The following is a 130177-nucleotide window of genomic DNA, read 5'->3' as shown; positions in this document are numbered from 1 at the left end:
CAGTATTACCTCAGGATATATACAGTCACAGAGTCCCCTCATGTATTTACCTCACACACTGCAGACATGGCTGATATATCATATATACTGCAGTATTACCTCAGGATATATACAGTCACAGCGTCCTCTCATGTATTTACCTCACACACTGCAGACATGGCTGATATATCATATATACTGCTGTATAATGCAGATTGTTCATGAATCCTGGGGACTGAGGGCTCTCCATGGTGGATCTAGGAGGTGACATGTAATGGGGGCTCTGTGGTGAGAGGAGCAGCCTGATATCAGATATACAGTGTGGTGAGGGTAATGGAGGCTGCACTGTATATGTCCCTGTATATACCTCCACCTCTGTACTAATGTCTTTCATGGTGAGACATAAAAAAACCAAACATTGCAGAAGCCTTAGAAAATAATTAGTCAAGACGGTAAATATTGAATCTTTGCAGAAACTTGATGGATTTATCAATAAAAGTGTAAAAACTTATGAAACGCTTATAATTGGGCTTCAGTAGTCATGCAATATATCTGTCTAATAGATTGAGAAACACTGAATGAACAAAATTGTGTAAATCAAAATTTGTGTCAGCCTCAAAACTTTTATTGCACAGATACTCTATATCCACTCGTACATTATCAGGTCACAATTTGCAGATTTTTCCGGTAATGGGTCTGATATATTGTAGGCTCATGTAGCTGATGCAGCCCCAGTTACAGGAGGAATGCAGTCTCTCCAACAAACATGTGACTGCGGAACCGGAAGTGAATCCCCATCATGGCGGCTCCCATAGCCCTGTACACAAAGCTCATTGGGCAAGGCAGGGACAGTAATAAATTGTTCTTGCCTTCCCAATAGGAGTTTTGTACAATTCCCTGCTTCTGTAGCTGCCTGATGTCCTCACGTCCATTACATGTAGCAGAGCTGTACGACTATCTTCAGTCATTCTCCTGACTCTGCAATTTTTGGTGTAAAAAGTGTCTATTGAGAAATTTCCATATTATCCAATCAGATGAAGACAAAGAATAGCAGATAAAAGCTTTATTGGCAGATCACATTAGTACTATAGTTAAAAGGAGATGGACGAGGGAAGGAAGACCTGAGATTTCCTGATCTTATGGAGGATACCCATAGGTCTGATTTGCTGAATTTTCAGATCCCATGTAGATCCACCAACAATGACATAATAGGAGGATCATTGTCCACTGCCCTTCATCTCACCATTTACGTTTTTCTTTCTGACCAGTTGTGTAGAAGCACGGCGCCTCCGAGCAGGTTGGACTTTCCATTGAGGTACTGATACAAATAGGATAGAATAATTAATGTGAATTATAGACAATACATCGGCGATTATCGGCAGGCATTCATCATGGATTATTTATGCAAAGATAACACAGAAAGGCTAAAAATATGTTTGTTTTTTAAAGTTTACATCAACTAACTCTTTTGTAGTGTTGACCCAGAGGAAGGAAGAACAGACCCTACAGGATGTGGTGGAAGCCATTTTCTCCATCCTAGTGATGCTGTGATTTGCTTGGGTGGTAATGTATGCCTTGTATACAGAGAAGTGGCCAATGGTGCAATTATATCTAAGTATAGCATTTATCAGTATCTGATATGGGATGTCCAAGTAAATTCTAGATAATAGAGCAAAAATTCTAGAGAGACATGTGCTGCCCAATGTCAGGGAGCTTGGTCTCAGTCGCAGGTCTTGCAAGAGGATAATGACCCTAAATACAGCTAAAAACACCCAAGTATAGCTAAGAGGAAAACATTGGACTATTCTGTGACCTTCTATGAGCCCTGACCTAAATCTTATGGAGAATTTATGGAAGGAGCTGAAACATGTCATCTAGAAAAGGCCCCGAGACAACTGGAGCAGTTTGCTCATGAGGGGCCCAAAATATCTGCTGAGAGGTGCAGAATAGAGATGAGCGAACAGTGTTCTATCGAACACATGTTCGATCGGATATCAGGGTGTTCGCCATGTTCGAATCGAATCGAACACCGCGTGGTAAAGTGCGCCAAAATTCGATTCCCCTCCCACCTTCCCTGGCGCCTTTTTTGCACCAATAACAGCGCAGGGGAGGTGGGACAGGAACTACGACACCGGGGGCATTGAAAAAAATTGGAAAAAGTCATTGGCTGCCGAAATCAGGTGACCTCCATTTTAGACAAATAGTGGATTTCAAATCCGGGTCATATGAGAATGTGAACTTTGTGACTATGAGACAGGGATAGCTGTACAGGCAGGGATAGCTAGGGATAACCTTTATTTAGGGGGGAATGTTATTAAAAATAACTTTTTGGGGCTCTATCGGGTGTGTAATTGTGATTTTTGTGAGATAAACTTTTTCCCATAGGGATGCATTGGCCAGCGCTGATTGGCCAGAGTACGGAACTCGACCAATCAGCGCTGGCTCTGCTGGAGGAGGCAGAGTCTAAGATCGCTCCACACCAGTCTCCATTCAGGTCCGACCTTAGACTCCGCCTCCTCCAGCAGAGCCAGCGCTGATTGGCCGAATTCCGTACTCTGGCCAATCAGCACTGGCTAATGCATTGTATTGGCGTGATGAAGCAGTGCTGAATGTGTGTGCTTAGCACACACATTCAGCTCTACTTCATCGGGCTAATAGAATGCATTGGCCAATCAGCGCTGGCCAATGCATTCTATTAGCGTGAACTGAGTTTGCACAGGGGTTCTAGTGCACCCTCGGCTCTGCTACATCAGATTGCTACATCTGATGTAGCAGTGCCGAGTGTGCATCAGATGTGTAGTTGAGCAAAACTGACTCAGCACTGCTAAGTCTCTGCATTCGCATAGGAATGCATTGGCCAGCCTTCGGCCAATCAGCGCTGGCTCTGCCGGAGGAGGCGGAGTCTAAGGTCGGACCTGAATGGAGACTGGTGTGGAGCGATCTTAGACTCCGCCTCCTCCAGCAGAGCCAGCACTGATTGGTCGAGTTCCGTACTCTGGCCAATCAGCACTGGCCAATGCATTTCTATGGGGAAAAGTTAGCTTGCGAAAATCGTAAACTGACAGGGATTTCCATGAAATAAAGTGACTTTTATGCCCCCAGACATGCTTCCCCTGCTGTCCCAGTGTCATTCCAGGGTGTTGGTATCATTTCCTGTGGTGTCATAGTGGACTTGGTGACCCTCCAGACACGAATTTGGGTTTCCCCTTAACGAGTATATGTTCCCCATAGACTATAATGGGTTTCGAAACCCATTCGAACACACGAACAGTGAGCGGCTGTTCGAATCGAATTTCGAACCTCGAACATTTTAGTGTTCGCTCATCTCTAGTGCAGAAGTCTGTAATATGGATAATGTCGAGTCTAACAATAGATGGCCAGACAATAGATCACAATGTACCTGTGGACCTTAGAATGGAGATCACTAGATCTTAGTTTTAGGCCACCAGGTTGATCTATTTCTGGTTTCAACACAGAAATGGAAACATCGCCTCCTTATAGGTCCATGTTTTAGTGTTTACTTCACAAGTTGTTGTTGGGAGAACATAAGAGACTTGTAAGTTTCATCAAATACTATTTGAAAGGACATTGGGGATGGACATCATGTATAAAGAAGACATGGCTGGGGGACTAGAGCAGTAAGTAAATGTTTTTATACCTTGATAAGTCACAATGATTTCAAAATCTGTCCTTGGTATGATATCCTTCACATCCAGTGGATACACGGCCTCCTCCTGAACACCATCTAATGGAGAACAAAACAACATCTATATCATGTCCTGAAAACATTATGCAAAGAGGACCTGCCAACTCTCCTCACATAAGTTCTTGTTATCCTCACGCTATATCAATTTTTGTTCATCTTTTCTTTACATCGTGCCATTCTTTCCAAAAATTTTACAATAAATTGACAATTTGTTGTTACAGTAAAGGGATTCAATCATTAAAATAGATTTTTTTTTCTCCCTAACATGTAATAATAGCCTTAAGAAAGACTATTCTTCTCCTGCCTTAGTCTTCGGTAGATATCCTGGTTTTCTTTGGTATGCTATTGAGTTTTCTCACAGCACTGGGGGCGGTACCCAGCGCTCAAACAGCACTGGGAGTGTCCTAAGTGTTGCGAGAAAACTCTCCAGCGCCGACCTCTGTCTTCTTCTGGCACAGCTCCCTGCAATGTCTTCTTCTATCGGCTTCTTTTGGATTTAAAATTCACGCATGCGCAAGCAAATGTCTGTGGCCATTGTCTTGTGGTCACTTACACAGTATGCTTGAACTAATGGCAGAGCTGACTGAACATGAATGCCATTTAAAGTCAGAAGAAGCCACCGGAAGAAGACAATGCAGGAAGGTGTGCTAGAAGAAGACAGAAGCCGGCGCTGGAGAGTTTTCTCGCAGCACTGTGGACAATTGAGCACTGAGGACCGCCCCCAGTGCTGTCAGAGAACTCATTATCATACCAAAGAAAACCAGGATATCTACGAAACAGCGGTGCGGAGAAGACTTCTAAATGTAGGAAAAGAATAACCTTACTTAAGACTATTCCTACGTGTTAGGGAGAAAAAAAATTCCATTTTAATGATTGAATACCTTTAAAGAAGCGTGTCCCTCAGTGGCACAACTACCGCCGTAGCAGCAGAGGCGGCTGCCACAGCGCCCGGGACATTAGGGGTCCAGTGACAGCCGCTACCGCTGCGTTATTTTTTTTCTTAATAGGCCGTTACCAGCTGGAGTAACTCTAGCTGGTAACGGGCACTATTTACTTACCGATCCTGGCAGGACCGGGATTTGTAAGTGACACTGTGGGCCTCATAAACACTATCATTATACTCGGGGGTCTTTTCAGACAAAATTGCGAATCCCTTTAGTTAGAAATATTCTACCATCTTGTGAATACAAATCCAATGCAGATCTATGAATCTCTATGTCTAACAGACAACAAACAAACCCCATGTGTAGTCGGATCCTATAGTCAGCTCTGTTTGCGGTTGCCGCCGCTTCTTGCCACAATGGACTGAGAACAATGGACTTACCTTTACCTTTGGCCTGTGGATCCAGTGTCACTTCTTTTACCATTTTGTTAATACGAATTCCTTCTGGCTGTAAGACAATATAAGGAGGTAAATACATTGTGTCTTAGTGAGTGAGCAATACAGTGACATCTATGTAACTACCAAGATACAACAATGTGATGGTAGAGTTTGGAATGAAGCCTCAAAGATGCCGAGTCTATTATTCTTGTCCCATCTTTATGGAGGGTTCTGGCATTTGGTTTGGAATAATCAATACAACAAGGTGATAATAGAGAGGGGGCTAAGGGGGTATAGGGACAGATTTTAGTTACATCACTACATGTAATACAGAATTAACACATATAGGATAGAAAGTGATTGTAAAGACAGATAGCACCGCACCATTATATAGTATGTTGTGAGAATAGATCTGAAAAAGAAGACTATTCTATGTGGATATAGGTCTAATAAGTTTATCTAAGACTGCTCATCAAGTAACAGTAGTTATACCATATTAGGGTATGAATCACACAAAGTTTTTTACAGTCGGATTTTGGCAAAAAAGGCTCCCATTCACTTCAATGGGAGCCGCTCGCTTTTTTTTTTTCCGCTAGCTAACGGGAAAAATAACCGACATGCCCTATCTTGCCGCGAATGCAAATTTAGAAATTAAAACAAAGTCAGGCTCATGACTTATTAAAAAGTTTTGGATCCCTCGGGTGTCATCCTTTACCTTGATCTTGTCACTTCCATAGTTGTATATTACGGCTCGGATTTCCACCTGCTTATCTCTCACCACAGAATATGGCATCCTCAAGTCAATGAAGAAATTCTTCATTACCGGGATATTATAAGGCTTGGAGACATGAATGCCTGAATATAGAACAGAAATCGTGTTGGTATCATGACGCTACATTGAGTCTGTTTCATACACACTGGATTAGTCCATGGTTTCTGGTCACGACCTCTATACAAGTCATTCGGCACAAATAAATCAATCCAGTAGATGTGTTAGATGTGAAAAAGTTCATTGTGGTAGCAATGATATGAGCCTATAACACACTAGCAGATCCTGTCATTCCCTGCAGTAGATATTCTTACCATATGGCGCCTTTTTTTTGTTAACCCTAAAAGAACCATTTTTCAAAACTGACACGTGTCCCTTTATGTGGAAATAACTTTGAGACGCTATAACTTACACAAGTGATTTTGAGATTGTTTTTTTGTGACACCTTGTACTTCATGTTAGTGGGAACACTGATCCATATTTTTGTATTTATTAATAAAAACTAAATACAAAATTTGATGGAAATTTGGAAAAAAAAAAGCAATTTTCAAAACATGAAATTCTCTTCTTTTCAGACCAATAGTCATACCACCCAAATACATTACTAAATATTATCTACCATATCTCTGCTTTATATCGGCATCCTCTTTTAAGGATATGGCTTATTGGCAGTCTGTATTATGCTGAATTTCCATATCCCATCAACAATGACATAATAGGACAACCATTGGCCACTGCCCTTCATCTCACCATTTGTAGTTCTCTTTCCGACCAGTTGTGTAGAAGCGCGGCTTCCGAGAAGCTGGAGGTCCTGATATAAATAAGATAGAATAATTAATGTGAATTATAGACAATACACCAGCGATTATTGGCAAGCATTGGTCATGGATTAGATGTGCAAGGGTAACACAGAAAGACTAAAAATATGTTTGTTTTTTTAAAGTTTATGTCAACTAACTATTTTGTAGTCTTGACCCAGAGGAAGGAAGAACAGACCCTACAGGATGTGGTGGAAGCCACTTTCTCCATCCTAGTGATGCTGTGATTTGCTTGGGTGGTAATGTATGCCTTGTATACAGAGAAATAGGCCAATGGTGCAATTATATCTAAGTATAGCATTTATCAGTATCTGTTATGGAATGTCCAAGGAAATTCTAGTTAGTAGAGAAAAAATTCTAGAGAGAAATGTGAGCCCGGACCTAAATCCTACTGAGCATTTTTGGAAGGAGCTGAAACATGGCGTCTGGAAAAGGCCCCTTCACACCTGAGACAACTGCAGCAGTTTGCACGTGAGGAGGCCAAAATCCCTGCTGAGAGGGGCAGAAGTCTCATTAACAGTTACAGGAATCGTCTGATCACAGCGATCGCCTCAAAAGGTTGTGCAGCAAAATATTAAAGGGGCTCTATCATTGGGAAAAGTCATTTTTAACTAATCATATCCTTCCATAGCCTTTAGAAAGTCTATTCCACACTTACCTTTAGTATGTAGATTGCCTCAGTGGTTTCTGAATAAGTCCGTTTTTATTCATATGCTAATTAGACTGGTGCACGATGCATCATGCACTTCTTTGCTATTGTTTCCTATGGGAGGCTGCTGCTGCTGCTGCTGATGACTCAGCTTCCTGTTTGCACACACATAGGAGATAATAGCAGGGACCAGTGCTGCTGGGAACTTCCTGAGCTGGCTGGAAGCTCATTAGCATATGAATAAAAATGGACTTAGTTGTGGAATAGACCTTCTAAAGCCTATGCAAGGATGTGATTAGTTAAAAATGACTTTTCCCAATGATAGAGCCCCTTTAAGTTACGGCAACCGTCATTTCTGTCCAGGCTGTTTCAGGAGGTTTATTATTAAAAAAAATTCTGTTGAAGCGAAAAGCAAAGTCTGACAGTCATTTGTTCATTTTCATAGAATTTCTATTCCTTATTACTTTGGTCAGATTCCAGTTATTTCTGTGACCATTGTGGGGTTTCTTTCATTAAACGAGGGGGGACCAACAATTTTGTCCACATGTGTATACAGTCCAACTCAGTATTTCATAGTCCATAACTTTTTTATTTTTGCAATATGAGGGTGCATTCACACTACGGATACGGTGACTGATTCTGAACGTTAAAACGCGTTCAGAATCAGCGCGTATAAAGCAGATCCCATTCATTTTTTTTTGTATCACAGTACTCACCATATAGCCTATGTAACATTATATTTTAACAGTTTGGACTTGTATACATGCAGCAATTTTTTTTTATTTTTTTTAAAATAGGAATTTTTTTTTTAACATTTCTTATTTCTCTATTTTTTTTTTGTTATAAAATTGTATTTTATTTTACTTTTATTCTTCTTACATGTTCCACAGGTGACTTGAACCTGGGATGAGTTGAGACCCTTCTGTATTTAATTATATCGTACATCTTGCTAGATACCGATGAGGTCCTGTTTCTGTATGGCATGCATGAGGGTCTGGAGGCCATTTGTAGGCCTCCTGGCTACTATGACAACCCCTCAGCGCTGTTCTTGTAGTTAACAATATGGTCAAAACAACATTATAGTATGTTGCAGATGTGGAAGGAGTTAGAGTTCTATGTTGTTAATTTAATAGGAAATATCGTAAAACATGGAAGGCCAGAAAGTCTACTCCATGGTCACTTGGTCTGCAATATGGATAATGTTGAGTCTACAAGGTATTAAAAGGGGGTGGCCAAACAATAGATCACAATGTACCTGTGGACCTTAGAATGGAGATCATTAGATCTTCATTTTAGGCCACCAGGTTGATCTATTTCTGGTTTCAACACAGAAATGGAAACATCGCCTCCTTATAGGTCCATGTTTTAGTGTTTACTTCACAAGTTGTTGTTGGGAGAACATAGGAGACTTGTAAGTTTCATCAAATACTATTTAGCAGGACATTGGGGATGGACATCATGTATAAAGAAGACATGGCTTGGCATGAGGGATGAGGGCAGTAAGTAAATGTTTTTATACCTTTATAAGTCACAATGATTTCAAAATTTGTCCTTGGTAGAATATCCTTCAAGTCCAGTGAATACACGGCCTCCTCCTGAACACCATCTAATGGAGGTCAAAACAACATCTATATCATGTCCTGAAAACATTGTGCAAAGCGGACCTGCCAACTCTCCTGACATAAGTTCTTGTTTTCTTCACAATATATCAAATTTTGTTCATCTTTTCTTTACATTGTGCCATTCTTTCCAAAAATGTTACAATAAAATGACAATTTGTTGTTAAAGGGATTCAATCATTAAAATAGAATTTTTTTCTCCCTAACAAGTAAACACGTGTCAGAGTGAGCGCAGTAAAACAGTCCCATTGACTTCAATGGGTTCGGTCTTACGCGTGCTACACATTGAACTCAATGGGAGGCTTTTTTTACCTATTGCTTTCAATGTGTTTCGCGCGTATGACATTGAAAGCAATAGGTGAAAAAGCCTCCCATTGAGTAAGACGCGTAAGATCGAACCCATTGAAGTCAATGGGACTCTATTTTACTGCACTCACTCTGACATGTGTTTACGTGTCAGAATGAGTGGAGCGTTACTCCATGTGAATGTAGCCTTAATGTTTACCACTGCCACTGGAGGAGCCATGTACAAAAAAAAAAAGAAAAAAAAAAAGAAAACTTTACTCACCTCTCCCCAGTCCTTTGTTTTCAGCCGTGGCAGATCTGGTCTTCAGTTTACAGGTCTCCACATTGATGTCAGCAGTGGTGACCTCTTCACAAACAGCAGCTCACCGCAGTCACATGCCATTTGTGAAGAGGTCACTGCTGAGGCAGTCACCTAGTACAAAATTGGCATCACTGCTGACATCAGTGGGTGGACCTGTAAACTGAAGACCAGACCTGGCCGGAAACACAGGATTGGGGAGAGGTGAGTAAAGTTTTTAATATTATTGTCCCCCTCAGCACTTCCATTAAACACCGAATCAATATGGCAAACAACCCCTTTAAAGCATATGTATGCGGCAGCAACCAATTTCCATCTCTCAAAAGTGACTAAAAGGCTACATGTTGCGGAAAGGCTAAAATAGAAAAATTAAACAAAAGTGCAAATACCTTTTTTAGAAATATTCTACCATATTGTCAATGCAAATCCAAAGTAGATCTATGAATCTCTATGGTAGCAGACAACAAACAAACCCCATGTGTATTCGAATACTATAGTCAGCTCTTACTCTACTCTGTTTGCGGTTGCCGCCACTTCTTGCCACAATGGACTGAGAACAATGGACTTACCTTTACCTTTGGCCTGTGGATCCAGTGTCATTTGTTTTACAATTTTGTTAATACGAATTCCTTCTGGCTGTAAGACAATATAAGGAGGTAAATACATTGTGTCTTAGTGAATGAGCAATACAGTGATATATATGTAACTACCGAGATACAATAATGTGATGGTAGAGTTTGGAATGAAGCCTCAAAGATACCGAGTCTATTATTCTTGTCCCATCTTTATGGAGGGTTCTGGCATTTGGTTTGGAATAATCAATACAACAAGGTGATAATAGAGAGGGGGCTAAGGGGGGTATAGGGACAGATTTTAGTTACATCACTACATGTAATACAGAATTAACACATATAGGACAGTAAGTGATCGTAAAGACAGATAGCACCGCACCACTATATAGTATGTTGTGAGAATAGATCTGAAAAAGAAGGCTATTCTACTGTATGTGGATATAGGTCTAATAAGTTTATATAAGACTGCTCATCAAGTATCAGTAGTTTTACCATATTAGAGTATGTTCACACTGAGTTTTTTGCAGGTAGATTTTGATGCGGAATCCACCTCAAAATCTGCCTGCAAAAAAGTCTCCCATTCACTTCAATGGAAGCCGCTCGCTTTATTTTCCCGCTAGCTAGTTAGCGGGAAAAATAAATGACATGCCCTATCTTTTGCTGTGGATGAAAGTTTAGAAAGTAAAACAAAGTCAGGGTGGGTTCACACCTGCGCCTGGTCTCCACCTTCAGGTTTCCGCCTTCTACTGAGAGAAACTGGACAGGAGACGGAAACTCGGCGGTCAGTTTTCAAACCCAGTCATGTAGGTTTCGCTGCGGAGAGGCAGAAGACACTCAGTCGGTAACTTTGCAAACCCAGTCAAGTGAATGGGTTTGAAAACGGACCACCGGATTTCCATCTCCTGTCTAGTTTCTCTCGGCAGAAGACGGAAACCCAAAAGCAGAGACCGGGCGCAGGTGTTGACCCACCCTCAGACTCATGACTTGTTCAAAAAGTTTTGGCTCCCTCGGATGTCATCCTTTACCTTGATCTTGTCACTTCCATAGTTGTACATTACGGCTCGAATTTCCACCTGCTTATCTCTCACCACAGAATATGGCAGCCTCAAGTCAATGAAGAAATCCTTCATTACCGGGATATTATACGTTTCGGAAACATAAATGCCTGAATATGGAACAGAAACCGTGTTGGTATCATGACACTACATTGAGTTTATTTCATACACATTGGTTTATTCCATGGTTTCTGATCACGACCTCTATACAAGGCATTCGGCACAAATAAATCAATCCAGTAGATGTGTTAGATGTGGTTCTATGTTTGGAAAAAGTTTAGTTTGGCAGCAATGATATGAGCCTATAACATCACCAGTAGATCCTGTCATTCCCCGCAGTAGACACCATATTGTGCCTTTTTATGAGGTGCCATAACTGGTTAACATATAATAGAAACCCCCCATAAATCACCCCATTCTCAAAACTGCACCCCTCCAATAATTAAAAATAGCATTTGGAAAATTTGTTAACTTTATGCATTTCATGGGAATGAAAACAATATGGAGGTGAAATTTAAATATTTCATTTTTTTTTCAAAAATACTCTCAATTAGCCCTAAAATGAATCCATTCACAAAGGGTTAAAGGAGAGAATTCATTTCACAGTTTGTTATACAATTTCTCCTGGGCACAGAAATACCCCACCTGTGGGTGTAAACTGATGTTTGGGCACATGGCAGTCCACGGAATCGAAGGAGCGACACTGAGGGTATGAAAAGCAGATTTTGCTGGAATAGTTTTTAGGCGCCATGTCTCATTTGCAAAGTCCCTAGAGTACCAAGGCAATGGAAACCCATTAAAAGTGACCCCATTTTGGAATACACAGTGCTGAAAGGAATTTATCCAGAGGTATAGGGAGCATTTTCACCCCACAGCTGTTTAGCAGACTTTATTAAAATTGGGAGGTGTAAATTAAAAATTACTAAAACATCACTTTATCCCCAAAGTTTTAATTTTTACATAGGGTTAAAGGAGAAAAAGCCCTCACAGGTAGTTAAACAATTGCTCATGAACACAGCGGTACCCCATATGTAGTCATAATCGGTTGTATGGGGGGAGGGGGGGCTTGAAATGGAAAGAGCACTATTTGGCTTTTGGATGTTGTTGGAATATTTTTCAGGTGCCAGGTCGCACAGTCCCTAGAGTACCAATACAATAGAGACCCCCAAAACCCTGTTTTGGAAACTGCTCACAGAATTTATCAGTGAATGGTGTCATCATACAGTGCAGGGCCATTATATTCTGGGTGTCAGTATACTGTGTGGTGCCACTTAGGTAACATTATATGGTGTAGTGGGAACTAGTGAGTCCTTATCACTACATATAGATTGGAGGGTACTGTTACTCAGTAGAAATGGGTAAGGTCCAAGGATATGGCTTATTGGCATTCTGTATTATGCTGACTTTTCAGATCCCATGTAGATCCATCAAAAATGACATAATAGGAGGATCATTGGCCACTGCCCTTCATCTCACCATTTGTAGTTCTCATTCCGACCAGTTGTGTAGAAGCACGGCGCCTCCGAGAAGCTGGAGGTTCTGATATAAATAGGATAGAATAATTAATGGGAATTATAGACAATACACCGGCGATTATCAGCAGGTATTCATCATGGATTAGATATGCAATGAAAAGACTAAACATATATTTTTTTTTAATAAATTTACATCAACTATTTTACAGTGTTGACCCAGAGGAAGGCAGAACAGACCCTACAGGATGTGGTGGAAGCCATTTTCTCCATCCTAGTGATGTGGTGATTTACCTGGGTGGTAATGTATACTTTGTATACAGAGAAGTGGCTAATAGTGCAATTTTATGTAAGTATAGCATTCATCAGTATCTGTTATCGAATGTCCAAGTAAATTCCAGTTAATAGAGCAAAAAAGGAAAACAATCATCATCCACCGCTCTTCATCTCACCTTGTATAGTTTCCTTCGCAGTCAGATGTACAGAGAAGCGGCGCCTCCGAGTACCATGGACTTCACATTCTAATGGGGAGACAAAAGAAGGAAGGATTAATATGTATCACAGACAATACAATGGCCTTTGTGTGACAGACAAGTCATCGACCATCATGTAACAATCACAAGGGATGGAATGAACCAATTTCTGATGTGTACGACCAGATTTATGGTCAGAACTTCTCTCCTGCTTTTTTCCCTCCTCATCTCTTCGTAGTCACATGAGTCTTCCACTTTCTTTTTTTTCAACCCATCATATTCTCACTTTGAACAGTTGTATCACATTTTTTCCTTAGGACCTCTGCTACGCTTCTTACCTCCAATATTTTCTCCTTCAGGACTTGTTCTATTTCTTTTCCCTTCTATGATCATAAAATAAGATAATCCCTTAATTGTCCCACCATGGAGATATTTCAGTATGTCACAGCAGCATAGATAATCCAATAATATATAACATACAAAAATCTCCTGGGTAGAGGCATTACAGTGACTGTAAGTACAGAGAAAAGATAAAGGAAAGAAGATAGTAGGAGGATATCACAAGTTAAGGATCTTCAGTTCTCTGTATGGAGTGATCTCCGCTTAGCTCGGTGTTGGTTGTACAGCCTGACCGCGGTTGGGAGGAAAGATCTCTGATAGCTCCTTCTCACACATGGGGTGAAGCATCGGTCACTGACAGTACTGCCCAGTGCTATCATTGTCTCACACATGGGGTGGGATTTGTTCTCCCGCATGGAGGTCACCACGGACAGTATCCTTCTGTCACCCACCACCTGTACTGGGTCCAGGGGGCTCCCCAGGACAGAGCTGGCCCTTCTAACCAGCCTGTCAAGTCTATTTCTGTCCCTGGCTGGTATGCTACTTCCCAAGCAGGCAACTCCGTAGATGGCTGATGCTACTACAGAATGGAAAAAGGCCTTAAGAAGTTCCCCCTGGACTCCAAAGGCCCTCAGCCCCCTGAGCAGGTAGAGTCTGATGTGGCCCTTTCTGTGCAGCGCCTCCAGGTGATCAGCCCAGTCCAGCTTATTATTGAGGAGCACACCCAGGTACTTATAGGTCTTGACTATCTCAATGCATGTCCCCTGGATGAAATATTCTGTAAAATATTTCTGCAATGCCTAAACCTCTTTTATTCCTTATCACATTTTCAAATTCTCATCTTCCAGACGTCTCCATTGATCCTTCCCTCTTCTGAGCTAATGATCTTTCTACACTCTTATAGTCATGGTGTCTCCTCTTCTCTCCTCCTCTATTAACAACTATCCACCTGGACTTGTCTTACGTCTCACCCCTCCTCTATTCTTGTTTCTTTTAGGACTCCTTCTACGGCTTTCCCATTATAGCTCGCTCCTTATGTCACTTGACTCTCTTCTTCACATCAAATCTTTCAGTGAAAAAAAACATCAAAACAGAACTTTTTTTGTAGAATAAAATACGTTTTCTTAGTGACATGCGAAGAGATCCGTCACCTGATCTCTGATGGGTTGTTGTTTGGAAACTTGTTTGCAAGGCCAAGCCGGCGTCATAAAACACCCCCATACTATCGGCACCACTTTCCGGGGAGCAGCCAAGGTCTGATTTCTCCACCGAATCCCTCACCTAGATAGGAACAGTAGCAAAAAAACGGAAATAGATAGGTTTGACCTTGATAGAGATCATTTGCTACACTTTGGTGTCTCATGTGGTGTACTATAAACTTCTCACCTTCTTTTGGGAGATCTTAAATTCGCTGTTGACTCTTTTGTCTATGGCCATGAGCGCCACCTTGGCCTTGTGATCTGCTTGTGGTTGCAGTTTCATGGTAGAACCAGGGCTTTGGACTTTGTTGCCTTGTTCTGTTTTACCCGTCACTGACCGCTGTGCCAAGATATAACATCAGTATATTAGCAGACATTCTACATATATGGCAGGTGGTAACATTAGGTTTCATTCAGTATAAAGATGATCTGTCTAGTCTCTTTTACTACCTTACACTTCTTATCTCTAGTTCTTAATCTCTATAGATTATAAAAACAACAACTAACAGCATCTATATTCCAGATAAGACTCCTCACCGTTTCCATGCTCAAGTCTGTTACATCCACCAACATAGAATCTGAGACAATCTCATTTCCAGCAATGTAATATCCAACTATACGGAAGGATGGGAGGAATTCTTCTCTGATGGGGAGATTCATGGTGACCAATTTCTGACCCTGCTGCCGAGGTTGTCTACCCACTTTCTGTATCCTGCCCTTGCTCTTGATCTAAAAGGATGAAACAGTAGATAGAAAGTCAAACTTGGGTCAAACCGAAGAGATGTATCATCTTTCAGATGTAACAGTGATGTAGCCATAGGATTCATGATGATACAATAACTTCTACAGCCACTTCTCGATTCTGATAGAATATTATATATTGTAAGACCCCAAGACTTATCCTTACTAGATCCAAATACAACATTCTACAATATCTATTAAGAAATATTATTGACATTTTACCCTGAAAGAGTCAAGTCGTTGTGGAAAATATGGAAACTGTTTACCAGGTAGGTGATGTGTTGTATCTGGTTCTCGTCAGCCATGCTGGTATTGGGAATATTGAAATTTACAGCGAGATCATCTCCAGGTTTGACTTCTGTGGCAGAGATACCGATGTGCAGGTAATTTCCATCTGACTGATTAGCATTGGCCGTCATAGTTGCTTGCCGAGTAGGTGGGAGCGCAGGATGGGAAGTCCTCAACTGGAATCAGAAGACATTGTAAGAATACAGAGAATACGGATGTGACAAGACTTAACTGATCTCCAGTTTAGATATCAAATGCAATTATACAATAAGTCCATCCATTATATCATGGCGTGGTAACAAAAGCCTTTAAAGGCTGCAATTCACGACTATTTTAAATAAACTTTAGAAAATGTAACAAATGAACCTTATATGAGAAGAATTGTAAAGGTCCTTCTGCTGCATTATCAGGGTGCGACCTATTTCTTCAGTTAAAAGGGTTATATTAGTTATTAATATGTCCTATCCTTAAAATGGATCATTTTTAGATTGGGGGAGGTCCAAAGCTCAGCACCCGGCAGATCAGCTTTTTTTTTTTATAACGGGGCCACATCGCTTATGTGAGGGCTGATTCATCTTCATTGTTTAACCCCTTCCTATACTATTACACTGCGCTGAGCATACAGCTACAAAACTCTTATGATATGACATAACAACCAGGTGTCAGTCATGACAGGGACTGGCTTCTGAGCCGGAAAATACTCTGGCAGTTTAACCCCTCAGATGCCATGCTCAATAGCTATCACAGCATCTGTGTGGTTAGAGGGATTGAACAGCCATTATTAGACACTTAATATCCTCCTGGATGACTTTCCCGATTGCATGCAGAGAGCCTATTTGCAATATACTGCAATACCAAAGTGTTGCAGTACATTGCACTGGGGATCAAGAGATTCCAAGTTCCAATCCCCTCAAGAGACACAAAAAAATAGAAAATTACAAAAGCATAAAAGAACGTATGAAAAATTAAATATAAAACCTTTAGAATTAAAACAATTTATATTGTAAGGGTTAACACTCACCCCAGGCCAGAAAACACACACACTTACCTCTGCGACAGCTAGGGGCCATCACAGAAGTTTAGAACATTCTCCTGCACACAGCTTAGAGTTAGCAGGAGAGTTTGCATGCTCCTGGTACATGAAATCAGACAGTACACATAGGCTATCTCAGAGACCATACCTGCTGCAGATCTACAAGCTGGAATGGCATCTACCGCTCCTAACCCTGGTGTAGCTCTAACAGTTCAGGGTTTACAGGTCCTAACTAACAGCACCCAGGAGAAGCAGAGGAACCCCACACAGAGGCCTAGTCTGAAACCTGCCTGAGTACTGGAGCCTATCCCTGCAAACTACTGTCATTCATTCCTTGAACTTAGAGGAGATTTTAGTCAAAGTGTGAGCACCCGGCGGGCGTCGGCTCACACTATTTAAAGGGAAGTCCCCGCCCAATTGGGGCGGTGGTCATGACCTCACCGCTCATGCTCAGTAGGGGGGAAATGCCACTTAGCTTGTGAGCGGCTCCAAAAGTCTGAGCATGCTCAGTAAGGTGAATGCTGGGCGGTTAGACTGACCCGCAGGTGGCGCTGTGCGCTATGATAGCAACCTGCGGGACCCAATCCTAACAGCAGGTCATTGTTGTAGTGAGGTAGTTACTGGTTGGTCAATGCACACACATGGCTATATCTTGCATTTTAATAGATATCATTTGCAAAAAAGCATCACCTACCAAAAGGTCCAAGGGCATTCCAACTTTAAAATATTTGGAGGTTTTGGTAAAGAGAACTTTGTATGGTGACCTCACAATGTAAATATCTTCCAATTTATTTTCCACGGTTTCCCTGCCTGAAAGAAAGACAAAGATTGTGAGGAATACAAGTACAAATGTAGGACATTCAGGTGTTGGATCCTACCTGACTCTTCCTAGTACTCCTGGTGGCAGTGGGCATCAGGTTATAGGGGTTTTCAAAGATGAACACAGCAAAATCTTTTTCAGATGACCTATCAAAATTGCTTTAAAAATGGTCTTATGTTGGGTGGTCTTCTCAAAAATGATTGCCTGGATAAGGGGGTAGTTTTTTTTCAAAGAAATGGTCTATTGAATAGGTTTTGCAGTAATTGATGACCAACTTGCAGGGGTCCAACACCCAGGCCCCAGTCAATCAGCTGATAGAAGAAGGTGCAGCAGTCACATGAGTGCTGCAGTCTCTTGAGTACTTTACCAGGCACAGCACCGTACATTTGGACAGCGGCTGTTTTTGGTATTGCAGCTCAGCTATTGCCGCATCACACAGTTGACCCATGGGGGTTCGTTCCAGGGATTGGACCCCCACAGATATTCTATAGACAGCCTATCCTATGGAGAGATCATAATTTAAAAGTTCTAGAAAAACCTTTTAATAATTTAGGATGAGTGTTTATTTAGCTATTACATTTCGCCCTGTCTTAGTAATAGATGATGTCTATTAGACAGCTGCCCTCTACTAGTGCAATAGTCATCTATGATTATTCCGCCACAAAGTACTCACCAGAATCAGTAGTGATAGTAGCTGACATATATAAGCTATGCTGTAACATGTCATCCTCATTGCTAAAGCTCTTCACAAGATCTTCTCTCCTCAGCACAACATGTCCTAGTCCGTCCTCAATCTAATGGACAGAAAATAGTTATTGAGAAACCAAAAAATACTAAATGGTGGTAGAGATAAAAATAAGATGTAAGCCAAACAAGAAACAAAATTTGTGGAAGAGGCTTCTATAGCTTCAAAGTCAAAACTAGGGATAAGTAAAGAAGTAAAGAACTGGGTTTGTTATGTGTTTTCCAAAAATTTAGATTTGGCAGAACCCGAGATTTTTTTGCGTTTGCCACACACTAATCATTAAGATACTCTGGTGTCTCTTCAAGCCTCAGAATATGTTATTTGGAGGCCCAGGGTGGGTGACTACAGATGCCCAATCACAAGCTTCATCAGTGTCCTGAGGTTGTTGGTGTCACCTAGAAAACTAGTCATATGAGAGAGGTGTGGAAAGGTGGGTGCGCTAGTTTATTATTTTCATGCACCTCTCCTAGATCTCTGATTATTTTACTTTGGGGTCTGAAGAGACTCCAGCAGGGGTGTAGCCATAGAGGGGGCAGTGGATTCTGAAGGGGCCCCAAAGGTCTCTCTATAACATAAAATATGTCACTATTCTAAATGGCACAAAGTAGATAAGGAAATTTTGGTGCCCAAGAATCACAACCAGTTTGGGCCAAACTGAACTTTGAGGCAAACTTTTCTAATACTCCTGAGATGGAGCTACCCTTCACCTTTCACTATTCAGAGCTAAGGATGTCGCAATTATCAACTGCAATCTAATAAATTGCTGCACATGGCTAAGAAGAAAAGCCATTGGAAGCAATGGAAACAAGATGAAGTGATAAGATATATCATTAACATGTCAAAAATCATGTTATACGTGGCTACATCTGTATATCACCCTCACAAGATGCTTTGATAATAAGGCAGGCATGTTCTTGATGATATTCAGAATTGTTTCATTTTTTCTTACCGGAATCTGTCTCAGGGTATCTGGTAGACTGGTCCTTACATCATCTTTCTTCACCCCAAATATTCCAAATGCCATGCCATTTACAGGCTTCCCAAAGTGGTAACTGATAAAGAGAAAAACAAAGACACCACATTTATGAGCAGTACTAATGTGGGGTGCACAGACTAGAGATAGTAGCCAGTGCCAACCCTCGTCCTGAATAGAATGGTTGCCCACTGGTTGCCATCATTAGTTAGCACACAGTTATGTGTCCCCTACCCCAGATAGGTCCTCTTGCTTCCTTCTACTCCTTTTATAGCATTATTCTTCTGTTTTCTGCCACCACTTCTATCTGCACTCAAAGTAAGGTACTTGAGCCTGTTATCTTGAGTAAGGAAATTGAGTCTGTTATCAAGTTTTGGGCCCCTAACTAGCTGCATTTTCTTAGGGCCACAAACCTAGTGACTTCAGCTCTAGTGGTCTCATCCAGGATTCTTCAGATTAAAACTTAACATAAACTGAGAAATAGAGTAATAGACAGAACTGAAATCCGAGGCACCTGCAGCATAAGGACCCAAAACCTGGTGACAAGTTCCCTTTAGGATTATGGACGGTCAACATCGTCCATATTACAGTTCACCATTGGATGTAGCACACATGTGGGGTGGGAGGACATAGTTTTGGGAACAGCTCAGGGACTATGGTCTGCCGCTGATATTAGGTTTTTTCTTCTCACACTGATCTGGTTCTTACTTTGCTTTAATATCCACTGAAAATTCAGGATCATCGACATGAAAATATTTCTTCTCCGGGATCAGCTGAACCTCAAATGTAGGGAGGACTGTATGGGGAAAAGTAGAAAGTGTTAGACATTCTTCTATAACTGAATATAATCTGATGTCACCAGCATGTCCCATAGTAATATTCTCTTACCATATTCCTTCACCTCAAAGTGTGCGCTGTAATTTTGCTCTGGAGAGTCTTCATACTTTGCCGATATGGTCCATACACCAGGACTGCGGGGGCAGATAGATATGGCATTATATGATATGAGCACTATATGGGACCATGCAACTGAGCACTTTATGGACATACTTATTTAGGTACTATATGTCATGTACTAATATGTGTGCTGTACGACTATCACTATTTATATGGGAAGTTATGGCACTATCAATATAGTCAATTTATAATTAATGTCTATCAAATTACCCAGATATTTGCTGTAAGTGTGACGTGTAATGGTTACCTCACTGGGTCTGTCAGGTTGTGGGATGAAGAGATAATACCGGAGTCTTCTTCAGTCCGGACTTTCTCTCTCTTAACAATGACATTTTCAGGGTTCTGTAAAGAGAAAAATTGAAGATGAAACAACCAAAGTAATGGGGTAAAGTGATATCCTCTGGGAGTATCTAACTCAAACTACGTAACAATTTTAATTTGGAGCAATAATAGAGATTGCTGTACTTCAGTCCAGAGCCATACTTTTGGTGTTGTCCCCACCGATTGTGACCTCTGAGGTCAATCATCGGCTTCAGCGAAGGACACATGGCATCACTACCTGTGCAGGCCCAGGTCCCTTTCTGAGGCTGCTGATTGGCCTTAATGGTCACAGATTGGCCTCAGTGGAAGGGACTCAAGATGTCACAGCCGGCGAAGATGCTGGGAGGACACCGGAGCACCAGGGACAGATGTGTATAATTTTATGATGCTATGAATTGGGCACTATATGGTGGTATTATACAAATACTAGCATCCCACTTATTCCTCTGAGTGCTTATTTTTATAAATCCTTTACTTGATATCAGCTTTGCATGTCGGCAATGAGCCCTGTATATTACATTCACTTAATAAACTATTGGACTTAAATGAGTAGCGACTGATGTATAGTAGAGGCTTAACAAAAACTAAAGGGTTACTTAACCCTTTCAGAACCAAGGGTCATTGATGCCCGAATGATTAGTCCAAATTTAGCACTTTTGTTTTCGTTGCATTACATACCAATATCTTTTTTATGGCTTTGAATATCTCAACTATTTTTACCATGTTTTTTCCTGGACCCATAAGGCTTATAATAAATAGTGTTATTTGTTAAATAAGTTGAATATTTCTTTTATGCTAGAAGTAGAAGAATGTTATCAAATGTGAAAAAAAATAATTTTTAAAATATATATACTATTACATATAAACATTAGAGATGAGCGAACACTAAAATGTCCGAGGTTCGAAATCCGATTCGAACAGCCGCACACTGTTCGGCTGTTCGAACGGATTTCGAACCCCATTATAGTCTATGGGGGGAAATGCTCGTTTTAGGGGTAGGCAAAATTTGATACAATTATACTTACAAAGTCGACAAGTGACGGTCGGGATGGATTCACCTTGAAGTCTTCTCCCAGCGCAGCACCCCCGCGGTGTCTTCCGGCTGGAATTCACTCTGTCTAGGCTTCGGGGCCTAGGCAGAGCCGACCGTGCATGTGCGGTCAGCTCTGCCCGGCCCGACGCCTGAGCAGAGCTGACTGCGCATGCGAAGGCATGCCCGCGCATGCGCAGTCGGCTCTGCCTAGGCCGGATGCCTAGGCAGCGTGAATTCCAGCCAGAAGACGCCGCGGGGACGCTGCACGGAGAAGACTTCTAAAGGTAAGAGAAGAACATTCTGCCAATCAACACTGGTTCTGCATCGAACCTTAAACTTCAAACAGCTAGTAGTGTTCGATCGAGTACGAGTATTTCGAATACCGTAGTATTCTATCGAACACCTACTCGCTCATCTCTAATTAACATATTAAAATTAGATTTCCTAGTTCTTCTGATCACCGGGTTTACAGAGTTTATATAGTTGTTTGTTTTTTTTTAAACAAAAGTTAGGTTTTATATAGTTATATATCCAGCATGGCTTATTTTCTGGACCCCCTATTCCATTTGTAAATGAACCAGTAGTTGAGTATAGTAGAGGGCTGTAAACTGCCGGTGTTATCTCTAGCTAGGCTCCCTGCTGACAGAGGAGATCTTGGGGAAGAAAGTGAAGGGAGGGACTGGTAGAGGGAGCAACTTCTGTTAGCACAATATGAATCAGAAGACTCTTTTATTTCACAGTGATCACTATAAAAAGTTAAATTTTGGTGATCAAAGTGATAATGGAATTGTTTAAGTCCTTTATCATCACAACAGCAAGTCTCAGACAATAATCTAGGCATGGAGATAAGACTCTTATCACTCCTACGGGAGCAGCTGTAAATGGCGGTGTGGGGTATCAGATAGAATGACGTAAATTGCCAGATTAGAGATGTCTAGGGGTTAAATTGTTAAAAGCCTTAATCTTTAATTTACGTCTAGGGGTTAGCTAAACCATTCAGTTTTAACCAGATTTGACCCACATTTCCAAATGTTTTTGGAAATTTTGGTTTTCATCACCCACAGAACTCTAATATACTCTGGGGTGCCACATGAATCAAGGGCATGTGACAGAAGCCAGTGGTCAGAAGAGGATTCTGGGAGACCAGCGGGCACCACAAGGATGCCCAAGAGAGGTAAGATAAAATGAGTATAAATGCTCTTCTCCCCTGGACCTCCACTTATTATACTGTACTGTCTGACCCCAGAGTATAATAAGAGCACTTACATTTTGTGCCCAACAAACTTGGCCTGAAACAAACTGGAAGGTTGAACCTCGTGAATATTTGTTGAGACGAATCTCCTGAGGTTCACCAATTTTGATATACATCCTTGTATTGCTATTTTTGTTTTTTTTAACTCCTCCTTTGGGGTAAAAAAACAAGATCAGTCTACTATAATGCAGTATTCATTTTACTGAACGATAATTTGCTACACGTGATTCTGATTTGGATAAAACCATGGCTCCGGTGCCATAGCAGTGTTGTTCCGCCACTATTGCCTCCTTTACAAGCCAATCCAACAAAAAAGTTTATTCTCTGCCCCAATAGATAGGTGGGAGTGGAGAAAACAAAACCGCTGGATGGAATGGGAGCGCCACTGGATGGAATCCAAGGAAACCAAAGCTTAAATAAATTAATATTCATTTATTGGTTCCAAACAGACAGACAGAGAGTGGCTATGCGTTTTGACGCCGGAGCGGCGTCTTCTTCAGGCCCCTATAAAACAAGAACAATAGATAGGTGTATGATGTAAATAGTAGTGAAAGTGGTCATAAAGTGAATTTATGAGCCTTTCCGTCTCCTAAGGTCCACAGCTATGACCAACACGCTCACTCACATCCTCAAATGATACATTGTGTCAGTTAGAGAATCTGATTTCTGGTCACATGACAAAGGTGAGTATTGGAAGACTTGATAACTCTCAAACACTGCCAGCAGATTATCTTCACTACAATGTATATCATGAAACCCAGAGAATAATCTTTTTTGTTAGATGGCTTCTTCAACACCTGCTTGGTAGGGTTGAGCCGATCTTGAAATTTTAGGATCATTTTTAAAATCCAATTTTCGATCATTTTCCAGCTGATCCCGATCGCTCAACCCTAATGTTAGCATTTCCCACAATGATTGGCCAGTAGCCAAGCATTGTGGGAAATAACATCCAACCTCGATCCCGCCAGAAAAGATCAGGATCGTAAAATTTACTCGGAATCTGATCTTTTCCGATTCCGATCGCTCAACCCTACTGCTTGGTATTGTTAGTTTTTTAGCTTTGATTTCCCCAATAAAATTTGTGCATTGTCTCACCAGAAATTCAGTGATCATGATATTATTCACAGAGGACATCTTATTGTTCATAAAGAAGATCTTGTACTTAACTGTGTAAAGAAGACAGAGAAGGTAAATGGATAAAACCAACAAGAAATAAACAGTATTTGGGGCTTTTGCTATTCAGCATTGGATTTGCAGAGAGTGGATTGTTAGTGATCATGTAGACTCCACATAGATCCACAGAAAGGTGTGATCCATCACATACAGTACTCTCTCAGCCTCAGGTAAGTACAGGGGGTGTTACAGCAACTGCACTACCATAACTCAACCAGTCCATGGTATTACCGGTAGACCCCGGGGTGTACATTGGCTTGTCAGTTTGAATGAAGACATATCCACTCTGATAGCTCAGTGGAACAACTTTTTCCAAATTACACACGGGAGACTTCACCGTCACGTAGACATATTGCTTGGATTTTGGATCCTTTGCTAAATTTTTAGATGGAATCTGCCAAGAAAATGAGTAAATGCTCCATAAAAGGTTGAAACAAAGATCGATAAATACTGCAAATGTATCTTTGCACAGTATGTTGTGCCATTATGTTACCTTGACTGTAGCTGTGCTCAGAAATTGGTTGTCCTTATTTAGGGACACCTTCTGTTTTGCCAGACTCAGACCTCTGTTGGTAAAGTCTTGAATCTCAACTTCAGCCTCAGAAGCCTTGTTGTGTCCATCTATGACGATGGTTTCTTCACTATCCAAATGTAGCACGCTGGGTGTAATAAGAGCGCACCTAACACAGAAGATAGCACAGATATATCAGACAAACCATTCAGAATAAACAATAAGGGCCAAACGAAGGTCTATGGTGGGCTCTTGCTAAAAGTTGTGGGAAACGACCTGTCAGATGTTCTCTTCTTTTAATGAAGATACATGAAAACTGATACAACTCTGATATTCTAAAGTAGTCTGGAGAAGCCTATAGGGTTAAACATTTCACTTCATTGTTAAATGCTGCTATATAAGGGAGTATATACAGGTAGGATGAATCATATATTGTTGAAGGTTCTGATTGCAGGTGACGATAACAGTACTATCTCTCCTTACTATGTCTCCATACTGTGTCTCTTTACTGTGTCTCCTATGGCTGCCTATTCCTGCTCCTCATAGGGGGTCTATGTGCAATATACTACAATACAATGCATTGCAATAAATTGCACTGGACAATAGCAGATCCTAAGTTCAATTCCCCCTGTAAACCAGGAAAAAAGTTATCAAAATATTTTAATCTAAAAAATATAAAATGTAAACAAAGTAAAGTGAACAAATATATCAGGTATTCCCATGGGTATATGAATTTGCACTATCCAAAAAATACATTACTTATCATGTACGGTGAACTCTGTAAAAAAAAAAAAAAAAAAAGAACTGGTGCAGGAAGGAGGAATGTGAAGACTGCTGTGGGCTACAGAAATTTAATGTACTTGGTGACCTCGCTTCTCCCAAAAATAGCAATGAAAAGTGATCAAAAGTCATACATGCCAAAAATTAATACCAATAAAAACTACAACTTTCCCACAATAAAGATCCCTGACATATCTCCATCAGAATACATCATAGTACTGTACTTGGAGAATTTGTTGACATAAGCATTAAACATGTTGGGTAGTATATAGAGATGAGCGAGTAGTACTCGATAGAGTAGGTATTCGATCGAATATTACGGTATTAGAAATACTCGTACTCAATCGAGTAGCACTCGCTATTCGAATGTAAAAGTTCGATGCAGAACCAGCATTGATTGGCCGAATGCTATACAGTCGGCCAATCAATGCTGGTTCTTCTCCTACCTTTAGAAGTCTTCTCCGTGCAGCTTCCCCGCGGCGTCTTCTGGGTCTGAATTCACTCTGCCAGGCATCGGGCCTGGGCAGAGCCGACTGCGCATGCCTGCTTGTAGTGCTTGTAGTGCAGGCATGCGCAGTCGGCTCTGCCCAGGCCCGATGCCTGGCAGAGTGAATTCAGAGCCGGAAGACGCCGCGGGGACGCTGCACGGAGAAGACTGCTCGGAGGATCCAGCCCGACCCTCACTCGTGGACTTGGTAAGTATAATTTGATCGAATGTTGCCTACCCCTGAAACAAGCATTTTCCCCCCATAGACTATAATAGGGTTCGATATTCGATTCGAGTAGTCGAATATTGAGGGGCTACTCGAAACGAATATCGAACCTCGGACATTTTACTGTTCGCTCATCTCTAGTAGTATATCATATCCGGCTATGAATGGGTCATTGTAAGACTAAAGACAAATAAGAAGAATAACAATATATACCGTATATACTCGAGTATAAGCCGATCCAAATATAAGCCGAGGCCCCTAATTTTTTCACAAAAAACTGGGAAAACTTATTGACTCAAGTATAAGCCGAGGGGGGGGGGGGAAATGCAGCAGCTGCTGGAAAATTTAAAAAATTAAAATGGTTGGAGTTTTTGGGTGCAGTAGTTGCTGGGGAAGGGGAGGGGGTGTTTTGGTTGTCTGTCTGCCCCTTCCCTGAGCTTTTTTTCCCCCACTTGGAATTCAGCCTTGCTGTATATAGGGGATCTGTAGTGCTCCTATTAACCCCTTCCTGACAGAACAGGAGCACAGCAGATCCCCTATATTCAGTAGACCGGGCACTGTCAGACACAGGGATACCTAATGTGTATGTGTTTCACAGTCAATTTCTACTTTTATATGTATTCTAGTGAAAGGAGGGATTTGGAACATTTATTTATTTTATTTTTGGTTATATTCTTTTAAACCTTTTTTTTTTCTCACTATTTTATGGGAGATTCTATACATTACTATTGTGGCTAGTAATAGACACCCCCCTCCCCCCACCAAAAAGAGATTTTTTTATTTTTTTTTTACTTGACTCGAGTATAAGCCGAGGGGGGCTTTTTCAGCACAAAAGCTGTGCTGAAAAACTTGGCTTATACTCGAGTATATACAGTACATTATATACAGAGGTAATAAGAACATCTTTGACTTAATAATACAATAGATACTTTCAGCGACCATGAGGTGTATGGGGATGCTTGAAGTTCAGGGAAGATATATGGCGGAAGGCAGAGAGTCTGACAGTAAAGGAGATCACTGGGCCTGTTCATTGAGAAGTTTCTGTGCCAAAGCCGCTATATCCTCCAGCATTTCCTATAGTTGCAAATCTTCTAGAGAGCTAAAGGGAATGTGTCATCAAAAATAGCCTCTTCTACAAGCCAAGTTTTTATGAAAAAACACGCTGTCTAAGAATTTTTAATTAGTTCATTTTTAATTTTCCATATCACTATTGAATAAAGATGGGCAAACTTTTCAATGATTAGAGGTTTGGTCCTCTGGTTCGTTTGGACTGAACTTGTTTGGCAAATCCCAGAAGTGCTTTTATTACAGTTTATTATACTTTGGACCCCAAAAAATAATACGTGGAGGCCAAGGGGTAAACATTGAGGTCTGACTTGCCAAAGCTACAATAGCGCTCCTTCTCTTCTGAGTCTGGCTGTGCCTAAACATCCGTTTCTACACACATATGGCATTAAGTACATTATCCTGGGTACACCAGTGCCATACTGTTAGGATCGGGTCTCGCAGGGTTCCATCACGGCGCACAGCGCCACCTGCGGGCCAATCCGAACCTCGCCCTCGGCGTTGTGTAATAGGATGTCTGGAGTCTAAGTCCAGTTTTCGGCCCTCTGAGCATGCTCAGGCATTTTGGAGCCGCTCAGAGGCTAAGTGCCGTTCTCTCCCCACTGAGCATGCTCAGGCATTCTGGGTCCACTCTGAGGCTAAGTCCCAGTTTGGCCTTACTGGGCATGTTCGGTGATGTTATGACACTGCCCTGTTGGGCGGGGATTAGCCTTTAAAAGGTGTGAGCCGACGCCCGCCCGGCGCTCACACTTTATCTAAGAAACACGTAAGACAGGAGGGTATGACAGGAGCTCCAGGCTGCTTCCAGTAGCTAGGCAGGTTCCATCTAGTGCTGTTAGCAAGACCTTTAAGTCCTGAATGTACTGACAGTTCCACACTACGGCTCGGTGCAGTGGACTCTGTACCAGCCGGTGGACTGGCAGCAGGCTTGGTCTCTTTAGCTAGGCTATCTGTCCCTGTCTGTGTGTGTTATAGCTCTAAGCTGTGCGGAGCCATTTGTGGTGCTGTTAGGGGTGACGTTAACCCCTGGCAGTATTGTTGCAGCTTGTCCACCTGAAGCTGCACATAACTATTTACCCAGTGCAGTGAACTGGTGTAAACTTGTTTGCAGCCTGTTTATCTCTGAAGCTGCAAAAAGCTATTTACCCAGTGAGGATAACTGGAGTAAATCTCCATTGTTTAACACGGTTGCCCAGTGCAGTCAACTGGTACAACCTTGCCGCAGCCCATTCACACTGCTGCAGCCCTTACACATTCATCCAGTGAAGTGAACTGGTGCATTTACTTTACTCTCTGTTCAGACACACTGCCAGGTACTGGCACACGGCCGCCCATCTGGGTCTGTGGACCTCGCCGCAGTGCTCTGCGGCTTAGCGGTTCTGTTGCGTTTATTATTATTTTTGTATTTGCACACAGAACCATAACACATACAGGTGGGCATACACTGCCATTTGGGTACACAGCAGGGTACAGAAGGGAAGGAACGCTATGTGGATTTTGGAGTGCCTATTTAGATTGTTGGTTTTTGGACACCATGTCACATTTGTAAAGACCCTAAAATTACCCCTACAAAATGGGGTCACTTCTTGGGGAATTCCAGTTTACAGGAACCTCCAGGGAGCTTCAAATCAACATGGTATCTAGAAAGTCCCTCTTAATCTATACTTCGAAAGATAAAAATCCCTTCTCTGTACCCAAGCAGCAGTTTACACCCAAATATATAACTTTTTTTTTTTTTTTTTTTTTTACCAGGGATAGCCCACTTAATAGTTTTAGGATTGCCTGTCTCTGATGACTCAAAGTGGCCGCAACATATTGTGCACTGAAATGGCACATTTGTTGTATAAAAGTCAATTTTTGGGAAGTGCTCTTAGGCTGAAAATGATAATATCCCTTGAGAAATTCCTTGAGGTGTGTAGATTCTAAAATGGGGTCAATTTTGAGGGGTTTCCATTTTACTGGTACTTTAGGGGCTCTGCCAATGTAACATGGGACCTGAAAACTATTCCAGTGAATCTGCTGTCCAAAAATCCAGTAGCATTCTTTCTATTCTGGGCACCTCCATGTACAATCCATCAATATTGCTGATGCCAAAAATAAACAGGACGTCAGGTCTGGCAAGGAGACATAATGTGGAAGTTGCAGCAGCCATAGGTGGCCACAGAGTAGCAAGTTGACATAATGTGGAGGTGACAGCAGCCTTAGGAGGCTATAGAGTGACCCAGTAACAGAGTGGGGAGGTGGCAGTAGAATGAGTAAGCCACAGAGTGGCAAAGTGACATAATGTAGGGGTGGATACAACTGTAGGAGACCATAAGGTGACCCAGTGACAGAGTGGGGAGGTGGCAGCAGCTTGAGGAGGCCATAGAGTGGCAAGGTGACATAATGCAGAGGTGGCAGCAGCCTTAGGTGGAAACAGAGTGGCAAGGTGACATAATGTGAAGGGAGATGACAAGAGAATAAGGATGGCATAGAGTGGCAAGGTGACAAATTGTGGAGGTGGAAGAAGCCTTAGGTGGCCAAAGAGTGGAAAGGGGACATAATATGGAGGTGGCAGCAGCATGAAGAGGCCACAGAGTGGGAAGGTGACATATTGTAAAGGTAACAGCAGCCTTAGGTGGCCACACAGTGGCACGGTGACATAATGTGCAAGTGGGTGGCACAAACAGTGCCCGCAGACAATGATGGCTGTAAGAAGGACCACTTGGCATCAGATGTGTGGCAACAGGTGAGTGGCAGCATCAGAACAGTAGCTAAGGCAGGTAACCAGAAGAAACCGGCCTCTTTTGTCAAGGTTTGGGTGAGGCAGCATGGTGATTTAATCAGATACATCAGGCATTGGTGGGTGGAAATCCTGGCTGAGCCACACCTGATTTATCTTGACAAAAGTCAGTCTCTCCACATTTTGGGTGACAGGCGAGTTCTCCTTGGGGTAACTATGGCCCCCACTGCACTAAACTCCCGCTCTGATTCCACACTACTGGCCGGGCAGGACAGCTTTTCCAGGGTAAAATTGTCCAATTGTGGCCACAAATCCAGTTTGGCTACCCAGTAATGCAGCAGATCTTTGATGACGAGTGGCAGGGAGCACTTAAAGTATGCCACCACCTGCTGGTTCGGGTTCTGCGCTGTGTCTAGCTGCTGGTGAGTAGTGTCTTCATTATGCGGGTCTTATTGTTCTATTGTGTTTTGCTGCATGAGCTTTAATCTCTGTTGGCATTGTCACGGAGCAAAGGTATACGTCTTCCTCCGGATGGTCTTTTGAATCAACACGGACGCAAGAGGTCGGGAGACAACAGCAATTTATTGTAATCCACAAAGTTAGTAGCCGGCGGCGGTCACATCAACCGTAATAACAATAAGTCCACAGAAGTCACAATCCAATGATAACTTTGGTTCCTTGGTCCTGTAACTAAATCCTGGCTCTCTGCAGAGCTGTGCACAGGCCGGCTAACACATACTAACTCCAGCTACAACTATATACTAAGACTGTTACACCTATATCTGTGGGTGGGAAGGGCTGAGTCACAGATCCTTCCCCCCTCACCTATACCAAGGAGAGCAGACTCCCTGTCTACTATGGACAATGCACCATCCAACATCTTCTTGGAGACACTGATCAGATTATTTCCACCCATTGTCCTCACTAGTTAGAGGTATTTGCATACAATGTGCTAACACACTAGACCCTAATCAGCCAACTACACATTGATGTATATAACAGGTTAGAGAATACATTCCACATGAAATATATATTACACATTGCCTATAGTATAGACTCTAACCATCCCGTGACAACCCCTCCCCCTCTCAAAACATGTGCATGACACAATTGGCCTACACAGGTAAATTGGGGAATGCACATCAGTCTCTATAGCTCATATGTCCTCCTGCCGGGATAACCCATCTGCGTTCTGGTGTTGGTTCCCTCGGCGGTACTGAATGGTAAAGTTGTAGAGTTGAAGGGCTGGCATCTGGCAGAAAATCCGGTCAATCCATGTTGGCGTCTCTCTGAGCTTGGCTTCGGGTCACTGCTCCCACAAAGTGGCACTGTAGATTTCCAACATCGTTGCCTAACAGAACATTGGCCGGCAGCCCGCTCATCACACCAATTGTGCATCATTTTGGTCCATAACCATAGTCGAGTTCCACGGTAGCTTTAGGAATACGTTTCCGAGTACCTCCTGCCAACTCGATAGAAAGGCCAGGGCCCTCCTCTAGGGCCTCGGGTCGAACTACTCGGGGGTCCGCTACCGTTAGGAAAGCTCCCGAGTCCCGGAATCCAACAACTGTTCGGCCATCCAGTAGGACCTCCTGCAAGTGCTTCCGCTGAAGGTTTGCGGGATGTGTGGCGGAAGGCTGAATCCCATAGACCCCTGGAGGTGGAACAGATGGGTCATTCATGGAGTCATCTGGAAATGGGGCCAAACTTTCTGTCCTAGGGGTGGTTCCCAGGTAGTGAATAGGCCGGGATGCCACGGTGGCCCGTGCCCCCATATTAACAGGGCAACTAGCTTGCAAATGTCCAGGCCGCCCGCACCCAAAAAATCTGCGCTCTAGCATTCTTCCAGTAGGTCGTTGTCTAGGGACAGGGTTGTTCATAGCTGGAGGCCGATGGGCTGGGGCAGGGGTAGAGGGGGAATTGTAATCCTGAGGCTGGGCACGAAAGGTGGGTGGCTGGATGAAGGGTGTCTGGCGGACTGTGGTAGTTTTCCGCTCCTCTGCAAACAACCTCTTCCACTGCGGCTTGATGGTCAGGCCCTCATCTGCAAGGGAAGCAGCTTGCTCAACTGTGGCTGGGTTCCGTTCCAGCACCCACTCACGGATCTCAGCGGGGCACTGGGAAAAGAACTGTTCCTTAAGTATGACTTGGAGGATCTTATCGACTGTGACAGCCTCCTCTCCTTCTAGCCAGCGCTTGCATGCTTGCTTCAACTTGTGGGCGAACATGTGGAAGGAGCTTCCCCCATTGTAAGGCAAAGAGCGGAACTGAACTCGGTAGGTCTCTGGAGTGACTGCATAATACTTCTGCACCGCTCTTTTAATGGCCTCATAGTCCCGCTGATCACTAGGGTCCATGGCTCTGAGAGCTTCCACAGCCCCATCTCGATGGTGCCCCATCCTTCTCTGGGACTTCCATCAGGTGGCACTGGTTTTCGAAGTCCTGAAAATATCCATCAACATCCCCAGCCGCTTCATCAAAGGTCTTGAAGTGTTTATGGGAGACATATGGTGGTTCTCTCACTGTTGGGCTGGGGGTCGACGTTTGATTATAATTCCGCGTAGTTATCTCAGCCATTTGCATTTCATGCGCCATTCTTTCCTTTTCATGCGCCATTCTCTGTTCCTCCTTCTCCGTTTCCTGAGCCCTCTGTAATTGCTCCTAGCCCCAGCACTGCCAATTCCTCCTCATACAAAACAACCCATCTGCTCTTTTGGGTCTGTACCTGCCACTCCCGTATCTCTACTGTTTCCTGGGGGCAGCCCTCCTCATGGTCGCTTTGCAGGGTCATCTCCTCCAGTGCCTCGATCAGTTGATCTTTCGTTCTTCCCTGGTAACTCAGGTTTAGTTCCCGGGCCCTTATTTGTAGACTTGCCATAGTCCAGTTCCTGTATTCTGAGGTTGTGGCTCCATTAATCGCTGAGCTGCTGTAGTCCATCTCGCTGTCCGCTGTTGATCCCACCGCTGCCAACCAGTTGTCACAGAGCAAAGGTATACGTCTTCCTCCGGATGGTCTTTTGAATCAACACGGACGCAAGAGGTCGGGAGACAACAGCAATTTATTGTAATCCACAAAGTTAGTAGCCGGCGGCGGTCACATCAACCGTAATAACAATAAGTCCACAGAAGTCACAATCCAATGATAACTTTGGTTCCTTGGTCCTGTAACTAAATCCTGGCTCTCTGCAGAGCTGTGCACAGGCCGGCTAACACATACTAACTCCAGCTACAACTATATACTAAGACTGTTACACCTATATCTGTGGGTGGGAAGGGCTGAGTCACAGATCCTTCCCACCTCACCTATACCAAGGAGAGCAGACTCCCTGTCTACTATGGACAATGCACCATCCAACATCTTCTTGGAGACACTGATCAGATTATCTCCACCCATTGTCCTCACTGGTCCTCACTAGTTAGAGGTATTTGCATACAATGTGCTAACACACTAGACCCTAATCAGCCAACTACACATTGATGTATACAACAGGTTAGAGAATACATTCCACATGAAATATATATTACACATTGCCTATAGTATAGACTCTAACCATCCCATGACAGGCATCATCTAGGCTATATATATATTCATACTTTTTTGATCGTCAATATATTTTTCGGAGGCAGTGTGAGCAAAAATCCACAATTCTGTTGTTTTTAATTTTCCTGTGGGATAAATAATGCGCTATTTTTTATAGTATGGGTTGTTACGGAAGGATCAATACCAAATATAGTGAAAAATATATTGGAAAACAGTTATTTTATTTTATTTATCCTTCTCTTTTTTTAAAAACAGTATTTAATGTTTTATTTTTTCACCTAGTCCCAGTACAGGACCTGAACACTAGGCGTCGTGATGACTAATATAAGGATATACATTACGATACTTCGTTCAGATCTCTTTGCTATAGAGATTTTCTCATAGAGGACAGAGAATTTGTTGACATAAGCATTAAACATGTTGGGCGGTATATCGTATCCGGCTATGAATGGGCCATTGTTACTTAATGAACAGGAGCTAAAGCTAAATAAGGATAACAATATATACATTATATACAGAGCGAATAAGAACATCGTTGCCTTAATAATACAATGGTTTTTTCAGCCACCATGAGGTGTATGGGGATGCTTGAAGTTCAGAGAAGATATATGGCGGAAGGCAGAGTGTGTGACAGTAAAGGAGATCAAGGACCCTGTTCATTGACAAGTTTCTGCTCCAAAGACACTATATCCGGTGGGATTTCTTATACTTGCGTATATTCTAGAGAGCTAAAGTTATGCGTCACCAAACCAAGCCAAGTTTTTTATGAAAAACACACTTTTTAAGAATTCTTGATGATTTTATTTGATATTTGTTTCGATGAATATTTGTGAGGTTTGGACCTCCAGTTTGTTTCAGGTTGAACTTATTTGGCACTAACCTGAAGTGCCATTATTATACACTCGGGTCTCCCCAGTAATAGTCACCTTGCCTCACCTCTCCTGGACATCCTCACTGTGTACTGTAGCCCCTCGGTGTCCTCTTTAGGCATCTTCCGACCTCTGGTTGATGTCACGTGCCTCTGGTGATAAGCTTAGGTCTGTGATGTCATGTGGTGACATCAGGGCACATGACATTAGCCACAGGCCCTGACTCACCTCCCCTGGGTTTCCACCTATACTCTGGGTTCTAAGTACAATATCCTGCAATATTCACTCCGTCCACTAAAGCCTAATAACTGCATTATACTTGCTAGTTCTGTAGGGTTTTCATTACAGCAGTGACCTCATTTATATCACAAACAAGATAAACAGGATTACAATAGAAGATAACACCTAGATAACACTACTGACCAATCATTATATTCACTACTGACAATTTGTCTATTCCCCCCCCCCCCCCGTAGACAGAAAGCTGTCAGAGTGGGTCCGGCCATGAGCGGCTGTGAGCGTTTTATGCTCTCCGCCGCAAAACTGTTTTTTTTTTAAACCGGACACAGAGTACTGCATGTCCGACTCACGCTCACCAGCGCTCACAGCCAGACATCTTTCAAACCCATTCAAATAAATGGTTATGAAAGAGTCCTGCAGGTTTCTGTCTCCTGCTCAGTTTTTTGCAGAAAACGGAAATCTGCATGAACGGAGACCGGGCGCAGATGTGAACAAGCCCTAATGCTGTTAACAGAGCAGAAGAGAAGCTCAGGCAAGATGGCCGCCCCCATAATAATGCACAGAAAATGGCATAAAAATAATCTATAATCAGAACATAAAAACAGGTTAAAAATAATAGATATTCAACCACTGGACAAGGTGTAAGGAAGGCTCTGGAAGGTAAGTCTGGTAGGTAAGTGTTTTATTAGGGTGTAAAAGAGCCAGCTTTACATCTTGGTTGAACATTCTTAGTGCCGGTGACCACCACCGAGGCCCCGGGAACTGCACATCGATGAGAGCTGCAACTTTGTCTCCGGAGGAACCTTTATTTGATATTTAAAAGGGAAAGCCTTGAGAGACATGATGAGGTTTAGGGATGGCTTAGGCGGCATGAGGTTTAGGGACGTATATACATCTAATTCTCTTGGACTTCTTTTGATTTGATAGGAGGCAGATGGATATGTACAGAAGTATTTCCCTTGGGCCATCCCTTTAGTGTTTCCAGCCAATCGGCGATCAAGCAAATTTCACGATCGGCTGGAAAATGATAGGAAATCAGATTTTGAAATCGATCCTGAAATCTCAAGATCGGTTCAACCCTAGAAACAATCACGTATTTAAACGTAGTGGTAATATTTCAGTAACAGAGTATTGTTATAGTAGGTCAACTAACTCATCGATTGACAGCAATTTTGTATTGTATTGAATTTGGAAGGAATGTGGCCAGTCTATTGTATATGAAACTATAAACATTTCCAGAGCACATGAAAGACCTGGTAGAGCTTGAGCAGGGTCAAAGGCAAGAAATAAAGAAAATGAGTGTACTATAGTAGAAAAAATAAAGTCCGAAAATTTTGGATAAATATATTAGAGGCCAATATAGAGATTTCTCTCCTGATCTACCTAGGACTGCAACCATAGTAAGGGAGAGTCTCTAAGTTTAAAGGAAAGATGTTTCCCGCACCAATATAGAGCAGTGAGACTATGGAGCCCTCGGCCAGAGAGTTGTCATCATGAACTCACTAAAAGACCTTCAAGAGTGGAAAACTTCAAAACTTTCAGAATTTTTTTAATGTAATAATATTACTGTATAAGTTATAACTACAACATTTTTGTGGTATATAGATGGTTGAGGCTTAGCCTTTCAGAGACTCACCGATACACTATAGGACAGGTGGAAGTCACTTTGGGCACAACAACTACTTACAGGGAGATATATCAAGGTTATTGGATGGCTCAGAAAAGTTGTGCCATTATTTGGGAAAAGGAAGAATCTCTAAAGATGTGATCAGTCCACGAAGGCTTACAGATATATTACAAACAGTAAATCTTTTTTGTTACTTATATGTAAAGAACACTTAAAGTAATTGTACTCACGGTTGTCCATAGCCGGCAGGCAGTAGGGCGAGCAGGACAAGACACAGAACTCTGCTCCCCATGGTGTATACAGGATACAATAATTTCGGCTGGGTTGTGAGTTATATATCATGTATTAGATAAACATAAGATGTCCTCCAGCCATTGACAGGGCTAAGACAAAACACACACAGTGCAGCTAAGACAAAACATACAGAGGATTAAGGAAGCCTAGGTACGGCTAAGGAAATCATCAGCAACAATAGTGCACAGTAATGGAGATGATTGACATTGAGACATCTGTTCTACACACCCTTATACTACTAACACCCTCTAAAGTGACAGAGGGATTCCCACAAGCTCCAGGAACAACGGCATCCTATATATTCCCTATAGCCTATAAGAAAGTGACCCTTTTCCCCCAACTAGTAGAAAAGACTCTTTCCTTATAGATAACCATGGAAAGTAGCCAGCATTGCCCAGGTATAAAGTGTGGTTGCAAAGGAGCCCACCAAAGTCAGGAAGATCACCTGGCAGCAACCGGTAGGACGATCTAGTAAACCAAAATTAAAAAATCTTCCGGCATCTTGAAAAAGATGGAAACTTCTTTAATGGAAGAAAACACCACGTATCACCCATCACATGCAGCCCAAATTTCAAGGGCCTTCTTTGTATACATCTGTTTGCACAGAACCTTTTTTCTTATCTCCCTCACACATTAGAGAGTCTAATAAAGGCTTAAAGAACCGAAACGTCACTTAGACTTTTGTATTGTCTGTAAATTTTATGAATTAAAACCAAGTATTTCCATCATCTCAGGTTTTGTTATATATTGTGAGAAGGTGACAGGTAGGGTGCTGGAATCTCGCTATATCTCCCCCATGTTTCTGACATATGTGTGGTCCAGTGCGGGTCTTGAGTAATCCTCAGCTCCACATGTGAGTCCTTGGCTCATTACTGGGACAGAAAAAAGCTGCAGATCCTGCAATCCAAGGAAGATCCATGGAGTGAAAGGAGGTGTGTGGGTCTGTCCTGTAACCCTGAGTCCGGTGAGACAAAGTTGTGCTTGTTTTGTTCATGTGGCTGGTAGTGAGCCACAAGTATAGTTAGGGTAACATTACTTTTTAGTTAGTTGCTCAGACGAGCAGGATTTTATTTTGTTTTGCCTCAAGTTAAGGCTGTATTTTGTTTTGCTCATTTTGTGCCTAAAGTTAAGGTTTATTTATTTTTCTCTTTTTTTCTAAATAAACCAGTTTTCTGCACATTTTGTGTTCCTGTCTCTGACTGTATGGGTCTGCACCACTGCCTCTAATGAGCTACCTTCCCCACATATGGTGCTTCGGATGCGGGCTCCTCTTCTATGTCCTGGGTGAAAGCTGCAGGAAAGATTAGAAAGGAGACTGCCAGCATGGAGAACTTTGTGAAACAATTTGGACAGGTCATCCTACACCAGCAGCAGGCTCAGGCACAGAAGCAAAAGTCATATTGGTCACTGAAAGGCAACAGCAGCAAGCACAGAGCTGATGCCCTGTCCTGGCTGCCAACAGAGACCCGCCCTGATGAGGATGCTGATGTGTGGGAAGAAGTGGAGATGCCAGCTTTCTATGCCCAGTTTGCCAAGCAGGCGGTTCACACATTTAAAGTGTCAGCTACCCCTGTTGCACCTACATGGTCACCGGTGAAGTCAACTCCTGAAGTGCAGGACCAGTTGCAGTCTGAGAGTAATGTTCTGCATGAGATATCAGACTTTGAGCCAAGGTATGCTGCCAAATAGAGTCTGTGGAGTTTGTGCCAACTCGGATCTGTGCAAACTGTGGAAGCAGAGAAGGAAGCTATTCCTGAAAAGAGGACTCGTGTACAGATGATCCACTGATCCTGTCTCTGGCACCCTCCTTCATCAGATTGTCATCCCTCAGTGTGATGTGGGCATAGTCCTGGAGGCCTACCATGACAAGTTTGGACACTTCAGGGTTCAGAAGACAGAGGCTACCATCAGAAGTCAGTTCTACTGGATTGGTCTGAGAGAGGATGTCAAGAAGTGGAGCACAAAGTGTACTGCCTACACCCTGGCCAGAGGAGAGAAAGCAGTTCAGAAGGCTCCACTCCATCCCATTGAGAGTCTCTGCCCTCTGAAGATCATGGCTCTGGAGCACCTGAAGGTAGAACCTAGTCACTCTGGATACAACTATGTCAACTATGTACTGACCATGATTGACCACTACACCAATATCTAACGGCTAGGACTACTGCTAAGACTTTCTGGAAGTCCTTCCTCCTTCCCTATAGCTGTCCTGAGAAGATCCTCACAGACCAGGGTTCAGCTTCTGAGTCTGAGTTGTTCCTGGAACTCTGTGCCCTCTATGACTGCAAGAAGCTGCACGCTACTTCTTATCACCCACAATGGTTTGTGTGAGAAGACAAATCTTCTTGGGCTACTCAGGACTTTGTCACTTTCGAGCCAGGCAGATTGGCCATTGCGGTTACCTGAGCTGGTCTACCAGTACAATAACCAGAAGCAGCTATCCACCGGGTACACTCCATACTACCTGATGTTCAGGAGACATGGAAAGCTGCCAACTGACATTGCCTTGGGAGTAGCTGTTTCTGATTACATCAATCCACTACCAAAGACTGACTGGGTGAGTGACCTTCAGAGGTGCTTGACTGAAACTCATGATGTTGTGGAAGCCCACATGAAAGATGCACAGGCCAGGCAGGAGGCAGAGTACAACATGGATGCACAAGCTATCCCCTTCAGGTAGGGGAGAAGATGTGACTGAAGAACAACCACTGGACTCACAAGTTGGACTCCAGATGGATGGCTTAACCTTATACCATCTCTGCGCAGCCCTATCCTGATATATTCATCATTGAGAAAAGAGGAAGGAAGCTGAAGATGGTGCACAGAAATCGCTTGAAGGTATGTGTGGAGGTGGACCCTACACCCTCAGTGCTGTCTCCTTCCCCTGAGGATAGTTTGGATAAGGAGGTCCTTATTCTAGAGACTGTCATAGTCCCAGCAGCACCAGGACCAGAACTTTGCAGGATGCCATCAGAATTTTTTGTGCCTTGTCTTTTTCCCGTGTTTTGCTGGTATTATTATTAATATTTATTTATTTATATAGCACCATTAATTCCATGGTGCTTTACATTTGGGGGTTACTTACAATTTGGGGGTTACATACAATACACAGAATATACAGGTAGATATAATGCTAACAATGACCGACTGGCACAGTGGGGTAGAAGGCCCTGCCCGCGAGGGCTTACAATCTATGAGGGAAGAGGGATAGAGACAGAAGGAGAGGGGGAGACAGTTCAGATGGTGGTGCGGTGACAGTGTTATTGGAGGTTGTAGGCCTTCCTGAATAGGGGAGTCTTCAGGGCCTTCTTGAAGCCTGTGATTGTGGGGGTCAGTCTTATGTGTCGTGGTAAGGAGTTCCAGAGTATGGGGGATGCACGAGAGAAGTCTTGGAGACGGTTGTGTGAGGAGCGGATGAGAGCAGAGCGGAGTAGGAGGTCATTGGAGGATCTGAGGTTACGTGTGGGCAGGTAGCGGGAGATTAGGTCAGAGATATATGGAGGGGACAGGTTGTGGATGGCTTTGTATGTTAGCGTTAGTAGCTTGAACTCAATTCGCTGGGCTATAGGTAGCCAGTGGAGGGATTGGCAGAGGGGAGCAGCCGATGAAGATCGGGGCGTGAGGTGGATTAAGCGAGCAGCGCAGTTTAAGGTGGACTGGAGGGGGCGAGGGTGTTAGCTGGGAGTCCATGGAGAAGGGTGTTGCAGTAGTCTAGGCGGGAGATTATGAGGGCCTGGACGAGCATCTTGGTAGTTTCCTGGGTGAGGAAGGGGCGAATTCGGTGGATGTTCTTGAGTTGGAGGCGGCAGGAGGTGTTGAGGGCTTGAATATGTGGCTTGAAGGATAGGTCAGAGTCCAGGGTTACCCCAAGGCATCGGGCCTGTGGGACAGGGGTAATTGTGGTTCCATTAACTTTGATAGATGGGTCAGGTGGAGGGGCCATACAGGATGGGCTGAAGATAATGAACTCTGTTTTCTCCATGTTGAGTTTGAGAAAGCGGGAGGAGAGGAAGGAGGCTACGGCCGCTAAACAATCTGGAACTCTGGCCAGCAGGGAGGTAATGTCTGGTCCAGAGATGTAGATTTGGGTGTCATCGGCATAGCAGTGGTACTGAAAGCCATGAGATTCTATGAGTTGGCGCAGGCCAAGGGTGTAGATGGAGAACAGGAGGGGTCCTAGGACGGAGCCCTGGGGGACACCTACAGAGAGAGGGCGAGGTGAGGAGGTGGTGTGCGAGTGGGAGACGCTGAATGTGCGGTCGGTGAGGTATGAGGAGATCCAGGAATCGGCCAGGTCTGAGATGCCAAGGGATGAGAGAATTTCTAACAGGAGAGAGTGGTCAACTGTGTCAAAGGCAGAGGAGAGGTCGAGGAGGAGGAGGACAGAGTAATGGCGCTTGGCTTTGGCAGTTAGCAGGTCATTGGTGACTTTTGTTAGGGCAGTTTCAGTGGAGTGCCGGGGTCTGAAGCCTGACTGAAGTCTGTCAAAGAGCAGGTTGGATGAGAGATAGGAGGAGAGTTCAGAGTGGACATGTTGCTCAAGAAGTTTTGAGGTGTACGGGAGTAGTGAGATGGGACGATAGTTGGTAGGAGAGGACGGGTCAAGGGACGGTTTCTTAAGTATAGGAGTGACAGTGGCATGTTTGAAGGCTGAGAGGAAGGATCCATTAGTTAGGGATAGATTGAAGAGGTGGGTTAGGGCTTGAGTAATGACTTCAGCGAGTTTGGGGATGAAATGTGACTGGATCGGGTCGAGCACGCAGGAGGTGAGGTGGGATTTGGAGATTCGGGAGGAGAGTTTTTCGTCAGTTATGGAGGAGAAACCGGTCAGGGATGAGGAACAGTAAGTAGTTGGGTAGAGGGGTTGTCGGGGGAGTAGGGTGAGACTGTCTCTGATGGTGTCAATTTTAGTTTTAAAGTAAGAGGCAAAGTCGTCAGCTGAGATAAGTGATGTCGGAGGGGGGCGGGAGGACAGAGGAGGGAGTTGAAGGTGGATGAATAGCTGTTTGGGGTTGGGAGAGAGTGCAGATATGAGTGTGGTGAAGTAGACCTGCTTTGCAGAGGTGAGTGCGTTCTTAAATGAGAGAACTGTTTCTTTGTACTTGAGGAAATCCTCCTTGGAGTGGCTTTTCTTCCAGAGGCGTTCTGCAACCCGCGAGGCACGTCTCAGTTTTTTAGTCAGGTCAGTGTGCCAGGGTTGTCTATTGATCGGTCGGGCTCTGGTGTATGTGTAGGGGGCTACAGAATCAAGGGCTGAGGTAATGGTGTTGTTATAGAAGGCAGCAGCGGCATCTGTGTCCTGGCGTGAGGATATGTCAGCGAGTGGTAGGAGAGAGTCTGAGAGGGTGCAGGTGTCAAGGCGGTTGAGGTTCCTGCGGGGGCGTGTTGGTTTAGCGGTTGGGGTGTCTATTGGAGAGGAGAGGGCAGAGAATGTCAGCAGGTTGTGGTCCGAGAGCGTGGATGGAGAGTTAGAGAGGTTGCATATGGAGCAGAGGCGGGTGAATATTAGGTCTAGTGTGCCCCCCTTTATGTGGGTGGCAGAGGAGGACCATTGGGAGAGACCAAAGGAGGTGGTGAGGGACAGGAGACTGGAGGCGGAAGGGTGGTCTGTGTTAATGGGGATGTTGAAGTCACCCATGATGATGGTGGGGGTGTCTGTGGATAGGAAGTGTGTGAGCCAGGTGGTGAAGTGGTCGATAAAGGAAGCGGTAGGTCCCGGCGGTCGATATATGACGGCCAGTTGGAGGTTGGAGGGTGAGTAGATACGAACAGCGTGCACTTCAAAGGAGGGGGGGTGAGGGCAGGTAGCGCCTGGATAGGGGCAAATGAGCACTTGTCTGACAGGAGGACGCCTACACCTCCACCAGGTTTGTTGTTGGGGCGGGGAGTATGTGAGAAGTGCAGACCTCCATAGGAGAGGGCGGCGGGGGAGGCTGTGTCTGAGGGTGTCAGCCATGTTTTTGTGAGACCAAGAAATGTAAGTTTATTAAGAATAAAAAGGTCGTGGATGTAGGCAAGTTTATTACATACGGAGCGGGCATTCCATAGTGCACCAGGGAGGGCAGGGGGAGGGGTAGGAGTGAGTGTGATTGGTTTGAGATTTTGGAGGTTCCGTGTGCTAGCGCCAGGTGTGGGGATTTGCTGGGGAGGTCCAGGGTTAGGAGATATGTCACCAGAAGTAAGGAAGAGTAGGGAGAGTGACAGCAGGTGTAGGTAGGAGAGGCTGCGGGGGGGTTGTCTGTGTCTGGGGCGGAAAGCCTGCAGGTTTGTGAGGAGCTGTGCAGAGAAAGTTATATTGTGGGGTAGGAGAGAGGGAGAGATGAGGATTTCTTTACTGACCAGGCTGGTTTGGGGTGGAAAAGTGGTTTTTACAAGGAGTGGGAGAACAACAGTGATTAAAATGAGAAGCATTTCTGTTAGACAAGTGAGCAGTTTACAGCAGTTGGATTATGTTACCTTCTGTTCCCTTCTGGTTCAATTCTGGTATAATTCTGAAGTCTACACTTAGTTGCACACTTGGTACCTGAGATGGACACTCACACACCTGTGCCTCAGGTACTAGGTCTTCACCCATGTTCCTTTTCCTTGGACTTAACTAAATATCAGTTTACTTATTATTTGTCCTGTTTAATATGTTAAGCTCAGGTTAAAATAGGGGGTATTGCAGCATCCCAGAGTGCTACTGCTTTGAGTGTTTGTCTATTGCACCTCTGGGTTTTGTTGGTATGTCTTGTTGGTATGTCCTATCTAATCACAGGCCACTGGGCGGGGTTGTAGGAGACTAGTCTCCATTCTTGGTCCAGGATTCAGTTAGATTCAGGTTAGACTTTGTACAGTGCACATTGCAGAGTCTTCCTGCACCCCAGCTACTGGAGTGTGGGCCAACGGTCAGCCATTACAGCCTCAGGGAAAACCATTTTCTGCCCCAGGGTTCATCCAAAAACAGCCCTGAGACAAGGGAACACTTTGCCTGGACATTTGCATTCCGTACCAGGAGGAGCAGTGGAGGACATTGACAAGAGGAACTTGTTTGGGCCTCACCAGAAGGTAACCAGATCCCTGCCAGGACTCCCTGCTTCACTACTATCCCCAGCATCCTAGATTGGGAATGGTGCGAGAGGAGGAGTAGTTGTGCACTGTATCACAGAGCCTGTAACATCCCTGGGCAGCCTCCTATGACCAAGGCAGGGGGCTTGGACGGTGTACTACTACCCCCATCTACAAGCTTTGGTTCTGACTGTTCGAGTTGCGTTAAAATAAACTGTTACCTGTTCACTGAACCTCTGGACTCCTGAGTTGTGCCAGCTTACCATTAGAGCCCCTCCGAATAACTCCACAGCGGCTCAGAGATGAGAGGTCTCCTCTCCAACTGGAAGTGCTCCGGGGGAAAACCATTACTACCAACATCATCCGGTAGAGCTCTAGGACCCCCCCCCCTTCCTTGACTGTGTCCGGCCCTGGAGTGGGATTGGAGTATATGCTGGAGTGTGCTTGACCTAGCAGGTGGCACAGCATCCACCTCTACAACTCCCATCCTCCGGTCTCCTCCATGTGGGTTGTGGCATAAGTGCCTGTCCATGGTGAGGACAGAGACAGGGTCTGTAATGAAGGATCTCTCTGTATCTGGAAGAAGGCCAAATAAACTGAGAGTTGCTCCTACAGGTCAGTAGATCAAATGATCTCCTAGTAATATGTCTGGGCCGTCTGGAGCGTGTTTTCCATGTGTGCGCCCTCACATAACCTCTGCTCCCAACACCTCCTAACAGTAAGGAAGCCTTCACACGGAGTATACGCTCTGCTCATTCTGAACGTAAAAGTCATTCAGAATGAGCGCGTAAAAACCAGCTCCCATTGACTTGAATGGGTGCCGGCATACGCGTGTATCACATTAAAAACAATAGGTAAAAAAAGCCTCCCATTAATTTCAATGGGGAGTACGCGTTTGCCAGCACCCATAGAAATCAATGGGATCGGGTTTTTATGCGCTCGTTCTGAACGAGTTTTACGTTCAGAATGAGCGGAGCGTATACTCCGTGTGAAGGCTCCCTTAGGTCAGAACAGCCTCGATAGTGACAATTTGTCAAAACAACCATGTGTCCACTCTCCAAATCTGTCACCTGGGCAGATGGATATCTGGGTATCTTTGAGTGCATTGCAATGGCAGATCTATCAGTCATTGATCTCTCACCAAGCAGTACATTTACCCATAGCAGCCTATGAGAGCCCTTATATAAGGTAGCAGCAGAAGCACCCCTGTGCCCTCTTGTGGTAAGACTCGGTGTCTGATCAGACCACACTGGAATCATTTACATATCTGCACGGGGAGTTTTGTAGCAATCCAAAACATCTATCTGGGGGCGGTATTTTTCTTTAATCAATGATTGTATATATCAGTTTGGATTACAATTTGTGCAGCACTTGGTGGTGAAGATCCCAATATACACTATATACACTACCCATTGTCTCCCGATGTACACAATAAACACTAAATACACTACCCATGGTCTCCCGATGTACACTATATACCCTATATACATGAGCCCTAGCCATTGGTAACAACAGAACAGTTTGCAGGGGCCTCTTTTCAGAGCACAAAAAGGTGCCCTGGTGCATTTCAGCTCCAATATCCCCCTGACTGACCGTCCATTAACCGCCTATCACTGACATCCCATAGACAGCACAAGGCGATATTAAAGGGGTTGTCTAGGCAAAAATGGACATACAGTACATACAGGTGATGGTAGGAGGATTATACTGTGTGTGGGAATATGAAAAATGAATGAGAATCGATTCTTCTCAATGGTCTTGTTGTGCAACGTTCTGTAGAAATTCTAGAGAATCCTTTATCTCGGGTTGAGTAAACATTGAGCAAGTTGGACACGATCCCTTTTACAAGAAAATCCTAAATCAACTAAAGCCCATTACAGAAAATAGAAAACAAACAGTTCCCAGTTCTGACCCTATTGTGGGGGTTTTATTGTGGTGAAAGGTGGGACCTCATTGTCCAAAGCTGATAGTGAACGAATGTCTTTGAGGACAAACCAATCTCTCTGCAACAACAGGGACAAGCCATGCTATAGCCATTGTGGTCGGGACTGGGTTGTAATATGGACATTAGCAATTGGGCTATCATTTCTCCATTAAAGGCCCAATTGGAAAATATCCAATGTTGGTGGGACACCCAGAAGAAACTTTAGAAGGTGCAGTGCCACCAAATGACTTTCTATTGAGCAAGATGCAGAGTCTTGTGGGAGTAACCCAAATTGAACACTCTATTTACATCACATTTTGGGGCTTGCAGATCCATTTTCAGACCAGCGGAGTATGAAGGTTTACAGGGCCAGCAAAGTGAATGAGATTTCATAAGTATCAGTAACATATTGTGCAAAAAAGTTGCGAAAAAGTTGACTTTTTAAAAACCGTTTTGAAAAACACTGCAAGTTAGTTTTAGCTGCAGAATCGTGAGTGTTTTTCATGTGTATTTTTTAGCAGAGAAAAACACAGAAAGAAACTCAATGAAAAACATAGTGAAAAAAAAAATGCTTGCCATCCATTACCAGAGACATCAGATACTTATTACTAGAGATGGGAAAACCTCTTCAGATTCATTCTGGTCCAAGATTTGTTTCAGGTCAAACAAGTTTGTAATCAACCACACCTGAAATTGTCTTAAATGTACAAAGTAAAACTCTCATGGCTCCAAGGAACCTATCTATAAAACATAGTGTAGAAAACTGTCAGGGCTCCAAGGAACCTATCTATAAAACATAGTGTAGAACACTGTCAGGACTCCTAGAAACCTATCTATAAAACATAGTGTAGAATACACTTAGGGCCCCTAGGAATCTATCTATAAAACATAGTGTATAACACTGTCAGGACTCCTAGGAACCTATCTATAAAACATAGTGTAGAATACTGTCAGGACTCCTAGAAACCTATCTATAAAACATAGTGTAGAATACACTTAGGGCCCCTAGGAATCTATCTATAAAACATAGTGTATAACACTGTCAGGACTCCTAGGAACCTATCTATAAAACATAGTGTAGAATACTGTCAGGACTCCTAGAAACCTATCTATAAAACATAGTGTAGAATACACTTAGGGCCCCTAGGAATCTATCTATAAAACATAGTGTATGACACTGTCAGGACTCCTAGGAACCTATCTATAAATATAGTGTATGACACTGTCAGGGCTCCTAGAAACCTATCTATAAAACATAGTGTAGAATACACTTAGGGCCCCTAGGAATCTATCTATAAAACATAGTGTATGACACTGTCAGGACTCCTAGGAACCTATCTATAAAACATAGTGTAGAACACTGTCAGGGCTCCTAGGAACCTATCTATAAAACATAGTGTAGAACACTGTCAGGGCTCCTAGGAACCTATCTATAAAACAGTGTAGAATACTGTCAGGGCTCCTAGGAACCTATCTATAATTCATAGTGTAGAATACTGTCAGGAATCCTAGGAACCTATCTATAAAACATAGTGTAGAACACTGTCAGGGCTCCTAGGAACCTATCTATAAAACATAGTGTAGAATACTGTCAGGGCTCCTAGGAACCTATCTATAAAACATAGTGTAGAATACTCTTAGGGCTCCTAGGAACCTATCTATAAAACATAGTGTAGAACACTGTCAGGGCTCCTAGGAACCTATCTATAAAACATAGTGTAGAATACTCTTAGGGCTTCTAGGAACCTATCTATAAAACATAGTGTAGAACACTGTCAGGGCTCCTAGGATCTTAATCTATAAAATATAGTGTAGAATACACTTAGGGCCCCTAGGAACCTATCTATAAAACATAGTGTAGAATACTGTCAGGGCTCCTAGGAACCTATCTATAAAACATAGTGTAGAACACTCTTAGGACTCCTAGGAACCTATCTATAAAACATAGTGTAGAACACTGTCAGGGCTCCTAGGAACCTATCTATAAAACATAGTGTAGAATACTGTCAGGGCTTCTAGGAACCTATCTATAAAACATAGTGTAGAACACTGTCAGGGCTCCTAGGAACCTATCTATAAAACATAGTGTAGAACACTGTCAGGGCTCCTAGGAACCTATCTATAAAACATAGTGTAGAATACTGTCAGGGCTCCTAGGAACCTATCTATAAAACATAGTTTAGAATACTGTCAGGACTCCTAGGAAACTATCTATAAAAAATAGTGTAGAATACTCTTAGGGCTCCTAGGAACCTATCTATAAAACATAGTGTAGAACACTGTCAGGGCTCCTAGGAACCTATCTATAAAACATAGTGTAGAACACTGTCAGGGCTCCTAGGATCTTAATCTATAAAACATAGTGTAGAATACACTTAGGGCCCCTAGGAACCTATCTATAAAACATAGTGTAGAATACTGTCAGGGCTCCTAGGAACCTATCTATAAAACATAGTGTAGAACACTCTTAGGGCTCCTAGGAACCTATCTATAAAACATAGTGTAGAACACTCATAGGACTCCTAGGAACCTATCTATAAAACATAGTGTAGAATACTGTCAGGGCTTCTAGGAACCTATCTATAAAACATAGTGTAGAACACTGTCAGGGCTCCTAGGAACCTATCTATAAAACATAGTGTAGAATACTGTGAGGGCTCCTAGGAACCTATCTATAAAACATAGTGTAGAACACTGTCAGGACTCCTAGGAACCTATCTATAAAACATAGTGTAGAATACACTTAGGGCCCCTAGGAACCTATCTATAAAACATAGTGTAGAATACTGTCAGGGCTCCTAGGATCTTAATCTATAAAACAGTGTAGAACACTCCTAGGTTCCTATCCAAAGGAGAGAGAATACATGAGAAAACCTACAAATTCACAAACACAAATAACAAATGTGGACCTTTTCACTTTAGTCAGAGAATCAGGAGAGGAAAAATATGCTGGGCCAGGCAAAGACTTTGCAAAAGTGCAAAATATAAGTCCTAACAAACCATTTGAAGCTTCTAATACAAAGTCAAGATTCTGATAACAGAAAGAATGTTCTCTTGGTGCGACGAAGGCTTTTTTGCTGTTTCTCAAATTGATCAACTATTAATTTAGACAAATGGATGCTGCAGATGGGACATGGATTGGGAGGAGGGGGGTGCAGACAGTGCACAGGACCCAGGACCCTTAGGGAGAGCATTAGGTGTCTATTCCCAATAACAGGATGACCTGTACCTCATGGCCACTACAGCTGATGGTAGCGTCATCATTTAGGTAAGTGATTGACTTCAGTGGTCAGGTGGGTAGCCAGTTATCGGCAGGGACCACCATAACAGTGTCAGTACAACAGGTTGGGATTAGTGATGAGACTATAGATTATTTGTAATTTTATTTCCTACCTATAGTCAAATTCTGAAAAAACTATTTGATGTGTCCTGGGTAGGTCGCTCATTCCATGGTAAGATGTTGTTGATGTAGTTGTGTTAACCTCCTTCCAGTTCACCTCTCAAGAAGTGGTAGAAGGATAACCAAACTCTTACCCTTTCTGGTAGGTATCGATGTGTCTCCTGTGTTCTATACACATTACTTGGTGTTAATAAGGTGATGAGGTGAAGACCACTAATGTTCCATCTTAAAGAAGTTCATGGGATCTTGGCTTGGCTCACACTCAGAACTCTGGTAATAGTTTTCTTTGACAGAACTGGAGTGACAGCCCTGTAAGGACACCCCACAACACCCCAGTTCTCATAGGGTCCGTATGGGTTGAGCAGGAATTCCTATTACCCCAATGTTACTTGTAATATAAATAATGTCAATTATACCAACAGAAACACTAGTGCTTTCCCCATAGGTATACTGTATCTGAAACAGAAAGTCTGCAGTGCAAACCTCTACAAACGTTCTGTCTAAAGCGCTGTGGGAAGTCTCACTTGCGGTTTTTCCCGCAGCGCTTTTTGCTGCAGGACACCATGTGCGGCCTCAGCCTAAGGGAAGCCACACAGTTAGGAGTAACATTGGGGAAAGTGGTGTTAAAGGAGTCATGGGGGTCTCTTCCACCACTTTCCATGGGCAGGGGTCCTTCACTGGTGACTATGTGGATTTCTCTGACATAACAGGGCAGCAGTTCTACAAGTGGTGAAGTGACAGACAGGTCTCTCCAGTACAGGTCTTGTGTTGTTGCCTAAGACTTTGCACTGTTGTCTATGATTTTTTGGCTGTCATTGTCCCTGGGAGTCAGTAATCCTTGCAGATCAGATATGATGTGCAGGGCACAGTCTCTGTGTATTTTGCCATGGTTTACTGATCTCTCCTCCCTGTTACTTATTATATAGACTGTCTGTTCTGCCCCATAGATGATATATAACCTCAGTGCCCAGCAGTAGTATCTGCACTGTATCCTGTATACACCATGGGCTGCAGACTTCTCGCTCTCGCCCTGCTCGCCCTTCTGGCCGGCTGCTTAGGACAACCGTGAGTACAAGGATTTTATATTCTCTCTAGATAAAAGTAAAAGAGAAAGAGACCTCAGCTAGGTTTTGTGTTTGTACATGTGCCTTAGCCTTAGGCTCCGCTATTTGTATATTACGTATTATTTGGACAGATTATAGCCGTATTATGGGTGTTGTACTTCATAGTATTGTCATAAAGGGGTCTTCCAGTTAGAAAAAGTTACTCCATGTAAAGAATAGGGGTAACATTCTGGTACCGATCTCTTTATCTGGGGTGCTTTGTACCCCAATTCTACCCAGAGCACCTGGTAATATAGCGGATTCTGCTGCAATTGTATGAATGGGGACTACTAAGATGAAATACTGAAATATGACTATAACACAGTATGACAGTCTGAACGGAATAAACCTACTAGAAAAATAAAAATAAAACTTAACTTTTACTATAGTATTATGGTCATACCACCAAAAAGTGAGCATCTAAGCTGGGGCTAATGTACCTACAGATAACTTGTGGAGCTGATCACTGAGACCTTCTCATTCTACACAAGGATATAGCATGAATATAAAGGGTTAATATGTCGGAGTCCACAACCCCTACACAAGGTCATGTATCAATAAGGCCCCATTGTAACAGCCCACAATACATATATAATATCAAAGGGGGTATGTGACCCATAAGCCCTAACTTGTCGAAAAAAAAGGGTCCTAAATTATCATAAAGTAGATGTTAAGTCCACAGAAGGTAATAAACACAAATATACGACTCACAGCAATTAAAAAAACATGGTAGTAACGCAAGAATTTGCAATTTGCTATTTTTCACGCAACATTTCCCCCACGGGCAAATCACAGTGTGTTCGACCCAAGGGGCCCTGGCCAAAAAGTCCTGAATTTAGTATGCTGCAAAGAGCTCCAATTTACAGCTCATAGGTATATATAGGGATAGCTATTAGTGCAGGCACTATGTGGTATATGGGGATAGCCAGTGGTGTAACTAGGAATAGCGGGGCCCGTGGCGAACTTTTGACATGGGCCCCCACCCGACTGATGCCGAAGACCTCGACCAACGAACCCCCCCCCCCGCATTCCTGCACACAGTAGTATCCCCCATAGTGGCCCCTGCACACAGTATTATGTCCCATAGTGGCCCCTGCACACAGTATTATGCCCCATAGTGGCCCCTGCACACAGTAGTATCCCCCATAGTGGCCCCTGCACACAGTATTATGCCCATAGTGGCCCCTGCACACAGTATTATGTCCCATAGTGGCCCCTGCACACAGTATTATGCCCCATAGTGGCCCCTGCACACAGTATTATGCCCCATAGTGGCCCCTGCACACAGTATTATGTCCCATAGTGGCCCCTGCACACAGTATTGTGCCCCATAGTGGCCCCTGCACTCAGTATTATCCCCCATGGTGGCCCCTGTGTAAGGGGGGAAGGAGGAAGGGAAAGACATGGCAGCCGACTGGCTACCGGGGCTCTTGCAGGAACTTTTAGGATACAGCGGTTCCACGGACAGGCACAAACACACCAGACACGAAGTAAGAAATATAAATTTTACTCTATACCCTTTTTGGGGGAACTCCAGGCTAACAGGCCTGATGAAATCAATAATTACAAGACACTCAGCCGAGGGCTGAGACCCCTGAGTGATACTGCACCGTGACCTAATATGTCAGAACTAGTGAACTATGCCTTTAACTAGCGGCTACCTATATAAAGCAGCTGCAATTTACCTGTTAATACCAAGCTAACAAAACAATGTAAGTATGCAGAGGAAGATCACCTGCGGTGTCACACCGGGGTTAACAATATCACAGTTTACTCTTTAACCTTCCCAATTCCCAATGTCCACATTTCCACACACTACCCCAACCCTGCAGGGAGGACTTCAGCAACCGGTTTTGTTTTATCAGAAGTTGGTGCTTAGCTGCACAAGTCTCAGTGAACCAAATAACTCCTCTTATGACGTACTTCTGGTACTATAATCCAGGATATAGTGTCTCTTTTGAATAGCAGGACAACACGTGCTGTATCTCCGTTTAGTTAGAACTCTCTTTAAAGCAAAATGGCCGGAACCAGTCTATGCTAGGTTTTTTGGCGCCAAAAACTATTTACTGCGTGTATACACTATTCACCCTTATGAAAGGTGAATCGGAGCTCCGCTTACCCGGGTTAGCAAGGAGGCGAACAGTCAGATGGATTTTCCGAAGGAAACAGGAATTTCTTTGCCTCCAGGCAACTGGAACACGGTGTCACAAGGGCTGGTCCTTCTTTTCATCCGCTCCGCGGCGTCTGTACCTCAACCGTCTACAACTCTCCTGACATGGGAACCAGCAACAGGTCCGGGCTTCTTCAGAGCTGGCTCTGGCCTGAAACAAGCGTAGTACGGCAGCAAAATGGCGATGGATTGTCTCTCAGATCTCTCACTGCTCAACAGCCAGCTTCTCCTCACACACTACTTCAGTCCACTTCCTGAACTCGTCACTTCCTGGTTTTTCCTTTACCTAACACAGCGGCATCTTGTGGTCAAAAAGAATTACTACAATAGAATTTTTCATTACAGAAATATCTCCTTTTACCACTGCTATTATCACATCACACACTTGTCAGTGGGAAGTGTTCTGAGACTGTGATAGCATTAGTCACCCCGTGACACACCACCCCACTAGAGGTCGGCGTCCTCGACAGACCTCCCCAGACAAACTCATCCTGGGCGTATCGCTGTGGGGGAACCCCAGCATTAGACCTTGGCGTTCTGCGTAAAGTCGGGGCGTCAGTCACTTAGTTCCCACAGGTCGGCTCAGGTTCCTGTACAGGGGCAGCCATTAGTGTCGTCCCCTCCCGTGGAGGTAAGATCACCACGGCTGGAACCGTTTCAGACATGGGAACTGGTACATCCCACCACTCATCGGGATCAATCTGTGCAGCAGGTGTGAAGGTTGGGGCTTTTGGATTCAACCGAGGCACCTCAGTCTATGTTGTGGAAGTCTCTGAATTACAAGGTCTGAGCATATTGCGGTGAAGAGTCCGGGTAACTCCTTCACCCATTTCAGGCTCTATCTCATACACTGGTCCGTCAGGGATGACCCTACGTTTTACTCGATATGGCATTGCCTCCCACCGATCATCCAACTTTCCCGAGGGTCTCTTGGCCCTTACTAACACCCTGTCCCCAGGTTGGAAGGGTTCATGTTGAACCGGGGTCTTGTCTGGATGACTGGACAGTCGGGTTTTGTCAATCACCAACTGGTGTATGGTCTGCAATTTTCGACGGTGTAGCTCTACCCAGTCATCAGGCGAGCGAGTGCCCTCTCTCTCAGGATTTGTCAAGTTCAGTTCTTCAATCTCCCGTCCGGGACGCCCAAACAGCATCAGGTATGGCGTGTAGCCGGTGGTACTATGGACCTGATTATTATAGGCCCAGAGCAACTCAGCTAAGCTCTCTGGCCACCGAGCTTTTTGATCTTTCTCCAACGTTCGCAACATCTGGAGGAGGGTGCGATTGAATCGCTCACAGGCCCCATTCCCCTCTGGGTGATAAGGAGTCGTCCGGGATCTGTGGATACCATACACCCGATACAACTCTGACAGGAGCCGCCCCTGAAAACATGCCCCCTGATCTGAGTGAATACGAGTGGGGCACCCATACACTTGGATGAACTGCTTACACACAGCCCTGGCGGCAGATTCGGCAGTCTGATCTTTCGTAGCTACTGCTACTGCAAACTTGGTAAAGTGGTCGGTCATTACCAAACAGTACTGATGTCCGCTGTTGGAGTGTCCTATCAGGACATAATCAATCATCAGCACCTCCAACGGCGCAGTGGTCCTAATCGTCTGAGTGGGGGCTCTTTGTTCTGGGGGTTTAGCGAGCTCACAGGCCCTGCAGGCTTGGCACACATCCTGTACTGTCCTCTCAAGGCCAGGACAATAGACAAATCGCTGGAGCCACTTGAACGTTTTATCAGTACCAAAGTGGGCCCCTCTCACATGAGCCTCACGGGCAACTTCCCTGGCACTGGTACTTGGTATTACTAGTTGCCATCTCACCTCCAACTCAGTCTCTAAATATACTTTACGGTAGAGTAACCCATTCTCACACTTCAGTCTATCCCACTGTTGCATTACTCTTGCCCCCATAGGTGGCAAGCGTTTGCACTCCATCGGGGTAGGCCACTCCTTTGCCATCACCCACTGCTTGATCTCTCTTAGGGTCACGTCATCATTCTGAGCATATACCCAATCTCCATGGGTTTTCCCAAGCAACACTGGCCGGTCTGTCACCACCCCACTTGTCTGTGCCAGTATCACAAACAAGGGTATTCTACCCAAGTGGGGAACCTCTGAGTCTTCCAACTCTCCATCCCTATCTCGTCCGGAGTCATCCGGCGTCACTCGAGACAGAGCATCCGCATTTGCATTTTCTCTACCGGATCGATACTTGATCTTGTACTTGTACCTGGACAACCTGGCCATCCATCGCTGCTCCAAAGCGCCCAACTTTGCATTGTCTAGGTGCGCCAAGGGATTGTTGTCGGTCATAACAGTCACTTCCGCTCCTGTCAAGTATTCTGAGAATTTCTCCGTCATGGCCCACACTAGGGCCAGTAGTTCCAGCTTGAATGAACTATAGTTGTCAAAGTTCCTCTCTGTCTCCCTCAGGGACCGGCTCCCGTAGGCTATGACCCTCTCACGGCCATCTTGTTCTTGGGCGAGCACCGCACCTAGGCCATGGAGACTCCCATCTGTGTATAACATGAAGGGCTTGTCAAACTGCGCATAGGCGAGTATTGGTGCACTCGTCAGGGCTTCCTTCAACTCCTCGAACGCCTGTTGTTGTTTCTCTCCCCATGCAATGGGCTGGTTCTTTGGCCCCCGGGAGGTCCCCCTCAGCAATTCGTTCAGCGGTCCTGCCTTCTTTGAAAAATTTCTTATGAAGTGCCGGTAATATCCAGCTAGGCCCAAGAATGCGTGAAGTTCCCTGAGGGTTCTTGGGACAGGCCAGCATTGTACCGCTTCCACCTTGCTGCTTGCTGGTTGCACCCCCTCAGCAGAGACAATGTGCCCCAGGTACTCAATCTGTGTCTGGAACAGCTGGCATTTCTTGGGCTTGACCTTGAGCCCATGCTCCATCAGGCGCTTCAGGACTTGTCTCAGCCTCTGAAGATGTTGTTCGAAGGACGATCCGAAAACCACAATATCGTCCAGATAGATGAGCACCGACTCAAAGTTTAGGTCACCAAGACAATACTCCATGAGTCTTTGGAATGTGCCGGGGGCATTGGACAATCCAAAGGGCATCCTTCTGAACTCATACAGGCCCATCGGCAAGATGAACGCCGTTTTCTGTCTGTCTTCTGCTGCCATTGGCACTTGCCAGTATCCGCTCGCCAGGTCTAGGGATGAGAAGTATCTCGCCTTTCCCAATGCGGATAAGGATTCCTCGATCCGCGGCAAGGGATAAGAGTCTCTCACTGTCTGTGCGTTCAGCTTCCGGTAGTAGACACAGAAGCATAGGGTGCCGTCTTTTTATCGGACCAGCACCACCGGGGCAGCCCACGGACTCTGACTTGGTTGTACCACGCCATTATCCAACATTTGATGTAACATTTCCTTCACTTCTTGGTACATGTTTGGTGGGATCTGTCGATACCTTTCACGGATTGGGGCCGTATCCCCGGTCGGTATTCGGTGCTCGATAGCAGACGTACAGCCAAAGTCTTCGTCATGTCTAGAAAATGCAGCTTGGAACTCCCATAGGGCCTCTTCCACTAGCCGTACTTGGTCTGGACTTAAAGAGGGTCGGTTTATTCCCATCATTTCCAGGATCTTCCTCCCATTCCACTCGGGCGTGGGTTTTTCAGGTTGCTCCATCTGTACCGCCAAGGTCCAAATGTCCCCTCTCTCTTCCCTAAGAGTAAAAGGTCTTCTCCGGGCTGTCTCACCCTGGTGTAGGAAGACTCTGGCGACCTTGACTCTCCTTGGTAGGGTCACTTCGTGATCCTGTAGATTCACGCACCGCACCGGCACTCGCCCGTTTCGGACTGTGGCCACCACTCGCCCAAACATCACACCAGTTATCTCTTCACACCGCTCTACCGGTTCCAGCTCGAGATCCAATCCGTCCACATTCAGATTGGTTCCAACGGGCAACATCAATGTCCGTTCCTGCCGGGGAGGTATTTTTACGGGCGCACCATTCGGGGTATACACCGCCCCCAGCCGGCGGTTTTCAGGGAGTCCCTTCTGGATTCGGCAAGTCTGGACAATTTGCCGGAAAACTTGCTGTGTTGGCCTATGTGCCGTAGTCCGCTTCCAGTACTCCGGTCCTTTCTTGGTGAAAAGCACGTGGTTCAGGTCTCGCAACACATTCATGCCTAGAATCACCGGGACCTCCGGCAAGTAGGTAGACTTGACAAGGATAACTCCCTTGACTCCTAATTCTTGGCCACAGGCCCGAAGCCGCATCCAGACTACCCCATGTACAGGGATAGTTCCATTATCTGCCGCTCTCAGTTGGATAACCATTCCGGTGTTTGGTCGCATAAGGTGGCCATGATGCCGTTCAAAATAGTCTAAGGGCATTGTTGTCACTTCAGAACCCGTATCCACTAGGCAGGGGACCTTCTTTCCCTCAAAACTCACTTCCAGCACGGGGCTTTTTGCGATCAAATCATGTGGGCTTTTTGGAGCACTTGGGCCCCCTGATACTGATACCCCCGCGGTGCGCCCTCTTATCGCGGAGGTCTCCCGTTTAACGGCGGTGAGTTGCTGGGCCTGGCCCTTCTCGGTCCTGGGCAGTTCCTCGAGATATGCCCGAACTCTTGACATTGCCAACATTGGACATTGCTATAGTCCCACTCTCGAGGTGGTGGCCTTTGTCGCAGTTGGGGGTCGGGAGGAGAGCGATACCACGGCCGTGATGGAGATGGCCTTCCCTGTGGTTCCTCTGTTTGCCACATGGGGGGTCTTGCTGAGCATTGACATGGGGGCCCGTCTGAGGGGGTTGGTAACGGATCCCCAGCAGCAGGAGTCCGTACCCTACTCTGCACCTGGCTCAATTGTTGACTTAGTGCATCTATAGTGCGCTGCATTTCTCTCATCTGGGCCTCTGCCTCGCCCCCTATAGCATTGGTCATCACCCTTCCCGCTCTCTGCATGGCGACCTGACCCACCTCTGGCTCCTCCATTTGAGTCCTGGCGATGGTCTCCTCCAGAATCTGGACAAAGGTCAGGGTCTTATCCGCCAGCATGCGGTTCTGTAATTCCCGTCTCACCGTACTCAAGCATGATCCCCGAATAAAATAATCCCTCAACAGCTCGTCATCTTCCTCAGGGGCACGCTGGGCGTGGGATTCGGCCCTCCGGACATCAGCTAACAACCCCTGTAGTTCATTAGCATACTCAGGGACGGTCTCCCCCTCCCCCTGTCTCCGATTAACAAACCGGGCAAGTAAAAAGACTGACGGGGCACGGTTCCCGTAAACCTTCTCCAACCTGTTTACTATGTCTGTCACCGTACTCCTCTGGGATTCTGGCAGTAATGTGATTGTCCGTCGGGCATTCCCTTCCAGAGCATTTATCGCTACCTCCGGTTGGAGTTCGGGGGCTAGATTACACAGTTTAATCGTACTCCTCAGTCGTTCAGTCCAATCGGTCAGCAACATGTTATGTCCGTCAAATTTAGTCAGTTGGTTTAAGATGGCACCTGCTGGTAAACACCTGACAGGGGCTGTCGGTGCAAGGGTAGGTAGAACAGGCGGGAGGACAGCACCTACAGCCACCCTGCCATTAGGCACACGGTCCGCGTCCACCAAAGGCGCGTCCCCTGATGCGTTGTCCATGTCCATGGTGGCACCGTATCCTGCCGACTACGCCAAAAATGTAAGGGGGGAAGGAGGAAGGGAAAGACACGGCAGCCGACTGGCTACCGGGGCTCTTGCAGGAACTTTTAGGATACAGCGGTTCCACGGACAGGCACAAACACACCAGACACAAAGTAAGAAATATAAATTTTACTCTATACCCTTTTTGGGGGAACTCCAGGCTAACAGGCCTGATGAAATCAATAATTACAAGACACTCAGCCGAGGGCCGAGACCCCTGAGTGACACTGCACCGTGACCTAATATGTCAGAACTAGTGAACTATGCCTTTAACTAGCGGCTACCTATATAAAGCAGCTGCAATTTACCTATTAATACCAAGCTAACAAAACAATGTAAGTGTGCAGAGGAAGATCACCTGCGGTGTCACACTGGGGTTAACAATATCACAGTTTACTATTTAACTTACCCACTCCCCAATATCCACATTTCCACACACTACCCCAACCCTGCAGGGAGGACTTCAGCAACCGGTTTTGTTTTATCAGAAGTTGGTGCTTAGCTGCACAAGTCTCAGTGAACCAAATAACTCCTCTTATGACGTACTTCTGGTACTATAATCCAGGATATAGTGTCTCTTTTGAATAGCAGGACAACACGTGCTGTATCTCCGTTTAAATGGAACTCACTTTAAAGCAAAATGGCCGGAACCAGTCTATGCTAGGTTTTTGGCGCCAAAAACTATTTACTGCGTATATACACTATTCACCCTTATGAAAGGTGAATCGGAGCTCCGCTTACCCGGGTTAGCAAGGGGGCGAACAGTCAGATGGATTTTCCGAAGGAAACAGGAATTTCTTTGCCTCCAGACAACTGGAACACGGTGTCACAAGGGCTGGTCCTTCTTTTCATCCGCTCCACGGCGTCTGTACCGCAACCGTCTCCAACTCTCCTGACATGGGAACCAGCAACAGGTCCGGGCTTCTCCAGAGCTGGCCCTGGCCTGAAATAAGCGTTGCACGACAGCAAAATGGCAATGGATTGTCTCTCAGATCTCTCACTGCTCAACAGCCAGCTTCTCCTCACACACTACTTCAGTCCACTTCCTGAACTCGTCACTTCCTGGTTTTTCCTTTACCTAACACAGCGGCATCTTGTGGTCAAAAAGAATTACACGCAACATTTCCCCCCAGGGCAAATCGCAGTGTTTCCGACCCAAGGGGCCCTGGCCAAAAAGTCCTGAAATTAGTATGCTGAAAAGAGCTCCAATCTACAGCTCATAGGTGTATGGATAGCTATTAGTACAGGCACTATGTGGTATATAGGGATAGCCAGTGGTGTAACTAGGAATAGCAGGGCCCGTGGCGAACTTTTGACATGGGCCCCCACCCGACTAATGCCAAAGACCTCGACCAATGGACCCCCTCCCCCGCATTCCTGCACACAGTATTATGCCCCATAGTGGCCCCTGCACACAGTATTATGCCCCATAGTGGCCCCTGCACACAGTATTATGCCCCATAGTGGCCCCTGCACACAGTAATATGCCCCATAGTGGCCCCTGCACACAGTATTATGCCCCATAGTGGCCCCTGCACACAGTATTATCCCCGATAGTGGCCCCTGCACACAGTATTACGTCCCATAGTGGCCCCTGCACACAGTATTATGCCCCATGGTGGCTCCTGCACACAGTATTATGCCCCATAGTGGCCCCTGCACACAGTATTATGTCCCCATAGTGGCCCCTGCACACAGTATTATGCCCCATAGTGGCCCCTGCACACAGTATTATCCCCCATAGTGGCCCCTGCACACACTATTATGCCCCATAGTGACCCCTGCACACAGTATTATGCCCCATAGTGGCCCCTGCACACAGTATTATCCCCCATAGTGGCCCCTGCACACACTATTATGTCCCATAGTGGCCCCTGCACACAGTATTATGTCCCTTAGGGGCCCCTGCAAACAGTATTATGCCCCATAGTGGCTCCTGCACACAGTATTATGCCCCATAGTGGCCCCTGCACACAGTATTATGTCCCCATAGTGGCCCCTGCACACAGTATTATGCCCCATAGTGACCCCTGCACACAGTATTATCCCCCATAGTGGTCCCTGCACACAGTATTATGCCCCATAGTGCCCCCTGCACACAGTATTATACCCCATAGTGGCCCCTGCACACAGTATTATGCCCCATAGTGGCCCCTGCACACAGTATTATGCCCCATAGTGGCCCCTGCACACAGTATTATGCCCCATAGTGGCCCCTGCACACAGTAATATGCCCCATAGTGGCCCCTGCACACAGTATTATGCCCCATAGTGGCCCCTGCACACAGTATTATCCCCCATAGTGGCCCCTGCACACAGTATTACATCCCATAGTGGCCCCTGCACACAGTATTATGCCCCATGGTGGCTCCTGCACACAGTATTATGCCCCATAGTGGCCCCTGCACACAGTATTATGTCCCCATAGTGGCCCCTGCACACAGTATTATGCCCCATAGTGGCCCCTGCACACAGTATTATCCCCCATTGTGGCCCCTGCACACACTATTATGCCCCATAGTGACCCCTGCACACAGTATTATGCCTCATAGTGGCTCCTGCACACAGTATTATCCCCCATAGTGGCCCCTGCACACACTATTATGTCCCATAGTGGCCCCTGCACACAGTATTATGCCCCATAGTGACCCCTGCACACAGTATTATCCCCCATAGTGGCCCCTGCACACAGTATTATGTCCCTTAGTGGCCCCTGCAAACAGTATTATGCCCCATAGTGGCTCCTGCACACAGTATTATGCCCCATAGTGGCCCCTGCACACAGTATTATGTCCCCATAGTGGCCCCTGCACACAGTATTATGCCCCATAGTGGCCCCTGCACACAGTATTATCCCTCATAGTGGCCCCTGCACACACTATTATGCCCCATAGTGACCCCTGCACACAGTATTATGTCCCATAGTGGCCCCTGCACACACTATTATACCCCATAGTGACCCCTGCACACAGTATTATCCCCCATAGTGGCCCCTGCACACAGTATTATGCCCCATAGTGGCCCCTGCACACAGTATTATGTCCCATAGTGGCCCCTGCACACACTATTATACCCCATAGTGGCCCCTGCACTCAGTATTATGCCCCATAGCGGCCCCTGCACACAGTATTATATCCATTAGTGTCCCCTGCACACAGTATTATCCCCCATAGTGGTCCCTGTACACAGTGTTAACCTCCATAGTGGCCCCTGCACACAGTATTATGCCCCATAGTGGCCCCTGCACACAGTATTATGCCCCATAGTGGCCCCTGCACACAGTATTATCCCCCATAGTGGCCCCTGCACACAGTATTATCCCCCATAGTGGCCCCTGCACACAGTATTATGCCCCATAGTGGCCCCTGCACACAGTATTATCCCCAATAGTGGTCCCTGTACACAGTATTATCCCCCATAGTGTCCCCTGCACACAGTATTATCCCCCATAGTGGCCAATGCACACAGTATTATCCCCCATAGTGGCTCCTGCACACAGTATTATCCCCCATAGTGGCCCCTGCACACAGTATTATGTCCCATAGTGGCCCCTGCACACAGTATTATGCCCCATAGTAGCTCCTGCACACAGTATTATGCGCCATAGTGGCCCCTGCACACAGTATTATGTCCCCATAGTGGCCCCTGCACACAGTATTATGCCCCATAGTGGCCCCTGCACACAGTATTATCCCCCATAGTGGCCCCTGCACACATTATTATGCCCCATAGCGACCCCTGCACACAGTATTATGCCCCATAGTGGCCCCTGCACACACTATTATACCCCATAGTGACCCCTGCACACAGTATTATGTCCCATAGTGGCCCCTGCACACACTATTATACCCCATAGTGGCCCCTGCACACAGTATTATGTCCCCATAGTGGCCCCTGCACACAGTATTATGCCCCATAGTGGCCCCTGCACACAGTATTATCCCCCATAGTGGCCCCTGCACACATTATTATGCCCCATAGCGACCCCTGCACACAGTATTATGCCCCATAGTGGCCCCTGCACACACTATTATACCCCATAGTGACCCCTGCACACAGTATTATGCCCCATAGTGGCCCCTGCACACACTATTATACCCCATAGTGACCCCTGCACACAGTATTATGTCCCATAGTGGCCCCTGCACACACTATTATACCCCATAGTGACCCCTGCACACAGTATTATGTCCCATAGTGGCCCCTGCACACACTATTATACCCCATAGTGACCTCTGCACACAGTATTATGTCCCATAGTGGCCCCTGCACACACTATTATACCCCATAGTGACCCCTGCACACAGTATTATGTCCCATAGTGGCCCCTGCACACACTATTATACCCCATAGTGACCCCTGCACACAGTATTATGCCCCATAGTGTCCCCTGCACACAGTATTATGTCCCCATAGTGGCCCCTGCACACAATATTATGCCCCATAGTGGCCCCTGCACAGTATTATCCCCCATAGTGGCGCCTTCACACAGTATTATGCCCCATAGTGGCTCCTGCACACAGTTTTATCCCCCATAGCGGCCCCTGCACACAGTATTATGCCCCATAGCGGCCCCTGCACACAGTATTATCCCTCATAGTGGCCCCTGCACACACTATTATGCCGCATAGTGACCCCTGCACACAGTATTATGTCCCATAGTGGCCCCTGCACACACTATTATACCCCATAGTGACCCCTGCACACAGTATTATCCCCCATAGTGGCCCCTGCACACAGTATTATGCCCCATAGTGGCCCCTGCACACAGTATTATGTCCCATAGTGGCCCCTGCACACACTATTATACCCCATAGTGGCCCCTGCACTCAGTATTATGCCCCATAGCGGCCCCTGCACACAGTATTATATCCATTAGTGTCCCCTGCACACAGTATTATCCCCCATAGTGGTCCCTGTACACAGTGTTAACCTCCATAGTGGCCCCTGCACACAGTATTATGCCCCATAGTGGCCCCTGCACACAGTATTATGCCCCATAGTGGCCCCTGCACACAGTATTATCCCCCATAGTGGCCCCTGCACACAGTATTATCCCCCATAGTGGCCCCTGCACACAGTATTATGCCCCATAGTGGCCCCTGCACACAGTATTATCCCCAATAGTGGTCCCTGTACACAGTATTATCCCCCATAGTGTCCCCTGCACACAGTATTATCCCCCATAGTGGCCAATGCACACAGTATTATCCCCCATAGTGGCTCCTGCACACAGTATTATCCCCCATAGTGGCCCCTGCACACAGTATTATGTCCCATAGTGGCCCCTGCACACAGTATTATGCCCCATAGTAGCTCCTGCACACAGTATTATGCGCCATAGTGGCCCCTGCACACAGTATTATGTCCCCATAGTGGCCCCTGCACACAGTATTATGCCCCATAGTGGCCCCTGCACACAGTATTATCACCCATAGTGGCCCCTAAACACATTATTATGCCCCATAGCGACCCCTGCACACAGTATTATGCCCCATAGTGGCCCCTGCACACACTATTATACCCCATAGTGACCCCTGCACACAGTATTATGTCCCATAGTGGCCCCTGCACACACTATTATACCCCATAGTGGCCCCTGCACACAGTATTATGTCCCCATAGTGGCCCCTGCACACAGTATTATGCCCCATAGTGGCCCCTGCACACAGTATTGCCCCCTATAGTGGCCCCTGCACACATTATTATGCCCCATAGCGACCCCTGCACACAGTATTATGCCCCATAGTGGCCCCTGCACACACTAATATACCCCATAGTGACCCCTGCACACAGTATTATGTCCCATAGTGGCCCCTGCACACACTATTATACCCCATAGTGACCCCTGCACACAGTATTATGTCCCATAGTGGCCCCTGCACACACTATTATACCCCATAGTGACCCCTGCACACAGTATTATGCCCCATAGTGGCCCCTGCACACACTATTATAGCCCATAGTGACCCCTGCACACAGTATTATGTCCCATAGTGGCCCCTGCACACACTATTATACCCCATAGTGACCCCTGCACACAGTATTATGCCCCATAGTGTCCCCTGCACACAGTATTATGTCCCCATAGTGGCCCCTGCACACAGTATTATGCCCCATAGTGGCCCCTGCACAGTATTATCCCCCATAGTGGCGCCTTCACACAGTATTATGCCCCATAGTGGCTCCTGCACACAGTTTTATCCCCCATAGTGGCCCCTGCACACAGTATTATACCCCATAGTGGTCCCTGCACACAGTATTATGCCCCATAGCGGCCCCTGCACACAGTATTATGCCCCATAGCGGCCCCTGCACACAGTATTATGTCCCACAGTGGCCCCTGCACACAGTATTATGCCCCATAGTGGCCCCTGCACACAGTATTATCCCCCATAGTGGCGCCTGCACACAGAATTATGCCCCATAGTGGCGCCTGCACACAGAATTATGCCCCATAGTGGCCCCTGCACACACTATTATACCCCATAGTGGCCCCTGCACACAGTATTATCCCCCATAGTGGCCCCTGCACACAGTATTATGTCCCATAGTGGCCCCTGCACACAGTATTATCCCCCATAGTGGCCCCTGCACTCAGTATTATGCCCCATAGTGGCCCCTGCACAGTATTATCCCCCATAGTGGCGCCTTCACACAGTATTATGCCCCATAGTGGCTCCTGCACACAGTATTATCCCCCATAGTGGCCCCTGCACACAGTATTATACCCCATAGTGGTCCCTGCACACAGTATTATGCCCCATAGCGGCCCCTGCACACAGTATTATGCCCCATAGTGGCCCCTGCACACAGTATTATCCCCCATAGTGGCCCCTGCACACAGTATTATGCCCCATAGTGGTCCCTGCACACAGTATTATGTCCCACAGTGGCCCCTGCACACAGTATTATGCCCCATAGTGGCCCCTGCACACAGTATTATCCCCCATAGTGGCGCCTGCACACAGAATTATGCCCCATAGTGGCGCCTGCACACAGAATTATGCCCCATAGTGGCCCCTGCACACACTATTATGCCCCATAGTGGCCCCTGCACACACTATTATACCCCATAGTGACCCCTGCACACAGTATTATGTCCCATAGTGGCCCCTGCACACACTATTATACCCCATAGTGGCCCCTGCACACAGTATTATGTCCCCATAGTGGCCCCTGCACACAGTATTATGCCCCATAGTGGCCCCTGCACACAGTATTGCCCCCTATAGTGGCCCCTGCACACATTATTATGCCCCATAGCGACCCCTGGACACAGTATTATGCCCCATAGTGGCCCCTGCACACACTATTATACCCCATAGTGACCCCTGCACACAGTATTATGTCCCATAGTGGCCCCTGCACACACTATTATACCCCATAGTGACCCCTGCACACAGTATTATGTCCCATAGTGGCCCCTGCACACACTATTATACCCAATACTGACCCCTGCACACAGTATTATGCCCCATAGTGGCCCCTGCACACACTATTATACCCCATAGTGACCCCTGCACACAGTATTATGTCCCATAGTGACCCCTGCACACAGTATTATGCCCCATAGTGTCCCCTGCACACAGTATTATGTCCCCATAGTGGCCCCTGCACACAGTATTATGCCCCATAGTGGCCCCTGCACACAGTATTATCCCCCATAGTGGCGCCTGCACACAGAATTATGCCCCATAGTGGCGCCTGCACACAGAATTATGCCCCATAGTGGCCCCTGCACACACTATTATACCCCATAGTGGCCCCTGCACACACTATTATGCCCCATAGTGACCCCTGCACACAGTATTATGCCCCATAGTGGTCCCTGTACACAGTATTATCCCCCATAGTGGCCCCTGCACACAGTATTATGCCCCATAGTGGTCCCTGCACACAGTATTATGTCCCACAGTGGCCCCTGCACACAGTATTATGCACCATAGTGGTCCCTGCACACAGTATTATCCCCCATAGTGGCCCCTGCACACAGTATTATGTCCCATAGCGGCCCCTGCACTCAGTATTATGCCCCATAGCGGCCCCTGCACACAGTATTATGCCCCATAGTGGCCCCTGCACACAGTATTATCCCCCATAGTGGCCCCTGCACACAGTATTATGTCCCATAGTGGCCCCTGCACACAGTATTATCCCCCATAGTGGCCCCTGTACACAGTATTAACCCCCATAGTGGCCCCTGCACACAGTATTATGCCCCATAGTGGCCCCTGCACAGTATTATCCCCCATAGTGGCGCCTTCACACAGTATTATGCCCCATAGTGGCCCCTGCACACAGTATTATCCCCCATAGTGGCCCCTGCACACAGTATTATACCCCATAGTGGCCCCTGCACACAGTATTATGCCCCATAGTGGCCCCTGCACACAGTATTATGCCCCATAGTGGCCCCTGCACACAGTATTATGCCCCATAGTGGCCCCTGCACACGGTATTATGCCCCATAGTGGCCCCTGCACACAGTATTATCCCCCATAGTGTCCCCTGCACACAGTATTATCCCCCATAGTGGCCCCTGCACACAGTATTATCCCCCATAGTGTCCCCTGCACACAGTATTATCCCCCATAGTGTCCCCTGCACACAGTATTATCCCCCATAGTGGCCCCTGCACACAGTATTATCCCCCATAGTGGCCCCTGCACACAGTATTATGCCCCATAGTGGCTCCTGCACACAGTATTATGCCCCATAGTGGCCCCTGCACACATTATTATCCCCCATAGTGGTCCCTGTACACAGTATTATCCCCCATAGTGGCCCCTGCACACAGTATTATCCCCCGTAGTGTCCCCTGCACACAGTATTATCCCCCATAGTGGCCCCTGCACACAGTATTATCCCCCATAGTGGCTCCTGCACACATTATTATCCCCCATAGTGGCTCCTGCACACAGTATTATGCCCCACTGTGGACACCCATGAACAATTATTATATTCTTGGATCTTTTCAGACCCCAGAGTATAATAATCGGAGACCAAGGGGGGATACCAACATAAAAAACACTGCTACTTGGGCAACATGGTGGCTCAGTGGTTAGCACTGCAGCCTTGCAGTGCTGGAGTCCTTGGTACAAATCCCGGCAGGAACAATATCTGCAAGGAGTATGTGTGTTTTCCCTGTGTTTGTGTGGATTTCCTCCCATTCTACAGAGACATACTGGAAGGAAAAAAAAAAGTACATTGTGAGCCCTATATGGGGCTCACAATCTACAAAAAAAACCCAGAAAAACAAAACACTGTGTTACTTACCTCTCTCCGGCTCCTTTGCGTCCTGCACTGAATCTTGGAGAAGGAGGTTACAGTAGTCTATGGGAGATGATAAAGGCATTGACTAGAATTTTTGTAGACTTCAATGTAAGGAATAAGCAAATACAACAGATGTTTTTGAGGTGTTAAGCTTGGTTCACACGGGGGGATTTTGGACCAGATTTTGAGGTGGTGGCCGCCTCAGAATCCGGTCAAAAAAGCGGATAACTGCGACTGGATGCCAGTGCAGTACATACAGTGCACCGGCATCCAGTATCGGCATTATGCTCCAGATTAGGCCCAAATGAATGGACCTAGTCAGGAGGGAGTGTCTGACCCGAAGAAAGGCGAGCCGCAAAAGCTGCAAGTGATTTGAATTCAAAGGAGTCCAATGAATTCAATGGGAGGCAGTTTTTTGAGCCACATTCTGATGCAGATTCCGCAACAAAATACGTCCCAAAAAAACCCTTCTGAACTCGGCTTTAATGGCACAGAGTTGTAAGAGTTAAGATGTGCGGCTTGGAAAAAAGGGCAGAGTCAAAGATCACCCCAAGACATTGAAACTGAGAGATTGGTGAGAGTGCGGAGCCATGAAATGTGGTCGATATATATACAGTAGCTCATGGTCGTAATGAGGATAATTCTGATTGGTTTGGCTGGTATTTCTTTTGTATCTTCCGTGTTAGGTGCACTCTTATTACACCCAGCATGCTACATTTGGAGAGTGAAGAAACCATCGTCATAGATGGACACCACACGGCTTTTCAGGGTGATATTGAAATTCAAGACCTCTCGAGGAAAACCTTGGTAAAGCAGAAAGTCTCCCTAACTTTTGGCAACCTTTTACTGGCTATCGCTAAAGTCAAGGTAAAATGATGGCACAACACAACCAGCAAAATCCATCACACCATCTATCATTGATCTGACCCTTTGTGGAGTATTGGATATCTTCTATTCTTTGCCATTTCAGATTCCTTCTGAAGATTTTGTTAGCCAACCCAAACCCAAAGAATATGTCTACGTGAGGCTGAGGTCTTATGTGTGTAATACAGAAAAAATGGTCCTTCTGAGCCATCAAAGTGGATATATCTTCATCCAAACTGACAAGACCATCTACACCCCGGGGTCAAAAGGTAATAGCATTGACTGTTTGGGGTTATGGCCTTGCTGTACAGTTTCCTGAAAGCTATATTGATATATACTGGTTTTAGTCGAGGGTCCTATCCACCGTACGCAGTTGTATAACTTACCATCTCTGTCTTCTTTGCACAGTTCTCTTCCGTATCTTTTCGATGGACTACAAGATGTCTCCATTGAATAAAACTCTGATCATTGAGTTTCTGGTAAGACAATTCTTATGTAGGTTACACTTGTGAACACAAATTTTACTGAGAAATCAAATCCAAGAAATTATCAATACTCTACACATGTAGGGATGGGCGAACTTTTCAATATGTGCTTGTGAATTCAGACGGTATAAGCCAACTTCATGAGGACACATTTGGTTTTTTTTAGGTGCTCATGCAGATCTCCATTGGTTTTCCAATAACAGTTGATCCATAGAAAAAGGCAAAGACCTACTATATTTTAGTCCATTTTGGGGACCACAGGGCTCCATCAAAAACTATGAGTCCGTGAAAATTACAGATTGCACATGGAGGCCATGGACTTGAATATCAGATCAACCATAGACAACACACGATCCAAAAGTAGCAAGATGGAGAGAGGTCTCTGGTTATCACAGAAGTAACACGTCCACAAAAAATATGGATGTGTGAATAAGGCCTTAGTAATGTCAAAGTGACAGCAACAAATATGGCTATGGGCAGCCATTGGTTAACCACTTAGCAACACATGACATAATAGGATGTCCTAAATCTGGTCCTACTATTACACAGTGGGTGGGTGTTAGCTGTGACTGACAGCTGGCACCCTGCTCCATTACTCTCAATCATCACCTCTCCTGGGCTCCATTGTGATCTCAGAGTATACTTTTGGTTTGTGGGTATTAAACCCCCAAATTTTGGTTCAATCATACTACAAATTTTTGGAAAATTCAAAACAAACCCAGCTCATTTTTAATCAGTTCCCTCATCTCTTTATACCACCAGCCAGAGCTTTGTCTCCAGACTCATGCCACTACCCCCATAGACCTATTTTAACATATATGCCTACTTGCCTATTTATGCTGTTTTCCCTCCATGCACAAATTGTTTTTAAAAACATGCTACTCTAATAAAGAAGTCTTTTATGAAGATGAGCCTTGATGTGGGTGAGTGCCCTTCCAATTTTTCTACAATTGTTCTATTTTAACATATAACCAAGTATATGGGGCCATAAAAAAAATCAGTAAATGTGCTATACATTAAAACATGAACATCAAACTGACTAGCCACATGGTTTTGTCCATGTAGTCTTATGATGTTCCTGGTTCCGTCATACAGCCAGCAATTTGTCGGTAGACTAGACCTTTTTTTATGTAATTTTTTTTTCTGTTTCGAGTACCAAAAATTGCCCATACATAACTGCCATAGAGGATCTGCATAAAACTGCCATGCTGTTATCTTATAACAATAATGCTATAGTGTCCAAATCACATTGCCATTAAGAGCCCATACATACCATAAAGAACCCTAAGAGTGTCATACACTATGTATTATAGATAGGTTCCTAGGGGCCCTAAGCATATTCTACACTATGTTTTATAGATAGGTTCCTAGGAGCCCTGACAGTGTTCTACACTATGTTTTATAGATAGGTTCCTAGGATTCCTGACAGTATTCTACACTATGCATTATAGATAGGTTCCTAGGAGCCCTGACAGTATTCTACAGTATGTTTATAGATAGGTTCCTAGGAATCCTGAGAGTATTCTACACTATGTTTTATAGATAGGTTCCTAGGAGCCCTGACAGTATTCTACACTATGTTTTATAGATAGGTTCCTAGGAGCCCTGACAGTATTCTACACTATGTTTTATAGATAGGTTCCTAGGAGCCCTGACAGTGTTCTACACTATGTTTTATAGATAGGTTCCTAGGATTCCTGACAGTATTCTACACTATGCATTATAGATAGGTTCCTAGGAGCCCTGACAGTATTCTACAGTATGTTTATAGATAGGTTCCTAGGAATCCTGAGAGTATTCTACACTATGTTTTATAGATAGGTTCCTAGGAGCCCTGACAGTATTCTACACTATGTTTTATAGATAGGTTCCTAGGAGCCCTGACAGTATTCTACACTATGTTTTATAGATAGGTTCCTAGGAGCCCTCAGAGTGTTCTACACTATGTTTTATAGATAGGTTCCTAGGAGCCCTGACAGTGTCATACACTATATTTTATAGATAGGTTCCTAGGAGCCCTGACAGTGTCATACACTATATTTTATAGATAGGTTCCTTGGAGCCCTAAGAGTATTCTACACTATGTTTTATAGCTAGGTTCCTAGGAGCCCTGACAGTATTCTACACTATGTTTTATAGATAGGTTCCTAGGAGCCCTGACAGTGTTCTACACTATGTTTTATAGATAGGTTCCTAGGGACCCTAAGAGTATTCTACGCCATGTTTTATAGATAGGTTCCTAGGAGCCATAAGAGTGTTCTACACTATACTTTATAGATGGGTTCCTAGGAGCCCTGACAGTGTCATACACTATATTTTATAGATAGGTTCCTAGGAGCCCTAAGAGTATTCCACACTATGTTTTATATATACGTACCTAGGAGCCCTGACAGTGTTCTACACTATGTTTGAAGTCAATCTAAGGTGTTGTTCGTACATAACTTGCTCAAATTGAAACAAATCTTAGACCTGAACCCAAAACAAAATGAATTCTAAGAGGTTTGCCCATCTCTACTCAGGACGCTTTGATCCCATTGTCATTACCTCTAGTCTAGTGTTCTGTTTCACTCCAGTCCAAAAGTACAACAGGATATTCTAAGTTGTCACCTAATTTACGAGTCAGATGTTTCCAGATATGACGTCACCCCCATGACATTGGTGGCTTCATCTTCATTCTCTTTTCTCTGTACAGACCCCTGAGAATAAGATTGTTAAGAGAGATACAGCCTTACCTGATGGAAACTCTGGTATCACTTCCTTATCCTACAGATTGCCAGATCTAGTCAGGTAAATATTACACGTCATACTCAGATATATTATCTGGCTATTTGATATGTTACAGATCACATTAGGGAATCCTCTCAACAACCTTATTTAACTTGGACGAGAAGGGAATGGGAACAATGTGGTAGTGGATTTGTCAATGCAATGAGAACCCATGATGCTAATTGAAGGGTTTGACCATTTTCTCTCTACTCTTAACCGACATCTACAATATACAAGGTGAATATATGGAACCTATAAATATGACCGTTGTTACTGTGATACGTATTCACAAGGAGGTCCCTTCCATAACATGGCTACTAATGGAGCACACTAGGGTTGAGCGATCGGGATCGAGAAAGATCGGATCGCGATTGGTGATCGAGCAAATTTCACGATCGCGATCGGTTGGAAAAAGATCGAAAATCGAATTTTGAAATCTCAAGATCGGCTCAACCCTACTGTATATATAATATACAATTAGGGTTGAGCGATTGGGATCGGCTGATAAATGATCGGACATCGAATTTTAAAATCGATCCTGAAATCTCAAGATCGGCTCAACCCTAGAGCGCACACATCATGTCACCCAGTCTCCTCCATTCAAACACATTGTACTTGATCTCACTTCCCAATGGTGCAAGCACATGGCAAGTCATTGTGACTGAATGGGAAAAAGAAATGTTATTTATGGCCAATACTTATCATAAGCCATAAATATCTGATTGGTGATGGGCTGAATAGTGGCCCCCGCACCCATCTACTGCTTAGGGCCACTTCCAACACCACTTCTGCAGTTTATACTTCAGGCCACTACACAGGGGCTATCTGCTTATGGTTTCATTCAGTGTATAGTACAGGCATCTGATGTTCCCCTGAACAGCTGATCTGTGGAGGGGTCACCTCTTGGCCCCCACAATCATATATTTATAGCCTACCCTTTGGATAGGCTATAAAAGGAAAAAAAAATCACGGCCAATCTATTTATTATTGTTTATTTATATAGCACCATTAATTCCATGGTGCTTTACATTTGGGGATTTAAAGGGGATGTCCAGAAACATATGTCTTCTAATTTCTAGTATATTATTACCAGAATCACCCCCTTTGTTCTGCTTCTGTTGTGTGATCACTAGAAGTGATCCCTGTGACATCATGAATACCTCTGATCCAGCACCTCCTGGCTGGTGTCAGTAATCCCATGGTGCGGGCTCACCTAGCTCTGCCTTCCTCCACCCTCTCCCGTGTGTTCATGTCCCCGATCTCTGCTCTTCCTGTATTGGCTCTATATACTGTACTATACATAGTCACATACAGTGCCTTTATACAGAGTGCCATGCAGCTCAGATATAAATATAACATGTCCTTCTTACAGTATATAGGTATTGCCATTGAGTGCATAAATGAATAGCGCCATACTGGGCTTGTATACTATAATACCATTGTATTGTATCCCTGCAGTTTGGGTGCATGGACCATATCAGCAAAATTTGAAACCACACCCCGGCAAACTTATACCGCAAACTTTGAGGTGAAAGAATATGGTAAGTGAGTATTGCAGGGATCGGGGTGTCGCACAATATGTATCTGATCACTGTATACCAATTCTATGGGGTATCTGTACACCTTGCTCACATGTGGTCATACAAAGCTTCCCCTCCCCCTTACAACTCACCTGTCAGGCTACACAGGCGTGAAGAGACCTTGTACACTCACATCCATACGGATAGCGCCACCACTCACCTCTTATTATAGGCGGGGGGTCAATGTACCTAAACCAAGTAATGGCTAACAGAAGGGGAACAAGTCTAAGTGATATTTACTCTCTACAGAATTGTGGGGACATTTAGAGACAAAGACCATCGTACATTATAGATTTAATATACACAAAGTCCAGGGCTTAGCAATAACAGATATAATAACAGATATAGACAGTGTGAGATAATGTGCAGCCCTACATATCTATGTATCTATATATTCCATCACTGTATCATGTATACGACATGCTGGTAATAGGGGATCACTTTAATGTTGGGTCTTTTGGTGTTTCTAATCATTTCTACTTGGTTTCCTTACAGTTTTACCCTCATTTGAGATTCAGCTGATTCCCGAGCAGAAATATTTTTATATTGATGATCACGATTTTGCTGTGGACATTAAAGCGAGGTAAGAACAAGATCGGTGTGAATGGAAGATGAGTGTCGGGTCACATTGTATTACATGTATAAAAAAAATCACAAAAGAGAATCAGGATCTTAGTTTCATCCATCACCAGTTCTTAGATCCTATAAGACGACATTCACATCTGCATCAGAGGTTCCAGTCATCCAAAAACAGCACCTCTATACTGAAACCTATCAGACCTATTAAAGTCAATGGGTCCTTCAGTATCCAGTATACGTTAAAGTCCCCATAAATTGTCCCCATACAGGATAATGTCCCCATATAGTGTCCCCCGTTGTGTAATGACAGTACTTATTATTCTGTTCCTCGGCTCTTGGTGCACTGCTGTGACGTCACGTGCACCTGCCATAGGAGGGACCAGGAAGCAGAGAGGTAAGTACTGTATTAATACTTACCTTACGATTCCTACAGCATGTAGGCTACAGACTTAGTGTGTCTTGCGGCCTACATGTCAAAAAAGTGGTAGAGCAGGAAGCCTTTTGCTTCCTACCCTAACGGCAACCGGACTGGGGCCAGTCTCCTCTTCTCCAAGGTTCAATGATCCAGTTATTTCAAGAACCGGATTGGCAGAACTGAGGAGAAGCAGCTGCGGCCACCGCTGCTGAAACGTCCTAGTGGTCAGGGACATATCCACAGGAGAGGACGGTATCATACCATTGGATGTTTTTGATCATCTGGTTTCTGTGGTTTTCTCTTCAAATTCAGGTTCTTGCATGGGAAGCCTGTAAATGGCATAGCATTTGTAGTATTTGGGGTCAAGAAAGGTGATGCAAGGATCAGTCTACAAGACACCCTGAGACGGATTAAGGTAAGGAATTATATTTTCTAATTAACCCTTTCAGGACTGAGCATCACTGAGGCACCAATGCTCGGGCCGTATTTTGCACTTTGGTACGCATTGCTTTATGCAGAAATATCTTTTTAATGGCTTTGCATATCCCAACTATGTTTACCATGTTTTTTTCAGGACACATAAAGGTTAATATAATAAGTAGTGATTTTTTTTTTTTTTTTTTCCCCTAGAAGTGGAACAATATTATACGTTTTATATACCTAAAACAACAAAGTTTTTATATAAACTATTGCACATAAACATATTAAAATTAGATTTCCTAGTTCTTCTGATCACAGGGGTTACACATTTATATAGATTCCAACTAAAAATTAAGTTTATATCCTGCACGGTTTCTTTTCTGTACCCCTTGTCCATGTGTAAGTGAACCAGTAGTTTAGTATAGTAGATGGCTGTAAACTGCTGGTGTTATCTCTAGCTAGGCTCCCTGCTGACAGAGGGGGCCCCAGGTTAGAAGGTGCAGGAGGGGTTGTCAGGAGGAGCCTTGTCTTCATCGCCATATCCTGTCTATTAGATTATAGATGGAGAAGGACGAGCTGTGATGAGGAGAGAAGATCTTGTGAAGAGACTTAGAAATGCGGATGAGATGTTACAGTATACCTTATATATGTCAGTCACTATTACCACTGACATAGGTAAGTACTGTAAGGTGGAAGAAACCTGGATGTGCTTAAGATATCATGTCGGCATTAGTAGATATGTGCTGTAAACAGTATATACATTTCTATGTAATGCGTATCTAAGAAATACATCAGTCTACGTCCTTGCCCTTGACAATGCACTAATGTCGGTCAGTAGGGGATTTTCTTAGATTTAAGAAATAAAAGAAATATTCTATGTGAGAGAATCCTATACCGACCTGAGTGCCTGTCTGACCCCAGTATAAGGAAAGAGCAAAATATGGCTAGCATCCCATCCATTTTTATGCTTTTTCAGTTTCCATTATTTTCCATTGTCTACTCCAGGGGTGCATACACTTTTTCAGCGTGTGAGCTACTTTATTAGCTGACCAAGGCAAAGGAATTACTAGGGCGGGGCCGGGCGGGCATATGGGTGGGACCGGGCGGACTTGCAGGTGGGGTCGGGCGTGTCTGTGGGCGGGGCCAGACATATGGGCAGGGCCGGGCGGATCGTGAGCGCAGAAGACAGCGCTCTCAGCCTGCACTGTGAACAAGCAGGCACCGGGGATCCCTGCATCCCGCGATCGACCCATACGTCCTTTGCGATCTACCAGTAGATCGTGATCGACGTATTGGGCACCCCTGGTCTACTCTATATAAAATGGGGGAAGTATCACTAGGAAATGGCATATAGCAGTGATGCCCAACCTTTTTCGGCCTGGGGACCATATACATTTCCTACATGCGTGTCACGGGCCGCTTCACTGCAAAAATACAAAAAAGAAAGAAAAATAGAGCAGGTACCATTTTTATTAGAAACGCGTTGTACTTACCGCAAATTCTTTAGTAATTAGTGGGATGTTTGACATAGTTTTCCCGAATCCAATTTCTGAATGTCCCGTAGAGACACCAAGTCGGAGTACTGAATTAAGATGTTCGTCCGTGAGGCGATTACGTAAGACGGGTTTTGCCCGTTTCATCACTGAAAACATTTGTTCACACACATAAGTACTTGTAAATATCGTGATCACCCTTAACGCTTGTTTTCGGAGATTTGGAAAAGTTTCTGAAGGCAACACGATGTAGAAATCAATTATCTACATCGCTCGAAATTTGGCTAGATGACCTCTGTTTGTTGTTGTTTGTCTTGTTTGTGTTCCGTGTTGTCACTTATATAGGTAGGTCTTGTCGACCAGTTGTCGCCTAATGCTTAGGATAGAACCGGCAAGCAGGAAGGAACAGGGGGGAAACGGGGGGGGGGGGGGTCAGCTTAGGGCTCAATGTTTACTGTGCCCTCCCCCCAGGGTTCATCATCAGCTACTGAGGAATTGCTTCTCTAGCAATTCCCTGACACCAGCCCCTCAGATAAATAGGGTAGGGTCACCTGAAAAAAAAAATCTCTGCTTCAATATACAAATGAGCACTTTGGAGCAATGAGGGTGTTGCTACTCATCTCTTTGGAGCAATGAGGGTGTTGACCCGAATTTTATATAGAAATTATTTCATAGAGTTTTTTCATAAATAACACCCATAAGCCATGCGTGTGTCATACATGATGCGATATTCTATAGATATACAGCAGAGTCCTACATTACTATTTGTGCTCACCACATGGATTCCTCTCATCCTCTTAGGCAGTGAAATTGCAGAAAGTGAACTGGAAGATATTCCGATTGTGAGGTCGCCATTTAATGTTCTGTTTACCAAAACCTCCAAATATTTCAAGCCTGGGATGCCCTATGACCTTACAGTAGGTGACCTTTGTTGACATATATTAAGGTACAAGTAAGCCATATAATAATAAGTACAAGCTACAGTTACATGTGTCTAGTGATCCACCAGCTCATACCTCACCAAAACATCAAAGATCGTCCAAGCGACTCTGTAGAATAAGGATAACTTTGTGTTTTTGCTCGCTAGTTATAGATATAAGTTATTATAGCTCCAAGTTGCCTTTTTTTTCAAAGGTATTTGTGACAAACCCTGATGGTTCTCCTGCGGGTGGGATCCCAGTGGTGGCTGAACCAGGAGGTATAAAGGGGACAACAGGATCGGAGGGGACGGCCAGGCTGACACTGATCCCTGGAGCAAATGCAAATGTCCTTCCAATTACTGTGAGTATCTGAGCTAATTACTATATCCTGTGTGTATCAGACACATCAATTAAAATGACTTAATTAAAATCATCCAATAGCAAAAATAGAATCAGAGTAGATGAAAGTGTTCACTTGTTACACAATATACTCCAGTAACACCCATTCCAATGACTGTCCATGCTGTATAACCACGGACCTGGCACATGGATGATATCATTGTCCTATCAGTGCCTTGACAGACCCATTACTTTACTTAAGTGAACCCTGGCCCAAAACAGACAGGAATGCTAATACATTTTCTTGTGTATGGGGCCATAGAATATAATGGGTCAGTGTGTGTGAAGAGGTAAACTATTTTGTGTTGTGTTTCCATGTGATTTCTTCTTTGTAACCTTAGTGGTGGTACATAAGACCCCAGATCTGGTAATATCTCTGTGTGAATGTTCTATTACTGCTTCTTATTTCTTTCTTTCCTCATTAGGCTGGCCACCTAATGCTCTATTTTCCTACTATTTCTTGTCTTACCATCTGGGAACCATATACTAACACTAAGGAACTGTTCACATTAACATGGATTTATAAAGTGTTTTTGCATATTTACCTGCATGAGTGGAGTTGCACTGGGTGTGTCTCCCCTGATCTTATAAGAGGCAAGTCTGCAGCAACTCCAGGGTTTTATAGGGAAAACTGCAGAGTATTATGGGAAATGTCTAAGGTATAAAATGATTCCAATTCCCAGAAAGCTGGGTATGTATGTGTTGGTGAAGTTCACATGATGAATTGTTTGTGAGACTACAGCAGCCTGAGGTACAAGGTGTTTGTTGTATGCATTATGGAAATTTTCTGAAGAATTATTTTTTTTGTTAAAACTGGACTTCCTGAAATAAACTCCTTGGATTCTTTTCATCAATCAAGGTCCGATTGTTTTTTTGAAAAATCCCATGCTTCACATATGGTGTCAGAAGTGGGATGATTTTTGGAGTATTGCTGTAAGTACTCAAGCCTAAAGAAACAAGGGAGTTATGTACAAGACACGTTCCTGGCGTATTAATGCAAAGCCGCCAACTAAGTCTGCAAAGCGAACTGTTGCAAGGAAACTGGTGAATATGGAAAGTCAAGGTGTCAGACAGAGAGCACTGCTAGAGGAGGATGCAGAAGTGCAAGGAGCCACAGCTGCTCCATTAACTCCAAGTGTTGCTGAGCCTTCTGAAAAGACTTTACCAGAGAGCATTGCTGACCTTATGAAATGGTTAACTGTGCAGCAGATCAATGCAGAAAAAAGGCAAATGGAGGAAGCCAGGAGAAATTGCGAGGAATTGCGACGTCAGGATGAACGCTGGAGGGAGCTGTTTCAAACCCTGAGACCGCCTGTTGCTTGGAAAGACCCTCGCATGACTAAACTTTCTCCAGAAGATGATATTGAAGCATATTTAACCACATTTGAAAGAATTGCACATACCTGTCAGTGGCCTAAGGAACAGTGGGTGGTAAGACTAGCGCCATATCTTACTGGACAAGCCCAACTGGCATATAGCCACATGAACATGAATGATGCAAATAACTATGACTTGGTTAAAGAGACTATTCTAAGGCGATATGACATCAGTGAGGAAACCTATAGACAGAGGTTCAGAGAACTCAAGTACAGCTACACTGATGGTCCAAGGGAAGTCTTTACTCGCCTGCAAGACTTATACATGAAATGGATGAAACCAGACAACAAGACGACTGAGCAGATTAGTGAAGCGATCATACTTGAACAGTTTCTACAAATTCTTCCAGCTGATGTTCTTGCTTGGGTTAAAAAACATCGGCCCAAAAATGCTGACAAAGCTATTTCTTTGGCAGAGGACTTTATCCTAGCAAAGAGAGACTTAAGCAGGTCTGCAACTGGCCCAGCCAAACCATTCAGAACTTTCTCTGGAGGGAGAGGTCAAGAAGCCAGAAGTCCATTACAAACTGTCACCAGTGAAAAAATGTGCTATATTTGCCAAGAAAAGGGACACATAGCTAAATTTTGCCCCAGAAAAAGCACTAAAGGCACAAAGTCTGGATTGTTTTTTGCTAGCAGTGACTTCATGCTGCCAATCCAAGTTAATGGACAGAACGTGGATGCTTTGCTTGATTCTGGCAGTAAACTAAGCTTGGTAAAGGAGAACCTAATAACTCAGAAGATGGACTCTCCCAAAGTGCCAATTACTTGTGTTCATGGAGATACAAAAAAATACTCCACATCAAATATTGACCTGCAGTTGGATGAAAAATGTTTTACTATGCCAGTAGTTGTTGTTCCAGAACTACAAGTCCCAGTGATCCTTGGAAGAACCACACCCGGATTCAAAGATTTGCTAATGGGGAAAAGCCAGCTGTCTGCTGTGACTACCAGAGCTAAAGCAAAGGCACACAAGAGAGGTGAGACTTTGGAGGACATTTTCCCATTCCATGAGGACATCATGGAGCCGCCATCATCAAAGCCTCTGAGAGTTCCAGGACAGCAGGATGTCTCTAGGAGAAGAGTTTCCCTGGATGGCAAGTATAAAAATGCTGACTTGTGGGACACTGATATTACATTTGAACAAAAACAGGACATTGACTTATATGCTTTGTATGAACACGGTTTAACTAACAGTAAAGTGGTTGCAGAAAGTGGTAAGCAGCTTGTTACACCCTATTATCTGGTGGAAAACAATATTTTATATAGAGTGTGTAGTCACCCAAAAACAGGAGAACAAGTGCAACAGTTAGTTGTGCCAAAAAAGTTTAGACCAGAAATTTTGAAATTAGCGCATGATATTCCTGTTGCTGGACATTTGGGTTATAAAAGAACTTTGGCCAGAGTACTCTATCGGTTCTATTGGCCTGGAGTTTATGATGAGATCACTACTTACTGTCGTAGTTGCCCAATATGTCAGTACACTGCTTCAGCTCCTCCCAAAGCAGAGCTTATACCCTTACCAATAATTGATGAACCATTTAATACTGTGGGTATGGATATTATCGGTCCACTAGAAAGAAGTTCCAAAGGTAACCGTTTTATTCTTACAATTGTTGATTACTGTACCAAGTATCCTGAAGCCATACCTATGCGCACAGTTACTGCTAAAAGAGTTGCAGAGGAAATTTTGAAGGTGTTTAGCAGGGTTGGATTACCTAAGCAAATCCTTACTGATCAGGGGAGTAACTTTACATCTTCCTTTCTGTTAGAAGTTTATAAGCTTCTTGGTATACAGCCTCTCAGGACTACCCCTTATCATCCACAAACTGATGGGTTGACTGAACGGTATAACCAAACCTTGAAAAACATGCTTAGGAAATTTGCACATAATGATCCAAAACTGTGGGACAAATGGTTGCCCTTTCTATTATTTGCCTATCGTGAGGTTCCACAAGAGTCTACAGGGTTTAGTCCTTTTGAATTGTTATATGGGAGACGACCCAGGGGACTCTTGGATGTTATTAAAGAGGTATGGGAAGGTAAAGATGGTCATCAGAAAAATGTGGTAGAACATGTATTGGAAATGAGAGAAAGATTAATGAAATTGATTAAGGTAGCTCATGATAATGTCCACAAGGCAAAAGTTTACCAAAAGAAATGGTATGATCAACATGCCAAAAATAAATCGATTAACGTTGGGGATAAGGTTCTTCTCTTACTTCCCAGCAGTGAGAATAAGTTGTTGGCCAGATGGCAAGGGCCATATAAAGTGGTTAGACAAACAGGTCCTGTTGACTTTGAAATTGAAACCCCAGATAAAAAACAAAAAAATAAGGTTTACCATGTAAATTTATTAAAACGTTGGATTGAACCAGAGGTTGGTCCTAAAGATAACACTACGTGTACTATTGTAGCAGAGTCTTCACAAGATGTGTCTGAAGAAATTTATGATTTGTTGAAACATTGTGCTCACTGGTCAGAGGTAACATGGAATCCAAAGTTATCTAAAGAGCAACATTGTGACTTGAGGAAGATTATAGGGTCCAGTTCACATATTTTTGGAAGTAAGCCTGGCCGTGTATCGTTAGTTTCTCATACAATAAATACTGGAGATCATCCACCTATCAGACAGAGACCTTATCGTATACCTGAAAAATTAAAGGGTAAGGCTGAAAATGAGGTTCAGGAAATGCTTAAATTGGGCGTTATTGAACCCTCTAAAAGTCCTTGGTCATCACCTGTAGTGATGGTTGGGAAAAAAGATGGGACAATAAGATTTTGCATAGATTTTCGTAAAATTAATGCTATATCTAGTTTTGACAATTACCCAATGCCACGTATTGATGAGCTCATAGATAGATTGGGGTGTGCAGAATATATTTCTACCCTAGATTTATGTAAGGGCTATTGGCAAATTCCACTTGATGAGAAATCAAAAGAAAAAACTGCCTTTGTGATGCCTAATGGTTTGTATCAGTTCAGAAACATGCCATTTGGTCTTCATGGTGCTCCAGCCACGTTTCAAAGAGCCATGGACTTACTCTTGAAGGATCATACGGAGTACAGTGCTGCTTATTTAGATGATGTGGTAATCTTTAGCAAATCATGGGAAGAGCACTTGTATCACTTGGAAAAGGTGATAACTGAAATTGGGAAAGCAGGATTTACAATTAATCCACGTAAATGTGCTTTGGGATTCCAAGAAACAAAGTACCTTGGGTTTATTGTGGGTAGTGGTAAAGTAAGGCCAGAGATATCCAAAGTACAAGCCATTCAATCTGCGACTATTCCAGCCACAAAGAAAGAGGTCAGATCCTTTTTAGGTCTTGTTGGCTATTATAGACGTTTTATTCCAAACTTTGCTACTATCGTTGCTCCCTTAACCGACCTAACTAAAAAGAACAGTAGAGAGGACGTGATATGGACAAGAGAATGTGATTTAGCTTTTGAACAAATAAAAGAAATTTTGTGTAAAGAACCAGTCTTACAAAGCCCAAACTTTGACAAACCATTTATTGTACAGACGGATGCATCTGAGGTGGGACTTGGGGCAGTCCTGAGTCAAGAGATTAATGGTGAGGAACACCCTATTCTTTATCTAAGTAGGAAACTTTTTCCCCGTGAACAAAAGTATTCTACAATCGAGAAGGAAGGGCTGGCGATAAAGTGGGCATTGGAGGCATTACGCTATTATTTATTAGGAAGAGAGTTTACTTTAGTGACGGATCATCATCCCCTCACTTGGATTCATACCATGAAGGACAAAAATGCCAGAATAACTAGATGGTATTTAGCATTACAGCCATTTAAATTTGAGATACAACATCGGTCAGGGTCCAAGCACCAAAATGCCGATCATTTGTCCAGGTATGGTGCTGAAGTGAAAGCTGTCTGAAGAAGGACAAGCTTCTTCTTAAGGGGGGAGGAATGTGAAGAGGTAAACTATTTTGTGTTGTGTTTCCATGTGATTTCTTCTTTGTAACCTTAGTGGTGGTACATAAGACCCCAGATCTGGTAATATCTCTGTGTGAATGTTCTATTACTGCTTCTTATTTCTTTCTTTCCTCATTAGGCTGGCCACCTAATGCTCTATTTTCCTACTATTTCTTGTCTTACCATCTGGGAACCATATACTAACACTAAGGAACTGTTCACATTAACATGGATTTATAAAGTGTTTTTGCATATTTACCTGCATGAGTGGAGTTGCACTGGGTGTGTCTCCCCTGATCTTATAAGAGGCAAGTCTGCAGCAACTCCAGGGTTTTATAGGGAAAACTGCAGAGTATTATGGGAAATGTCTAAGGTATAAAATGATTCCAATTCCCAGAAAGCTGGGTATGTATGTGTTGGTGAAGTTCACATGATGAATTGTTTGTGAGACTACAGCAGCCTGAGGTACAAGGTGTTTGTTGTATGCATTATGGAAATTTTCTGAAGAATTATTTTTTTTGTTAAAACTGGACTTCCTGAAATAAACTCCTTGGATTCTTTTCATCAATCAAGGTCCGATTGTTTTTTTGAAAAATCCCATGCTTCACAGTGTGCTAGTCGTGAAAACATGGCTATACACTGATATGAGAGACGTGCATGAAGCCTTACACTTTTTTTGAGGAAAGATAGTCTTATGTTTCTACAAAATGGCTTTAGGTGGGCAGTTTTGCCCAAATTGGCTTCTATATCTGCTTTGTATGTTCTCTTGTACTAGGAGAATGTATTGTGCATTGTATAATGTGTATTGCACAATTTATTGTATATGCTGGTGACTTCTTACACTTTATGTAGTATCACTGTCACCTTTGCAGCTCAGTCTTCGCACCTACTTCAGTGTTACTTTCTGGACAAAGTGCAGGTGGATCTCTATTGTGCCCATCAGTCTTTTGTATCCTTGGTACAGCCTCTACAAGCCTTGCAGTCACATCAGCCTTGAAATAACTCATAAAAAAGTGACTTTCCTGTGCTTATAGCTGAGCGAACCTCTGAGAATTTGTTTCGGGTTCATCTTCAGATGTTTTCATTCAAAGATTTATTTCAGATCTAATAAGTTTGTCACGAATCAGAGTTTAAATTGGCTTGAAACATGGCGTATGACACAGTCAGGGCTCCTAGGACTTTCTCTATAAAACATAGTGTATGACCCTGTCAGGGCTCCTAGGACTTTCTTTATAAAACATAGTGTATGACACTGTCAGGGCTCCTAGGACTTTCTCTATAAAACATGGCATATGACACTGTCAGGGCTCCTAGGACTTTCTCTATAAAACATGGCATATGACACTGTCAGGGCTCCTAGGACTTTCTCTATAAAACATAGTGTATGACACTGTCAGGGCTCCTAGGACTTTCTCTATAAAACATGGCGTATGACACTGTCAGGGCTCCTAGGACTTTCTCTATAAAACATAGTGTATGACACTGTCAGGGCTCCTAGGACATTATGTAGAAAACATAGTGTATGACACTGTTAGGGCTCCTAGGACTTTCCATAGAAAACATGGTGTATGACACTGTCTGGACTCCCAGGACTCTAAAATTTAAGAGCCTTGACAGTGTCACACATTAGAATTCTAGGCTATTTATAGCTCTCTAACACAGCCAAAGTAATGTCAAAGTGAAAGTGACATGTATGTCAATGGGAAAATGGATGGAAGGCAGTGGTAGCAAAAGTTGAGTTTTTCCTTACCTTACGCTGTATTTATACAAAAAATAGCCTGTTTGAGACTTGCAAGTTCATCATGGAAATGTTATTTTAAAGAAAAATGTGTGACATGCCTGGCCGAAAAGTGATGAATAGGGTTGAGCGATCGTGATCGGAATTCCGAACACGATCTTTTTAGGTGGGATCGAGATCGGTGATCTTTTCCCACAATGCTTTGCTTAGCCTTCACACTGAGTATACGCTGTATACTCAGTGTGAAGGCTCCGCTGCAGGTCCATAGGAATGAATGGAAGAAGCTGACACACAGCCTTAACCCCCTGCATGCCGGCTGCCTCCATTCATTCTAATGGGAGACTAAACTAAACATCTGTAGTAGCTACTTACCTCCAGAGATGGATGCTCCGGTGCCCGGTGTTCTCTTTCTGCCTCTTGCTGCAGCTCCACGCTGGTCTTCTCGCTGCTCTGCCTCCTTAGTGTTTAAAGAGCTAGGAAGGTGGGGCTTGTGGCTTCGGAGAGTGTGGGCGAGTATGGGGCGGGGAGACGTGATGTGATGCCACACTCTCCTAACCCGCCCACACTCTCCTAACCTGGCAGGGAGGGGGCAGTGAAGGGAGAAGAAGACTGCAGCTGGACCGACAGTGAGGCGAAGAACAGCGGACCAGCCATCTCTGGAGGTAAGTGGACACCAGGGGGGACTAAGTAGCCAGAGGATTAAAAAAAAATCCTCTGGCTACTTAGTGATTCATACACAGCGTGGATTCTAACAATTCTTAGATTCCATGCTGTATAGTGAATAGGATTGTTTTTAAAATTCGATCTCCAATTAATAAAAAAAAATCCCATTGACTTGCATTGGGATCGGAATTGGGATCGAGATCGGGTTCGAATGAAAAATGATCGGAAATCGGATTTTAAAATTGATCCTGAAAAGTCAAGATCGGCTCAACCCTAGTGATGGAGAAGCCACTTAAACAGAAAAAAAAGCCAAAAATGATTCCTTTATAGGAGCAGAAGCCCGCACTAACCTGGTATTAGAAGCAATGGTGTTTTCTTATCTTGTAGTTATTATGCCAAACAGCTTGGGACTAGCAAGTGGCAACAAATTTGAAGAAAAATGTTTCCCAGACTGTCGGCATGTATGAATTGACTCTTAGTTAAAGGGAGAATTGGCTTTATTTTTTTGAAAAATTATCCCTTTATAGGAGCAGGTGCCGCAACAGTAACATAACATTGCAGGTGGAGGAAGGACAATTGCAGAATTTCAAGAAAAAATTGTGCCATCCTGTTAGTGTGCCTGCCCTTCTTGCCAGTTGAAAAGTGAAGAATGTGCAAGATCCTTCCTTCCTCTTCTTTTTATGAATATTATTTTTTTTTTCATCTGGTGCCTCAATATATTCTGTATTCTGCTGATCTTCTGATTCCAGGTGAGGACATCACATCCTGCGCTCCCGCCTGCTCGACAAGCAACTGCATCAATGAAGGCCAATGCTCATCAGTCCGGTGGAAATTACCTGCACATCGGTATCACTGCCGCACAAGTAAAACCCGGAGACAGACTTGCTGTAGATTTCAATATTCGTAACACCAACATGGCTGCTCAGAACCAGATAAAATACATCACCTACCTGGTAAGCAGCTTCTACATTTATCTCTCCAATAGAACTTTTGTTCCATTAAAGGCTTAATCTCAGGAATATCTATGGGTAGATACTGTAGATATTTCCACCAGGGAGAAGCTTATGGGGTCTGATACTATTTGCAGGGCTGGCGTTAGGGGGGGGGGGGGGTGTGTTAAACTTGGCAATTGCCGTCAGTGGGTGATGTGACAGTATTTAGTCCTGGTATAGCGGTCAGTGGGTGATGTGACAGTATTTAGTCCTGGCATAGCGGTCAACGGGTGATGTGACAGTATTTAGTCCTTGTATAGCGGTCAGCGGGTGATGTGACAGTATTTAGTCCTGATATAGCGGTAAGTGGGTGATGTGACAGTATTTAGTCCTGGTATAGCGGTCAGTGGGTGATGTGACAGTATTTAGTCCTGGTATAGCGGTCAGCGGGTGATGTGACAGTATTTAGTCCCGTATAGCGGTCAGTGGGTGATGTGACAGTATTTAGTCCTGGTATAGCGGTCAGTGGGTGATTAGACAGTATTTAGTCCTGGTATAGCGGTCAGTGGCTGATGTGACAGTATTTAATCCTGGTATAGCGGTCAGCGGGTGATTAGACAGTATTTAGTCCCGTATAGCGGTCAGTGGGTGATGTGGCAGTATTTAGTCCTGGAATAGCGGTCAGTGGGTGATGTGACAGTATTTAGTCCTGGTATAGCGGTCAGCGGGTGATGTGACAGTATTTAGTCCTGGTATAGTGCTCAGTGGGTGATGTGACAGTATTTAGTCCTAGTTTAGCAGTCAGTGGGTGATGTGACAGTATTTAGTCCTTGCATAGCGGTCAACGGGTGACATGACAGTATTTAGTCCTGGTATAGCGGTCAGCGGGGGATGTGACAGTATTTAGTCCTGGTATAGCGGTCAGCAGGTGATGTGACAGTATTTAGTTCTGGTATAGCGGTCAGCGGGTGATGTGACAGTATTTAGTCCTGGTATAGCGGTCAGCGGGTGATGTGACAGTATTTAGTCCTGGTATAGCGGTCAGCGGGTGATGTGACAGTATTTAGTCCTGGTATAGCGGTCAGCGGGTGATGTGACAGTATTTAGTCCTGGTATAGCGGTCAGCGGGGGATGTGACAGTATTTAGTCCTGGTATAGCGGTCAGCAGGTGATGTGACAGTATTTAGTCCTGGTATAGCGGTCAGCGGGTGATGTGACAGTATTTAGTCCTGGTATAGCGGTCAGTGTGTGATGTGACAGTATTTAGTCCTGGTATAGCGGTCAGTGGGTGATGTGACAGTATTAGTCCTGGTATAGCGGTCAGTGGGTGATGTGACAGTATTTAGTCCTGGTATAACGGTCAGTTGGTGACGTGACAGTATTTAGTCCTGGTATAGCGGTCAGTGGGTGACGTGACAGTATTTAGTCCTGGTATAACGGTCAGTTGGTGACATGACAGTATTTAGTCCTGGTATAGCGGTCAGCGGGGGATGTGACAGTATTTAGTCCTGGTATAGCGGTCAGCAGGTGATGTGACAGTATTTAGTCCTGGTATAGCGGTCAGCGGGGGATGTGACAGTATTTAGTCCTGGTATAGCGGTCAGCGGGGGATGTGACAGTATTTAGTCCTGGTATAGCGGTCAGCAGGTGATGTGACAGTATTTAGTCCTGGTATAGCGGTCAGCAGGTGATGTGACAGTATTTAGTCCTGGTATAGCGGTCAGCGGGGGATGTGACAGTATTTAGTCCTGGTATAACGGTCAGTTGGTGACATGACAGTATTTAGTCCTGGTATAGCGGTCAGCGGGGGATGTGACAGTATTTAGTCCTGGTATAGCGGTCAGCAGGTGATGTGACAGTATTTAGTCCTGGTATAGCGGTCAGCGGGGGATGTGACAGTATTTAGTCCTGGTATAGCGGTCAGCGGGGGATGTGACAGTATTTAGTCCTGGTATAGCGGTCAGCAGGTGATGTGACAGTATTTAGTCCTGGTATAGCGGTCAGCAGGTGATGTGACAGTATTTAGTTCTGGTATAGCGGTCAGCGGGTGATGTGACAGTATTTAGTCCTGGTATAGCGGTCAGCGGGTGATGTGACAGTATTTAGTCCTGGTATAGTGGTCAGCGGGTGATGTGACAGTATTTAGTCCTGGTATAGCGGTCAGCGGGGGATGTGACAGTATTTAGTCCTGGTATAGCGGTCAGCAGGTGATGTGACAGTATTTAGTCCTGGTATAGCGGTCAGCGGGTGATGTGACAGTATTTAGTCCTGGTATAGCGGTCAGTGTGTGATGTGACAGTATTTAGTCCTGGTATAGCGGTCAGTGGGTGATGTGACAGTATTAGTCCTGGTATAGCGGTCAGTGGGTGATGTGACAGTATTTAGTCCTGGTATAACGGTCAGTTGGTGACGTGACAGTATTTAGTCCTGGTATAGCGGTCAGTGGGTGACGTGACAGTATTTAGTCCTGGTATAACGGTCAGTTGGTGACATGACAGTATTTAGTCCTGGTATAGCGGTCAGCGGGGGATGTGACAGTATTTAGTCCTGGTATAGCGGTCAGCAGGTGATGTGACAGTATTTAGTCCTGGTATAGCGGTCAGCGGGGGATGTGACAGTATTTAGTCCTGGTATAGCGGTCAGCGGGGGATGTGACAGTATTTAGTCCTGGTATAGCGGTCAGCAGGTGATGTGACAGTATTTAGTCCTGGTATAGCGGTCAGCAGGTGATGTGACAGTATTTAGTCCTGGTATAGCGGTCAGCGGGTGATGTGACAGTATTTAGTCCTGGTATAGCGGTCAGTTGGTGACGTGACAGTATTTAGTCCTGGTATAACGGTCAGTTGGTGACGTGACAGTATTTAGTCCTGGTATAGCAGTCCTATTTGATAACTTTATGTATATAAATATTTTTTAGTGTGGGGAAGAGCATGTGCCTTGTTGCTTTTGCACCTGATCTTTAGGGTTAATTCTCACGTAGTTTTTTGGTCCAGATTTTGACGTGGGAAGCTGCAGCAGAATCCGGACCAAAATGCACCTGTTGCGGATTCCGGCTTCCGACAGTCGCAGCTTCCCACTCTGGATTAGGCCCAAATGAATGGGTCTAATCTGGATGGATTGTCTTGACACGGCCACCACGGCTGTTTCCACCACAGAATCCGCGGCTAGATAGGGCAGGTCGATTCTTTTTTCCACAAGCGATAAAATACCGCTTGCGAAAAATGGAAATGACCAGCTCCCATTAAATTCAATGAAAGGCGTTTTTTTTTACCCGGATTTTGATGCAGATTCTGCATCAAAATGCGGCCCAAAAAACTATGTGTGAACTAGACCTAAAAGATAAGGCACAGAAGTGACTAGTTTGTCTAGGCAAAAAAAAACCTTACATATTTACAAACAACCACTTAATACATTGAATTAACAGAATGTGACTATGTTGTCTGTACAATTGGGGCCCCGCTTTTAGTTTTGTCCAGGGCTCCATTTTGTCTAAAACCAGCCCTGACTATACAGTATCCTAATGGTGTGAGTATACAGGCAGAACTATGGTAGCGTTATGATGACATGGCTGATGTTACTACCGTAGTTGACTTTCTATCTATTGTTTTCATCCTTGTAGATCATGAACAAGGGCAGGATACTGAAAGTGGAAAGACAATATTGGCCGCAGGGTCAGACTTCGGTTACCATATCTCTCCCCATCACAGAAGAATTCGCCCCATCCTTCCGTATAGTTGGATATTACATTGTCGGAGATGAGATTGTCTCTGATTCTATCTGGGTGGAAGTAACGGACACATGCCTGGGAATGGTGAGGACTCTTATCTGGAATATAGAAAGTGTTGTCCATGTCCTCTTATAATTTACTATGAAGAATCAAATATCGGGCACTCATGTACTGTAAAGAGATTCTGGAGTACAAAGTCCTAAGCTCAAGACAAGTGACAAATACACTTCAAGAGAACAGCAGAGGATAAACCAGACAATTCACATCCCAAATGTAACAAAACTCACTCTAAGGATCCTTACACGTGGCCGATGTGAGGCTCAGAACAATCCCCGATCAATGATCTAGTGAGTGTAATGGGCATTTACACGGCCCCATGTCAACTGTATATTAGAATAAGCAATTGGGAATACAACTGTTTGGATCATTGGTCTATTATCAGTTACATTAGGTCAGGAGATCAACCTGTGTCCACACAGAGATGCCAAGCCTCATGCATCATTCATGTCACATAAGGGATCAGCCAGTGAATGAGCGTCTCCTGGTTTATTGAACGATCAAAGTCTTGTTTCAATGGACCAAAAACAGACTGACTGAATGTTGTTGGGAACAGCCTGTTTACTAGGCTCATAAAGGGTTTTTCCCATCATGATTCTAAGTCTACCCACTAGGACAAAATCTACAGGAACAGTCAAGTAGGAATGCTCTGCGCTGTTTCTGTATCTACCTTGGGGTATATGGGAGTTGTGGACACAGTATAGTAGAGCGAGCTGTACTCTTTCCCTAACTTTGACAGTTACAGAATCGGTGTAGCTCACTGTAGTACTGTTTCCACACCTCCTATTGACCTCACTTAGAAGAGCCGCCTTCAACTATTTTTGTAACTGGTGAAGGACCAATGTATTCCTGTCCCATGTCTGGCTGAGATGGGAATATCCCTTTACCTGACACTGATACAGTAACTTCCTGCACCAGGAGATCTTATCCCACAACACAATACAAACCATTGAGTTGATGTTTTGTGCCGCACTGATAACCTCTGATGTATATAGTTTTATTGGAAAAACAACAACTAACTAGGGTTGAGCCGATCTTGAAATTTCAGGATCGTTTTTAAAATCCAATTTCCGATCATTTTCCATTCGAACCCGATCCCAATGCAAGTCATTGGGATTTTTTTGATAATCGAAGATCGGATTTTAAAATTGATACTATTCACTACACAGCATGGAGTCCAAAAATTGTTTCAATTTTTGGACTCCACGCTGTGTAGTGATTAGAAAAAAAAATTCCCCCTGGTGTCCGCTTATCTGCACAGATCCGCTGCCACTCCCAGTTCTTCTTGGTCCGGTCCGGTCTTGGTCTCTCCTTCACAGGCCTTCAGAGCGCCGCCACCTCCCTAGGCTAGTGTTAGAGATGATGGGAGTAAGCGGGGCTTGTTGTGGCTTAGGAGAGTGTGGGCAGGGAGGCATGAGTGCATCACTCCCGTCTCCCCTCCCAGTACCCGCCCACACTCTCCTAAGCCACAAGCCCTGCCTTCTTCCAGCATCTCTATAATACTAGACTTGGGAGGCGGGGAGGGGGGGTGCAGGGTGCTCTGAAGGCATGTGAAGGAGAGGACCAGACCAGCAGAGGGCAGCGGCAGCAGTTCTGTGCGGGAAAGTTGAGCAAAGTTCACGAGTAGATGGATACTACTGTACATTGACTTTTCTAGTAGATAGACAAGTCAATGTAAAGTAGTATCTATCTACTCGCGAACTTGCCTTGTCGACCTCACAGCAGCGCGGTACACAGTGATTTACCGCAGCCTGCCACTCTTCTGCTTCATCCCTGTTTTACCGTATATTCAGCTGAGTATATGGTAAAACAGGCACAAAGCAGAAGAGTGACAGGCTGTGGTAAATCCATAGGAATGAATGGACGCAGCAGGCACGCAGGGAGTTAAGCGGCCGGCCACTTCCATTCATTCCTATGGGTGCTAAGCTTCTCCCACAATGATTGGCCAGTGTTCAAGCATTGTGGGAAATAACCTCTGATCTCGATCCCGCCCGAAAAGATCGGGATCGGAATTCCGATCATGATCGTGAAATTTACTCGATCGCCGATCAGAATCCGAACATTTCCAATCCCGATCGCTCAACCCTACAACTAACATGATGGATCCCTAAAATATTACAAATATCAAAGAATGGTCCATTCCATAGATCTAGTTTATATACAGTAGATATACATGATACAAAAAATAAATATATATACATATAATGTGAAAAATAATTACAAACAAGCTCATTGTGAATCACTTTATCAGGAAATGAATTCACACTTGGCATCATAGAGATCACATAGCGCATGTGCCACAAGTGATCCCCTGACCATACATAGTATCATGAGCGGTCCCTGCGCATGCACCACTCATGGTGACGCACACCAGCATTAAAAGAGTCAAACAGCATTTCTATCAGACAAAGGACATATATATGGTGACTGGTGTCTAAATAGTCGAAGTGTGAATGTGACACAAACTCAGGCGCATGCGCAGTAAAGACGGCATACAAAAGACTGATCATCTATAAATATTGCAGGCAAATGGCAGAGATAGCAACACAAAATATACAGAATTACCCCATAATAAGAAACAGATATGTAATAGAACATCAGACAGAAATATATAGCAGGGAACAGAGAAGGCGCAAAGTATTAGACATAGAGTGAGCCGAAACATTGCGGTACAAAGTATAGTACAGTAAGTTCCCACACAAATCTAAACATAATACAATACACTATTCTATTCTATATATATATATATATATATATATATATATATATAGATATACTATAATATTGTATATCTCACGCTGAAAGTCCTATAAAAACATCTAGTGAAGTAGAGCAACCCCCAATATCATCCACCAATGTGCAAATAAAATACTATATGGATACTATATGTATCCATATCAATGGTTATACCAAATCCTGCCATCTACCTACCCTTGTATTAATCTACTACCCCCACATGTAGGGGGAACAACTATACTGGGCTATAAATGAGACACAATACATAAAATATAAGTGACATGTCAGTGAATCCCATATATCAGCTCCTCTACAAACTGCCCATAGATTGTATGTTACACTGTTACCGCCTGTGCTATATGGAGAATGTCCGCTAACATACCCATGTTATACCCTGACAGCTGTCGGTGACTGGTAGCAGAGACAGAGACTACAAAGTCCAAAGCCCTAGTTCTTCCATGAGACTGAAACTACAAGCAGATCACATGGCCAATGTGGGACTGGTGGTCGTAGACAAAGGGGTCTATGGGCTGAACAGCAAATATAAGATCTCCCAAAAGAAGGTGAGACATTTGTTATACTCCATATTAAAAATCATAGGTTAAAGTGTGGCAAGGCATCTATTTACGAGGGTCCGACTCATCCGTGTCTGTCTTACCTGTCTAGTTGTTGGAGTTCTTGGAGACATCAGACCATGGCTGCTCCCCGGGAAGTGGTGCCGATAGTATGGGGGTGTTTTATGATGCCGGCTTGGCCCTACAGTCAAGTATCCCAAAAACAACCCCGCAGAGATCAGGTAAGAGATCTCCTATCATTTCACTGAGAACATATTTTACTAAATAATAAGATTTTCCCTCTGTAGAGAGGCAGAGCAGAGTCATGTTCCCTGTGAGATGAGGAGGTACAGATGTGTTCACACTTAAAGGGATTCTATCCTTTAGACAACTTCTATGCCTGAATTGCGTTTACAAAGGCTATTCAGGTGTGGCCTCCAATTCTGCCAAAGACCCCCCTGTTTTTAGTAAAAATGGTTACATACTATATGTAAATGAGGCTCACCAAGCATCGGGGGCGGGCGTTCCCCAGGGCCATTGAGCAACCTTCGCGTCATACCTCAAACATTGGGTGCTGAGCTGCAGTACTAGAGCCCAGACATAATACAGGGGCTGGCGCCATGCTGTTTATAGTACTGGCCGCCATTGAGCAGATATTTATGGTATATCCTAAGGATAGGCTATAACAAATCCCGGCCAGCTCCTTTAAGTGTGGACACTTAAAAATAAAAAAATCATCTTTTGTATCATTTTTTTCCCCCCAATAGATATACAATGTTATGCTGGTACCACTAGGAGGCGCCGCTCCACTTCACAACTGATTGAAGAGGAAACTTTATATGGTGAGATGAAGGGCGGCGAGAAATAAATATTGTTTTCATTATTATTCTTATTTACCTGGAATTTCTCACTTTGCTTGGACCTTCATTTTTTTTTAGATTTTTTGTAGATTGTGAGCCCCACATATAGCCCATAATGTACATTTTTCCCTATCAGTATGTCTTTTGGGAATATGGGATGGAAATCCATGCAAACACGGGGAGAACATACAAACTCCTTGCAGATGTTTTTTTGCCCTTGGTGGGATTTGAACACCAGGACTCCAGTGCTGCAAGGCTGCAGTGCTAACCACCGAGCCACCGTGTGGCCCCCTGCTTCAACTTTTATTAACAGATATTCAACTTTGCTATACTTGGTGTACCTTCAAATCTATCTATCTATCTATCTATCTATCTATCTATCTATCTATCTATCTATCTCCATAAATGATTAGTACACCTGGCATGCTATGGAGAGGGGAAGGGGGAGGAGGAGGATGCTGGAAAAGATATTCAGATAAATTCTGCTACTCTGCGAAAGAAGGAGTAATTCCAACACTACTGTTTCAAGATAAGACTCTACCAGTGCACCATATGAGGCAATACTTCAATCACATCTAGTTCACATATACTGTATATCTATGGAGAGGATGGGGGGAGGAGGCTGTTCATTGAATTTTATACTGAGATTAGAGTTATTATAGCTATCACTGAAACCCTGTATTTTAGGCTCCAAGTACAAGGCCCCAGTGAGGAGATGCTGCGCTGATGGCATGTACCCATCCAGTCTCAGCTGTGAGAGACGAGCGGAAGCTATCACGGAAGGCAAAGAATGTGTGGACGCTTTCCTGGACTGCTGCAAATACATCGAGCAGAAGAGAAAAGAGGAAATAAATGGAACAGAACAAGATGAAGGCAGCAGACGTGAGAAGTGGGGAATCGGGGGTGGTGGGGGGGTCAAGAAAATACACTGAAGAATGTAGGCTTCTTATTATCAAATATTTTATTGAAAGGTTTTGTCCAGGCTTGATAATTGATGGCCTATCCTATAGCTGATCCTCAGAGATCCCTGATGTCAGACTCCCATAGTTTGTAAAATGATGGTCTATCCTAGGTATAGGTTATCAATTAAACAGAACCTTTCACTACTTCTACAAAGTAAGGGGGGTATCGTCACTCCTTGGGGAGAGACCACCATATATATGTTAAAGGGAGCAGCCTTTATTGGGCTATTTTCTCTGAGATTCTGTCTTCCTAATTACATCAGGGAAGACAGGCTTGCACATTCCAGTGAGCGCCCTCTATTGGTTTGCAACACTGAGGCACCTGACTTCCTAATTACATCATGGAAGACAGATTTGCATATTCTTCCCATACTTCTACAAACTCCACTTCTTGGCATTTATTAATAGTTTCTTCTCCACAGTTGGAATTTTTTCTCTAACCCCCACCAATCAGGAGAAATCCGAGCAGTTAGTTTTGGTTCCCGACATGTTGGTCAGGCATTGGGCAGTATCAGGCAGAAAACAGACAAGGGGGCGTGATTCAAAGCTCCAATCAGAAAAAATACAAAAATATCATATCATAAAAAATGTACAGTATATACAGTATAAACATGGAAGGCGGACAGGCTGGTGTGAACCTAAATTTGGAAACAAGCATGTCAGCGCTCAGAATCACACCCCTTGCCTGACACCACCAACCTGACAGCACAGAGTCTGAACTGCATAGCAGGCACCAAAACTAACAGCACTTATTATTCAGGAATGGTGGAGGCTAGAAAAAAAATTCCAATTGTGGTAGAATCAGTGGAGCCAAAAACTTTCCCACATGGTTTGCTACACGTTTACTATGTTTTAAATATCTTTCACCTTCCCCAACAAGGGAACATAGATCAAGATGTAAAATCACGCACCAAAACTGCACCTGTATTCAGACATTAAATCCTGGAGAAAAGTAAGCCAAGTAGAAGGTGGTAAAAACTTAGACTAGAGAGTGTAAAGACCCAGTAAATGTCTCCTCCGTTGTCAGATACTATGAGAGATTTGGCACGTTAAAGGGATCCTATCACTAAAACTGAATTTTTTTTCTGCCTACCACGTAGGAATAGCCTTAAGAAAGTCTATTCTTCTCCTACCTTTAGATGTCTTCTCCGCGCCGCCGTTCGGTAGATAATCCGGTTTTTGTCAGTATGCAAATGAGTTCTTTCACAGCACTGGGGGCGGGCCCCAGCACTCAAACAGCACTGAGGGTGTCCACAATGCTGCGAGAGAAATCTCCAGTGCCGTCTCCATCTTCTTCAGGAACGGGTCTCCTTTGCGTCTTCCGGCGGTGGCTTCAAACTTCTAGTCCTAGGGCAAAGCCATCTGCGCATGCCCACAGGCCACAATAAAATGGCCGCTTATACAGTATTGTTAGTGGCCATTTTCTTGTGGCCGGCAGGGACGCGCAGTTGGCTGCCTGAGGCCGAGTAGTTTGAAGCCACCGCCGGAAGAAGACGCAAAGAAGACCCATTCCTGAAGAAGATAGAGGCAGCGCTGGAGAGTTCTCTCGCAGCATTGAGGACGCCCCCAGTGCTGTTTGAGCGCTGAGGACCACCCCCGTTGCTGCGAGAGAACTCATTTACATACCGATGAAAACTGGATTATCTACCGAACGGCGGCGCGGAGAAGACATCTAAAGGTAGGAGAAGAATAGACTTTCTTAAGGCTATTCCTACGTGGTAGGCAGAAAAAAAATTCAGTTTTAATGATAGGATCCCTTTAAGATGGTCTCATCTAAATTTGCACTTTATAAATCTGTCTCGATGTGTTATTATACTTTTTTACTTTTCTACAATGTTTTTTTTTACCATTTTCTTACATTTGGCTGACTAATATATGGTAAAAAAAATGGCAAATGTATTGTCAATAATGTTTCTTCTTCTTCTATTTTTTCCAGAACCACAATCTGAAGTCCGCGCTGCTCGGAGGCGCAGAAGTGAGTAATGGGATCTGTGAAATACACAGTAGAAAGTTATATATTACATTATAAGCTATAAGAGATTCTACTTAGAGATAAACAAGTCTCCTGGAATGGGTTTAGGGTCAGATTCACCCAAACTGGGCATCAGATTTGATCAAATAAATTCGGCCCAAATCTAAAAAGTTCCAATTGCCCTGAAAAGTCATGTCTTTACTTCCAATGGCCAACAGTGAGTCTTAAGTTTAGATCATGTGGTTTAGGTTATTCTGGGTCACTGAAAGTAAAGAAATGACAACCAGTGACGGGATCTCGGCTTCAAGTTGTTCTTGACTGGTTTCTTGCCATCATCGACCTACTTTTGAAAGCAGGTCAATGACCACGAGTAACCCGGACCACATCAAATCAGACCACGATGGATGTAAGATGGAAGCTTAGATCACGTGGTTCCGGTTGCTCACGAATAACCCAGACCCCCAGGGAACTAAACCAACAGCTGAGATATAGGTTTAGAGATTACGCTCAGTCATTGCAAGTAGGTCAATAACTGAGAATTACAAGGTGGCCGGCTATTTAAGTAGCAGCTTACAAGTCAAATAGCCGGCCGCCAATCTGAGCAAGCAACTCGTCTGAAGAAAATCCAAAACTTTTGGGCTGAATCAATTCATTATTGACCTTCCAGTTTATAGCAATGTATTATTATTTTACTTTGATCTTTTTGTATTTTTTCTATATTTTTTTGTTTGTTCTCCAGTTCAGGTTTTTCCATTTGTTGCAGTCACACTCCAGTTATTAAATGAATGACCCCTGGGGGTCCTGTCTGTCGGGCTCCTACAGCTCTTCAGTTGATGACCTAACCAAAGGATAGGTCATCAGTAGAGATGAGCAAATAGTATTCGATCGAAGGCTAAGATATTCGATTCCAATCGAATACCACGTGGTAAACGCAGTAAAAATTTGTATCCCCTCCCACCTTCCCTGGCGCTTTTTTTGCACTAATAACTGTGCAGGGGAGGTGGGACAGCAAGGAAGACGGAGGCATAAAAAAAAATAGGAAAAAGTCATTGGCTGGATAAATCGGGTGACCTCCAATTTATAAGAATAGTGGCAGCCATGTTCGTGTTAGACAGGGAGAGACATTGTGCTGAGGGCTAGAGAGGTGTCCCATATGGGTGTGAAGCAAGGTGTATACTTTCCATCCGGTATATACCGTACTTCACATACGCTCAATATATATACTTGGAAAAAATACGCTTGTATACATCTTGAAATGCATAAGGCTAGCACAATGGGAGGTGGACGAGGACGAGGGCGTGGAAATGCAGCTGGGGGCCCAGGCCAAGGTCAAGCTACTGCGGATCCAATGCCTAGTTGGTGAGGGGCAGCCAGCAGTGCGCTCATCCACAACGTCAAACAGGGTGCAGGGTACAACGCTGATAAGGCCGGAGCACCAGGAACAGGTGTTACAATGGCTAGCGGATATTGCTTCCAGCGGCATTTCCACCAGCCAGTCAGCCACTACCTCCAGTCGTGTTCTTATCCAACAGTCGGCCTCTCTTGGCGATTTAGTGGTTGTGGACCCGCAACCCTCATGTCCCATCCTCAATTATAATGACGAGACACAGTTCCATGTTTCTGTTCCAGCTCACAAGTTCCTCCTCCACCACCACCATCGCCATCACCATTGAAAAACGACATTTCAAACCACCCTATTTAAGGGCCTCTAACTTAATTTGGAAGGGCTCACGTCAAGGGCCAGAAAAGTGAATTTTTGGAGGTCTCGCCACATTACACATACATAAACAATGACAGGTCAGGTGGGGGCTTTTGGATTTCCCATTGCCTATTCCATCTGTGGTTGTCATGGGCAACATGATTTAAAGGGGTGCATGATCATGTTTCTTTAGCTTTAAATTTGTGTTTCTGTCCATACTAATGTAGAGGAAAGAAGGTTTCCAAGTGTTTTTCCACTTTCCATAGTGAGTGTGGAAAGTGTGTAGTTGTTAGGCTGTGATGGTGGGGTAATCCTGGTACTTGGACTTGTTAGATGCCCCCAGACATGCTTCCCCTGCCGTCCCAGTTGCATTCCAGAGGTGTTGTCATCATTTCCTGGGGTGTCATTGTGGACTTGGTGACTCTCCTTTGGGTTCCCCTGAAACGAGCATTTTTTCCCCATAGACTATAATGGGATTCGATATTCGATCGAATAGTCGAATATTGAGGGGCTACTCGAATCGCATTTCCAATATTGAATATTTCACTACTCGCTCATCTCTAGTCATCAGTCCTTGAAGTCCAGAAAACCCCTTTATATCAAAGGCTCCACATAATGAAACACTGCTAAAAAAGAGCCCAGGGATCCAGGGGTTCCATTGGAAATAAAAACATTTCCCGGGGCCCTCTATACTGAATGTGATGGATCTGTTTGTTGGACATTTTTTCTTGTACAGCACTCGGACAGAAAAATTGCCAGTGTGAAAAGTCCCTTAGTTGGAGGTGAAGAACTTCTTTAAGTATAACAATTTCTCTATAATATCCACCTATAGATACGCCATTCTTTCTTCTGCAGGTGAGGATGAAGATGATGAATATCTCCCAGATGCCTATATTGTTTCAAGATCAGATTTACCAGAGTCCTGGTTCTGGAAAGTAGAACAAATGAGAGAACGACCAGATAATAAGGGGTAATTCTTACAATTCATGGTGATATATTACTAGTTATATGATATATTAGATACATTCACAGGTTATGTAGCATTAACTACTGTGCTGGGGATGAAGGACTCTCTTCTACTCCTATATGGGATCCTGGAGACATTATATGATCATTTCTTAACCCAATTGGATACAAAGAGCGTCTACCACCACCAAATCACTTGTATGCTTCTGTAGGTCAAGTTATTGGTGCACAGAACATATCTATCTTGTGTCAAAGTGCAGTCTTGCTGCTGAGAAATTCAACTTTTTATTCATATTCAAATGACTCCTTTGGTGCATTTAGGATGGGGTCACATCTACTGGCCCATCCAGTGCCATGGTCGTTTTGATAATAAGGCCAACAGTGCACTTGCACCGGGGTCTATTGTATAATGTCCCATAGTGGCCTCTTCATACTGAAAAATGTCCCACAGTGGCCCCCTCCATACAGTATAATATCCCACAGTGGCCCCTCCACATAGTATAATATCCCACAGCGGCCTCCACACAGTATGCCCACCCACAACAGGCCCCTCCACACGGTATAATGTCCCAGAGTGTCCTCCATACTGTTTAATGTCTCATACTGGTCTCCATACAGTATAATATCCCACAGTGGCCCCTCCATACAGTATACTGACCCACAACAGGCCCCTCGACACGGTATAATGTTCCACAGAGACCTTCATACAGTATAATGTCCCACAGTGCCCTCCATACTGTACAATGTTTCATAATGGCCTCCATACAGTATAATCTTCTACAGTGGCCTCTTCAGACAGTATAATGCCCCACAGTGGCCCCTCCATGCATTATACATACCTCCCAACCGTCCCGATTTCCGCGGGACATTGCCGATTTCGGTGACATGTCCCATGGTCCCGGTTGGAGGGAGGTATGTCCCAATTTCAACTCAGATCTGCGTCTGGAGAACGCAGATCTGAGTTGAATACATACACGACTAAAGCAAGGAGCACTCCGGCTAGTGGCTGTGTAGGCACGATGTGATGAGGTCACATGACACCAACAACTGTGTTAGCGAGACTGCGGAGAGAGCGGCGGGGGAGCGAGGAATAGGTGAGTTTAAGTGTTTTTTTGTGTGTAGACATTGAGGTGGAACATGAAACTGGGGGCAGATGAAGGAAGGGATGGCATGACACGGGGGCAGAGATGGGGGGACATGAATCTGGGGGAAGAGATGGGGGGACATGAATCTGGGGGCAGAGATGGAGGGGACATGAATCTGGGGGCAGAGATGAAGGGGACATGAATCTGGGGGCAGAGATGGAGGGGACATGAATCTGGGGGCAGAGATGGGGGGACATGATTCTGGGGGCAGAGATCTGGGGGCAGAGATGGGGGGACATGATTCTGGGGGAAGAGATGGAGGGGACATGAATCTGGGGGCAGAGATGGGGGGACATGACTCTGGGGGCAGAGATGGGGGACATGAATCTGGGGGCAGAGATGGGGGGACATGAATCTGGGGGAAGAGATGGGGGGACATGAATCTTGGGGCAGAGATGGGGGGACATGATTCTGGGGGCAGAGATGGGGGACATGAATCTGGGGGCAGAGATGGGGGGACATGAATCTGGGGGCAGAGATGGGGGGACATGATTCTGGGGGCAGAGATGGGGGGACATGATTCTGGGGGCAGAGATGGGGGGACATGAATCTTGGGGCAGAGATGGTGGGACATGATTCTGGGGGCAGAGATGGGGGGACATGAATCTTGGGGCAGAGATGGTGGGACATGATTCTGGGGGCAGAGATGGGGGGACATGATTCTGGGGGCAGAGATGGGGGGGACATGATTCTGGGGGCAGAGATGGGGGGACATGATTCTGGGGGCAGAGATGGGGGGACATGAATCTTGGGGCAGAGATGGTGGGACATGATTCTGGGGGCAGAGATGGGTGACATGAAACTGGGGACAGAGATGCAGGGGGGGGGCATTAAACTGGGGGCAGATGAAGGGTGTATATGAAACTGGGGGAGAGATAGAGGGGGGGCATATAATTTATGGGTGACTGTAGAAGGATTATACTGTGTGCAGGCACACGAAAAATGAATGAGAATGGGCAAAGTCAACATAAAAGTGGGTGGATCTAAATTTGCCGCGGCGCACTACGTGCCCTGCACATTTTGTCCCTCTTTCAGTTCTTCAAAAGTTGGGAGGTATGCATTGTAGTGTCCCATAATGGCCTCAACATACAGTATAATGTCCCATAGTGACATCTTCATAATATATAATTTTCCACAGTGGACAAATTTCCTTAGAATTGTCCATCAAGTACTGTAAGTGCCAGGGCCCTACTTACAGATCCGTACTCCTTCCCATGGCTGCCTCTGCCTCTGCCTCTCCTTTCAGCCTCTAAGGCTCATGTGCCATGCTGGAAGAGGATGCATGAGGCCCCCTGCAGTACTGAAGGGGGAGTGCAGGCAACTGTGGGCTGGAGGAGGTTTGGTATGTAAATTGGGTCTATCAAGCAGGTAATAGCCTATCAAAAAAAGCAGCAGGGGTCCCACCAGACCCCCTACAGTCCTGGGACCCATCTTCAAACATACACTACATATAAAAATACAAATATGCACTACATATATAAACATACTACACAGTGGCGTAACTAGGAATGGCGGGGCCCCGTGGCGAACTTTTGACATGGGGCCCCCCCGACACCAAAGATCTCGACCGAGTCCCTCCTACGCATTCCTGCGCGCTCTATTATGTCCCATAGTGGCCCCTGCACACAGTATTATGTCCCTTAGTGCTCCCTGCACACAGTATTATCCCCCATAGTGGCCCCTGCACACAGTATTATGTCCCTTAGTGGCCCCTGCACACAGTATTATGTCCCATAGTGGCCCCTGCACACAGTATTATGTCCCTTAGTGCTCCCTGCACACAGTATTATGTCCCTTAGTGCTCCCTGCACACAGTATTATGTCCCATAGTGGCCCCTGCACACAGTATTATGTCCCATAGTGGCCCCTGCACACAGTATTATGTCCCTTAGTGCTCCCTGCACACAGTATTATGTCCCTTAGTGGCCCCTGCACACAGTATTATACCCAATAGTGGCCCCTGCACACAGTAATATACCCAATAGTGGCCCCTGCACACAGTATTATACCCAATAGTGGCCCCTGCACACAGTATTATACCCAATAGTGGCCCCTGCACACAGTATTTTGTCCCTTAGTGGCCCCTACAGGACTAAATACTGTCACCGCTGACCGCTATACCAGGACAAATTGTGGATAAAAAAAAATCTGGCCCTGTGCATTACAATTTAGTAACTCCATGTGCCTCATATTAATAACAGTTAACCCTATCATGTTCCTCACATTAAGCCTTGTGTACCTCACATAAGAGTTACTGATATGTGAGAGACATGGAGGTAATAATAAAGTATCTTCATTACTATTACCCCCATATGTCTCACATATCAGTAACTCTTATGGTGAGGCAAACAGGGGTTAATGTGAGGGAGATGATGGGGTTAACTGCTATTACTATGAGGCACATGGAGTTACTAAAACACAAGTAATCCCCCAAATGCCTGATAGTAATAAGTAACCCCAGTACGTACCTGTGTAGCTTCAGTTTCATTTTCCTGGAGCAGCTTCTTCCTCTTCTCTTCTGTGCTGGACGGCAGGGATAAGCCCCGCCTCCTCCTCTCATTGGTGGGCAGAGGACAGCAGAGAAAGGGAGGGGGGAGAGAGGGGGGGAACGTCCTGCAGCGCTGACAGGAGCCAGAGCTGCAGCTCCTGTGTCTCAGCCGTTGCTGCAGCTTCGGGGCCCCCTGTTGGTGGAAAGTATTCCACCAACAGGGGGCCCCGATCATTATACTCGGGGGTCCGAAAAGACCTCCGAGAATAATGATAGCAGCGGTAGCGGCTGTCACCGGGCCCCTAATGTCCCGGGCCCTGTGGCAGCTGCTACCGCTGCTATGGTGGTAGTTACGCCACTGATACTACACATATAAATATATATTTTAACTGTAAGAACTTCAGATTAACAACGTTTTACTGGGTAACAAATCGACGTAGTACTTAGTGCACATTATATGGTCATTTCTACGTCTTCACCACCGACGAGTTTTTCTTTTCTTCAGAATTTCAACCAAGGAGCTCATCGTCTTCCTGAAGGATTCTTTCACTACTTGGGAGGTTCTGGCCATCAGTCTCTCCCAAAATAAAGGTAAAAAACTGAAGCTAAACTTTCTGTATCTTCTGTTGATGGTCAAGGATATTGGTTTCTCTGTGTAATGCCCATAATATAGTACAAACATACTGGACATGTAGTCACCTAACAGAACTATTATAAGGCAATGCATTGAGAGATTTCAGAAAACTATGTACAACAAGGTTCCTTTAAGAAGTTTTATACACAGCAGTGATTATTACTGTAGATTCAGTGGTGAAATATTAAACCCAAGTCTGACCATAAGCCCTGAATACGACTATGAGCACTGATCAGAATATGGAGCATTGTAATACATGAGAAAGTGACCGGCCAAATGGGACTATATGGTCCTCATAGCTAGTAATAAATCACCTCAATAATGCTCAGGGGTCACTCTGCTAATAAATAGAATGTTAATTACTTTTCCTTTTCCAGTCCAGTTATTTTTATGTAGGTGATTTATAGTTTTGTGCAGTGGCATAACTAGGAATGGTGGGGCCCCGTGTAAAAATTTTGACATGAGGCCCCTCCCCCAAAAACCCTGATCAAATGCCTCCCACCCACTGCTTTCCTGCACATGCATTATTATGCCCCATAGTGGCCCCTGCACACAGTATTATCCCCCATAGTGGCCCCTGCACACAGTATTATCCCCCATAGTGGCCCCTGCACACAGTATTATCCCCCATAGTGGCCCCTGCACACAGTATTATACCCCATAGTGGCCCCTGCACACAGTATTATCCCCCATAGTGTCCCCTGCACACAGTATTATCCCCCATAGTGGCCCCTGCACACAGTATTATGCCCCATAGTGGCCCCTGCACACAGTATTATCCCCCATAGTGGCCCTTCACACAGTATTATGTCCCTTAGTGGCCCCTGCACACAGTATTATGTCCCATACTGGCCCCTGCACACAGTATTATCCCCCATAGTGGCCCCTGCACACAGTATTATGTCCCTTAGTGGCCCCTGCACACAGTATTATACCCCATAGTGGCCCCTGCACACAGTATTATCCCCCATAGTGGCCCCTGCACACAGTATTATGTCCCTTGGTGGCCCCTGCACACAGTATTATGTCCCTTTGTGGCCCCTGAACACAGTATTATGCCCCATAGTGGCCCCTACACACAGTATTATGCCCCATAGTGGCCCCTACACACAGTATTATGCCCCATAGTGGTCCCTGCACACAGTATTATGCCCCATAGTGGCCCCTACACACAGTATTATGCCTCATAGTGGTCCCTGCACACAGTATTATGCCCCATAGTGGCCCCTGCACACAGTATTATGTATTGTAATACATAATACTGTAATAAATTTGCTGCCTGGGGAAGAAGGTGTTACAGCATTGAACGTGCCATTATAACCTCTTCTTCCCCAGGCAGCAGAAAGAGCAGCAGGCAGCTTCCAGCACAATACTGTCTGCTGACAGCCTGCCCTGCACACATGGGTTAAACTGACCAGTCTGCACTCACTCGTCAGAAAGCTTCAGCACTGCACTGCTCACTGCATATGTTGAAACCCCTGACACTATCTTCTTCCTGCACAATGTCTCCGCCCCTCCCCCATTGTCAGGACGCACGCTGAGGCTCTCCCCAGCTCCGAACTCGGCACCTTAGGTGGCCTCGGGCCTCAAAAAGTACATTTATTTTTTATTTCTTTTTTTGGTGTATTAACTAGTGAGGGAGCCCAGGCCCCCTAAGGTGTCGGGCCCTGTGGCAGCTGCTACCACTACTACCGTGGTAGTTACACCACTGGTATTGTATAGGTTACACAGACGAGGCGAGAACATGGCAGTGGCTTTTTTTCATTATTTTCTTTCTTTTCTTTTTTTTAACTCATTGTGTTATAACAGACCTTTGGGGCCTTTATGATTTTCTTTTTTTTTTTTTTTTTATTTCCCCTACAGTGGGGTTCATGTCATAGTAACATAAAGAATAGCGCCTCCTAGCATATACCATGTAACTGACCCGGGTCATTGTTTTTTGGTCATGCTAATATTTAAGGCTTTCTGTCTTGTACTAGGTCTTTGTATAGCCAAGCCTTATGAGATCCAGGTAATGAAGGACTTCTTTATTGACCTGAAGCTGCCATATTCGGCGATGAGAAATGAGCAGGGGGAGATTCGAGCCGTACTCTACAACTATGGCTCTGAGAAGATCAAGGTAAGGAAGGAGATCGGAGGGTTCTACAGCCATGTGGGCAAATTTACTAAATCACCCGACTTCAAGCTGGCCATACACATCAGACGTTATAGACCACAGAAGTGGCAGATTATGAATGTTTGGTGAACGATTATTCCTACATAAAACCATTCAGTCCATCCCATACGACCAACCATCAACTGACTCTTGGACTTATTTGGCCGTCTGTCGGCTGTAATTGTTTGTGTATGGGCCGGCCGGCCGGATCTCTGGGAGATTTGTGTATTCTGTGTTTTTTTAAATATGTTCTGGCCAGAAATCCTGTGAGTTGGGGGAAGGGGTGCATGGTGGCTCAGTGGTTAGCACTGCAGGGCTGGAGTCCTGGGTTCGAATCCTGCCAGGAACAACATCTGTAAGTCTCTTCTAAAACTTATCTGTACAGTATTTACTTTCTTTAATATCTTAGGTGCGAGTGGAACTGACTCACAATCCCCATTTTTGTAGCCATTCTACGGCCAAGAATAAATTCCGCCAGATTGTAGACATTGAGCCTCAGTCTTCTGTGGCCGTGCCTTTTACTCTTGTCCCATTGATTCTGGGAGATCTCACTGTGGAGGTGAAGGCCGCGATTTTTGGACATTTTTTGTCAGATGGTGTCGTGAAGAAACTGAAGGTCGTGGTAAGTAACTCCGGCCATGTCTATGAAATCTACATCTCGGAGATTGTGGTTATATAATGCAGTTTGGCTACTGGTTCTTATCCGTTTGTAGTAATATACTGTACGTATGCAGTCTTGTATATTTCTATTAATCCAACATTCCCACATCTTTATTATTGGGGTAAGACTGAAGTGCTGCTTTAAGTGGAAGGTACGTATTCACACCACTGTGCCACACATTCCTTGTCCCGGGGGCTCGTGTCACTTTCGGGGGTCAACATGGTCTTTTATTTACTCTTATAGTCTTGAGTTGAAAGGTTATATTATGGAAAGACATATATGTTTCTGAAAGGGCTATAGATGATCGAACTTCTTTGCAATGAGCTAGGTCATGATGAATTTTCAAAATTTTGGGGGTTTGCCACCCACAAGCATAAGTGTGTAATTATATATATATATATAATTCAAACTTCAAACCATAGGTGCAGGGACTTAATAAACCGTCATACTCCCCTTTCTTCATCTCTTCTGGGCTCTTTTGTGGCATCTGGTGTTTATTTACAGGTCTCCTCTGGCCTCCCAGAGGAGATCAGTGGTCCAGTGTGACTGGTCTTCTGGGTGACATCGACATGCCCAATCCTAGGACACAATGAACCCCCGGGGGGACCAGGGAGCTGGAATACACCCAGGAACAACCAGTGGTTACAGCCAGGGAGCCCAGGACAGAGAGGGGAGTTAGACAGCTTATTGTTTTTCTGCACCTCCCATGGTCCTTCCCTAGGACCTGGTAGCTCTTACAGATCACATGACCGCTGACAACATGGCGCCTCCCATAGTTGTCTACACAGTGCTCATTGAGTGCTGTATACAGAGTGACCTGAAAGGCAGTAACACTAATTAACCATCCCTGCCTTCTCCAGAGGAGCTCCGTCTGTAGGTATGACTTCGTGCATCTGGAAGAGTATAAGTCCAGGAACTGGTGAAGTGTGGTCACGTCTACATGTAGAACCTAACATCTAAACCAGGAAGGAGCAGTAAAGCTTGAGACCTTTCCATTATTTCTGTTTTCTTTTATGGCTCCTTAGGATGCTCCAGAGATTGAGAAAAGAAAGGAATGCAAAAATTTTGGCCTTTCAGTGACAGTTCAGGAAGAAAAATCAGGTAAGTGTATAGTGAATATAGAAGTGCACATTTTTTATCAAGAGTCAGCAATTGTGGATAACAAAATTGGACTTAGGCATGTCAATGGGCCTATACACACAGAGGAGTTTTTGAGACTTTGAGTCCAGGTTGATTTGAAGAGCCACAAAATTTGGAGCCACTTCTGTATCGGTACCAGAGATATTGATGCAGTTAGTTTCAGTATTGATATCCCTCCAATGGCACAAAGACGGGCCTTACAGTCTTGCTTCATCGATGGGCTGTGAGGACGCCCCGATAGCACTCTTCCATAGTATCAGGGTGGGAGCTCCTCCTAGCCCAGCAATGACGCTGAACTGTAAGGCCCGTCTTTCTGATACTATAGGGATACTGGTGCCAAAACTGAAGACACCGTTATCTCTAGCATCGGAGCAGATACCCTCATAGCTGACTGTGCGCTGAATTCAGCTTCCTAGCAGTATATAATACCGCTGATGTTAGAGGACATAAAAGATTTTCACTAAGTGACTCATGTCGTGTATTTTGCAGTTGGGGCATCAGAAGGGTCTTCTAGAACATCAGCGGTTGAGATTTGTGTAAGGTAAGGAAAAATCTCCTATGGATTTCATCTGACCATAAAACAATTAAAGAAAGCTCTAAAAATATCACATGGCATGAGAAGAATTCAACCTTCTATTAAAGGAAGTAAAACCATGGGAAGAATATGCAAATCTGTCTTCCATGATGTAATTAGGAAGTCAGGTGCCTCAGTGTTGCAAACCAATAGAGGGCGCTCACTGGAATGTGCAAGCCTGTCTTCCCTGATGTAATTGGGAAGACAGAATCTCAGTGATATAGCCCAATAAATTTATTGGGCTATATCACTGAGATTCTGTCTCCCTAATTACATCAGGGAAGACAGGCTTGCACATTCCAGTGAGCGCCCTCTATTGGTTTGCAACACTGAGGCACCTGACTTCCTAATTACATCATGGAAGACAGATTTGCATATTCTTCCCATGGTCCCTTGCAAAGTGGAGTGCTAAAGGCTTAATAAGTCTCCACACACCTATATGGTGGTCTCTCCCGAAGCAGTGACGATATCCCCCTAAGGAAGTAAAACTTCATTATATTCTTTATAAATTTTCTTAAAGGGGTTGTTCAGGCAAAAAATGGACATGTCCTGCATTGTCCTGGGGCATTTATAGAGCATTTATACCATATTGTTATACTCCGGGGTCTCCTATTATTACATTCTGTGGTCTCCTATTATTATACTCTGGGGTCTCCTATTACTATATTCTGGGGTCTCCTATTATTATACTCTGGGGTCTCCTATTACTATATTCTGGGGTCTCCTATTATTAGACTCTGGGTTTGGACCAGGAGAGGTGATACAAGGTGAGTATTTGCCATTTTCCCTCTCCTAGCCGGGGTCTGCAGAGTATAATAGTGTAGTGTGGGTGACGAACCCCCAAAAAGCTTTTTGTTCTGGCAAACTCAAATTTTTTGGAAGTTTTGTGGTTGAATCCAGTTTCTAATGAATAAGTGCACTCATTTCTACTTAAAACATAAGCAAGGTAGATCAAGATTTGGTACAAATTATTCAAAAGATAGTATAACCCCCAAGTATACTTCCAAGGATGTGGTAAAGTGGCTGAAGGACAACAAAGTGCTGATCTCTATCTCCTAGAAAATATCTGGTCAGAGCTGAAAAAACGTATGACAGTAAGGAGGCCTCTAGAAACCCTGTCAGTAGGAATGGGCAATTGTTAGGATTGGGTCCCGCAGGTTGCTATCATAGCACACAGCGCCACTTGTGGGTCAGTCTAACCATCCAGCTTTCACCTTACTGAGCATGCTCAGATGTATTGGAGCTGCTCAGAGGCTAAGTGCCATTTCTCCCCTATTGAGCATGAGCACCGCCCCAATTGGGTGGGGACTTCCCTTTAAATAGTGTGAGCCGACGCCCGCCGGGTGCTCACATTTTGACTAAAATCTCCTCTAAGTCCACGGAATGAATGACAGTAGTTTACAGGGATAGGCTCCAGTACTCAGGCAGGTTTCAGACTAGGCCTCTGTGTGGGGTTCCTCTGCTTCTTCTGGGTGCTGTTAGGTAGGACCTGTAAACCCTGAACTGTTAGATCTACACCAGGGCTAGGAGCGGTAGACGTCGTTCCAGCTTGTAGATCTGCGGCAGGTATGGTCTCTGAGATAGCCTATGTGTACTGTCTGACTTCATGTATGGCTCCTAGCTGTGTGCGGGAGCATGCAAGCTCCCCTGGTAACTCCAAGCTATGTGCAGGAGAATGTTATAAACTTCTGTGGTGGCCCCTAGCTGTCGCAGGGGTAAGTGTGTGTGTTTGCTGACCTGGGGTGAGTGTTAACCCTTGGCAGCCATGTGTGTTTCACTTGTACTGGTGCACCTGGCCAGTGAGCTAAACTGGCAGGGTTTTAGTTGCACCTTGTTCACATGGAGTGTCGCACAGTACACACTGTTCACATTGAGTTCAGGCTGCAGTGTCTTTGCAGCTGTTGACATTAAGTACCGCGCTGCAGTGTCACTGCAGTTTTCACATTGAGTACTGCACCGCACCTCAGCCAGTGTGTGTTGCACCCTGTTGACATTTAGTTCAGACATACAGCCACGCACCATTTGGGCCTGTGGACCTCACTGCAGTGTCTTGCAGCTAAGAGGTTCTGTTGTTCGAAAAATAAAAATAAATAATATATATATATATATATATATATATATATATATATATATATATAGAACTGTAAGCAATGTTACCCAAAATTTACGGACCAAGTCAGCCAATTTAAAGACAATGTTATCAAATACTCAGCGCATGTTACAATCTCAGCCACTTGGAGTATAAGAGATGAAATCTTTGTCTCTAGTATTACTTGCCATTTTACATTCTTGATCTCTAGTACTGATCCTAACAGACCTAAGAGTGAAAGTGAACGAGAATGAAATGTCCGGAACTGTCAAACACTGAGTCTGAATGAATGTAGCTAAAGTGTATGTAGTGACTTATAACTTCATCTGTATGTGAAGACCTCAGACCTCACACATTGAGTATGGGCACAGGGAGACCAAATGATCTGCTAAATATCATTGTATGGAGAATGGATTCCTCATATAATTGTAATGTACCCAGATGTGACCATTGTGTCCACTGTCTGTAGTCTACCTTCTTAGTAGGGAGCTGATGGTCCACTAACTAGAACATCTACAGGCTTCATAATATGCTGTAATAAGTCTACCCAGCACTATAGAGGTAGAAGATGGAGAACCTACAAGTCATCTCCTAGATGTCATCTGCTATCAATGACTCTACTTCATCCTTCTGTAGACATCTTAAAGACAATGATGCCACCATGTCTATCTTGGATATCTCCATGATGACTGGATTTGTCCCTGATATTGAAAGTCTCAATAAGGTGAGAGTCGTTGGTTAATATATTTCTTACATGACATTGTATTGTCTTTATGGATGAGATATAAGTCATGTTCTTCTTACTCACAGATGAACAGAGGCGTGGACAAATATATCTCCAAGTATGAGTTTAATAAGGAAGCAGCTGATAAGGGAACACTCCGCATCTACCTGGATAAGGTATCAGATATTCTTGGTTTGATGATATATATATACAGTCCTATGAAAAAGTTTGGGCACCCCTATTAATCTTAATCATTTTTAGTTCTAAATATTTTGGTGTTTGCAGCAGCCATGTCAGTTTGATATATCTAATAACTGATGGACACAGTAATATTTCAGGATTGAAATGAGGTTTATTGTACTAACAGAAAATGTGCAATATGCATTAAACCAAAATTTGACCGGTGCAAAAGTATGGGCACCTCAACAGAAAAGTGACATTAATATTTAGTAGATCCTCCTTTTGCCTCTAGTCGCTTCCTGTAGCTTTTAATCAGTTCCTGGATCCTGGATGAAGGTATTTTGGACCATTCCTCTTTACAAAACAATTCAAGTTCAGTTAAGTTTGATGGTCGCCGAGCATGGACAGCCCGCTCTCAAATGATCTGAAAACAAAGATTGTTCAACATAGTTGTTCAGGGGAAGGATACAAAAAGTTGTCTCAGAGATTTAACCTGTCAGTTTCCACTGTGAGGAACATAGTAAGGAAATGGAAGACCACAGGGACAGTTCTTGTTAAGCCCAGAAGTGGCAGGCCAAGAAAAATATCAGAAAGGCAGAGAAGAAGAATGGTGAGAACAGTCAAGGACAATCCACAGACCACCTCCAAAGAGCTGCAGCATCATCTTGCTGCAGATGGTGTCACTGTGCATCGGCCAACAATACAGCGCACTTGGCACAAGGAGAAGCTGTATGGGAGAGTGATGAGAAAGAAGCCGTTTCCGCAAGCATGCCACAAACAGAGTCACTGCCTGAGGTATGCAAAGCACATTTGGACAAGCCAGCTTCATTTTGGAAGAAGGTCCTGTGGACTGATGAAACAAAGATTGAGTTGTTTGGTCATACAAAAAGGTGCTATGCATGGCATCCAAAAAACACAGCATTCCAAGAAAAACACTTGCTACCCACTGTAAAATTTGGTGGAGTTTCCATCATGCTTTGGGGCTGTGTGGCCAATGCCGGCACCGGGAATCTTGTTAAAGTTGAGGGTCGCATGGATTCCACTCAGTATCAGCAGATTCTTGAGAATAATGTTCAAGAATCAGTAACGAAGTTGAAGTTACGCCAGGGATGGATATTTCAGCAGACAATGATCCAAAACACAGCTCCAAATCGACTCAGGCATTCATGCAGAGGAACAATTACAATGTTCTGGAAGGGCCATCCCAGTCCCCAGACCTGAATATCATTGAACATCTGTGGGATGATTGGAAGCGGGCTGTCCATGCTCGGCGACCATCAAACTTAACTGAACTTGAATTGTTTTGTAAAGAGGAATGGTCCAAAATACCTTCATCCAGGATCCAGGAACTGATTAACAGCTACAGGAAGCGACTAGAGGCTGTTATCTTTGCAAAAGGAGGAGCTACTAAATATTAATGTCACTTTTCTGTTGAGGTGCCCATACTTTTGCACCGGTCAAATTTTGGTTTAATACATATTGCACATTTTCTGTTAGTACAATAAACTTCATTTCAATCCTGAAATATTACTGTGTCCATCAGTTATTAGATATATCAAACTGAAATGGCTGCTGCAAACACCAAAATATTTAGAACTAAAAATGATTAAGATTAATAGGGGTGCCCAAACTTTTTCATAGGACTGTATATATATATATATATATATATATATATATATATATATATATACACACAGATGTGTCCTCTGTTACTCAGAGGTGTAGCAATACACATTGCTTCATATACTTCCACACGGACTGGATGATGTTGAGATCAGGGCTCTGCGGGGGCCGTATCATCACTTCCAGGACTCCGCCTCCAAATATTGATGAGATTTTGATTTCTCTTTTGTTCATTGACTTTGCATTTTGGTAATTGACAACAATAACCTCTGGAGCCTGGTATATTCAGGATTTCTTTACCATGATGTGATGGGAAATTCTGTGATATTCACAACAGAGTAAATGCAAGGCGTCACCATCACAAATGGCTACAAGCGGAGTAAAATGACCTTAAATAACTTGATAGAACATCTGGACTCAATTACTACTCCGGTATACAGTACTGAAGCAATATAATGACTGCATATATTATTTATAGAGGGCGTTATCACCAAAAAAAGAAAAAAGCATTCTTGACTATTCATGATTCCACATTGGCTATCTTTTACCATCTACCCAAATCACTTAAATCCCATTAATCCTCCAGGTCAACCTATCATTTTAGGCATTCACTCCCTTACAAGAAATGTATCCTATTATATCGATATCCACTTACAATGATGTTATTCAGTTACCTTCCTATTTAAAAGATTCCAACATTCTAATATCACATTTGCAGCCTATTATTTGGAAACCCACTTACAAATGGGTAACTCCAGACGTTAGTGCCCTGTATAGTAATATCAAACATGAATATGGGGTCATGACAATTGAAGCTATCCTAATGAAAGATCCAAGTCTGCCAAAAACACAGAGATTTTATTCTAGATGGAATCAAATTTATACGTGAACACAACGTCTTCCAGTTTGATCATAAAGCACAACTACAAATTTTAGGTACTGCCATGGGCACAAGGGTCGCTCCCAGCTATGTGACCATTTAGTTTGAAGATATTCTTGGTAAATATGGTTTACCATAATTTTTTATAGGAGATACATAGATGACTTAATATTTAGCTGGGAAGGATCGTCTGATCTTCTCCAGACTTGCATTCAATTTCTCAATAATAATGCCTTGGGGATTGAATTAACAGAAACTACTATAGAGTATTTAGGAAAGGTGAACAGATTGACACTAAAACATATTTTACAAACTGACCGTAACTGGCTTCTTGATTTTAGAATTCATTATAGAAATCAGGTAACAAATGTTCCTTTCTGCTTTCTCCAACAAAGTAAAATCTTGAGCGTTGTTCTAATGTTATTGCTACTTTTAACTCTTTATACAACAACATATGGAGCATCCTACTTAAGTATTGGCCATTATTATTGAATGACCCATTTCTCATCTAAACCGTGGACCACGTTCAGACGGGATAGATCTCAGTAGAACCCAACTTACCACACAAAGTACTATATTGGGTAACTCTAACTGTGGCACTACTAGATGCGAATGTCATTTATTCATTTCACACCATGCAAAATACTTTGTTAGTCTACAGGTGAACACTTTCTGATTAATTTGCTCATATGTCATTTACTTGCTTACATGCCATGTGGATTGCAATAAGTTGGAAGAACGACTATGCGTTTATGTGATCGTATCAACAAGCATCGATCAAACGTCCACAATGGCTACACCAAATACATTGTATCCAAACATGCAGCAACATATCACAACCCGAATTGTAAAGGTTTCACAGTGACTCCCATAGAGCACACCCCAATACCACACACAACCGATTTGCCTCCCTTAAAAGAAATGTTTCGGATCTATACATCGGACACTTCTTATATTACCTTGAAGTATTAATTTATGCAAAGTAGTAAATAACTGGAGATACAATATAAGAGGATAGGATGCTTGCAGATTATACACACTAGATCATATGAGAGACTGAAACCTGGATCAAAGAAATGACGTGCACTGAAGTGATCATCCGGGGAGATATGACGTCTGTATTCTATATTAACACCATGTGTCACATGACAGATATCACAGACATCGGGATCTTACAGTATATACATTGTTATATGTTATCAGTCTTCTCCATAATCTAGTAACTGCTCTTGTCTTACCTTGGACAGATCTCACACAAACAAGATGAATGCATCAAATTCAATGTCCAGCAGATCTATAGTGTTGGCCGCATCCAGCCTGGATCTGTCACTGTGTATGAGTATAACGCCCCCGGTAGGTAACACTGAGGAGTTTTCTACTGACCTGATATGTGTTACATAGAGATGAGTGAAGAGTGAAATATTCGAGATTCGATATTCGTTTCGAATAGCCCCTGAATATTCGACTATTCGAACGAATATCGAACCCCATTATAGTCTATGGGAGAAAATGCTTCATTTCAGGGGATCCCACCATTCGACTCAGGAGAGTCACCAAGTCCACTATGACACCCCAGGAAATGAGGCCAACACCCTGGAATGCAACTGGGACAGCAGGGGAAGCATGTCTGGGGGTATCTAACATGCCCAAGTACCTGTATTACGCTACTATCTCGTCGGGATCCCTGTCAGCTTGTGATGTGCGGGAGCTGACTTTTTTCCATAGGAATGCATTGACCAGCGTTGATTGGCTGAATGCAATACAGAGTACAGCATTCGGCCAACCAACGCTAGTTCTGCCGAAGGCGCGTCTGTGAGGAGACGGAGTCTAAGATTGGTCCACAGCAGTCTCCATTGTGGTCTGATCTGAGATGCAGCAGAGCTGACTGTGTGCTGAACCCTGCTGCACCTCAGATGTAGCAGGGTTCAGTACACATCTGCTGCAGCTGTGTCAACACTGCTACATCTGAGATCGGACCACAATGTAGACTGCTGTAGACCGATCTTAGACTCCGCCTCCTCCGGCAGAACCAGCGTTGATTGGCCGAATGCTGTAGTCTGTCAATGCATTCCTATGGGAAAAAGTCAGCTCCCGCATATTGCAAACTGACAGGGTGTTACATATTTATATATTCATGTTTTACTGTCCTTGTCTTTGTAGAAAACCGCTGCACTAAATTCTACCATGTGGCTAAGGACAGCACATTATTAAACCTGATCTGTCAAGATGGCGCGTGCCGGTGTGCCACAGGTAAGGCCCCAAACAACTGGTGTAATAACTAATAACAGAAGCAAAGGGTTATGGGAGTGATATTACCTATACATATTACACAGCAATGGACATTCCCCTATACAGAGTTGGGAGTCTATCGCTTTCACCAGCCAAGATAAACTACTGTTATAAGAATATATCCGCTGAAGAGACAACTCCAATCATACCTCTGATATGTAGATTAGCCTGCAAGGCCGACTGTTAAAACCAAGTTTTACTGGAATGCAAATGAGCATCATGGAGCACAGGTGGTGTTGACTACATTGCTGGAGCACAGCAGCGTCATCCACAATAATGTCCAACCAGTCAAGTAGTTCGGCCCCCTCAGCAGTTCCAGAGCCGCATGATCATCAGTTATGGAGCACCGCTCATGTGCAATAAGCTCCTGTAGCTCATGTGCAGTACACTCAGACAAAGCATAAACTATCGGAGCGTACTGCGCATGCGCGGGATTTAAGTGCAGTCTTCTCTGATGTAACTTATGATGCTGCAGCTCTGGAACTGCTAAAGGGGCCGAATTTCATGACTGGATGATGATCAATTGGGAAACCATGAGTTCTGTGGAAAGTAAGGTATAGGTTCTTTAAGGTATAAGTTCTGGTCTTCCTGACCCATCTGTGATGGATAGATAAGCCTATGGTCACTGATGTAGGCTCAGATTTAGTCACAAACACCTATGTTAAAAGGGATCGGAGTTGGCAAATTGTCTAATGGCTAATAGTAGCCGTCTGCTATAGAACTTACTGTCCGGGAATCTCAAACCAATACAAGTCTGGGCTTACAATATAAATACCGCCTATTGTCTGCACATGAGAGGAACACTTTAGTCATTTTCTTTGAGACCTCCTGACATTGATTTCTTATTGATTTTAGATAATTGTTACGTGAAGCAACAGCTGGAACATGAAATTGATGCACATTGGCGATTTGAGAAAGCATGTCAGACAGGAGTGGACTATGGTGAGGAGCACATAACGCCATACCTTGTAACATGTTTATAAATGGTGTAGAGATGGGGCTTAATAGGTCGTCCTCTGTATTTGTAGATGACACAAAGCTCTATAGTGTTACATGGTTACATAGTAGATTAGGTTGGATGAAGACATCAGTCCATCAAGTCCCACCTATAACCCTACAATCCCTACAGTGTTAATACAGAGGAAGGCAAAAAAAAAAACAAAAAAAAACCTATGAGGATTACCCCAATCCTTCTGGGGCAGAGAGTCCCAGAGCCTTGCTGTTCTTACTGTGAAGAATCCCCTTCTACTGTATGTTCCTGGTGAAACCTTCTCTCCTCCAGACGTAGAGGATGTCCTCTTGTCACTGTCACTGGTCTAGGAGTAAGAAGATCCTTAGAAAGTTCTTTGTATTGTCCCTTCATGTATTTGTACATTGTTATTAGATCTCCCCGTAGACGTCTTTTCTCTAAACTGAATAGCTCCAAGTTTAACCTCTCGTTGTCCTCCAGTCCACCCATTCCCCGAATAAATTTGGTTGCCCGTATTTGCACTCATTCTTTCTGTCTTTCTTGTATATCGGGGCCCAAAATTGCGCACAATATTCTAAGTGTGGCCGTACCAGTGATTTGTATAGAGGCAGAACTATGTCCTTGTCATGACCTCTTTTGATCCATCCCATAATTTTATTTGCCTTGGCAGCAGCTGCCTGACACTGGTCACTACAGGTAAGCTTACTGTCCACCAAAATCCCTAAGTCTTTTTCACCGGCAGTCTTACCCAGTAATTTACTATTAAGCACATAGTCAGACATTTTATTATGTCAACGAAAGTGCATAAACTTACATTTGTCATCATTAGACTTCCAGTTTCCTTAGATCCCCCTGTAATATTCTACTATCCTCCTCGTTATTGATTACCTTACAGAGTTTAGTATAATCTGCAAATATGGACCCCTGCTCTGTAAACCCTCTACCAGGTCATTAATGAAGATATTAAACAGGAGAGGACCCAATACTGAGCCATGTGGCCCCCCCACTGGTGACTGTGACCCCTCCAATACTGGCCCCTGTGGCCCCCCACTAGTGACTGTGCCTCCAATACTGACCCCTGTGGCCCCTCCACTGGTGACTGTGACCCAATCTGAATATTTACCATTAACAAGTTCCCTCTGTTTCCTATCAGTGAACCAGTTGCTAACCCAAATGCATATGTTTTCCCCCAGTTCCAACATTCTCCTTTTCATACCACCCTTTTTTTGGCACAGAATCAAAAGCCTTTACCCATGTCCAGATACACCACATCCACTGCATTACCTATGTGCAGATACACCACGTCCACTGCATTATCCATGTCCAGATACACCACGTCCACTGCATTACCCGTGTCCAGTCCAGATAAATGACGTCCACTGCATCACCTGTGTCCAGATACACCACGTCCACTGCATTACCTATGTCCAGTCCAGATAAATGACGTCCACTGCATTACCCATGTCCAGATACACCACGTCCACTGCATTACCTATGTCCAGTCCAGATAAATGACGTCCACTGCATTACCCATGTCCAGATATGCCACGTCCACTGCATTAGTCATTTCCAGATACACCACGTCCACTGCATTACCCATGTCCAGGTACACCACATCCACTGCATTAGTCATTTCCAGATACACCACATCCACTGCATTACCCATGTCCAGATACACCACGTCCACTGCATTACCCATGTCCAGATACACCACGTCCACTGCATTACCCATGTCCAGGTACACCACGTCTACTGCATTACCCATGTCCAGGTACACCACGTCCACTGCATTACCTGTGTCCAGATACACCACGTCCACTGCATTAGTCATTTCCAGATACATCACGTCCACTGCATTAGTCATTTCCAGATACACCACGTCCACTGCATTATCCATGTCCAGGTACACCACGTCCACTGCATTACCTGTGTCCTGATACACCACGTCCACTGCATTACCCATGTCCAGGTACACCACGTCTACTGCATTACCCATGTCCAGGTACACCACGTCTACTGCATTACCCATGTCCAGGTACACCACGTCTACTGCATTACCCATGTCCAGGTACACCACGTCCACTGCATTACCTGTGTCCTGATACACCACGTCCACTGCATTACCCATGTCCAGATACACCACGTCCACTGCATCACCCATGTCCAGATACACCACGTCCACTGCATTACCCATGTCCAGATACACCACGTCTACTGCATTACCCATGTCCAGATACACCACTTCCACTGCATTACCCATGTCCAGTTCTGAACTGACGTCCTCATAGAAGCTGATCAGATTAGTCTGACAGGGCCGATCCCTCATACACCCATGGCATATATGGCATTTTTGACCTCTATTCTATGGCCTATATGTGATCTGTATCCGTTATTATATGGCATCCAATCTCATATTATTTAATGGGGTTTTTTATGTTTCTAGTGTACAAAGTGCACCTGGAAGAAATACAGAAGAAAGAAAACTATGATGTCTATGTGATGAAGATAATCCGTGTCATCAAGGAAGGTAAATACAGGAGAAGACAACCGTACAGTGATAGGATATACAGTGATGTGCAAAAGGCATGTGGTAGAGATAGACACAATACTGCAAAGTAAGAATGTTTTCTGAAATAGAAGTGTTAGAAGGTTTTTTTTTGGCAATTAAAATGAAGTGGGTGAAGAAAAGAAAATGTAAATCCCTTTAAAGGGGATCTACCATTAAAATCAATTTTTTTTGTCCCTAACAAGTAGGAATAGCCTTAAGAAAGGTCATTTGTTTCCAACCTTTAGATGTCGTCTTCACGCCGCGTTCCATAGAAATCCCAGTTTTCGCCGGTATACAAATTAATTCTCTCACAGCACTGCGGGCGGACACCAGCACTCAAACAGCACTGGGGATGTCCCCAATGCTGCAAGAGAACTCTCCAGTGCCACCTCCATCTTCTTCAAGAACAGGTCTTTTATGTCTTCTTCCACCGGTGGCTTCAAACTTCTAGGCCACGGGCAGCTGACTACGCATGCCTGTCAGCCACAAAAAAATGTGTGCTTACAATACTGTGTAAGTGGCCATTTTCTTTTGGCCGGCAGGCATGCACAGTCAGCTTTGCCCTAGGCCCGAGGCCTAGTAGTTTGAAGCCAACCCTCGGTAGAAGATGCAAAGAAGACCCATTCCTAAAGAAGATGGAGGCGGCACTGGAGAGTTCGCTCACAGCATTGGGGACGCCCCCAGTGCTGTTTGAATGCTGGGGTCCGCCCGCAGTGCTGCGAGAGAACTCATTTGCATACCGGCTAAATCCGGGATTTCTACAGAACGGTGGCGTGGAGAAGACATCTAAAGGTAGGAGAAGAATAACCTTTCTTAAGGCTATTCCTACTTGTTAGGGCAAAAAAAATTAGATTTTAATGGCAGAATCCCTTTAATATCTGGTGTGACCTTTGCCCTTTGCTTTCCATTGCTTCTTCTCGGTATTTACAGACAAGTTGTGCACAGCATTGTGTATTTATCCACATAGTTACACAATATAATTCTATAACATCATTGCTTATGTAGAGATGTGCGAAAGTATCACTGTCTATCACAGAACTGTCTTCCATCTTTGCTACGTATTGGAACATGGGGAGTTGTAGAGAAGGCCAGTCCCCAATCCATACTGGCTGTAGCACTGCAACTGCTCCTGACCCCTGCCACTAGCTTCTGTCATGTTCCTTAGGGTGCATGACCAATAAGATGTCCCCGGCCAATCTCCTAAACCTTGAGTTTACTTGAGTGTAATATTGTCGTGTGTTTGTCTTTGTCTTTGATCCCGGACTGTAAACCCATATCTGAGTCTGTTCCAACTGCCCTGACCTGAGCCTGTTTACTACATCTGAACCTGTTGTGCCTGCCCTGACCTCAGCTTGTCCTCTGACCATATCGCTGTCGTATTAGGTACAGAAGAATCTATGGTGAATGAGCGGAGAAATTTTCTCAACCATATAAGTTGCCGTCAAGCCTTAAATCTAAAACAAGGGAGCGATTACCTGATCTGGGGAGTGGACAAAGACCTTTGGAAACTTCCATCTGGGTGAGTGATACAGACATTGACTATTCTATGGGAGGGACTTAAACCCGTTTTTCAGGGACATTCCTGGGAATCTCGTGTGTGGGCAAGCATCATCCATTTGAGTCCATAGGTTTCTCATTCATGGCATCCCTGACATGTAATGGGTGCCATGACACCATATTTTCTTCAAAACTGTGGGAGCTGCTTATTCTTTTTGGTGGCTGAAATGATCTTCTCTACTGGGGGTCTGTCTGGTTCATCCATGGTGACCACTGCTCCTAAAAGCTAGGTCAGACAATTTGTAGAAATAAGCATCCTACTTTGGCAACATTGTAGTCCACTTGACATTGCCATATTGGAGAAGTGTAAAATGTTTCTTTCTATAGTGTATGTTTTATATTCTATCATAGATATGGATTGCCTCCTATAACATTCTATTTTATTTTAGTTATTCTTATATTATTGGGAAAGACACCTGGATCGAGTGGTGGCCGAATAATAGAGAATGTCAGAAACGAGAAAACAGAAGACTGTGTGATGATTTCTTTGAATTTTCTGAGACTCTTGATTTGAATGGATGTCTTCTGTGAGAACAGACCCTCCCCCTCCCCCTCCTCCTCCTCCACTTCTTGCTGCTTTCGGTTCTTGGTGCTGATTTTGTATTTTTTACAGTGAATAAAGCGGATACTTGTTACTTGTTACCCTTTCATTACCTGACCACTCATTGTTCTAGGTGTCCGGTGTCTAATTTCTGCCCCGGCATTGCAGTGCTCTAGATGTGGTCTGCACACACGTGTTGGCTAACGGCAGGCCCCGCTTCTTGGGGACCCTTCTCCCATTGCTCTCTGCCTGAGTAATAAGTTACTTTAGTTCTAGTGTTCATCATGGGCTGTTTGCTCCTATTTGGACTATCCATCGGGGTTGTGTTCTTGACTACCTTTGCTTGCCTACTGCCTGTCCTGACCTCTGCCAATCTACCGATCTTGAATGGACTCAGCCTGCTTTGACCCATGGCATTGTCTGATAGAAGTGACCGGATTCCAGTTTCCATATGGAATAGTCCCCACCCCCCTGTGAGTATAATGGGGAGGATAACGCCCACCGAAGATTATACCCTCAGACATATGTTTTGCCAAGATAAAATTTCTTGTAGGAAATTCTTGAAACTCAACATGAGCCTAAAGTTCCTTGTTGTAGATGTCTATGATTATCGCTTTACCCTGTACACGTAGCTCTGTCTGTATAATGAGAGGGCATGGACCACAAACATCAACCAAACCATTCAGAACAAACCATAGAGTTGGATGAAGAGACATAGGGGAAATAAAAATCACTGAGAATTACACCGATCATATAGTACCCGACGCGTTGCAAGAAATTCACCAAAAAACTCCAATTGGGAAGCGCTAATACAGTACTTTAATAAAATTTTACTTTTATTTAATTTCAAGAAGTTTCTGTCAGGATACGGAGTCGCCGCGGTCTCCTTGCTGCGCGGCGTCTCCCTGAGAGACGTGTTAGGAGTTCTATTGGGTGTGCTTAGGTCATTAAGGGTTAATCTTTTCCTTGCCTTCAGTCTCCATGCCGTTAGCCATCAGGTGTGTTCTCTGCTGCTATTTAAACCCCACCCAGGCATGGATCCTTGCCAGCCATTCACTTGGGTTTCCTGGTCCCCCTGCTCAGGCTGATTCCCTGTCTGTTTGTATTCGGTCTGTTCTCTTGGTTTATTTACCCGGCTTGTATTTTTGACTATCCCTTGTCTTTTGATTTGGTACCTTTATTATATCTCCTGGCTCGACCTCTTGCTCGTCTGACCTCGCCTTCTCTTCTGTGTCTTGCTGGGACTTGTGGTCCTCCCTGGTTCCATGCTGTTTAGTCTTTTGTTTTGCATTGCAGTTACACTGTGCTTTCTGTTTAGGTGTGACCCCGTGACTCCAGTCCCTAGGACTTTCAGGGCCTCCTCTCCCCTTATCCTAGCTGCTGGATAGAAGTGTCAGGAGCCTTGGTAGGCGCACTTCAATTAGGAAGTGCATGGGTCTGCCTCATCTCAGATACTACAGCATAGTCATAGCCGCAGGGCCTGCGACCCCTTTTGTCCTTAGCTGCACAGTGTTGCTTTCCCAGCTGTGTCACTTTGCACTGTCTGCCCCTGACTCCAATCCTTACATAATGGCTGGCCCTTACCCTAGGCAGGCCGCCCGGCGGTTTAGTGTGGAAGCCGAACACTCTGTAACTGACCGACTGGACGAACTGTCAAGGCAGGTGCAGGGCATGGCTGGGTTAATTAACCAAGTCTCGCAGCGTCTGGAGGCTTTGCCTGATCCAGCATCAGCCGCTGCAGGTGCTTCTATTCAATCACCAGTTTTTCCCACATTGAATACCCGTCAGGATCCTAAAATGCTCTTGCCTGACCGTTTTGACAGTAAACCAGACAGATTCCGAACATTTCGGGAATCTTGCCGTTTATTTTTTCGTTTTAATTTCCTTTCTTCTGAAGCAGAGCAGGTGGCGCTGGTGGTGTCCCTTCTACGAGGATCACCACAAGACTGGGCCTTGGCTCTACCTGCTGGAGCTCCTGAATGGAATTCGTTAACAAAGTTTTTTCAAACATTAGGTCAGATTTATGATGACCCTAATAGAGTTGCCTTGGCCGAGTCCCATCTGTTGTCTATTCAGCAGGGAGTTAGAACTGCCGAGGACTATTGTACGGAGTTTCGTCAGTGGAGCTCGCAGTCAGGGTGGACAGACAGACCTTTTTTAACCCTTTTTAGACAAGGCTTATCAGATTCTGTAAAAGATGCTCTAGTAAGTCATCCAGTCCCTGAAAATCTAGGAGACTTTATGTCCTTGGCTATTTCTATTGATAGGAGGCTTAGGGAAAGGCGTAGAGAGAAATTAAGCAAACCTGGGTCCTCAGCTAAATCCTGGTCTGTCCTTTCGGAACCTATACCTCCTTCTGCTGTTCCTACCTCTTGTTCTATTCCTAAAGAAGAACCGATGATATTGGGGTCCACAACCGCCTCCAGGAGAAAGTATCACCTAGAAAACGCTCTGTGTCTGTATTGCGGCAAGCCTGGACATATCCTGAGAAACTGTCCAACCAGACCTAAAACCACCGCCGGGAAACGCCAATGCCTGAGTGATTGCCGGGAGGGTCACTCAGGCACACAGGTACCTCCTAATAATATTGAGAAATGTTTACTCCCTGCTATTCTTGTTAATGGTAACAAAACTTTTGCATGTCAGGCAATGGTGGATTCAGGTGCCGCCATGAACTTCATCCATGAAGTGGTGGCGCAAGCTCTAGGAATTGAATTGATTCCCTTGAAATACCCATTTCAGGTATCTGGAGCAGATCTAACCCCTTTGTCTGAAGGGAAAATCTTAGCCTGTACTGCTGAGGTGCAGTTTTTTGTCGGCAGTTTACATGTTGAAAAAGTGTCATTTTTTGTTATGAAAAAACTGTCTGCAGACGTTATTCTTGGTTTACCCTGGTTGCGGGTACATAATCCAGTCTTTAATTGGGAAACTTCGGAGTTGGTTAGATGGGGAGATTCCTGTACTTCTCATATTAATACTGTTTGTACTATCAAAAATGATATCAAAATTCCGTAATTTATTACCGAGTTCAAAGACGTCTTTGACGAGCTCAGTGCGGAGGCCTTGCCTCCACATCGACCTTATGACTGCGCAATTGATTTGGTTCCTGCAGCTAAACTACCCAAAGGTCGCATTTTTAACCTTTCAGCTCCAGAGCGCGAGTCCATGCGCCAGTACATTAAAGAGAGCCTATCTAAAGGACATATCCGACCTTCAGTTTCTCCTGTGGGGGCGGGGTTTTTCTTCGTTGAAAAAAAAGATGGTGGCCTCCGACCTTGTATTGACTACAGGGAATTGAATAAAATTACGGTCAAAGACCAACATCCTCTGCCACTCATCCCAGATCTTTTTAACCAGGTGGTGGGGGCTCAGTGGTTTTCTAAAATTGACCTCCGTGGAGCTTACAACTTGATTCGGATAAGAGATGGGGATGAGTGGAAAACCGCATTTAATACCCCGGAAGGTCATTTTGAATACCTAGTTATGCCTTTTGGTTTGAGCAATGCTCCGGCGGTATTTCAACGTTTTGTGAATTACATTTTTAGGGATCTGTTAGGTAGATATCTAGTAATTTATTTAGATGACATCCTGATATTCTCACCGGACTGGGAGTCACATCAGCAACATGTAAAAGAGGTTCTTCTTAGGCTACGTCAAAACCACCTCTGTGCTAAGTTATCCAAGTGTCAATTTGGAGTCCAGGAGATAGTTTTTTTGGGATACATCCTTACTCCTGGTTCCATTGGTATGGATCCCAGAAAGGTATCTGCAGTACTTGAAAGGGAGAAACCTACTACCTTAAAAGAAGTTCAGAGGTTTCTAGGTTTCGCCAACTATTACCGAAAATTTATCCGAAATTTTTCTTCCACTGTTAAACCTCTCACTGATTTGACCAAAAAGGGGGCGGATCCTGCCTCCTGGATACCAGAGACGGAGGTAGCGTTCGCCACCTTAAAACAACTCTTTACTTCTGCCCCAGTCCTGGTCCATCCTGATCCGGAAGTGCCCTTTATTGTAGAGGTTGATGCTTCAGAAGTAGGTGTAGGAGCCGTCCTGTCTCATGGCACTGAACCATTTACCAACCTCCAACCTATCGCCTACTTTTCCAGGAGGTTCTCCACTACCGAGGCCAATTATGATGTTGGCAATAGAGAGCTTCTGGATATTAAGTGGGCCTTTGAAGAGTGGAGACACTTCCTGGAGGGGGCCAGACATAAAATTACTGTACTGACTGACCACAAAAACTTATTATATTTAGACAAGGCAAAAAGGTTAAATCCCCGTCAAGCCAGGTGGGCTCTATTTTTCACTAGGTTTCACTTTGTAATTACCTACCGTCCCGGCTCAAAGAATACTAAAGCAGATGCCTTGTCCAGAAGTTTTGGTCTTAGTGGTAGTTCTGATGGGGAACCTGAAAATATACTTGCTCCTGGGGTGGTAGTGGCAGTTTTGACCTCGGATCTTGAAACCCGTATTCTCAACACTCAGGATGCTGCCCCTAGTGCGCTACCGCCAGGTAAATTGTTTGTCCCTAGTCACCTCCGCTTGGAGCTCTTAGAGGAGATCCACTCCTCTGTTCTGGCAGGTCATCCAGGCATTACTGGTACTGGGAATCTGTTATCACGAACGTATTGGTGGCCATCTTGGCAACGAGATGTTAAAAATTTTGTTCATTCTTGCGAGACCTGTGCCAGATCTAAGGTGCCCCATCAACTTCCAGCGGGTCTTTTACATCCACTCCCGCTACCCAATCGACCCTGGTCACACATCTCCATGGATTTTATTACCGATCTCCCGTCCTCTAAAGGGAAATCGGTAATTTGGGTTGTAGTAGATCGTTTTTCTAAGATGTCCCACTTTGTTGCCTTGAAAAAATTGCCTTCAGCTAAATTGTTGGCCTGGTTGTTTATCCGTCACATTTTACGTCTGCACGGTATTCCTTCAAATGTGGTGTCGGACAGGGGTGTACAGTTTGTGTCCAGGTTTTGGAAAGTCTTTTGTAACAGGTTGGGAGTCTCGCTTTCTTTTTCCTCAGCGTTTCACCCAGAGACTAACGGTCAAACAGAGAGATTGAATCAATCTTTGGAACAGTATTTGAGGTGCTTTGTGTCTGATTGCCAAGATAAATGGAGTGAATATTTGCCCATGGCTGAATTTGCACTAAATAATCATGTCAACTCCTCGACTCGGTTGTCTCCTTTCCACATTAACTATGGTTTTCACCCCAGATTCTCCTCAGGAACAGGCAATGAATTCGCCTTTTCCTTAGTAGAGGATGTTGCTAAATCTCTCTGTACTGTATGGGCTGAAAGCCTGGCATCGCTGAGAAAAGCCCGGGCTAATCAAGTCAATTTCGCCAACAGAAAGCGCTGCCCTGGACCTGACTTTGTGGTGGGTGACAAGGTCTGGTTATCCACTAAAAATCTCCAACTTCGTGTTCCATCTACTAAATTTGCCCCACGTTTTATTGGTCCATAGCCCATTTCTGAAATAATCAACCCTGTGTCATTCAAATTATCACTTCCTAGGTCCCTCCATATTCACCCAGTTTTTCATAAGTCCCTACTCAAAAAGTATGTTCCAGCAATGGTCACTCGTTCCCCACCCGAACCAGTGATCGTTCAGGGGGAACTAGAGTATGAGGTGGAACGGGTCATTGATTCACGCAGAGTGCGGAATTCCCTTCAGTTCCTCATACATTGGAAGGGGTATGGACCAGAGGAGCGTGTTTGGGTGGCAGCCAGAGACCTTCACGCTCCTAGATTGGTGGAGAAGTTTTACCGTTCTTACCCTACTAAGCCAGGGGGTCCTCTTGAGGGTCCGGAGGCCCCTCCTCAAAGGGGGGGTACTGTCAGGATACGGAGTCGCCGCGGTCTCCTTTCTGCGCGGCATCTCCCTGGGGCTCTATCTGGTCGGGGTCCCTGTCAGCTTGCGATATGCGCGAGCTGACTTTTTACCATAGGAATGCATTAACCAGTGTTGATTGGTCGAATGCCATACAGAGTACAGCATTCGGCCAATCAACGCTGGTTCTGCCAGAGGAGGTGGAGTCTAAGATTGGTCCACAGCAATTTCCATTCTGGTCCGATACCAGAGTAGATGGAGGGATGGTTGGGAGTAGTGCAGAGCTGTGTGTGTGACAGGAGGACTAGATGGAGGGATTGTTGGGTGTAGCAGAGCTGGCTGTGCGCTGAGCTCGGTTTTATCTCTGGTGTAGTCGAGCTCAGCGCACAGCCAGCTCTGCTTTAGCTCCGGTGTAGTAGTGCTGGCCATGCGCTTACCTCGGTTGCATCTTTGGAGTAGCCGAGCGGAGCGCACGGCCGATGTAGCAGTGCTGGCCGTGCACTTAGCTCGGCTGCGTCTTCAGTGTAGCCGAGCGCACGGCCAGCACTGCTGCATCTCGGCATAGGAATGCATTGATCAGCGTGGATTGGCCGAATGCCCTGGTCAATGCATTCCTATGGGAAAAAGTCAGCTCCGGCATATCGCAAGCTGACGGGGATCCCGACATAATACAGGTACTTGGTGCCCCCATACATGCGTCCCCTGATGTCCCAGTTGCATTCCAGGGTGTTGGCATCATTTCCTGGGGTGTGATAGTGGACTTGGTGACTCTCCTGAGTCGAATGGTGGGATCCCCTGAAACGACGCATTTTCCCCATAGACTATAATGGGGTTCGATATTCGATCGAATAGTCGAATATTGAGCGGCTATTCGAAAAGAATATCAAATATCGAACATTTTACTGTTTGATCATCACTATTGCACATGGAAGGAACACTTTAGTCATTTTCTGAGACCTTCTGACATTGATTTCTTATGGATTTTAGATAATTGTTACGTGAAGCAACAGCTGGAACATGAAATTGATGCACATTGGCGATTTGAGAAAGCATGTGCGACAGAAGTGGACTATGGTGAGGAGCACATACCGCCATACTGTGTAACATGTTTATAAATGAAGTAGTAATGGGGCTTAATAGGTCGTCCTCTGTATTTGTAGATGACACAAAGCTCTATAGTGTTGTAGATCCAGCACTGAATGTCTAATCTCTACAGTTTGATCTGGATAAACGGGCTAAATGGGCATCAAAATGGCAGATAAGATTTTAGATTAAGGTTATACATTTTGGGTCAAAAAGCTAATCTTGTTAGTTATACCCTAAATGGATCACCATAGAGTGGGTCTATAATGGAGAAAGTTCTAGCACTCAATGCCAGTCTGCTGCATTTAAAGCCAACAGGATATTGTTCTGTATTAAAGTAACGGCCTCTATAGAGGAAAATATTATTCTGCCCCTCTATAATGCACTGATATGACCACATGTAGGGTATGTCATCAAGTTTTGAGCACCAGTTACTATAATAGACATCACGGAGTGTGAGAGAGTTCGGAGAAGGGCAACCAAACTAATATATGAAATGGAAGATCTCCTGAATCAAGACGAAGACTGAGTGGGATACGATATCTTTATATAAATATGTAAATTGGCCAAATGGACCTGAACACAAAAACACAAGTGCCGAACAAGCTTATGTTAGTAAGTACAAACACAGATATACAGTGGGGCAAAAAAGTATTTAGTCAGTCACCAATAGTGCAAGTTCCACCACTTAAAAAGATGAGAGGCGTCTGTAATTTACATCATAGGTAGACCTCAACTATGAGAGACAAAATGAGAAAACAAATCCAGAAAATCACATTGTCTGATTTTGTAAGAATGTATTTGCAAATTATGGTGGAAAATAAGTATTTGGTCACCTACAAGCAATCAAGATTTCTGGCTCTCACAGACCTGTAACTTCTTCTTTAAGAGTCTCCTCTTTCCTCCACTCATTACCTGTAGTAATGGCACCTGTTTAAACTTGTTATCACTATAAAAAGACACCTGTGCACACCCTCAAACAGTCAGACTCCAAACTCCACTATGGTGAAGACCAAAGAGCTGTCAAAGGACACCAGAAACAAAATTGTAGCCCTGCACCAGGCTGGGAAGACTGAATCTGCAATAGGCAACCAGTTTGGATTGAAGAAATCAACTGTGGGAGCAATAATTAGAAAATGGAAGACATACAAGACCACTGATAATCTCCCTCGATCTGGGGCTCCACGCAAAATCTCACCCCGTGGGGTCAAAATGATCACAAGAACGGTGAGCAAAAATCCCAGAGCCACGCGGGGGGACCTAGTGAATGAACTGCAGAGAGCTGGGACCAATGTTACAAAGCCTACCATCAGTAACACACTACGCCGCCAGGGACTCAGATCCTGCAGTGCCAGACGTGTCCCACTGCTTAAGCCAGTACATGTCCGGGCCCGTCTGAAGTTTGCTCGAGAGCATTTGGATGATCCAGAAGAGTATTGGGAGAATCTCCTATGGTCTGATGAAACCAAACTGGAACTGTTTGGTAGAAACACAACTTTTCGTGTTTGGAGGAAAAAGAATACTGAGTTGCATCCATCAAACACCATACCTACTGTATAGCATGGGGGTGGAAACATCATGCTTTGGGGCTGTTTCTCTGCAACGGGGCCAGGACGACTGATCCGGGTACATGAAAGAATGAATGGGGCCATGTATCGTGAGATTTTGAGTGCAAACCTCCTTCCATCAGCAAGGGCATTGAAGATGAAACGTGGCTGGGTCTTTCAACATGACAATGATCCAAAGCACACCGCCAGGGCAACGAAGGAGTGGCTTTGTAAGAAGCATTTCAAGGTCCTGGAGTGGCCTAGCCAGTCTCCAGATCTCAACCCTATCGAAAACCTTTGGAGGGAGTTGAAAGTCCGTGTTGCCAAGCGACAGCCCCAAAACATCACTGCTCTAGAGGAGATCTGCATGGAGGGATGGGCCAACACACCAACAGCAGTGTGTAGAACACTATGCTAAAAAAGCGCACTGCCACAGAAAATGTTTAGCAAAAAATATATAAAGCTTTATTTAAATACATTTTAAAACATATATAAGACAAAAATAATGAATGGGGTGATACAACCAAACAGAACAATGAAGGCCCAAG

The 130177-nt window shown here is 44.4% G+C and overlaps 2 protein-coding genes across 2 annotated transcripts; one reads left to right on the top strand and one right to left on the bottom strand.

Annotated features, from left to right (window-relative positions):
- Positions 1 to 3496: 3496 nt before the first annotated feature.
- On the bottom strand, positions 3497 to 25458 carry LOC142204434 (A.superbus venom factor 1-like). Its single transcript, XM_075275746.1, has 25 exons — positions 25427 to 25458; positions 24405 to 24591; positions 24143 to 24305; positions 23834 to 23904; positions 20380 to 20474; positions 20064 to 20146; positions 19884 to 19971; positions 19152 to 19254; positions 18131 to 18251; positions 17332 to 17447; positions 15583 to 15780; positions 15113 to 15304; positions 14763 to 14915; positions 14495 to 14657; positions 13017 to 13085; positions 12569 to 12631; positions 11063 to 11202; positions 10035 to 10101; positions 8762 to 8848; positions 6526 to 6586; positions 6090 to 6115; positions 5722 to 5861; positions 5010 to 5076; positions 3638 to 3724; positions 3497 to 3552 (listed from the first exon to the last, which is right to left on the bottom strand). The coding sequence occupies exons 1-25, from the start codon at positions 25456 to 25458 to the stop codon at positions 3497 to 3499; spliced, it is 2628 nt and encodes an 875-aa protein (XP_075131847.1).
- A 13090-nt stretch (positions 25459 to 38548) lies between these two features.
- Positions 38549 to 121787, top strand: LOC142204433 (A.superbus venom factor 1-like). Its single transcript, XM_075275745.1, has 32 exons — positions 38549 to 38946; positions 67545 to 67725; positions 67829 to 67991; positions 68131 to 68201; positions 70900 to 70994; positions 72432 to 72514; positions 73049 to 73136; positions 73860 to 73962; positions 74522 to 74642; positions 76262 to 76377; positions 76595 to 76741; positions 85242 to 85445; positions 89044 to 89235; positions 92346 to 92507; positions 92611 to 92740; positions 93266 to 93340; positions 94046 to 94240; positions 98847 to 98961; positions 103096 to 103181; positions 105204 to 105343; positions 105789 to 106001; positions 107066 to 107141; positions 107670 to 107721; positions 110480 to 110567; positions 110654 to 110743; positions 114498 to 114603; positions 115411 to 115500; positions 116395 to 116481; positions 118953 to 119036; positions 120441 to 120576; positions 121004 to 121141; positions 121709 to 121787. Exons 1-32 carry the CDS (start codon positions 38549 to 38551, stop codon positions 121785 to 121787), a joined length of 4104 nt encoding a protein of 1367 aa, XP_075131846.1.
- The last annotated feature ends 8390 nt before the right edge of the window (positions 121788 to 130177 follow it).

Source organism: Leptodactylus fuscus, chromosome 5, assembly GCF_031893055.1.
Source record: "Leptodactylus fuscus isolate aLepFus1 chromosome 5, aLepFus1.hap2, whole genome shotgun sequence".
NCBI lineage: Eukaryota > Metazoa > Chordata > Amphibia > Anura > Leptodactylidae > Leptodactylus > Leptodactylus fuscus.
The sequence above is the reverse complement of the archived record's forward strand: the minus strand, read 5'-3'. Positions and strand labels throughout refer to the sequence as shown.

What these genes read in the sequence shown, in the direction of transcription:
- LOC142204434 (XM_075275746.1), bottom strand. Translation starts at nt 25,458, where the DNA reads ATGTTTAATGCTTATGTCAACAAATTCTCCAA. An exon ending in ATACCCTGAGACAGATTCCG is followed by an intron (nt 18,252 to 19,151) that starts GTAAGAAAAAAT and finishes TCTGTCCATTAG; the next exon opens with ATTGAGGACGGACTAGGACA. An exon ending in AATCATTGTGACTTATCAAG is followed by an intron (nt 3,553 to 3,637) that starts GTATAAAAACAT and finishes CCTTTCAAATAG; the next exon opens with TATTTGATGAAACTTACAAG.
- LOC142204433 (XM_075275745.1), top strand. Translation starts at nt 38,549, where the DNA reads ATGACTGCAAGAAGCTGCACGCTACTTCTTATCACCCACAATGGTTTG. An exon ending in TAAAATACATCACCTACCTG is followed by an intron (nt 85,446 to 89,043) that starts GTAAGCAGCTTC and finishes TCATCCTTGTAG; the next exon opens with ATCATGAACAAGGGCAGGAT. An exon ending in TGAAGAAACTGAAGGTCGTG is followed by an intron (nt 106,002 to 107,065) that starts GTAAGTAACTCC and finishes ATGGCTCCTTAG; the next exon opens with GATGCTCCAGAGATTGAGAA.